The sequence below is a fragment of the Ceratotherium simum genome, chromosome 13 (genome assembly GCF_057802395.1).
Source record: "Ceratotherium simum simum isolate JZ-2026a chromosome 13, ASM5780239v1, whole genome shotgun sequence".
NCBI lineage: Eukaryota > Metazoa > Chordata > Mammalia > Perissodactyla > Rhinocerotidae > Ceratotherium > Ceratotherium simum.
Genome location: NC_141912.1, coordinates 18,489,261 through 18,633,439, shown reverse-complemented (window position 1 = coordinate 18,633,439; position 144,179 = coordinate 18,489,261). Strand labels below are relative to the sequence as shown.

The following is a 144,179-nucleotide window of genomic DNA, read 5'->3' as shown; positions in this document are numbered from 1 at the left end:
AGCCAGATGACTTTTGGCCATAAGTCAGTCAATTAATCTGGTTTATTTATTGTCCATCATGTGTCTTTTACTATGTAGAAATTCAAATTGGTTGCTGAGAATCATATGGTTCTTGGCTCTTGCAAAAGACTCCACTTCTCAGCTCAAACCTCATACTCTTGTGATTAGCTTTTTCTAGCACCAGAGTCAAGGGCAAAAATATTTGTTAAGTAACTACTGGAATTTGAAAGAAGCATGGGATACATTCTATCCTATCAGGGCTCATTTATATTCTGAGCAGAGTCTGGTGGCCTATGTTTGCTAAATGCATAAATTTTCAGGTACTTGCAAAATGCCAGGGTCATAAATCTTTTTAAAAAACAAAGCTTACTTATTTTCCTTGAAAATAAAGTGGGGTTTTTTTTTTCACAGAAAATAAAGAAAAGCTCAAAGAAGAAAATAAAAAACCAACTTTCCACTCATGATCCCACCTGTCAGAGCCAAGCATCGTTTTGCTGTTGTGCAAGTTAGAAAACACATATAATTGGGATAATGTCATATATACAATCTCATTCTGATTTCTTCAGTTAACAGCATAACAAAAGTATTTCCTGCATTATTATTAACTCTTTGCAAGCATCATTTAAAATTGTCTATTTTATTATATTCCTTTATCAAAATTTACTGATCCATTTCCCTAATGTTAAGTTATTTTCATGGATGGAAGAAAGGTGTTAAATTGCTATAAATCTTCAAATAAGCAAAGACAGTACTATTTCAGAGTGAGATTATTCATAGACTCATAGGGTCCAAAACCCGCAAGCCTGCCTTAGAGTGAGTGAATTACAGTGCTTTTCTTTTGTAGAAGAGGAAGTTGAGGCAGAGTTTTCTCACTTGTATAAAATTACCCATAGTTAAAGGAAAGTGTGACCAAAACCAGTTCTAAAACCACTATGTTATGCTTTCCTATAATATGGTTGATTTGGGGATTTCTTGGAAATTATTTAATTAGGGGAAAAAACACGTGAAATTGTAACAATGTGTCTTATTGGATGGTTTCTTGACTCATGTACTGGCATGTGTAAAAGTCCTTCTTGTGAATGAATACCAATTCTAGAAGAATAAAAGAGAACGAGAGAGAGTGTGCACATGGGAAATATTGGAAGTGTCTTTCTTAGCAAAACATGTAGAGCATGAATGATAATGAAGCTGGTAACTAATGTTGCTTTGTTAATAATAATGCTAATACTCATAATTATTGTATGTGGAACTTTTCATTTGAAAATCTCCAGGTGCTTTATAAACATTAATTAGTGACATTTCACAACACTCTAGTGAGACAGGTAAGTATTATTGTACCCATTTTATACCTTTAGATAAAAGAGTTTCTAAAGGTCATACAGCAAGATAAGAGTAGATACTAAAGTAATACTTGGAAAACTCCCTTCCCCAATTCCAGTTCATTTACTGGTGCCTGTAGGTGTATGAGTCCCTTTCTTGCAGAATTGATTCATGGTTTGTGGGATGTGGTGCTGATAGAATGTTCAGGATATCACAGAGAAATACAGTATTCTGTAGTGGCCTCAGAAGAGTTGCTGGAACTAAATGATGGACCTATTGTGTTTTCGTTTTAGAAGAACTTATCAAAACAAATAACATTCTCTTTGTTATTCTTTTCCCATCTTTCTCTGTCCTTTTGTGGGTTTGACATGCTTTTCATTATTTTGGCCCTGTTCTATTTATTACCTCTCCAGCCTCACATCGAGCACTTGTGGTCTAGTCTCAGCTGTCAATGCCATTAAATAACTGTGTGACCCCAGGCAAATCCCTGAGCCTCCTGAACCTCAGTGTTTTCATCCATAGTGAGCACACTGGCTTCAGCATCTCTACGTTTCCTTTAAGAATAAAAGAAAGTGCTTCAATATAGAGAAATCTTTTGAGAAGATTTCTTCAGGGCAGTGTTCCCACTGGAGACATTATAAGGCAAAAAGTTATCGGAGGGATGCTTCATCAACATGGAAGAGAAGATGCTCAATGTTCTGTTATTAAAAATGGTCTGGAGAGGCTGGCCCCATGGCTTAGCAGTTAAGTGAGCGCGCTCCGCTGCTGGCAGCCCGGGTTCGGATCCCAGGCACGCACTGACGCACTGCTTCTCTGGCCATGCTGAGGCCGCATCCCACATACAGCAACTAGAAGGACATGCAGCTATGACATACAACTATCTACTGGGGCTTTGGGTAAGTAAGTAAATAAATAAATAAATAAATAAATAAATAAATAAATAAATTTATTAAAAAAAATGGTCTGGAATAGGTTTTGTGTCAGTTTTCATTTACTTCTGAGACCCTCTTAATGATGGTCGCAAGCTTTGATTTTCTTGTGGACAGGTTAGAGAAAACAAGGTTGGTCCCTAGTTCTTTTTGGGGCTTTGAGAAAAGAGTACCTTTTCTTGGAAAAGGCTCTCCCTCTTCTACTGCACCCACATCTGTTTCTGCTTCTTTAGGAACCTCTTTGTCTCTCACAGGGAGTGTCAATTCACATCTTAATCACTTTGTGTGTAATCTCATTAGAGATAATCCCATTTGCCGAAGTGTCAGTATCTTTCCTGGATACAGAGGAAGGGATTCCTATCATTTGTTTTGGAAACTCAATCCAGCTTGAGTTATAAATAGAGCAGTCATAGCTGAATTCTTCCTCTGACTTTTGATGTCGGCATTGAAATATATGAGGTGGATTCTTTAAACCTGTCACACTAAATCCCTATTAGTCTTGGCTTTAGATACAAAGTGCATAATTTTAAAGAAACGTTTTTTTTTTGGAGTTTAAATAAAGCAAATATTTTGTTAACTTACAAAAAATCTAAGATAACTTTAATAAATTAATCTGGTAATTAGGTCCTCTTATAATTACTCTGTTTTTCCTTATGGGGATAGAAGTACTTACAATAAACAAACAGAACAAACAAACACAAAACACACACACACAAACAAAAGAGTTCCTTCCCCTTTTTTTACTTTGAACACGTGCCTTATAGTGATTCTCATCAGGCAGTCCTGAGATGGTAAAATTCCAGATCACTCAAGCTCCCACACTTGGTGGTTGAGGGCTTCTTTCAAGGAGGCCCAGGACCAAGTGCTTGTGAAGCCAGACGATGTGAGCAGGGACCCGTTTTTGCAGGAAATGCCAATCCATATGGCTCCCAGTTTGTCATACCATACATTGCATTAAATGTGTGAAACAACTCTTATGGAAACCCCATCTCTCTCTGCAGCTTCCCTTCCCCAATATGCAACAAATTCAAATCCTCATATTCTTAAAGTGGAGGGGGAGAAACAGCAGTCATTCTCATTTGATGGTTTGAAAAAAGAAAAGATGTTGGTACCACTCACTGACTGGCTAATGAATAATCAGATTTCACAGCATGAGTGCTGGGGTGGTAATTTGGTTGCACGCCATGCTCCAAACCCATGGAATAGTACTTCATTAATGTGAAGACCTGTATAATCAAACAATTAGCAGTCTCTCTGCAACGAAAGCAGCTTTTCATCAGCATATATACTTCGTCAAAAGATGAGTCCCAAATCAGTGGATCTGACAGCAACTAGCCTGACACTAACTCAGCAACAGTAACATGGAGGGTGACATGGGCGTTTTTCACCCTTACCTTTAGCTAAGGATCCAACAGCAACTTGTGCTTCAACATCACTGAATGGCAGCAAACATTTGTAGGAAATATGGGATTAGGAGAATATCTTTCAATTTTATTTATATAATCTCCAATTTTATAGCTTCTGTGTTTTTCCTCACTTTACATTTCTTAGGGTTAAGAAGCTTGGAATGATACTTTGAATTATCATGGAGAAAGAGGAAGCTTTTTTTTATTCTTGCTTCTTTTATTTTGCTTATTTACATCAATGATTTGTGTCATCTTCATTCTAACAAAGGTGATTAGCTTCTTTGGAGACTTTCTCTCAGTAACCATGGAGAAAGGGTGCTGTTTTATGGCTGGATCTCTCATTTGCTTTGTTGACTAATTCACATCAAATGAGTGCCCAACAGGGTTGTTCATAGGACCAGGAGGCAGAGACCTTGGGTTCCTGATGCCTATGGTTTTGAGTCTCTTTCTACCCACTAAACAAGCCCTGAATATATTGAGTCACTTTTAACATATTGCTCAGTGGCAAGGAGGTAAGAAGTAGTGGCTCAATCCTTTTTTTAAAAGGTAAAATGTAAATTATCAACAAATTTCAGTGGATTTGTGACAGTTTCATGATTAGTTTGGCTATTCTAAATCAGGGACAGCAAACTTTTTCTGTAAAAGGCCAAATAGTAAATATTTAGGCTTTGCAGGCCAAGAGGAAAATCAGGGTTATTATGTAGGTACTTATATAACAACTGTTTGAAAACCATTCTTAGCTCATGGGCCTTACAAAAACAGACTGTGGGCCAAATTTGGCCAGCAAGATAGTTTGCTGATGCCTGATCTAAATCACAGGCTTTAAAAAAATCTTTCTCTGTTATTGAGCAAATCGATAGCCTCTATATATCTTAATTTCCTTTCACACATAATTGCTGTTTTATTGGGGATAATAAAAATTTTGCAAATATTGTGCAATAAAAATTTTTAGCAATAATCAACAAAAATGGGTGGAATGGCTAGAATTCATTGTGGTGAGAGGTAAAATTGAATAAATCTGAAATACTTTCTTAGTGTCTTTTCATTGACTGAGATTGATAGCGGAGTAAGACATATGGGTTACTCAGGTCTTTCATTTGTATGAATGAATTCTAGTTCAACTGATGGAGAATGGAACTGATCAGGTCAAGGTTTTGGGGTCTGATCTTCAGATGGGTGTGATGGTTTCACACAAAGGAAAAACACTGTTGCATGGCCACAATCTGTATCTTTACTCAAGTCAACTCTCAAAAAAGCTGGATGGACTCTCGATGAAGTATGGTTGAACCAAGGACAACTAGCACCAATCCTGGAAGGAGTGTTCCCTTTGTGATTGAAATCTCAGATCAGATTCGAGATTTGAACATTAAAACAATTATTTGCAAACACAATTACCAGTAGGATGGAGCAAGGATTCTTCAAGGGCAAGCCATGTGCTAGCTCCAAGATGGATTATCTATTAGAATGTCAGGCTCCAAAGGGTGCTGGCTGATGGTTTGATATGGCTATAGACAGAGATTTCTAGTGGCGTGCCCACTGGATGCTGTTCTCCTCTCTGTTCTGTTCCACATTTTTTTAAATTAAAAACTTGCATGAGGACAAAGAAGGACTTCCTATCAAGTCTGAAGATGATGAAAAGCCTAGAGAGCTCGCAAATTCAATGGATAACATAGTGAGGGAATCAACAAAACCTCTACAAGGACTAACACTGTGAGTAAAATCCAACAAAATACATTTAGCTGGGGTAAATGTACAATTTGTTATTTGAATTAAAAACAACGGCAGCTAATTATACAAGTCCTGGATGGGAAAGTCCTTAAAGGCAGAAATTGAAACTTGATTTCAGTTTTCAGTAGTTTCAATGTACCCACAGGGTAATTAACATTACCTGTGACTACATTCACAAAATTCAGTATTCTAAACAAGTTCACTTAGAGTGCCAAATTTTACTCTATTCCATTCAAAGCATATTTAGATAGTGTGCAAAAAAGGAAGTAGATAAAATAAAAGTATGTTCGATAAACAATTACTGCAAAGTCAAGTATGCAAGATTAAGTCATATTACTATGTTGAATGAAGGACTGTTGAAACGTGATTCTCCTCTCAGATTCCTGGGCTCCTCCATGGACCTACTGAATCAGAATTAGCGGGAATGGTACTAGGGAATCTGCAGTTCTAAAAATCTTTCCAGATAATTCTGATGAGAAACCAGATTTGCGAAGCCAAATCATCAGTGAAAGAAAAATCTATTAAACTGGGTGAAATAATTAGTTAATAATTTATATCTGATTCAGTGAGTTTCAGTAACTTTTTCACTTTTCTTCCATTTGTTTTGGAATCTTAACACTAGACTGTGGCTTGCTCATTCAGGGACAAAGAAGTTAGGGTTTGGAATTCTTTTTCTATGTGGGTCAATTAGCTCTGCTTGTTGATGGGCTCAGACTCCACCCCTAATTCTAGTTACTTTGAATAGATAAGTTGGAGGAATTATTGAGTCTAAGATTTGGATAAGTCAATGTAAACATATCACTTTCTTCTGGGAGAACAGTTCAAAGTTATTTTTCCCACAGTTAGCAAATCAGAAGTAATATAGGAAGGGGACTACATATAGAGAGACACAGTGCTGAAGGACTTTACCGTTCTATATTGTTATGAATATGCACAACCATATTCCGTATATGATATCTAAACTCTCAAACTAACTTCTCCTATGGACCTTCCTTTTTTAATAGTAACCTAAGCTCAAAATCTGACTTCTTTCTTTTACTTGCTCCTCACATCTAGATATTTGCAATTCTGATGATTCTACTTCCAAAATGTATTTTAAATCCATCCTTTACCTCTCTGTTCTCATTTTTTTTTACTTTGGTAAAAATCTAGTGGACTGTTATACTAGCTTTCAACTCCTTAATACACCATCTTTCCTTTCCAAGACTGCCTAATTCATCTGCTTATAGTATGGCTCTGGTCCTGTTGCTGTATCAGAAACCTACAGGATGAAGTCCAAGCACATAAGCCTGCCATGAATGATGCCCAAGGTCAGGTTACAGACTTTTGTTCATTAATTCATTCAAAAATAATTGAGCACCCACCTTTTACCAGACTTTGGGGTAACACAGATGAAAAGGCAATATTACACCTCATTACGCTGATCGCATGTAATCTCTAATTCCTTTGCCAATGCTGGGTTCTCTCTTATCTCCCAGTCTTTGAATGTCATGTACCATTCAACCATAAAGTCTCCAGTCCTTTACAAAGTCTTCCCTGATCTTAACAGTGAGAAACAACCTATTCCTTTTTGAACCCCCATAGTGCAGTATTTATGGCAATTATCACTTTTTAGTAGTTTGGATACTTAAACATACCTTTTCTGCTAGAATAGAATCATCATTAAGTGTAGAAACTAGGTCTTATTTATTCCATTTCCCCTAGAATAATACCCAACAGCTAAGAGACACTCAATACATATTTGTTGAAAAAGCAAAGGCAACAAAAGAAAAAATAAACAAGCGGGACTACATTAAACTAAAAAGCTTCTGCACAGCAAACGAAATGATCAACAAAATTAAAAGTCAACTATGGAATGAGAAAAAATATTTACAAACCATATATCTGATAAGGGGTTAATATTCAATATATATGAGGATGTTATAGAACTCAATAGCAAAAATCTGAATAATCTAATTTAAAAAGGGGCAAAGGATCTATTTTTCCAAAGAAGATATACAAATGGCCAACAGGTACATGAGACGTACATGTTCAACATCACTAATCACCAGCGAAATACAAATCAAAATCACAATGAGATATCACCTCACATCTGTTATAATAGCTATTATCAAAAAGACAAGAGATTTTGTTATAATTAGTACTATCATTTTGCTGCTTCAAGTCAGGTGCTTACACCTAAGAAAAACCTATTTAGGAAGAAAGATTAGAAGGATATATACCTAAATACTAATGTATTATCTCGTAAGGTTACAGATGGCTTTTATTTTTGTTGAAATAACTTTAAGTTTATGGTATATGAATTATATGTCAATAAAGCTGCTATTAAAAATACAAAAAAAAAAAAAGACAAACGATAAGTGCTGGCAAGGATGTGGAGAAAAGGGAACACTTGTGCACTGTTGGTGAAAATGTAAATCAGTTCACTCACTACGGAAAAGAATACAGAGATTCCCCAAAAAATTAAAAATAAAATTACCATATGATCCAGCAATCCCACTTCTGGGTATATATCTGAAGGAAATGAAATCACTGTCTCAAAGAGATATCTGCACCTCAACGTTCAGCATTATTTACAATAGCCAAGACATGGAAACAACCTAAGTGTCTACTGATGAATGAACGGATAAATAAAATGTGATATATATATGTGTGTGCAATGGAGTATTATCTAGACATAAAAAAAAAGAAGGAATTTTTTTCATTTGCAATAACACAGATGAACCTTGAAGGCATTATGCTAAGTGAAATAAGTCAGACAGAATGACAAATACGGTATGATCTCACTTATATGTGGAATCTTAAAAAAATGAACTCACAGATATAGAGAAACAGAGAATAGATTGGTAGTTGTCAGGAGCAGGGGGTGGGGGGTGCAGTGTGGGGAAATGGGTGAAAGTGGTCATAAGGTACAAACTTCCAGTTATAAGATGAGTAAGTTCTGGGGATCTAATCTACAGCATGGTGACTATAGTTAACAATACTGTATTGCATACTTGAATGTTGCTAAGAGAGTAGATCTTGAAAATTCTCACCACACACACAAAAAAGGTAACTATGTGAGGTGATGGATGTGTTAACTAACCTTGTTGTGTGTTGTGGTAACCATTTCACAATATATACGAATATCAAATCATCACGTTACATACCTTAAACTTATACAATGTTATACGTCAATTATATCTCAATCAACCTGGAAAAAAATAAAATGAAAAATGACTCACTTGATACCAAAATGCGAAAAAAAAAAAGATATTTCTTGAAATAAAGAATATTTCAATCGGGTTAAAGACTGGAGCTTTTGATTTATGACATATGGTAACCATGAAAAGAAGAAATAAAATAAAACACATAAACCCTTAATTATTTAAATGAATTATGCCGGAGTTCTCACTAAGAACAATATGCTTGCCGAGACCACATCACAATCGAAGTGTGACTTTCCTCCTGTTCTTCTTCTCCTGAACACAGCTAGCTCTGTATGTGGCCAGTGGTCACTTTCTAGAAGGGCTAGACGTTGACCCCTCAGTAGGCTTCTGCTTCCTGCACGCTACAGTGAGCAGAGGGTGAATGTGGGCCAGTTTGTATTCCACTTAATCGCTGAGGTCCTTCATTTTCCATCCCAGCACAAGGGCTATTTGAATGTATCAGACTCTACTATGGTTCAAGGCTATAGAAAGGGTTACACTGGAGTAAGGCAAACAATGTAAAATGGACACTGGACATTCCTGTTCTTAAAGGTCCTTTAGACACCTTCCTCCTTAAGATCCATTCTCCTGCCATGTTATCAGTCCCTGTTTTCTGGTTTTTCCTTTCCCAAATTCCCCAGCAACCCTCACCCAAAACAGTTACCTGCCTTTTTGTTTCTGTCTCCTTACATGTTATGCTTTTTCCTTCCCCAAAGTAGGGAAAGAAAGACAGTTTCCTCACTCAGAGTATCTTTGCCAGTCAGTCAATAACACTTTCTTCTCTAATTACAAGGAAATTGAAGACAGGACTGGGACTCTGGAAAAATCCTAAAGCACTATAGGACTTGGGGCTGGTCTTTTTGACCCCATAATCTTCAAAGAAAGCATATGACCCAGTAAAGGGCTGTCCAATCAATTTAGTTCTTCATTTTAGTTCTTCAAATTGGAATAGAATAAAATAGAAAATAGCATATTCCATCTATAGAAAGGATAAAGTATTGTTTATTTGTGAAACTTGTTTCAGTTGTATGTTTCTGTGTGTGTCCTGGGTTGGAATATGAAAAGTATTTCTTATGCTTTTAAAGATACTTCTTTGACTTTGCTGAGGTTCAATTTCCTTATCTTTCAGTTAATGAGGAGAAAGGAAGGTAAACAAGAATATGGGGACAGTCAACATTCTTACCGTCTCCCCGAATCCCTTCTAGCTGGGTTTCTTACTGGGCTGAGATTAAGATCCAGATTTTTGACACAGTTATGTTGCTGGTCATTTATAGTGTCTAGTTTGAAGGTATAAACAATGTAGCTGAAAAAAGTCATTAAATAATTCTTAAGGTTTTTGGAGAACTTTAAAAAAAAACTTTTTTTCTATCCAAGGACAAAGGAAAAAGCAGAGCCCATTGCATATCTGAAAGGGGGTGGGTGTTGGCATAGACACACACAACCAGGACTCCTAAAATATAGGCTTATTTTCATTAAGAACTGCTTTTACTAGTGGCAGCAAAGCAAGAACATTTATTGATTGCTAACACGCCTATGAAATGTAAAAGCCAACTCTTCTGCCTTCTTTCTCTCCATCGGAGCCTCTCCTCTGCTCTCCACTCCCATCCCCAACTCTAGCCTGGGAGACAGGAAAGTGAAGCTAGCGAGTCCGTGTGGCTAACTGGGTTAAACTCAGGCACCTTTAAGCCAGTGACAGACAGTACTCCTAAAGCAGTATCTTTCTCCCTCCCAGACTCTTACCCATTAGAAGATCCCCACTCTCAGAGATCCTAGTCATTGGCCTGATGGACCTTATTCTTTAGGCTGCTCGCCTGAGAAGCACCCCAACCGCAGGGGCTGTGTTTCAAAGGTGCTCAGAGAGAAGCCACCAGGAGCAAGAGCACAGAGTTTTCTGGCTTTCCTTCACCCTTAGCAGGTCCCTCCCCTCCTGTCATTTACCCTGCACCCTGGGGAGAAGCAGGGACATTTTTCCTCTTCCTCCAGCGATCCCAGCCACGTCACAGCAAGGCTGCTTCTCTGCAGTAGTCAGGAAGGGAAGAGTGAGGGCAGCTGTCCACACCCCTGCCCATTGCAGGCCTGGCAGGTCCCCTCCCCTCTCCTCCTCACTGTGCCCCGCCCCTCCCCAAGCAACGAGCAAGAGAAAATGCAGCCGGAGTTAAAAAATACCGGTTTGTGTGCGGCACAAAGATGTGCCACAGGGCTGAAAAGTAAACAGAGATTGTAGTATTGAAACCCGTCTTCTCTCAGTAAGTCGTGTTTCAGTCGAAGGGACATTTTAGAGCTCAGAAGCCGTGATTGGCCCTTTAAAAACCGTGTTTCAACGGGAAGCAAAGATGGCACCAGAAGGCCCACTATTTTTTTTTTTTTTGGAATGCCATCACAGAAGATTCGATCCTTCAAATTAGCACAGGCTCTGTAATCTTATTAGAGTGTTACTGTAGGAGAGGAACCCCTGACGATAACGGCGCCTCAAGATTCCTTTGTGAGCATTTCCAACAGACGCACCGGCCATGCCTCACGTGGAGACGGACCCGCATCAACAGGGAGCAGCGAGAACGGACGTGTAAACACGTCCATCACCAGAGAAAAGGAGAAGGTGCCACGAGCTCCTCCTTTGAGATTCACACGTGAAAATCACGCTTGACTTATGTCTAGAAGGAACTGTTAGGGCAAGACTATTTAAACTTATTTTTTGAAGTTCTTTTTAAATATAGTTCTAAAAATCGTTGAGAGAAAATTTAAAGATAGGGAAATCTAAGAATTTATTTACTGTCTATCTGCCACGCTTGAAATATACCAAATTTCTCTAAACTGCATCATTTTATGTTGACATACTCATGAATATAATGCTGCAATGTATAAATATAAGAAAACAATGGATTTAAGTAACAACATATCACTGGAGGGAAATGCATTATTATTCATTTATAGTTGATAAATATTAAAACCTAGAGTAAAGTTAATGCTAGTGTTTTATCATAAAACCCATCATTTTTCTTTCTCACCCCCAAAAGTAGTAGATATTCATTTTTTTGTGTGTTTTATAACTAAAAGAAAATTTCTTTTTTTTTTGTTGCAAAAAACTTAGGTTTAACAAATCATTGCCATGAGCTAACCTACATTTGTATCTAGAAAATGCATTTGGTATTATCCTTCTCTGTTCACATATATTTGAAGTAAATTACAGCAAATTGTATTTGAAATACCAAACTGGCATTAATGGAAGCTTTTTTTGCTCCAGGCACCATTTTAAAATAGATGAGCATAAAAATGCAGTCTGCATCATTAAGTTTATATGAAACTAGTGAGAATAAAAATCACCATGTAAGTTCTAATAAGATGTGTTTTTCATTCCAGTTTAATAACCCAAGACTATATTCATCTTCCAGTGTAATAAATACACCGAGAGGAATGTATTCTTTTGTGGGCTTAACATGTTGAGGTTCCTTTTTTTTCCCCAAGAAGATAGAGTTTTCTGGGAAGCTGGGTGAAGAAAATTCTTTAATATGGCAGTGCAGAGTATTATTATCATAAATAATTAATGTGCACAGCAGAAGAAAGCCGAGCTTCATTAATAATTCTTATTTTTAGTTGGCATAAGCTAGAGGTGCTGTATCTCCTTTCATCCTATCTATGTCAATTTCCTTGATTTTAATTTAATAGATGTTAAAAATTTTAAAGATATAGTACATTACGCAGTGGGTTTTTGTTTTTGACTAAATAACATCCTACCGCTAATTCTTACCTGCCAAGATATTTTTAGAAACAGGCAAAAGGAAGGAGGGGAAAAAAAAAGTTGAGATGAGGCAAGGTAGAGTGGGCATCAGTGTCAGTGCCTTTCATCTTCCATTTCCCTCTGGGACCAGTTAAGATGCTCCTTTGATTAGAACCTCAGGAAATATGAAGCTCTGCCATGAATTTCAGCTCATCGAAATTGCCTGTTTATTTTTCAAATTCAGGACTGAACCACCCTCTATATCCCGAAAACATGGGTTCTCCCTGACACAACCTTGCATGTGTGATCAGCTAAATCACTTGTCAAAACCTCCAAATCTTTGATAACAGGCATTTGTAATTTATTAATTCAGCATCTGAGCAGGAAAGCAGCTAAGCGTTTCTGATTAGCACAATGGAAGAAATCAAGAGCCTGCTACAGAGGGCAGCAGGGTTGCACTTTACAAGGAAGAACAAGGAGCATGCATGGCGTTCCAGCTTAGGAGGATTGATATGCAACCTGAACAACTGTGAGAGAACAGTTCAATGTTGTTTCACAGGGGAATAAAGCCAGGAAGAAAGGGTAATTGCAACAAAACTCAGGGAAAAATAATTCTGACATGAAGCAACTGGAATCCTGGGTCTATGTGTTTTTGTAGCCCTCCCTGCTGAACACCAGGGCTGAGATTCTTATTTGTGGCCACTGGAAGCTCTTTACCTAGATGGCCTTCACCTCACAGGTATCAAGTAGCTTTCCATACAGTTCAGCTAGGGTGAGGATAGAAATCCAAGCAGCACCTGTGATAGGATATGAGATACTCTTGCACCCAGTCTCTCGTGTCAGGATAATTCAAGCACTCGGGTTAATTCCATTTGCCTGGGTATGGATTGTTGGTCCTAGAAGTCACTGCCATTGCCAGAAGAGCATAGCCATCCGCCTGCTTCCTTCAGATCCCCACAGTCACACCTGGCACTCCGCCTCCTCTTTAGAGCTGTACCATGTGATGCAAAAAGAGCCCAGAGCTAAGCAAGGTCCTCTACCTGCTTCTAGGGTGGATTTCACGTTTCCTAATTACCTGCAAAGTTTGGCACCAGGGTTCTTGAGTGGCTAACCCTGTCCAAGTTCATTGTTGCTAGCTGAGAGGACTGAGTAATTAGAAAAATGCCCTGCATTTATTGAGCACTTCCTATGTACCAAGCATCATGCTATTAGCTTAGCACACAGTGTCTGTCTAATCCTCTCAGCAAATCTTTGATGGGCAAGTTAACATTATTAAAAAACAAATTGCGTTATTTGTAAAATGGGCAAAATGTAGTTTCTTGAGAAGTTAAATAACTTTCTCTAGTCGGGCACATGCCAGGAAGAGTTGTCAAGCTCAGAGTACAAGCCAAATCTATTTTGAGATACATATCCATATCCATGTTTGTATTTCTCTCTGCATATTATATATACATATAGGTGTATCTCTATCTATCTATCATATATGAAAATGAATTTGTGTTTAGCATCACTGACCTTTAATTTTATACTAATTCATTATTAACTGAATGTTAGCTGTTTTAATCTATTTGTCCATTTCTCTCATCATGCAGCATTCATCTGGACTTCCTCTGCCATGACCTGGTGTGCTTTCAGAGAATACACGCTTATCTTAACATCTGTAGAAGAAGAGCATTTAAAGAAAAGTTAACCTGATTCCAAAAACACATATTATACCGTGAATTTCAAATGCACTATCAGCACCGCCTGCCAACCCCAACCCCCCTGCCCCTCATCAGTGGGGCAGTTTCCCTACAAGTGTAGGACCATCTTTAATCTAGGCTCGGGGTCTGTGGAGCCTTAACTGCCCTGCTGCAGGAAGTCGAGTTTGGGTGGAGAGTACACGGCCTGTTTTAGGATCAGCCCCTGATGTTAGGTGACATGCTAGCTCTTCTAAACTTAAGTGATTCTCTTTCATCTTGAAGACTCTGAACCTTGCCAGTGGTCTTGTTGTCTTGGCAGATGTTCTTGCAACCAGAGTCCTGGACTGGACATCCTATCACCTCTTTCCACTCCACACTGTTCACTTTGCCCATCTCACTGTTACTCTCTTCCCGCTTCTCCCAGGTGTGCCTGCTATTTGGAGTTTGATTTCTGCTGACCTAGATTCCTGAGCAAGGCTACACATTCACTGAGAGTAGGAGATAGCTCCTGTATTGTTCTGTGCCTGGACATAGTTGGCCTTCAACAAAAATATGTTTATATGAGTGAATAAGTGATTGAATAAAGATTGAACTGTGGAAGGTGTCCCATCCCTTCAGGCTAGCAGGTCTCCCGCTTCCGTCCTTGCTTCACCAACCTAGGTTATTACTGCCTGGATCCTTGAGTGATGCCAATTAGAAACAAATTGGGTTCTCCACTGTTTGGGCTTGGCTTGGCTGCTTCCGTCTTCATCATCGGAAAGGTCATCCCCTTAGCCAGTGCTTGTTGTCGGAGCACCTGTTTTACACACTACGCTGTGCAGGTGCCCCTTGAAAGCTGTGCAGAATGCATTGTTAAGGGCACGCTCTGAGATTAGGGTCTCTCTTTAGAGCTCCCCATCTCTCTCATTCACTGACACAGTGAGGTTACATTACTTTGCCTGGGTAATATCTTTGGAGTTCCTATGGCAAAGATTCCAGTGAGACAAACACACCTGTGTTTTAATTGTGTGTTTGCTTCAAGAACAGCAAGGAAGAAAAGTTTTTGTTTAACACTCTCAGGGTCAATAATTGGCAAAGGAGAAAAATGATATAAGAGGTGAAAGTTGCCGGTCATGTAGTCTCAGTATCCACACTGAAAAACAAACAAGAATTGTAGCCCTGTTCCCCCCTCCCCTGCTTTCTCTGGCTCAGCCATGATCTTTACATTGCAGGATATTTAATTACTCATAGTAAACTTGCGGTTGGAAGTCAAGCGGTTGATCTGGGAAAGAGTGTTTGTGCCACATGTGAAAATCCTGACCCCAGACACAATGGAGTCATGAAAAAAGATATATTCCTGAATTCCAAAGTCAAAGGAGGGTAAAGAAATGCTAGAGGATGCTATTATGAACGAGGAAGTCTTGTTTAATTTAGTAAAACTTTTGTCTGGCTTGGTTAGAGAATGGCAAATGCTACATAATAAAACATTTATTTAATGAAGAACTTTTGTCTAGGGATTACGAGGATGGACTAAAGACCTGATTGCCAGAGTTCAAATCTTGACTATGCCTTTTGCTAGCTATGTGATCCTGGGCAATTTATTTAACCTCTCTTTGCCTCCATTGTCTCATTTATAAAATGGAATGTGGTGAGGATTTAAATAAATAATATACAGGGGCCGGCCCAGTGGTGCAGCAGTTAAGTGCATGTGCTCCATTGGTGGCCCGGGGTTTGCAGGCCCGGATCCTGGGCACACACCAATCCACTGCTTGTCAAGCCATGCTGTGGCGGCGTCCCATGTAAAGTAGAGGAAGATGGGAACGGATGTTAGCCGAGGGCCAGTCTTCCTCAGCAAAAAGAGGAGGACTGGCGTTGGATGTTAGCTCAGGGCTGATCTTCCTCACCAAAAAAATAAATAAATAATATACATAAAAAAACTTAAAAGAGTGCATGGCACTTAGCAAGTGCTCAATAACTATTGGGTATTATTATTATTTTAATCATACTTTTTAAGGAATTAAAATATAACACCATTTCCATTTAACATTGTTTAATCTTTTTGGGTAATGAACTCAGAGGCTTGCAATACTTTGGTGCCATCATTGTAATTCTGTTAGTTAGGGAGTCAACATCGATTTAAGCTGGACCTCACTGCATAGTGGGAATCAAGACCATAAGTCTCTACCTCACCCAGTTGTCATCCAACTTGCGGGAGGTGAACCTGTACCTGAATGTCAATTTACTAGTTTATAATGATTCATCATTTACCAGCAAATTAAATGATATATTTGCTTGGCTTAATCAATTTATCCCCTTCTTTTATCAGGAAACCAAATTAAGATCCTATGGCTGGTTTGTGCACATAAGGAGTTGAGTGATCTCTAGGCCATTTCTTGGAGCAGTGGTGACTCACTGAATTATCTGCATGTACTAGGCACATACCACAACACTTTTGGCTTTCTAGTGAGCTTAATCTTTGCACTGGAAGAGAAACAATAAGAATTGCTTACTTTTCAGCTCTTTCTTTTTTAGATTCCATTTAGATCCACGCCTTTCAGTCCATTTGCCATGGCAAAATGTGTAGAACAATCTACAAGGCTGTTCTCTCAAATAGGTTACCATTTCAAGTGTTCAATGACTAAATGTTCACTTCCTAACAACATCTAAAGGGGCCCCTTAATTCTGGTATGAATCATACTCTCAAGTCCTACAATAAGGAGAGTTGTCTTCTCTTCAAACAGTGTCACTTTCTGATGTTTCGTGACTGAAGGCAGACATCTCGGTTGCTGAGTTTTTGGCTTATAGCCCACTGGCCTCCATCTATCATCATTGTAAGTATCAACTATCATTTTGCTGGTAAACTCAGAACTGCCATTTACTAGATAATTTTGGTCAATAAAATGTCAGATAGACTAGATTTACTATATCTTTTAAACTAGTCAATAAAATAAAATCCTCTAAGCAAGACTAGAAAATGGCTTACCAAAGAAACAGATCTATGAAAGTAGAAAAGGGGCAACATGTCATTCTTAAGGTAACTTGGGGCCTGTTTATTAGTCCATTTGCTTCTATTTCAGTAAACAAAGAAACAGCTTAAGTACTATGCCCCCCCTTTTAAAAAAAGAATCTTTCTTTAGAAAATTTGTTCTGAAAAGGATATAGCTAAAACAATATTTGGGCCATAAAGTGTTTCATTTTTGATTAAAACATATCACACTCGAGAAATGATTGAACAACTGGTTGGAAGTCACAAAAATATTAACTAAAATGAGCTCATTTAAATAGAAACAGACGTGCCACCCTGCTGGTTGTCAAAAGTTTTCAAAGACGGTTTCTCTCGAGTAAGCAGTGTCCTGCAGACTGTGTCCATCTGTCTTCACGAAAGAGCATTTTACGTCCTATGGAAGGAAATGCTCCTGTGAAAACACCATTTGGAATTATTGATCTCTTGATCACTTGTAGATCTCAGTGGGAAATTAGAACAGCAATGGGCTCAGACGGGAATCACCAGTGCCAAGAACATTTTTTAAAAATTTGGATTAATAGGTGGCTGGAACAAAAATAAAATCATATTTATTAAAGAGGAAACATATTTCACTCCTCTCTTTGAATCACATAATGGGATTTTTCTAGTTTTCTCAAAGCCCTCCTTGGTCTTCCCTTATAGTAGTGCAAGAAACAGAAAAGTAAATTGTACTCCTTGTATCTGTCCCTCCATCCTCACTTCCTATATTTTTGGTCTCAGTTTCTGAGGATGCACACTCTGAAGCCAAACACTTAGTGGGGCTCTAAAGCAAAAGGAAAAGGGAAAATGTAAAGAAAAGCAATGGTCATTACTGTTAGGCCAAGAAAGAACTTAATCCTGGAGCCAAATTCATTTTAACATAAATTTTAATAATATTTCAGAAGCCTTAAATCAGACATCACCTCACATTCTCTTTGGGGCTTCAGTAACATTCGTAAATATATTTGTACACAGCTATAATTGTTGGACACAAACTATTTTGTCTTTTCCTTATGAAATTAACGTCATTTCACACATTCTCATGCATCACCTTCTGTGTGTCACCATTATCTGTGAACTCGTTATTTGTAATATTGATACAGAACCCATTCTTTCATTTGTTTAATTATTCAACAAATCTTTATGAGTGCCTCTAGAGACCGGAGACCTATATATAATCACAAAGAAAGAATCACAAAGACATAAATTCCATGTTCTTGCTTAATTGTTTGTCACTGGTGAATTAGAGAAAGCATAACGACTCTTAAGGACAATGGTAAGATGTGTGATAAAACGATGCTTGTTACATTGATACTATTACCTTAAATCTAGAACACAGAATTCCAGTGAAGGAAAGGAGCTTAGATATCAAATTTACCCCTTCCTCATTTTATGTAGAAGAAATTAAGGCCCAAAGAAGTGAAATGAGATCTTGTACTTTACCCTCGTTTTTTCTTTAGGAAAAATCTCTCAATTTAGTGATGGAGAAGTCTGACTTTGCAAAACAAATAAAATATAAAGAGGTTGTTTTTAAGACTGTTGAACAGCAACCCTAAAGTGTTATCTTTCAGAATCTTCTTTGTGATTATGTACAGGTCTCCAGTATCTAGGCACTCATAAATATTTGTTGAATGATTAAAAAAAAGAAAGAATGGGTTCCATATTAATATTACAAATAACAAGTTCACAGATAATGGTGACACACAGAAGATGATGCTTGAGAATGTGTGAAATGATGTTAAATTTTATAAGGAAAAGACAAAATAGCTTGTATCCAACAATTATAGCTGTGTACAAATGTATTTATGAATGTTACTGAAGTCCCAAAGAGAATGTGAAGTGATGTGTGGTTTAAGATTTTTTGAAATGTTATTAAAATTTATTTAAAATGAATTTGGCTCCAGGGTTAAGTTCTTTCTTGGCTTAACTGTAATGGCCGTTGCTTTTCTTTACATTTTCCCTTTTCATTTTGCTTTAGAGGTACTTATTGAGGGAAAACGAACTAACTGGGACAAATTTTGCTCCATGTTGCTTTTGAGGAGTAGAGGAGAAATTCCTGTGCAGAACACAGGTTCGCATGTTCATCTCATATCCATCTCCACCGCCAAAGAAATGCACAGGTCTGGCTTCTTAGCTGATTCTTTGCCCTTTGAGACTCCCAGGAATGGTTCTTACTACAAGGCACATCACACATAATTTCCCCTGGCTCAGCTCAGAGCTTGAAGGAAGTAGCATGGGAATAAGAGTGCCATCTGTGGTAAACATAACTGATACCTCTATCAGCTCAGATCACTTCCTGGGTGCAGCCCGCCGAGGGCCACGTGCATGCTTTCTTCTTGTCCCAGGTTCTGTTTACCTCACCTGTGCAAAGACACTTTCCTTGTCAGTTCTCCTCCCAATTCGGGTGTTAATCTAGCATGAAAAATAAAGTGAGCCTTACCTAAAATGAGCCACAGCAAAGGAGACTTGTTAAACAAAGCAAAGGCACTTTGAAAAAACTAATAAGTAGTAGAGAGGAAATAAATGTTCAGTGTGTGTTTTTTTCTGCTTGGCACAGGGCTGTCTATGTGATAAGGATGAAATGGATTTTAGAGGGATGAGGACCCAACAATGCTTGAGAGGCTGGCTGGGGGAACAGCCTCCAAGGCAGAGCGATTCAACTGCCTTCAGTCATTTCCTATTTTTAATATTAAAGGAATATAGAGAGAAACAGGACAGAACATCGCGTTCTGGGAAACCAGTAATCAAATGGCCTAAAGCTAATGTTTACTTTTTGGAATGTTTTACGAAGGCATTACTTGGAGATGTAAAAAAGAGAGAGAGCACCTAATAATAGCCTTTCAGTGGCAGAAATAGAAAAGCGGCACAGACATGATAATTGAATTTGGTTTGGATGGTCAAAATCTGTGTGATCCTACAGCTGTATTTTCTAAACCATCCGCTTGACTTTTAATACATATTCTACGTTTTGTTTCCTTTGCCCATTGCTGCATTCGAAAATTGCTAATTACCTTACAAGCCTGTTCAGTTTTCCTTTGCTACTATTTCTTTCTTTCCCTCTTACAAATGAAGATGTTTGCATTACATCTCAGTCCTCAGTTCTCCCACCCAGCCCTCAAAGCAAGTCAACAGGGGATTTGGGTCAAAGCAGACCCTGAAATTATTTTTATGGGAAAAAATATGAGAGAAAAATCATTAAGTCCAGCTCCATCCCCACAGGTTGATGCCTACTTGCATTTTGTCCTATGTAATTCAACTTGGTGCACACAACAGGCAAACCAAAGAAATGGGAGAGTTTTTTGTTCCACTTACTTCAAGATTAAGTACCACCTGAATTACGAAGCCTGGGTTCCAAAGTAGTGGTATAATTTTGCTTATATATTCTGAGTCCTTATTGTGTTTTGTATAAATATTTATGTCCCAAAATCCTTTTTGGAGTCATCCAAGAGAAGAATCTCCATGTGTCCCAATGGATGTTTATTTGACCTTGCGTTGCTATAAAGAGCAGTGCTATGTCCTTGCTATAATTTAATATCACTCTCTAATGTTTATATTATGAGTTCTGGACATCTGGGAGCTCCTAGGACGGCTCTGGAATTTGAAAATTAGTCCCATATATGTGGACTTGCATAGACTTGCAATATTAAGAAAATAAAAGATCTGTTATAGCTGGACTCAGAAAAATTATTTGGCTATGTTTTTCTTTGCTCTTTGTTTCTTGGTAGCCCAGAATATTAGTAACCTTTAATATTTGAATGAAATGTTCATAAAGTATTTCCAATTATAGTCTCCCATTTGATCTATACAATGCCATGTGAATTAGAGTACTGTCTCCTCAGAACAGGAGGCTCAGGTAGGTGAACTGAGTTACTCAAGGTAAAATTGCCAATAAGGGATAGAGCTGGGACAAAGGGCCACTCATTCATTCGTTCATTAACCAATACTTATGGAACACCTATTACACGCCAGGCATGATGTTAGGTGCTGAAAATACAACCCAAGCCCTGTCGTCAAGGAGTTTATCATCCAGTGGAGATGACATATATAGACTAAAAACTAAGCATTATTTAATTGCAGTTGTGATGCATACTATGAAGGAAAAGTATAGTGAACAATACCTATACCCATAGGACAGGAGGCCTCTATTAATCAGTTAATTGCAAGAAACTGGATCTGTTCTAGCTAGCTTAAGAAGAAAGAGATTTATTAGAGGGTAATAAGTAGATAACAGAAACTTCAGGAAGGACAAGTAAACAAACCAGGATGGGACCGCCAGGAACTACAGCAGCCAGAAGAACCATCCAATCTCCTCCCGAGTGGCTCTAGTGGAAATCTCGCTGCTGCCTCCTCTTGTTATGCATCACGAGGTTCCTATGATATTAGAGATACTAGAACCTTGACCAGGACCTCAATCACAAAACGACCATATGTCTCTGCAATTGTGCTGGCAAGAAGAGCTAACAAACCTGGTGCCCTTCACCCGTCTCCTCCATCCCCAGCACTGCTTTTCATGACTCATTTCCTCTGCCAAGCCTGTTGCTGATGCATCTACTTGGCAGAACACAGGCTGTATCCAGACCTCACTGCAAGAGAATTTAGGAAATATATTTTTGTTTGTTTGTTTAGCTTTCTAACATTTGTATATAAGAAAGACCACTAGATGAGGTTTGGGGTAGGCATTAGGAAGCCAATCCAAAGCACTGCCTCAAGATCCTAACCTAGTCTGGGTTAGGATCCCTAAGACAGTTCAGCTGACATTGGCGGGATGTGGAGGAGTTTGAGAGAGCTAGATGAAGGGCTGCAGGTCTGGAGGGAAAAACATTCCATGTGCTGAGGACTGCCTGTTGGAAGGTGCCAGTGCACGAAAAAGCTTTAGGCATTAGAGTTACCGAAAGGAGGCCAATGTAGCCAGAGTGTATCAAGGGAGGTAAACTGGGATCATAAAGGACTTGGGGAACAAATTAAGTAGTTTAGATTGCTTCCTGAAGTCAGTGGGAAACCATTAGCGTGTTTTAATCATGAGAATGACCCAGGTCCTCAGAGTCTTATTCTACTGGTCTTTCCACTCTTCCTCATAGAGCCGGTGAACTTGTGGTATCAATAATCTCTAAATTCATTGCTGGACTCTTTTTAGAGAAAGTGAGCTAGTCTAAAAGTTAGTTTGATCAACTTACTTAGAGAGTTGCAGGCTGAGGGAAAGCCATGGACTGACTCCCACATCTGGCAGTTCAACCTGTCTTGGGGGGGATACTCATGGTAAGTGAGGATCATGATTCAGAGCAAGGTACCTGACACTTGATTTCATTTCATGCAAAGCTTGCTGCAGACCATGGTCTGTGGTAGGTACAGCATAGTGGTATCTCTGAGGATCTCAGATTCTGTGACTACTCATCATTCTTAGTATCACATCTTCCCAGGTCCTTATGCTTAACCATCTCCTTGTCAGGATTGTGGTTAACATTGGCATCTGTGTGTGCAGTAGCGTGGGGATAGGCCCCTTCTCTAGGCTGGAGGGGAGGGCAGTTAATATCCACCTGGAAACCCAACAGAGCCTTGGGCCCACGTTAAATGCTCCCTGTGCTCATTAATAACCTACTAGAGTTCTCACTGTTCCCTTTTAATGAATTTGGAACATCTTAACAAGGGAATCTGATATATTATTTAAAATTTCTAAAAATCTGGTTTTTCACTCTTTCCTTCTGAGTTCTTAGCTATCTTTAAGGAAATTCTCTTCAAGGGAATGCAAAGGCCATCCTGGATGCATATATTTGACAATTTCAAATGAATAGCATTTTTCTTTACTACTGTAAATTCATGTTTCTTTAATTGTATAAAACCAAACATTTCTTACATTTTTAACTTTAAGGAGAATCTGTATCAACAAAGTGTAGTTCTGAAGGAAGTTAAAGTCTGCAGCCAATTTTGCTTTGAAATTCTAACAATTTCTTGTGGTCATTATTTGGAAAATTTGCTAGAAGTAGACGATTCGATGACATTCTCATACATCAGTGAAGTTAATGTTAAGCAGCTTTTGGCCTCATTAAATTGTCTAAAAATATGTCAATTCTGTATCTCTAAGGTGTATGAAAACAGGGACAGTTCTGTATCCAGTTCATTGCTCTGTCCCCTCTTCCCTAGGAACTTATTCAATATTTGTTGAATGAACAATGAAAATTGTTCAGTACTGAATATCAAGCCAGTAAAATAAGTCCATCTTTTTCTTTAAATAGGATATCTTTGTGAAGTTCTAAGCATCTTACACCTTCTAAATGGAATTACTCTTGGGGTCCTGGAAGTGTCAGAAGAAACTGTCACAGATGGTTAGAGAAGTAAGCTTGACCTCCACAAAACACATCAAACAAAACAAAACATCAGCAGAAACAAAAGGTATCTATGTAGCTCTTTGTCTTCAGATATGCTTTGAGACCCAAAACACCTCTTCTCTGGGGAAACAGCATCAAAGGCTAAGTTATCTTTTTTAAATTTTTTTATTTTTTATTTTTCCCCTAAAGCCCCAGGCGATAGTTGTAAGTCATAGTTGCACATTCTTCTAGTTGCTGTATGTGGGACGCGGCCTCAGCATGGCCGGAGAAGCAGTGCGTCTGTGCGCGCCCGGGATCCGAACCCGGGCAGCCTGCATCAGAGCGCACGCACTTAACCGCTAAGCCACGGGGCCGGCCCTAAGTTATCTTTTTAAAACCATGAGGGAAATGCAAAATTGTCAGTAGGAGTAGAGTCAAACTCCCTTGACCATAGTGAGTTTAGAGGCAGCAGCAGAATGGGGGCTCTGAATTGACAGGTTGTCTTGAATTGAGTCATCTGAGGGTGGCCTGTCTCACCTTGCAGCATGAAACACACCCTGATGGATTTCTACAAGGATCAGTGGAGACTGGATGGTATTCAGAATGGAATAAGTAGCAAGTAGATAAATGAATGTAATTCATTATTCTGAGCCTCATAAGAAATATTCTGTTTTTTATTTTTCTCATAACAAATACTTCATCTCTGCCCATCACCTCCTTCTTCTAAGGGAAATGTTTTATCTGCTCTGCAAATAAGACCTTGGTACATGACCAAATAACCAGTAACCCTCCAATACCTCTGTGAGGTTCCTATTGACTGCAGTTTCCCTGTTTGGCAGGGATTGCTTCTGGGTTAAGTCTCTTGAGTTGCATGGGAATTTATTTGGGATATTTTTATGTTTAATAATGATATGGACAAACCCAGCTTCTTCTCATGGCCTTTTACTCTCAAGCAAAAGAAAAATATAATTATGTCCCAGTTTATCAGATATTTTCTTTTACTCAGACATAATATTCACTTGAGACATAATTTCCCTTCATTTGTTAACTACGAGCAAATGCTATTTTTGATTTATCATTTTTGACAAGAAAGCTATATAATCTCCTTCGTTGGGTGAATGGACAAGCTATGATCCATCCACACAATGGAATACAACTCAGCAATAAAAAGGAACAAACTATTCACACAACAAGGTAGATGAATGTCAAATGCATTTTCTAAGTGAAAGAAGCCAGACCCAAATGTTGCATAATGCATGATTCCATTTATATGAAATTCTGGAAAGACAAACTATCTTTTTAAAGATAGTTTGATGGAACTATCTTTAGTTCCATCAAAGATGGAAAACAGGTCAGTGGTTGCCAGAAGTTGAGACTGAGGGAGAGATTGACTTCAAAGTGGTAACATGAGGGAATTTTGGGGATAATGGAACTGTTCTATATCATGACTGTGGTGATGGATACAAAACTCTATGCACTTTGTACACCAAAAAGAGTGAATTCTATTTTATACAAATTAACTAAAAAAGCTATATAAAATAAATCTAGAATCAAATTAAACATTATCAAGAAAGCAGATAGCTTTATGTGTTGATCATTCTTTGTTTAGAGCAGACTACAAAACAATCAAGGTATATAAAGACATAGCCTACAGTAGTATTTTCCAAAATGTGCTCTGTGGAACATAAATATCCCTAAATATGTCACTAGGTGTTATTCAAAAAACGGGTTCCAAATCACTCCTCAATGGAAAGATTCAGTGTCAAATGAATTTTGGAAACCTTGCATTCATAATCTTATTCCCCTACCTTGTGTGTGTGTGCGCGCGCACGCGTGTGTGTGTGTGTGTGTGTGTGTGTATGAGAGGAAGATTTGCCCTAAGCTAACATCTGTTGCCAATCTTCTTCTTTTTTTTTACTCCCCAAAGCCCCAGTGCATGGTTGCATATCCTAGTTGTAAGTCCTTTTAGTTCTTCTATGTGAGCCACTGCCACAGCATGGCAGCTGACAGATGGGTGGTATAGTTCCACGGCTGGGAAGTGAACCTCAGCTGCCGAAGCAGTTAGCACTGAACTTTAACCACTAGACAATCAGGGCTTGGCTCCACAATATCCTTCTTTAAAGTAAACCTAAACTCTTCTTCCTCTGATGTGTATTTTTTTTTATCTTGGTCTCTCTTTCTCTCTCTCTACCCTACCCCCACCCATAGCATGTGGAGACAACTTATCATCATGTGCTGCTGTAACAAAGAGCTCACCTTAGAGAGCAGTAGAGATCTCTGGGGATGGCTCACAAGGATACCCTTCTATCTGGTAACTTCTCAAAAATATAGGATTTGATGCCCAGCTGCCATGCCTGTATTGTGTCCCTGTTCCTGCTCTTGGCCTCACAGTTAATGCAAGGCAGCTTATAGACCTAACAGAGTCTCTCTCCCAGGGGCAAGGGAGACAAGCCTGAGAAGAGTAGACCTGAGTCACCTTAACGGCAGGACCTTAGAAGGTTTATGGGTTTTGCCCTTCCTGAAAGTTGTTTGGTTTTGTTTGTTTGTTTGGTTCAGCTTTCTCTTGCAGGCAGTGAGTTACCCCAGTATGTTCAAGTAAATTCCCTTTTAGCTATCATCGGCTTTTGTTACGTGCATCCCAAAGAACTTTAACTAGTACACTGGGAGAGACCAATATCTTATCTGCCTTCTCGCAGTGTATGGTAGCAAATGGAGCAAATATTGGCCAAATTCCCCAAATTTCTGGAGAAAAGTACTAGGGATATGAAGATTCATTCCAATTTACCAGGAGATTAAGTGCAAATTGGATTCATGCTCTGGTCCTTCCCACCAGCTCCCTTCAAGTTCTTATTCCCTGCACCTGGAGTCTGTCTCGCTTACTCTGGCTTCTAGGGGCCTGTGGAGGTTTTAGTTTAAATCCACTCTAGAAGAGATTTCGTTTTCACTTAGCTGCCTTCTATAAGTAGAATGGTCTCCTCTAGTCATTTTTTCTTATAATTCTTCTTTTCTAACTTTTTAGACATTTCCAACTTCTTTGAAATTCCCTCCCAGGCCCTTCACACTGCATTAAATACTTTAGGAAGTGACTTAGTCCTGTAGAGATGTGTATGGAGTTCTCTAGTATGGAGTCCAAGGAAGGCCTTAATTTTATCTCGACATCTGGATAGGCACATTTAACTAAACTATGCATTTTGGAATGGTTCCAAAGCACCTGAGGGCAATTGCAGTACCTTCGAGGTTTGCAGTAATGCAAAGATTTATATGCAGCATTTACCCCATGCTGGTTCAGAGTGTTATTCTTTTTCATCGTTTGATTTATATACTTGCTCAAAGTTTTTCCAATTGTTGATGAGATCTCCATGTCAGCCTCTGCACATAAGCCTCTCAGAAGACACATCTCGTCTTCCACAGCCCTGCAGTACCCAGCACAAAGCCAGGCATAGGAGTAGGCATAAGGGAATATCTCCAAAATATTCATTGTATTTGCAAAGGTTAAAACATAGCAGCTGAGTACTACCCCAGGGGCTTGATGCATCGTATTATCAAGCATCCTGGTGCTTCACAATTCTCAAAAGAAGAAAACACACACTCACACACACAACTAAACTTCTATAGATATAACCAAAACTTTATAAGGAGAAATTTTTTAAAATCTAAGTATTTTGAGGCAGATTTTCTTGACTCTTGTTGGAAAGCTCAGATGTGCCCTGCTGTCCTGGAATGTGCCTTCTTCCTTCAGGCACCCCCACAGCCAGGTGAACTGGATTCGTGTTTTTGGCAATGTTGGCAGGTCCTGGCACTGCATTCCCCTCTGTGCCTCTCCATCTGATTCAAACCCCTGATCCTCCACCAGAATGAACAGAGGAAGTCTCATAATCCTGCCGAGGATCCCATTTTGAAAGTTTGTGGGAAATTACCAACAGCATTTATTTTATATCGAAACTTTGCTTAAGTTCTTAAGTGCTACTTAAGAAATTATACAAATAGATCCAGACAAATGGTCAAGGAAATTTGGGGGAACTGGTCACTGTAATGTGAACAGAGCTCAATCATAGAATGCCTTTGAAGTTTGCAGACAGACTCTGCCAGGTATCTTCAGTACCAATGTGCCATCCACGTGCCAACCTGGTTTGCCCAGGAACGTGGGGTGGGACACTTGCATCCCCAACCATAATTCCCCTCTTTGTGCAAGACGGGTAGGCTTCAGGCCCTTTCAGGATCATTTTTCCCTCCCGGGGTGGGGAAGGTAGTGCCAGAGAGGAGTGGTGATATCCTCTCCTCCATCTTTCCTGCACCTTCCCTAAGCCCCCATCTGTTTTAGATGCCCATTTGCTGTGTTCTCACAGTACTCTGTGCCCTGAATGGAATTTGTATACTTGTTGGTCTTCCTGACTTGACCCTGAGCCCTTCGTAGACAGGGCTGTGAATTCTTTGTGTCTAGCCTAGGTAGGCGTTTAATAATCATTTGTTGAATGTTGGCCTTTTCAGGCACATGCAGCTGGCTCCATCAGTTAGCTTCAGGTATTATTTGGAATTGGATTATTGCCTGTGCCACTCAATAAAGAGAAAACATCCTCACACGCTCTGAGTGCCCCAGAGTAGCTGCTCTCTTATTCTTAAGGGCCACTAGGGACTAAGCCACAAAAAGAGAGAGAGGATTGAACTATGAGTAACAAGCATCCCAGCTGGTGGCTCAAAGCTGAAAGCTGTTCTTTCATGGTCCATTAGACTCTGGCCTTGAACCGGTGGCATCTCTTTGATATTAAGGGTGCAGATGAAAAATATGGAAAAGGAAACTCACCAAGATTTCCTATGGAAGTGATGTAGTAGAGAGAACTGTGGACTCCCACCTTAACCATTTTTTAGGACAGCTATTATGTACTGAGTGTCCAATATGTGCCAAGCAAAGGGTTAATCCCATTATAACCATTGTCTCATTTAAGCCTAATAAACCTCTGACACTATTATCCTTCTTTTACAGATAAAGAAACTGAGGCTAAGGAAGAGTAAGAAACTTTTCCAAGGTGAGCCAGTATTATATCTCTATCCCAGAGCTAGGGTACAGATCTAAGGATGAACTCCAACACACATGCTTTAACTCCTGACCTATATACTTTTATGGCAAAGAATGGTTACTTATAAGCTACCTGATGCTGGCTGGGCAATTTAACCTCTCCAAGTCTCAGTTTACTGGAAAGAAATTTAGGAATGGCAATACCTATCTGATAGGATTACTATGAGGCTTAAATGAAATGACATATATGAAAGCAGAAGCATGAATCCTGGCACATGGAAGGCATTAAATAAAATTTTTTTTCTCCTTCTTAGAGCTGAACATGGCTTAGGCACTCAGAAAACTGACTGAGTGATAAATATGCTGGCAGAGAGAGAGAGACATAGAAGTGCATGCCTATCCCCGGTCTCTGTGCAGCTGGGATGATCCTGGAGATGTCCTCTCCTGATACTCGGGTTGGGAGGAATGTGTAGGTCAGAGGATCTATAGCCTGCTCAGAAGTGACTTGATGATGTGCCATAACTGTACAGCCATTGCTCCACACTTGTCTCTCTTACTTGTAAATCTGCTGTTAGGGTAGAATGGATATGTGTGTGTAAATAAATGCATGTGTGTATGTGTGTGTCTGTCTCTGTGTGTGTGTGTATGAAACACATTTTTCTGTCATTATCACCCAGATTCTTTCACTGGGGACATTTGATAGCTTTGATGCCACTGAACTCATTATTACCTTCTCCTAGACATGAATTCTGCATAATTTTTAAAAATTAATTCAAGTTCAAACAAAGGAAAATCCTGATTTCACTTTTACCTTCACCAAGGGTCTGCGAATGAGTCGACAGGACAAGTTAACCCACTGTTTTGCTCAGTGCTGTATTGCTATCACCTAGGACCGTGCCTAGCACATAGCAGCATCCAGTACGTATTTGTGTAGCCACAGCCTAGCCCATTTTCCACACTGTCATTGGAACTGCCTTTCTAGAACATACCTATCAGGGGCACTTTTCCAGTCTCATGTCACATTCAATCACTAGCAGTTTCCGCAAAAGCCCACATTTTATCTTGACTACGGACCTTTACATGTGCCATTCTTTCTTCCTCAGTTACCCTCACCACTGTCCACCAAACTCCTATTTATTCTTAAAGGTCCAGTACAAATGTGACCTTATTTGTGAAACTTTCTCAGTTCTTCCCTTGTAGAATAAGGGATTCTTAATTCCATCCACCCCTGAGGCACTTTGTATCTGCCTCTCTCCTAGCACTTGGTTCTGTTATTGATGATGTTGTGATGATCTTGTGTTGGTCTCTCCCACTTCAGCATCACCTCCTAGAGGGCAGGGAGCCTCTTTGTTTTTCAATTCCCTAGGGCAATACCTACAGATACTTACAGAAACTGTTTGTTGAATGACTAAATGAAAAAGAGATAGTTTCAAAGAGGGAACGAATTGGATTGAAAATATAAAGGATAGAGAATATTAAGAGAAGATATGAAACAAATTACATAAGTCAAGTGGCTACCTCTGTTGGTGTTCTTTGGGCACAGAATTTGATGAAAAGAACACATATCCTAAAGAAGAATTCCTCTTTGCTCTGTATATAACAATGCCATACAAATAAGTTATGGCTTAGAAAAGCTAATTACAGGCCAGTCACAAAAGCAGTTGTGGCTATATAATTCAGATGCACCCTAAGAAGAGGACAGCAGAGGAGAGGGAAATTAGGTCTTGAGACTCTTTCTAGTTCTGTTATCAGACAAGGAGAAGGCTGAGCTGTGGGGAAATAGAAAATATCTGAGAAGAGTGCCTGTAGAGTTAAATAAGGCAACCAACTTCTATTCAGAATTTTCTGAGCAATGATTAGACAAATAATTGTAATGTTTAAAGTCCTGTGAGCTGTACAGGACCTGGTCCTGTGTCTGTTTATTCCCTTCCTCTTCCTAGATTCTACAACTCAAAATGGTGTTAATTTCTGGAGAGACCAGTTGCCTGTGGTGAATGTGAGCCGACTGGACTCCTGGGAGCCTGGGAAGCTGTTGTGGTTCTTTCACACTGGCTCAGGAACCCAGGCTTAAGGGTGATTCCTCAGGCCCCAAGTAGGGCCCTCTAGGCCTGAAGGAGATAAGTGGTGGGCCAGATGTCCAGACATCAGCACACACAGACTGGGTGTGCGATTGACCAAGCCCTCACATGGACCCGTGTAAAAGGCAAATTCTGAAAGACAGCTCAAAGCTGAGTGGATCCTAATTTGTCCACGTATCTGTGAGATGTGACTGTCTTCCTCAGCTTTCTGGCAGTTTGCCCAGTTCTCTGAGGGAAACTCAGTTGGCCAGAGTTCACCTGGGTTTATCAATCCCCCAGGGGAATCCGTTTTCTCTGTGTGCTTCTTTTGTTATTCTGCGGGAACTGGGTCAGCTTTTCAAGAGTGGAAATGTCAGAGGAATAAAGAGGCTCCCTTGAAAAGATCTTTTCCACCACAGAAAGGAAACATCTCAGCATATCCCTTAAATAACAACATACAGCGTGACAGGCTTGCTTCCGACCCAGAGAAAAAAAAGAGGCCGAGAACACTGGGCAACATTTACACACACCCCTTTGCTGGGGAGACAGCTGGGCTGGGGCTGTGTCATCCCAAACACCGAATTAAAGGAACGGAAACATCAACTCTGTGGAATCTTTTGGATGGCAAACTAAGCTAGAAAGCAGACAAAGGAAGGCTTTCAGCAAATGCCTGATTTTTTATATTGCAGCACACTTGGAACGTAAGGCTGCTGCCCCAAGAAGCAGGAATCTGTGACTCCTGAGGAGAAGCCCTATCCAGACTGCTGTCTCCTGAAGATCCCAGCAACAAAAAGAAGGTCATTGTGGAGGGCAGCGAGTGTGGCTGCCCCAGTCCCTTCAGTTGTTCTAGAAAGACGCCACCATTGGTGAAATAGATTTCACCGTGTAAATCAAGCCACTAGGAAGGTAAATCTTGCAACGGTCTGGCTGGAAGAATCCTAGGAAAGTTGACCATGAGTCCACCTGCATTGTGGGAGTGGGCATTCAAAAGACTTAAGCCCAATTCACAAACTTATATATGCAGAATCCCTTCCCAATTATAAAATCATTCACAGTGCCCCCAAGTTTAGCAGCACCCTCAATCAAATATACCATCACCTAAATAGTTGACACCTGTAACAAGCAGAACTGATTACTATTAAGAAACGAGAGGAGGGCACGTCAGTGGTGTTGCCTTTCAGGGTCTCAGCCAGTGTTTGTTCTTCCTCTTATGAACTCTGAAATGCTGTGAAATGCAATCTTAGCCAGTTTGCTCCATGAAAAGCCCTTGTGTGTCAGGATTTTTCCAAAGCTTTGGCACCAGGGGCTCTGCTCAAAGATATCTGTGTCCACCCCCCACATCCAGTGTCAATACATCAAAGATAAAACAGACACCAAGATTGTATAGACAGAGCAAATCAGGGGAAAGTAAGGAATCTTAACTCAAGTTAAACTCTGGCATAAAGGGAATTGCAGGAGGTCATACCAAATCCTGGCCTTGCCTGGGAAGTAGAGCCGAGATGATTGTTACAGACCTTTGCCCCCTGGGCTCTTGTATCCCCATCCCAGCACCTCCTCTCAAGACACCCCCATCATTGCCCATTTTTAATCCAGGTTTTATTAATCACGGACGACCTGCCACTACTTCAGCTGACCATCTGAAATTCCAAGGAGTATTTCTCAAATCTAAATTCATGTAAGAATGAACTGAGGAACTTTTAAAAAGTAAAGATTCTGGGCTGCAGCGTCAGGATGGGGTAGGACCAGCACATCTCAGATGGTCCAGATGTTTGAGAACTTTTGCTGAGCAGTAGGGGTGTGTTAGAATCATATCAAATCCTGAGACAATATGAGGGGTGGGAGGTGGAACAGGGCAGAGATGTAATGGTGACGATGGTGTGGGTCTTCAAAAAAGAATTCCATGTGATTCTGATATGCCCCCTTCTCCTGCAATCCCCCCTCTTTGTTTGAGAATCAGACGCACTTTGGATTAAAAATGCCTTGGGCTAATCCCGGCTCTGTCATTCATGAACCCCTGAGGCCTTGAGTACATCATTTTATTGGCCTGGATGTCCCTATTTGTAAATAAGAGCATTAATCAGTTCAGTGGTTGTCAACTGTCACTCTGCATCAGAATCCCTTGAGGAGTCTTTGTAACACACCAGTGCCTGGGTCTCACCCACAGAAAGTCTGACCTGTCACCTGGCATGGGGTCCTGGCTTTGGGTGTTTAAAGCTTCCCAGGTGAGGCTGCTGTGGGCACAGCTCTGAAGTTGCAGCCCTCCATGAGACGTGTCTGCAAGCCAACTTAAAGGCCACGTAAAGGAGTTGAGCAGCCAGGCTTGACTTGCCATCTGAGAAGGTAACGTTAACAGGGACCAGCAGGTTGCTTTACTTGATGAGGAATGCAGCAACAAGGTGCCGCATGGGGTTTTCTGACCACTTTAATATTTTAAAGATTCACGAGCAGCGTGGCTTTTCCTGAAGCATTTCTCATAGGTCAACTAAGTCATATTCGGATTCTAAATCCACTTCTTCTCAGAGAGCAGGTATCACTCCTAAGTTTGTTATTGTGTGTGTGTGTGTGTGTGTGTGTGATTTTCTTGCTATAGCATAAAGTGGCTTGCAGGAACCAAAGGCTCTGTCAGGATCTTAGCGTTTTATGCAACAGTGATTCCCTGTTAGGGTACTAGTGAAGAGTCACTGAGTACTTATTATGCACTGTGCATGGCTCTAAGCACTTCAATTAATCACCTTGATTACCCTCACAACTACTCTATATGGTATATTCTACTAATATTCCATTTTACAGATGTGGAAACTGAGAAACAGCACATTTAAATAACGTCCCCGAAGTTACCTAGTAAATGACAGAGGCAGGATTTGAACTCAGACATTTTGGCTCCTAAAACTGTGTTCTTTATTACTAAAAACTATTGTCTCCCATGTAATCAGCAGTTCCATGTTTGTCATAAAAAACTGGTAACAAATCCATAATTTATCATTGCTTTCCGATATCTTGCTTGCTCTCAGCTATTTTCAGTAGATGAAAATCACAAAGCTTTTTAACAACCAGCATTGCCCTTGATTTTGTGAAGAGTGGAACGAGACGCACCAGCTGTGGGTGAGAACATTTCGTGCCTGTGTACTTGCAAATTTATCATCACTCTCCTGTTTCTATGTGAAACCTGAACCAGACTGCGGAACAGCTGATCTGCTCTCTGCAGCCCACTTCACAATTCACACCTGTTTTGGAGGCTGCTGGGTCCCACTGCGGGCGCCATCCATCCCAAGGTGGCTGCTGTGGTGACTCAGCCTTACTGAATCCGGTTCTTCTGGTTGCTGGAAAGCCAAGACAAGCAGGTTCACACGCCTCTGTTCACTGATGGAAGCTGTGCTGTTACATTACTTTTTAATTCAGAAAACTCTGGAGTTCTAAGGAGCAAAGTGACAATATGTGCACATTCCTTGTTTTATGAGATTTTGCTCCATTCTTTGCACTGTGGACCCAAACACAGCCAGCAGCAGCGCTAAGCGCATGATAATGTATTTCCTTCTCCTTTTTTTTTTGTTAATGACACCATTCCCTGTATGTCCCATTAACTTAAAAGCTCCATATTACTGCATATTATCATTTTATAAATTGCGTATTTTTCTTGTTTCTTTATTATACAAGTCATAAAATGTAAAGGTGGGTTTTCACTCATACTGAAAATAATTTTATGATATGTTTGGTTGAGCCAGGCAAAGCTGGTTAATGGATGATGTGGAGCATGGGGTCATCCTGTGAAAGGGGGCAGCTAAAAGAACTTTGCACCATAAAAGTTAATGAGAAAAAGTCAAGAGTTAGGCATGTGCTTAAGTGTAAATCTTGATGAACTGTGTATTAATTTCTCTCTTGGGTTTAAGCATCATTCACTCCAGAGAGCAGCTGTGGAATAAATTCACTTACTATTACCCCCAAATTTTCCACTTTTCCTCCTAAATATGAGAGGTTTGAATCTGCTTCTTAGTCGATATCCTCAAATAGAGATTGAGAATTTACTAGGTTGGGTAAATTTATTAGATGCCCTTGGGATGATCCACTTTGGAAGAAAAAATTTATAAGCACTTAATCAAAGCAGATATTCCTCATAGGATTATATAAAGCTTATTGTATATTCTTTATATAGTACATTATATGTAATATGTATAGTTATGGCATAGAAGCAATAAGGAAAAAGATTATGTTTCTCAGTTTATCTTTATCTTAGGGCCTTTGCATTGGTAATTTCTCATCATTGGAGTACTCTTCTCTCCATGGAAGCAAGGTATCTGGATTCCTCCTTCTGTCATTTAGATCATAAATTAAATGTTTTCTCCTCAAAGAGACCTTCCATACCCCCCATTTAAAGTACTCACAAGCACTCCATATTACATTTATTATCCACACATCCACTATCATACATCTGATAATTTTCTTGTTTATTTAATGTTTTATTGTCTGTTTCCACCTTCTAGAATGTAAACTCTACAAGAACTGGGACCTTGTATGTTTTATTTATTCTGTAACTCAGTTCCTTAAAGAAAGAGTGCTTGGTATATAGTAAGAGCTCCTTAAATATTTGCTGGAAGGAAAAGAAGGAAGGAAAGAAGAAAGGCAGGCAGGAAGGAAGAAAGATGCTGAGAGCTCAGCTTAGGTATTAGATGCTGACTTGCACAATCAGGGAAAACTAAGAGATATGACTTGAGTTACATCTTAAAAGATGGCAGAGGTGTGATTTTATTGCTGGTAGGAGAAAGATAAGCAGGTTTTCTAGTCAAAACCTCTGAACAACCACTATAGACCACTATAGAGAGTATACTTACTGGGTGTTACCCCAAGTTCAGAAGAGAGGTTACCAGCAGTGGATCTGGGAAGTGGCAGGTTAGAGGGGCTTCAGGGAAAGGAACTCAGGGCTTGTGTGATACTGTAGGGACCAGTATGAGATGAGGAGGAGGATGGAATAGGAAGCAATCTGAAGCAGACTGCTTCCTTGTTGTGAAAATGATGGGATAGCTATTTCTGCCCTTGTTTTTTGGAGGGTAGGAAGTGCCAGAGAAGGTGTGGCTTGGATGGTGCTGAAAGCTAAAGATGGTAGGAAGCTTGAGAACTGGATATTGAGGCTACGTTTTACTAAAAGGATATTCTGAGGAAAATAAAATTTCCATGATATAATTACTTTCCTTTCTCCAGCTCCCTGGCATTTACTGTATGTTTCTAGAGAAAGGAAGCCTATCTCTTGATCATTTGAAAAGTGAGGAGGAGAATGAGAAAGGCCTTGAAAGTTTAGAAGCACAGCTCTTGTCACACACTGTTCAAGGATATTGGTCTACAGTGTACACGGAACTTGAAGTCACTTTGAAGATTTTGTCAGCTCCTTTAGGAGCCAGGGGCGGTGGTAGGGACTTGCCGTTGTAGTTAAAAGGTGCATGCCATAGCTGGGTGGGTTTAACAAATGGTCCTCCACTTACAATTTCCCATGGATTGCACTGATTCTCATCTTCTAATCCAGACTTAGCTATTAACCTCTTACCCAAGAAATAGACTTCCACCTCTTAATCTCCTTGATTCGCAATACTCTCCTGGCAACTGGTCTTCTCCATTGGATTCTGAATTGCTTTCTACATTGACTCCTCTGTCCCAGGCATTTTCCAGCTTATCTTGAACATGATTCTACTCTGGCCCATCATGCAGCTACCAGTAGCTCAGGGATGTCCCTTAGAATCTCCCCCATGTGTACTCTGACTTGGCACTTCATCTAAACTTGGCAGTGGAGATAGTCATTCAAGCCACATAGTCAACTGACTGTCCATTCCTTCACGAATTTCTTTCCCAACCTAGTTTCTTCAGGCTACCACCATTTATAGAGTCTGCTCTCATTTTCTCTGTCACACTCCCCTAGACACAGAGGGGCCTCTTTTCTTAACAGCAGCAAATATCAGCACTGTGTCCTGAACCAGTATAGTACTCTCGTCACCTGTGCCGTGCAAACCCAGGAAGGGAAAGAGAAAATAACCTCTCAAAGAATCCATTATTACAGTAGTAGTTTCTTTTGCTTTAGAAGTTTGCTGTTATCTCACTTGGATTAAAATAAAATTATTTACATTAGCTATACTGCATCCCCCAAATTAGGCAATAGTAAATGTCATTTGTGACACAAAAAATTAATTATGTGTTCTTCTGAAGATAGTTGGCCTGCTAACCATTGTGCAGGGTGCCATTGGCATTGGTTCTGGGTGGGGGGAGGGGAAACCATGCCGCATCCCACATTTGGGCCTTGGCAGGTTGCATGGTGGTGTGCACAAGGAAACTGAACCGCATCTGCATGGCTCACTGCTTATCAGGAGCGCACACTGGCTGCCATGCTGTAGGGCAGTAAAGGAAAACAAAACAACAATGAAGGGAGGCCTTTGTCATGGATTAAAAGGGTTTAGAAACATCTGAGCCATGCAGTTTTTGAACACCGACACTGCCAATGACTTCATGACAGAATGCTAGAAAATGTGCTAACTGGGTTAGATAGAGTTGGTGGGGCAGCCAACGCTCCATGCTTTGTTAATGGCTTCTTATCTGTGTGAGTGGGTGGATGCACAATTCACAAATAAAGTGACCTTTTGCAGAGTGAGAGGAATAAGGTTAATGACATTACAGTATTGCTGCTTGTGATTGCAGCTCAGGATGTCCCTAAAGATTGCCATTACTGGGCAAATTCTTCTTTTTTCAAGTGGGTTAGTCTCATGTGTACTCTCAACTTGTTTCATCAGAAAATTCATCATTGGCACTAATAGAAGGGTCCTGTCTTTATGCAGAAATAGAATAGTTGATCACCTAACTGAGAATGCTTCAGGGCTCAGCAATGATCTCTTCCCATGCCTTCAATTCTATGCCTAGTGATTCATTCCTTTATGTTAGTTGATGCCCCATGCCCCAAATTCTTTCCTTAAAAATATAATTATGTGGTCCTCTTCTTTGATTTGGCTACTCAATTTTCCTCTAAGTGTCTTTGGATGGGTTTATTTTAAAATAGGCAGAGGTATATATAACTGTCTGTCAATAATTGATAAAATAGAAAATCAGTAAGGGTATTAAAGATTTGAACAACACTATCAGCCAACTTGGTCTAATTGACATTTATAGAAAACTCCCCTCAACAACAGCAGAATAAACATTTTTTTCAAGTGCATATGGAACATTTACCATAATGGACTGTATTCTGCGCTATAAGACACATTTCAATACATTTAAAAGAATTCAAGTCATACTAAGTACATTTTCTAATTGCAATGGAATTAAATTAGAAATCTTTAACAGAAAGATCTCTATAAAGCCCCCAAATATTTGAATGTTATAACTAACATATCTCTACATAATCTAATAGGTCAAAGGAGAAATCAAAAGGGAAAGTAGAAAGTATTTTGAACTGAATGAAACAAATATACAACATATCAAAATGTGTGGATGCCACTGCAGCAGCATTTAAGGGGAAATTTATGGCACTAAATGCCTATATTAGAAAAAGAAGAAAGGTCTAAAATGAATGACTGCAGCTTCTATCTTTAAAAACTATAAAAAGAAGTATACATGAAACCCAAAGTAAGTAGAAGAAAAGACATAATAAAGATCCAAGCAGAATTAAAGAACTAGAAAACAGAAAAAAATGGAAAAAATTAATTAACCCAAAAGCTAGTTCTTTGAATGGATTAAAAAACATTTAGATAGTTCTAGCCAGATTTATTGGGGGAAAAAAAGTGATGACACAAATTATCAATAACAAGAATGAGAGGGTTGATATCAATACAGGATCTACAGATATTAAAAGGATAATAAGGGAATATTATGAACTGCTTTAAGCCAATAAATTTGACCACTTAAATAAAATGGATAGATTCCTTGAAAGACACAAACTACCAAAGCTCATTCAAGAAAAAAATAGGTAACTTGACTATATATATTATAGATCTATTAAATAAATTGATTCTGTAGTTAAAAACCATCTCTCAAAAAACATTCCAGGTCCCTGTGACTTCATTGGTAAATTTACTAAATGTTTAAGAAAGAAATAACAACAATTCAACAATTCTACACAAAGTATTCCAGAAAATTGGCAAGAAAGGATTACTTTCCAATTCATTCTATGATGTCAGCATTACCTGAAACCAAAATCAGACAGATATACAAGAAAACACACACACACACAGACCAATATCATTCATAAACATAGATGCAAAAATTCTAAACAAAGTTTTAGCAAATTGAATCCAACAATATATAGAAAACATCGTGATCAAATGGGATTTATCCTAGAAATGCAAGGGTGGATTAACATTCAAAACTTAATGTAATTCACCAAATTAACAAACTGAACAAGATAAACCATAGTGTCTCCTCAGTAGACACAGAAAAAGCATCTGACCAAATCCAGCGTCCATTCCTGATAAAGACTCTCAGCAAACTAGGAACAGAGGATAACTTCCTCAACCAGATAAAGGACATCTACAAAAAAACTTAACAGATAACAGTCTATTTAATGGTGAAAGACTGAGCGATTTCCTCCTAACATTAGGACCAGGGCAAGGATGCCTGCTTTACCACCTCTATTCAACACTGTAGAATAGAATATTTTTCTATTTTATCCAAAACAATAGGCAAGAAAGGAAATAAAATTATCCATATTGGGAAGGAAAAAATAAAACTATCTTATTCATGGAAGATGTGATTGTCTAAGTAGAGACAATGATGGAAACTACAAAAATGTTACTAAAACTAATAAGAATTTAACCAGGTTGCAGGAAATAAAATCAATATACAAAACTCAGTTGTGTATCTATATACTAGCAATGAACAATCCGAAATTGAATTTAAAAACAACACCATTAAAAATGGTATCCAAAAGAAAGTTAAATACTTAGGGATAGGGCCGGCCCCGTGGCTTGGCGGTTAAGTGCGTGCGCTCCGATGCAGGAGGCCCGGGTTCAGATCCCGGGCGCGCACACGCACAGACACACTGCTTCTCCGGCCATGCTGGGGCCGCGTCCCACATACAGCAACTAGAAAATGTGCAACTATGACATACAACTATCTACTGGGGCTTTGGGGGAAAATAAATAAATAAATAAAATTATAAATACTTAGGGATAAATATGAAAAAAGGTGGAAAATACTTGTCCACTGAGAACTACAAAACAGTGTTTAGAGAAATTAAGGAAGACCTAAGTAAATGGAGAGATATATTGTGATCGTGGGTCTAAAGACTCGATATTGTTAACATGTCAATTCTCAAATTGGTCTATAGATTCACTGCAATCCTAAGCAAAATGCTAGGATAATTGTTGGTAAAATTGGCAACTGATGGTAAAATTCATATATAAATGGAAAGGACCAAGAATAGCCAAAACAACTTTAAAAATTAAGAACAAATTTAGAGGACTAACACTACCTGATTACAAGATTAGTATAAAACTATATTAATCAAGATAGTATAATATTGGCATACTAGTCGGCATGTAGATCAATGGAACCAAAACAGACTGATATATAGATATAGATATCTATATAGCCAATTGATTTTCCACAAATTGCAAATTCAATTCAGTGGAAAAATGAGAGTCTTTCACACATGGTGTTGGAAAAATTGAAGCTGGAACATAAGCAAACAAACAAAAAAACCCTTTAATCCATACTTGCACCATATACAGAAATTAACTCAAAATGGATCATAGACCTGAATATAAAACATAAAACCATAAAATTTCTAGAATATAACATAGGAGAAAACCTCTATAACCCTGGGTTAGGCAAGATTTCTTAGATATAACACCAAATGACAATCAATAAGAGAAAAAACTGATAAATTGAACTTCATCAGAATTAATAACTTCTGGTCTTTGAAAGAGACTGGTAAGAAAATAAAAAGACAATCTACAGAGTGGGAGGAAATATTTGCAAAGCATATATCTGATAAAGGACTTGTATCCAAAATAAACCCAATAATAAGAAAACAAACAAAAAAATGGGCAATAGATATGAACAGACACGTCATCAAAGAAAATATATCGATGACAAATAAGCACATGAAAAGATGTTAATCAGCATTAGACATTTAGGAAAGTGCAAATTAAAGACACAATGAGATACCACTTAAAACTCAACTTAAAAAAAAAGTTAAGCAAAGGAATTGGAGAATTCTCCCTGAAAGTATTTTGTGTTATTTAAGGACTTAAGAATAAGAATTCAACAGAATGGAAACTCAAGGCAGATGAAATAGTCAGTAGCAACAACAAAATAAGTTAGAAGGGAACCTGAAGACATAAAGAAAAAATTGAGAACTCAAATGTCACCATTATAAAGGTAATAAAATAATTAGTAGCAAGTAACAGAATATAGGCATCTAGAAATCAAATTAATGTCATAAAGGAAATACTTAAGATTAGTCTGAATACTGAGGAAAAAGAAAAAGGTATAAAAAGCAATAAAAAGAGGATGATTGATATGAAGAATGAACAAAGCCAACATGAGGATAATCAGTTACCCTGAAATAGAAAAATATAACAAATGAAAAACAAGCATAGTATTCTCCAATTGTTATAAAATTTTTTTTGTTTATCAGGTAGCCATTTGTGTGTTACATGCAAGAGAGATGTCTGGATTGAAGGCATGAAATGTTAGTCAGCTGTTTCTAGGTGGCTGGATTTGAGATCTTCTATTGATTTCTTTATTATACTTTTCAGTGTTGGTTGCTTTTTTAAAAAATAAGCATGCATAATCTTTTAAAACAATGGTAATTTTTAAGAAAATTTAAAAACTTCTAAGAGAAATTAGAGTTAGTGGGAAAAATTTTAAATAATTATAAACAATGACTTGATATATTTAATTTATATATGATATATTTGAATTCAAACTAAGCAAAATAGTTTATCTTTTTTATTTCTAGGAGGTTTATAATGAGATTTTATGGGGGTCATTTTCATTGTCTATGGTTAAAACAATTTCACCTAAACAATTTCACTCTAATCGTATCTGTTGATTGAGAGTCCAGTTGATTTTGAATATGTCCCTGTATCTGTAAAGAAATTTAGTCAATTCAGTCATTCAAATAAAGAAGGGCAAAATTGGCCTAAATCATCAAATAAGACAGTAATATAGCCCAACTGCAAGATGGACCTTTGGGAAGGGGAGTTGGGCTATAGGTCTGACAATTTATTGCTGAGGTTTGTGCATAATCCAGACTGAGAGCACATCGCTACACCAAAAATTGTGAAGTTACAAAACAGAAGCTAGATGAGAAGATCAAAGATCAATGATTTTGTCCCTAGGATAGGACCCACGCCCAAAATATTTATGTGAATAGTGAAGATTAACTAACCACATGGCCGAAGACACACAGCTATATACAGTTATCACGCGGCATTTGCGTATTGATGTAGTTTTTCCCCTTAGTTGAGCTCTTCTCTTTGGTACTTTTTAAACACTTAGGATCTTAGTTAATTATTTCAGGCCCACAGAAATGAAACAAATGGGCTAGGAATACCTGGCTTAGAAGCTTGTAAGCGTAGACTGGTGTAGGTATTTAGTGTGACTATTTCAAGTTTAGTGGGAAGAAACAAATGAGCAGAATAGCAAATCACTCAGTCACTTGGATTTCCCTCAAGAGCTTACATTAGACAAAGGCAGAATGGAAAGCCTGGGCGGTGGTTACCCATATCACACCTCTAGCATTACTAACATATCACTGTGGTGCTAAAACCAGCTAACTCACTCATTCCCGTGTATTTCTAGCCATCCATATATAATATACACATACGTGTACATCTATATCTATATATCACTGTATCTATATATAAACATTAATGTCAATTGAGTAGGAAAGAAGATTTGTCTCAGTGGTTGCTTGGTACCAAGTAGACAAAACAACTGGTTAACTGAGTATTTCACTGTGCAGCCAGCAGTTGAAGATATATGGGAGAGTTAGAGAAACAGAAAGACAGACAAGCAGACAGACAGTCAGAATTGTCTACTTACCTCTCAAGCATCCCAGGATGTCTTGATAAGTCTAGCAGCTCCACTCAACCTTGGATAAAAACAGTCAGAGCAAGGAAAGTGTGGTGCTGAACCAATCCCACAGAGATTGTCCAGAGCAGCCATGGAAAGCAAAGCCAGATCACAAAACTCATGGCCACGAGGCCCCCAGGAGGAAGTATCACGGGCACAGAATGGGTGCAGAAGTGCTCTGATTCTGGGGCCGGCCCTGTGGCCTAATGGTTAAGTTCGGCGTGCTCCACTTCAGTGGCCTGGGTTTGGTTCCTGGGCGCCCGCCTACACCGCTCCTCGGCGGCCATGCTGTGGTGGAAACCCATATACAAAATAGAGGAAGATTGGCACAGATGTTAGCTCAGGGCGAATCTGCCTCAGCAAAAACAAACAAACAAACAACAACAACAAAAAAAACAGTATAAAAAGAAGTCTCCGTTTCTCTCTCAACCTGGCTCCTTCCAGTTATGGTCAGGTCCTTCCTTGCCCACGCATAGTGAAAGTACTGTGATCCCATCTAATCACCTAAAGTCGAAAATCTTATGCAAGGCCAGTGAGGCTCTTTCTGATCAGGGCCCATGCCTGAGTCTTTACCTTTATTTACCAGGTCTTCTCTTCTGATTAATACCTCATTCTCCAGTAATTTTGCACTACGAGAACTTTCCTGAATGCACCATGCTGCTCCAGCCTTCTGGCTTTCTCATTTGCTGGTCCCTCTGCTTAGAATTCCTTCATTTCTCTTTGCCTCTCCTGTAAACTCCTGCCTCAGTAGTTGCCTTGTGCTCTCTTCTCTGTGATCCTTTTTCTGATTCCTTCAGGGAGATTTAGGAACTTCATTCTCTACTTCTGTCCTTTGTGTATCACCTTCACGATTTTTCTCCATGTCATATACCGCATATGTTATTACGCCTATTATTTTTTCTAAGATGATTCACTTTTAATTAAAATAAATTCCATGAAAACAAAATAAAATTGTTATACTTAATAATTGGAATGAATAAAAATGAAATATAAGCTACAACAAAATTGATCTTTAAAAATATGTACCAAAAATAAGTTCATCATTAAGAAGAGTAAACTTGTTTCTATTAGTCAGCAATAAAGGATATTTGACTCCATGCGACTTCATTGAAGGTGAAGATGAGATTCTTAGTAAGATAACTTTAGGCTTTAGCTTTATGTTAAGCATATCCCAACTCCCATGTGTATATAACTAGAAAGGAGAAAAATATTTAATTACTACAAATTGTGTAGGTGGGGGTTCTAAGGTGCAAACAACAGAATTCACTGTGGCTACTTTAAGCAAGTAAAGAATTTATTAAAGGGTTTTGAGTAACTCATAGAAGATTCATTTGGGCCAGAAAGCCAGATTTTGAGGCTACACAGCTGTGAATAATGCCCAACCACACTGAGACATCTCTTAAGAAACGTGACGACTGCTGCTGACCAAACATGACTCTTAGCACTGGGCACTGTTGGTCGAGAAGAGACAACATCCCTTGCCCCTGAATTGATACTCCTGCCTAGCCACTTCTTCATGATGGTTACTTCTGAACCCAAATCTCTCATGGATGTTCTAATTGGCTGAAGACAGGTTAATCATTTATATTGTAGCTATAAGGCATTCTGGGATTATGAATTCTACATAGCTTCCACTTATGTAGAAAATTAGCAAAATGTGAGAAGCGTGCTCAAAAATGTTGGCAGCCAAAAACGACAAATGTTTACACCACTAATCAAAATTTTCCAGGTGACTTTTGTTTCAAAAAGCTATTCAAAGTGATCTCCAACATCTATTCTTCTATGGAAGGTATCAAATTATTTGGTAATGTCTATGACGTGGTGGGACAAGTGTTGCTTATCTAATTTTCTCTGCCATTGGATTGGAAAATACTTATGAAAATCTTTCATCAGTTCTTTCAAGGGTTCCTTAACAAGGCTAAACACATTTTTAGCAAATATGACAGATGAGTATATAGCTAGGTGGTTCAGACCATGGAAAGAGTCCAACTCACCTCCCCAGGGTGTATACCCTACAGCTCTAGGTTGGAATTACCTTGTTTACTTTGACTTACACCTGGAATACTGAAGTGAGCTTGCTTTGTAAGGATATGCAAAAGATGCTAATTTTCAAAGCCATGTTCAGTTCTGCATATAATCCTCAGATTGAAGGTTTTATCCAGAAACACTTGAAATTTTCATTGTGACTCAGTAAGGTGAATGAGAAATATTCTTTGCCTATGAGGATCGATATAAGACAATATGTTTTTACAGACACTGCTCATCTCTTCACTTAGCTGAGAAAAAATTCAAGAGGTCAATAGGTTGCCCTTAACTGATTAACAATTTTAACAGCCTTGTTAAGTGTTCCTTTAAATTTTCGTGCATGTCTCAGGTGACAGGGCTTCACTGTGCATTCAAAAGAGGACAGAGTTTGCTTCTGGGACACATCTTTAACACCTGGAACAAGTCCTCATTTTGAACCAACCTGGCATGAGTTATGTTTCTCATCTACATTATTTTTTCCTATATTATTATTTTGTCCATATGATTTTTCACTAAGTTATCAATATTATCCAGTTTCAATTTCTGCTAATGTTATCATCTTACATAACCACAGTATATTCGTCAACTAAATAGTTATGTTGCTATTAACCAAACTCCCAACTTTATTTGGATTTCATGCGTTTTTCCACTAAAACGCTTTTTCTGTTCCAAGATCCCATCTAGGACACCACATTGCATTTACACATCATGTCTCCTCTGGTCTGTGACAATTTCTTAATCTGTCCTTCTTTTCATGATCTTGACTGGTCACATGTTTTGTAGAATGTGCATCATTTTGGCTTTGTTTGATGTTTTCTCATGATTAGACTGGGATTGTGAGTTTCGGAAAGAATACTACAGGATGAGGTGCCTTTGTTATTACATTATATCAGTGAGTATATGATCAACATGACTCATCACTGGGGAGGTTAAAATTGGTCAATTAATTAAGACAGTGTTTGTCAGGTTTCTCCATTGTAAAGTTTCTATTTTCCCCTTTCCAAACTCCATTCTTTGGAAGCAAACACTAAGTCCAGCCTACTGCCTCTTAAAAAGGAGGTATGTACAAAAATTATTTGGCAATTATTATTTGGAAATTTCTGTAGGGAAGATTTGTCACTTCTCCACCATTTATTTATCTATTAGATCATCTATTTATATCAATATGAAGTCATGTATATTTATTTTATACTCTGGATTGTAATCCAATACAACGCTACTTATTTCTTTGCTCAAATTGTTCTAGCTTTGGCCATCGGAAGTTCTTTCAGGTTGGGTCCTATCTCTCTCTAACATGCTTCCACCATTTTGGTTTTTCTGAGCACTTCCTTATTTTCTGGCACTGGACCACGCTCCTTGACCCAGCCCTAGAATCAGCCATTTTACCAAGGAACCCTGGTTCCTTTTATTGGAGACTGGTATTTAGAAACCAAGCATGGGTACTGGGTGTATCAATATGTTTTTAAAACACACAGAACAAGAACAAAACTTATGCAGAACTAAATGTTTTCTTAGACTTTTTAAATTATCGGACAAATGCCAAGAGATTAGCCAAGATCCAGATAGTTTTGAATTCATCAGTTTGCATTGAATAGCATCCTCTTGGTTGTACTTGGGATAATAACCACTACTTATATTTTCTGTGATGAATTATTTTATTTCACAGAGACCAGAGGTTAATGGGAGGGAAGGGGAAGAGTATGAAAACTCTGGGCCTCAGGGGGAGGAGAAGTAGAGTGACCAAGGTCCATGGAAAAAAGGTACACTCCATGAGGAGAGGGGGGTTGCCACCTGCAGCCTTCATGCATATTTCATTTCGTAGATAGGGCTAACCCTCATCATTGCTGTGGGGATATTTGCAGGCAATTCTAGGCTTGTCCAGGGAAACTAATCAATTCAGATTTTTGGGTTTTAGTCTATATTAAATTACCAGTTATTTTTCGTTAGAATCAGGTGGTTAAGACAAAAGATCATTTTAATATTAAAGAGCAAATTATTCTTATTTTAGCTTTACCAAGAGTGTCCTCTTTGTCTTGAGCAAGTCTCTTAATCATCCAGTATTGCTGGGTTGTAGTAACGTAGTGTTATTTGTTGATCTGTGACTTGAGAGACCACATTGGATAGTGTCTAAGAGAACAAAGCAGGCTTCGCAACTTGCAAGATATGTGACTTCAGGCAAGTTTATTTCCTTTTTATTTATTTATTTATTTATTTTGAGGAAGATTAGCCCTAAGTTAACATCTCTTGCCAATCCTCCTCTTTTTTGTGGAGAAAGATTGGCCCTGAGCTAACATCCTTGCCCATCTTCCTCTATTTTATATGGGATGCTGCCACAGCATGGCTTGATAAGCAGTGCATAGATCCGCAGCTGGGAACTGAACCTGTGAACCCCAGGCTGCCGAAGAGGAGCACGCGAGCTTAACTGTTACGCCACCGGGCCGGCCCTATTTCCTTTTTAATCCCCAGATTCCCTACCTGTAAAAAAGATAACAATAATACTAATGCCTATCTCATAGAATTGTTGTTCAATAGAATTGTCAGAATAAGTGCTTAATACGATATCTGACACATAGAAAATACTCAGTAAAAACTGACTATCATAGCTGTTATCATTAAGGTTAAATTTTTTTCCATTTAGGAGTCTACGTTACATAATAGAGTATGTCAAAAGTTCAACCCTCCACGTTCCTGCCCTTTGCACTTCCTAAGCAGATGTTGGGGGACAGTGCTCACTCCCTCCTGGGCTGGTGAGGTAGAGGCTCTGGGCCTCTTGGTGGACTCCCTGATGTCCTCTGCCTCTCTCTGCTTAGAGCAGCCAAAAGGCAAGTGTTGGCTTCTCCAGTAAGTGGAACACCAAACCTGAATTTTGTACAGAAACTGTCAGCCGAACCTTCACAGTGAGTTACTTTACATCCTTCAAAGTATCACATGGCTGTGCTTAAAATTTCAGCCCATTCCTCCATAGCAGTAATTGTCCAAGGACCAGTGATGGGTGAGAGTTTTCCAGACAATCATTTTGAGCTGCTGCAGTTCTAATGTTTGTGATAATTGAGGCTCTATGGATTTTTCTCTGTTATGGAATAATAATTCACTATGGTAATAAATAAAAAGAAGTATCTGTTGCTTTTTTCCCATTACACCTGGAAAGTTTACAGGTTATTTTTGTCTCTATATATGTGTGTTCTGTGTGTGTGTAACTGTGAGCATGTGTATGTGTGTGTGTATTTCAACATTTTGCAGTCCACTCAAAGCATTTCCACTTTTTTGCCATAACAACGTTGGCTAATGTTGCAGCTTTCAAGTGGAAGGGGTCTGAGGGGTCTGAGAGATCTGCAAGGTCCTCAGGTAGGTTTGCTCAGGCCAGCTCTTACACACATTAAAAGCACCTTAAATTCTGAGAGCAAACTAATTCACAGAGTAGCTATCCAGCCCACATTCTATCTGAAAATGTTAAAACATTAGATTCAAAGAAACAGCTGCTCTGTGGCCTAGACAATGTCAAATAAATTATATGCTTGAACTTGCCACTTATCAACAGCTCATTTTGGTATTGTACAAGATTAGCCATCCAGTCTCGAGAGGAAACAAGCACTTTGAATCTGTTCTTCACTTCTAGGAGGGCACTAGTGGGTGTCCTTTTTGAAAACCAAGAAGAAATACTATTCCACTCACTATCCTCCAGGTTTTCTCTTTAATCTAGACTTATGCCAGATTCTAAGAGGATTGCTAGTTGCCTTCCAGGTTACTGATTGAAAGAAATGTTTCCAAAGTTTACTTCCAAACTAGCTTAAACAGGCAAAACTAATATATGGTGTTACAGGTCGGGATAGTGGTTAGCCTTTCAGGGGCATTGACTGGAACAGGACACCGGGGTCTTCTGTGCTGAAATGGTTTGTTTCTGGATGTGGGCGCTGGCTACACAGGCGTGTTCATTTTATGAAAATTCATCAAGCTGTGCACTAATTATTTGTGTGCTTTACTGTGGGTATGTTATGCTTTATTAAAAAGTTTACTTTTGTGGTACACTCAGACAATGGAATATTATTCAGCACTAAAAAGGAATGAGCTATCAAGCCATTAAAAGACATGGAGGAAACTTAAATGCGTATTACTAAGTGAAAGAAGCTGATCGGAAAAGGCTTTGTACTGTATAATTCTAAGTATAAGACATTCTGGAAAAGGCAAAAAAACCTGTGGGGACCATAAAAAGATCAGTCATTGCCAGGAGTTAGGGGGCGGGAGGGATGAACAAGTGGAACACAGAGGATTTTTAAGGTAGTGAAACTATTCTGTATGATACAACTGTGGATACATGTCATTACACATTTGTCAAAACCTATATAGTGTGTAACACCAAGAGTGAACCCTAATGGAAACTGTGGACTTTGGGTGATAATGACGTGTCAATGTAGGTTAATCTATCATAATATAAGTACCACTCTGGTGGCAGATGTTGATAATGGGAGAGGTTGTGTGTGTGTGTGCGAGCAGGGGATATATGAAAAAATCTCTGTATTTCCTTTTCAAGTTTGCTGTGAATCTAAAATTGTTCCAAATACAAAATCTATTTTTAAAAAAAAAACCCACACATACACACAAATTTTACTTTTCAACAGAGACTTTCTTTTTTTATCTTAAATAGAATTGCCTACTCCCCATCTCCAGACACCTAGGCCATGCTGTACAGATAGGTGTGTGTGAAGGGTAATGGGGAAAGGGAGAAAATAAGGGAATATTATAGTCAATCCTTTCCTCTTTTTGGAGGGCTGATCTATTAGAAGTGAAGAGGTATCTTTTAAAATAGGAAAAATTTTGCTATTAAATTAGTTACTAATACTAATTATTCAGAGAAGAAAGCAAAAGATTGGGATGAGCTGACACTCTCTGTATGAATTATTGGTTACAGAATACCCAGCCTTTTGCTTGTTTTGTAATTATTTAACAGGGTTTTAAATTACCTGAAAGAGAAAGTGGATGGGAAAATCACCAGGTATGCATATGATACCGAAGTCTTATGAGTAGTGAAATGTCAAGAAACTTTAAGACCAGTTTTTAAAAGCTGAAGGGGAAAATGTAGCAGATGAATTTCACTATGGGCAAATTTTGATGGAGTGTGAACCGTTAACTCTTCATTCACTCATTAAATATGTAAAAATACATAGTATGTTCCAATTATTGTACAAAGCTGGGATTCCTGCCCCCAAGAACTCAGAATTTTGAGGGGAGGTCAATAAGCAGATTGAAAATAGCAATAGAGTATGACATGTGTTATGACAGGACAGGGTGCCGTGAGAGCTCATGGGGGCCCTGAACTAAGCTGGAAAAGAGGACTTGAAAGGTCTATTGGGGATGATGGCAGCTGACATGGGGCTTGGTGCAAGAGAAGGACCTGGGAGCAATTGTAGACTATTCTCTCAAAACACCAGAACAGAGGCTGTGGTGACTTTGTATGTACACAGTGGATCAGAAAGCAGAAAAGTCCTCAAAACCAGCAATATGTTCCCTGTGTGCAATTCTAGTCAGTTCAAGAAAGACACAGTCACTTGTGGCTTAACGAGGGGGACACGTTCTGAGAAATGCATCATTAGGTGATTTCATCGTTGTGCGAACATCATAGAGTGTACTTATACAAACCTAGATGGTATAGCCTACTACACACCTTGGCTACGTGGTACTAATCTTATGGGATCACTATCATATATGTGGTCCATTGTTGACCAAAACATCATTATGTGGCCCGTGACTATATAGAAAAGTTGTACATGTTTCAGAGAAGAGTAATTCAAATAATAAAAGAAATTAACTTCCATTTGGGGACATTGCATATGTCAATGTATGAGTCCATCTCATGGACACATCTGTTGATATTTGACCCCTCCTCACCACTTTCTTCCATCCTCCACCTCAATCACCAGCTGTTGCTGCTGCTGTTCCTGCTTCAATTACTGATGGACAAAGATCGGCTAGCTGCAACTTTGTTTATGCAACTCTCTGGAAGAAGACATCCACGGATTAGGGTCTTAGTGGTCAGACTAATGTTGATCTATGTGGTGAATAGAGGCTAAAATCTGAATTTTCAGGTTGAGAATTCATGTCTATATAAATATACCTTATGTCTTATGATGTTGTGATAGAGTAAAAAGAAATTTGGACTGTTCTTAATCTGAAGCATTTAAAATGAAGGTTTGAAGGAGAGGATTTGGTTAAATTTTATAAAAATCATGAAAAACAGAGTTGGCCTGTCTTTCCATGTTGCACAACTCCAGGGGTGCCATGCATCATTTACGTTGTGATCAGTACCCCCTGGGGCTCTGCAGTGTGGTGGCCCTGGAGATGGCATACATTTGTATAGCAAATCTCAGAATCATAGAACTATGGGGCAACCATTGAAGCTGGGAAAACATAAATTTAAGACAAATAAAATAATTTCTGTCTAACATAGCTGATGAGAAAATCCTAGATCTCAATTTCTCAAAAAATTGTGCAGGCTGAAAATATAAATAGCATAAAATAAATAATGATGGTATTGGATTGTAGCCCAAAGAATAAAATGAATATCCATGAGTCCACAATGATAACAATAAATGATGAACTAGATAAATAAATGGGGAGGAAGAGACACATCTTCCTTACAGAGGAATTCCAAATACTGTAAGTTGATACTTTCTCCTCCGGAAAGGGGGGCTTAATTCCCTTCCTCTGAAGTGTGGCGTGGATTTAGTGACTAAATTCCAAAGAATAGAACATGGAGAATGAAAAATAGCACCTTTTCAGTGGAGGAACCTGGTGGGCACAATCGTAACTAGGTGATCAAGGTCAACATCACCAGTGATAAGTCATGTTGACATCATGGACCCCTATTATGATGTGATGAGAAGGGCACCTTACCCTTTGGTATTCTTTCCAAAAAATCACAGCCCTAGTCTAATCATGAGAAAAACATCAGATAAATCCAAATTGAGGGTTTCTCCAAAGTACGTGACTAGTACTCTTCAAACTGTCAAAGTCATGAGAAACAAGGCAAGTCCGTGAGAAGCTCACGGACCAGAGGAGACTAAGATGACAAGAGAAATAAATGCAATGTGGTATCTCAAATGGTATCCTCGAACAGAAAAAGGGCATGAGTAGAAAAATTGGTGAAATTCAAATAAAGTCTGGAGTTTAGATAATAGTTTTGTAGCAATGTTAATTTCTTAGTTTTAACATATGTACTTCAGTTATATAAGATGTTAAAATTAAGAGAAGCTGAGTGACAGTTATACAGAAACACCCTGTACTCTCTTTACAACTTTTTCCGTAAATCTAAAATTATTCCAAGAATAAAAAGTGTATTTAAAAATACATAAATAGATTCTAGAAGTATTTAGTTAGGTTAATAAATGGTAGACCCATGATGTGACTTTACAGGAAGCCCGAGATACTTGATGTAAATCTTTTATCTTTGGGATGTTCATCAAGGATTGAGATCAACCCAGGCCATCACTTAACTACTGTATGATCTTGCATAATTTATGTTCTCTTTCTCTAACTTCACTACTTTGCAGGATTATTAAATGAATTAAATGAGATAATAAAATGCTAAGCACAGTGTCTGGCACATAGTAGGCACTTAAAAAACAATGTTTTCCTCTTTTCTCGTAATATCTATCTTATACTATCACTATGAAACAGGGTATTAAGTTTTTGGTATCATGAAACTAACCCCAAAATGATGATTTTTATAGAAGAATATTTTAACTGTAAGGAGAGAGAACACAAAGAGCGTTAGTCCTTGAAGGAACTGTTTTAGTAAGACAAACTGAATATACGCAAAAATCACATTCAAAAAATAAATGGCAATCCCTATCAAAATTCCAATGGCATTTTTCACAGAAATAGAATAAACAATCCTAAAATGTGTATGGAATCACAAAAGATCCTGTAGAGCCAAAGCAGTCTTGAAAAGGAAGAAAAAGGCTGGAGGCATCACACTTCCTGATTTCAAACTGTATTACAAAGCTATAGTAACCAAAACAATATGGTATGGGCATAAAAACAGATGCATAGATCAATGGAAAAGAATAGAGAGCCAAGAAATAAACCCACATATATACAGTCAATTAATTAACAACAAAGAAGACAAGAATACAATAGGGAAGGACAGTCTCTTCAATAAATGGAGTTGGGAAAACTGGACAGCCACAGGCAAAATAATGAAATTAGACTACTGTATTACACCATATACAAAAATTAACTCAAAATGGATTAGAAACTTGAATGTAAGGGCTAAACCTATAAAAATCCCAGAAGGAAACATAGGCAGTAAGCTCCTTACCATAGATCTTAGAGATAACTTTTTGGATCTGACACCAAAGGCAAGGGCAACAAAAGCAAAAATAAACAAGTGAGACTACATCAAACTCAAAGGCTTCTGCACAGCAAAGGAAATCATCAACAAAATGAAAAGACAACCTACTAAACGGGACAAGACATTTGCAAATTATATATCTGATAAGGGGTTAGTATCCAAAATATATAAAGAACTCATGCAACAAAATAACAACAAAAAGAACAATTCAATTAAAAAATGGGCAGAGGATCTGAATAGACATTCTTCCAAAGGAGACATAGAGATAGCCAATAGGTGCATGAAAAGATGCTCAACATCACTAATCATCAGGGAAATGCAAATCAAAACCACAATCAGATGTCACCTCATACCTGTCAAAATGACTATTATCAAATAACAGATAACAAGTGTTGGCAAGAATGTGAAGAAAAGAGAACCCTTGTACACTGTTGGTGGGAATTCAAATTGGTACAGCCACATGGAAAACAGTATGGAGGTTCCTCAAAAAACTACAAATAGAGCAACCATATGATTCAGCAGTTCCACTTCTGAGTATTTATCTAAAGAAAATGAAAACACTAATTCAAAAAGATATATACATCCCTATGTTCATTGCAGTGTTATTCACAACAGCTAAGATGTGGAACAAACCTGTGTCTATTGTTGGATGAATGGATAAAGAAGATGTGGTATATGGTATATATATGTTATCTATATGTATATATATATATGTATGTGTATATATATCTACATATATACGCGTGTGCACACAAACACACACAATGGAATACTACTCAGCCATAAAAAAGAACGAAATCTTGCCATTTGCAACAAAATGGATGGACCTTGAGAGTATTATGCTAAGTGAAATAAGTCAGACAGAGAAAGACAAATACCATATGACTTCATTTATATGTGGAATCTAAAAAACAACACAAACGAACAAACAAAACAAAACTCATGGATACAGAGAACAGATTGGTGGTTGCCAGAGGGGAGAAGTGTTTGGAGGAGGGTGAAATGAGTGAAGGGGGTCAAGAGGTACAAACTTCCAGTCATAAAATAAATAAGCCATTGGGAATATATATAACGGGATGTATGTAATATATGAATAAATATGTAATATACAGCATGGTGACTATAGTCAATAATATCGTACTACATATTTTGTAAATTTGTATGCTGATGGGGGAAACTAGACTTATTGTGGTGATCATTTTGCAGTGGATACAAATATCAAATCATTATGTCGTACACCTGAAATTAATAACATGTTGTATGTCACTTATATCTCAATAAAAAATAATAATAAAATTTAAAAAAGTGAAAATGAATAGAAAACCAACTGAGCAATTAAGTGTTGAGGACATGCAGTGAAAAGTAGAATAATTCAAAGAAAACTTCCTGGAAGAGGTGACAGTAGGATAGAAAAAAAGAGGGATGTGTTGGTGCAGGTGTGGAGAAGGATTACTCTGGAGGATGGTGAGTTGCTTCTGAAGCAAGAGAGCTTAGGAGCTTGGGCCAACAACCTATGAGCAAAATTGTGAAAAGTTCAGGGTAACCTCACTTTTCTTCTCTTCTTTTAGACGGGCTCTCCTTACTCCCTCTTAGTTTGGCCTTTCTCTCTCCCTTGAGCTTGAAGACCCTCATACCACCTCCCAGCTGTTGAGGACCGTGCCCTGTGGGATGTTATCTAGGCCTTCTCTCAAAGGCCACACAACTCACAGCCTTCCCAGATCTCTGGCCATTTATCACAGTAATCAGTCAGGTGTCCCATTCCCAAGGGCTTTTCTAGACCTTAGAAGCTAACCTTCATTGTAACTACCTGAAAGTGGTTTACTCTGCCTTCCTTCCCAGAAAGCACTTATTTTTTTGTTTGTTTGTTTGTTTACCTCAAAGAGTGACTGAAATAGAAATTTTAGTCACTGTGGTATGGCCAAAAAAAGAAATAATTTTCTGCAGGGACCAAATTTGTATGTATGTAGCTTGGCTGAAGCCTGGGTTGGAGAATGGAAAAGCAATATGGCTAATGACAGGAGAAGGCAGCGAGTGAAGCAACACTAAAAGTTAATGGATGTAGTTCATCTAGAGGAGGCTTTCTCAACCTCAGCACTATCAACATTTTGAGTTGGATAATTCTTTATGGTGGGGGCTGCCCTTTGCATTGAAGGGTGTTTGCCAGCATCCTTGGCCTCTACCTACTAGATGCCAGTAGCACCTCTCACTTGTGGCAGCTGGAAATGTCTCCAGACTTTGCCAAATGTCCCCTGGAGGCAAAACTACCCTTGATTGAGAAGCACTAGGTTCGAGGGTCAGGCTGTGGTCACTGTGGATCTTTGTCTATTTGTTTTGTGGGTAACGTGGAGTTAATTTCTGACAGAATATCCTTCTCAGGCAGGTGTGTCTCTTGCCCTAGCAGTTTAATTCATACTCTTAGTTGATTGACTGCGCTCTTGTTTTTCTAGGTAGGATCGGTTGATAGAGAGCAGTGTGGTCTTTCATTTGGGGTTGCAACTTTTCCACGCTAATGGGAAGCAGTCACACAGCACCTCTCATTATTCTTTTCACCAGAAGTGGCAGCTTCTGGGTGCTTTCTGGGTATAGTAGAGCTCCATGTGGAAAGGATTGGAGACAACTCCTGACAAAGCAGATTTTCACTTGTGGGGTGAGGGGTTTCCTGAAAAGCATTCTCTGTGTCTTCAAGGAGCACTGTAAAGGCACAAAATGGAATATTTTAAGTCCAGGAGGAAAACACTCATATTTGCAATTAATAACCAGATTTGGATTGGGTGACCGATACATTTTAGGGAAATATTCATCATTAATATTGGTAGCGTGATCATGATGCTTTCGTAAATGATGAATTCTCTTCTATGTGGGGACAGAATGGGATGTCAAAAGGGGAGGCATGGCCACAGTGTCCCTCCGTGGGTTTTCTCTTGCAAAGTATTGTTCTTATCTTCCTTCACTCCCGTCAATATCCAGGAGCCTGTCGTTGAAGTGGAATATGAAAAAATAGCATGCCATTTTGAGATTTGGGGAAGAATTTCCAATTTATTCTTATTCTTACCAGGTAATAACTGTGTGACACCCCTCCCCATCTCCTGCTGACTTCTGTCCACCTTCTATTCCTTTCTTCTTCCTCCTTCCCTGTTCCTTTTCTTTATGTATTGTCACATTATTTATTCAACAGGTAATTATTGAGTGTCTATTATGTGCAGAGCCTGTCAGACCAAGGACGGCCAGGACCTAAAGACTCTGTGCTGCTCTCAGGCCACCAGGTGGGACAGGCCACCTGGACAAGTGGCAGCAGCAGGAGTAAGAGGGGCCCAGGAGAGGGAGGTGGGATGTGCAGAGGAGGCTGGCAACTGGAGATGGGCAGAAGTCCCAGCTCAGGTCTCTAGCCTGAATTGGGGTCAGGAATCTAGTCCCCTGCCAGGAAAAGGACCTAAAAGAGACCCCTTCTGAAAGATCTGGGCTTCTAGCAACTTACCCATAAAGAGACTGAGAAGAATAAACCAGAGCCCGGTGACCAGGACTGGGTGGGGCTAGTCCCCAGCTGGCCAAGACCCCAGCTCCTCACCGAGGGCAGGGACACGCTGATCAGAGGTAAAAGCCTCTGCTGTTTCTGCTACTGCTCACTAGGCATCAAGTTAAGGCTGATACTGAGCTATCTCAGCTCCCGGCCTCTGCTCCCGACCTTTAGTGGCCCAGGAGCAGGACTGGCTTCAAGCCTTCAAGAGTCCAGCATCCAAGTATATCCTTGTCCTAAAGGTGGGCAAGGGAAGTGGCATTGAACAAAATGGGAAAGAGAAAGGAGAATGCCGACGGCATGTGATTCTTGGAGCTCTGCTTTCCACACAACTGTGTCCTTACATAAGGCTGCTTGGATCATCCCGTGTGAGTGTGTGTATGTGAGCATATGTATGTGTGTGTGTGAAGGAAGGACCGGTGTGATTTCCTTTCTGATACAACATAAAGTCTCACAATATATCCATTCTCCAGAATGAGTGTTCTCGGCCTGCGGTCCATGGCTGGGCTTCAGGAAGTCTGTGACTCTCTGAAATTGTAAGCACTGGTAAATGTGTTTCTTAGCAAGGGGGTCTTCAGCTTTCTTCAGATCCCTAACCCAGTCTGTGACCCATGTAGCTTGAAAATAGCCATGCTGAGAGAAATAGTGTCCTGGGGGCCTGATGTGTGACAGAGGGCGACCTCTCCATTCATATCACTCCTTGCTTTTCTTCAGTCTCCTCCCTTTTTAAAAGCCCCCCTCCCTCATTTTCTCCCTTCTAGTGGGTATTCTCTTGCAAAATCATTTTAGGACACAGAAGAGTATATATCAATAACATAGGATTGATATGTTAAGTGCTGTATTGAATTCAACATATCAATCAAACATATCAATCAATTCAAACAACTTTGAGCCACCAGCATACCACATCAATGATTTTCATATACATTATCTTCATATCTTCATTCTCACAACTACACTAAGAGCTAGGACTTTTTCCTCTCTTTTTAGTGAGAGAGAAACTGAGGCTCAGAGAGGGAAAGCCACTTGGCCAAAGACACACAGCAAGCAAATATTGCACTGAGACACAAAACCTTTTCCTCTGATGGTGGGAGCAGCAAGCAGTCTTTCCACTACCCTAAAATCCTGCCAGGCTGGAGCATAAAGACAAAGATCACAGTGATCAGAGATTTACCAGGGTCTTTTCTATCCCATGGATAATTCTGCATAACCACAAAAGTCCCCACATCTTTCCATGTATTTTTGTTTTGAAACAATACAGAAACTGAGGCCAAGAAGAGCCATTGTCAGCAATGCCAAAAAGTGCAGGGGATTGGATTTCTCCATCTTCGTTTCTCCTGAGGCCTTTAAGCAAATAACAGTGATGGACAATAGTTATTAAAAATAAAAGTTCAGGGCCGGGCCAGTGGCTTAGTGGTTAAGTGTGCGCGCTGCGCTACTGGCCGCCTGGGGTTCAGATCCTGGGCGCGCACCGATGCACCGCTTCTCCAGCCATGCTGAGGCCGCGTCCCACATACAGCAACTAGAAGGATGTGCAACTATGATGTACAACTATCTACTGGGGCTTTGGGGTAAAAAAAAAAAAAAAAAAAAAGGAGGAGGATTGGCAATAGATGTTAGCCCTGAGCCGGTCTTCCTCAGCAAAAAGAGGAGGATTAGCATGGATGTTAGCTCAGGGCTGATCTTCCTCACAAGAAAAAAAAAAAAGAGTAAAAGTTCAATGTCCAAAAATCTGTGCGGACAATCTTGGAGTTTGACTATTTTGTGTCTCTTTGGGCTTGCAGGGATCCAAACGAGCAGGTCTACCCAGCCAAGAAGTGAGGCCATTAATCAGGTTACCCAGGGTGAAAAAACACTATTGCTTCTATTACCTGGAGACCAGGCATTTTGTTTTTCTTAAGAGAAGGTTCCTTTGGTCTGGCTTATCTGGATAATCCCCTCGTTCTTAGCTTTGTTTTGCTTGATGTCACTCTGATCATAAAGGAGCTGATATTTTTGCAGCAAAACCATTTAGGAATTTTATGGAAATAGCACAATAAAAAACAATTTTCAGCAGGGCAAGGGCTTCTGTTCAATAGGCTTCTCAAACACACACACACACACACACACACACACACACACACACACAAAATTAGGGATTCTTTGCTGTGCGCAAAGAGCACCTTGATTTTATCTCTAGTCTTCGAAGGCTGCCTTCACCTCATGTAGGAATGCTGCATAATGGAAACATAGATCATGTTTATGATCAGCTAATTTTGTCCCTGTTCAGTGATCTGCCTGTGTCTTTCTCTCCCTCCCACCCTTCAGTGCTTCTAAAAGCCCCAACAAATATCTGAAGAGCTCTAATACCTACAGAAAGTCCTCTTTCCGTTATGAGCTCGCAAGACACACAATGCCAGCACCGGTCAGTAATCTCCTTGTCAAGCCTGCCTCTCTACCTTCCCATCCGCATTCCAGGAGCCTATTACATTAATGAGATAGAAGTCCGTGCTACAGCGGTCGACATGTTATTGGTGTATAGAGCCGGTGCTGTTACAGTGTGCCTGTTTTCTCTCCCGGGACATTTAATTTCCGCTTCTCAAATGAGTTGCGAAGCTGTGAGGCCTGGCAGTGTTCGTTCTCGGCACTCTGATGCAGATAATGAGGGTACTGATAGGTGCCTAGGAGACTGTGATGGCTCCAAGCGCAGCCATGGTCTGATAATGCTTTATGCCAGCAGTGTCACAGCGGAACCACTATCATCCCTCAAGGAATGGTTCATCTTTATGTGTAATACAGCAGCTGTCACCTAAATGGCTAATGGGGAAGCAAAGTAGAACCTTAGTGCTAGTAATCTTTGTCACTTAATAATTTTAAAGGTATCAGACTTCAGTGGCTCCTGAAAGTCCTAATAAAAGCGCACTTGCCGTTTTTATGCTGTTTGTGGTGGATTAAATGTAAATTGAGAAATCCATGGTAGCTGTTCTGTGCAAATCTAATTTAGTATAATTTGAATAGCCAAGTAATTAAAATGTATTATAGGTATAAGATGCTGGGATGGTGGAGTGCCTGCATTTAAGAGGAAGATTTATTGGGCTCGCAGCATCCACTGTGAACCTTCTACAACCACATTAGCTAACATCTGTTGGAAAATGTCGAAATGCAGGGCAGAAGACATGCACGCAGAATGTATGCTTTCAGGAATTGAACAACAAACCAGAAACATGGGGTAGCACTTGCAAGTTAAATTAATTAGTAATAGGACCTGTGTCTGTGTGGACACACGCTCATGCATGAGGGGTATGTGGGTGGGTGAAGGGGCATGTGTGTGTACACATAGGTACATACAAACACACATCCTTTCTAATTAACATCCAACCCCGGCAGTGTGGGAAGTGAAGTTTGATTGGATTTAAGGAGCAGGATAATAATAATGGAACAGTTAATATAAACGATGTCTGTATTGACACTGCCCCATTAGTATTTCCTGGCAGATTATTTTGTTTGCTTTGCCTAAGTGCACAAGATTATAGGAGGTGATTTACTAGGCTAGGGCACTGGATTCTGAAGGGAAGCCAAGCTAATTTCAATCACACCTACAACCAGACTGTTAATCTTTGGGGAGTTACTGCACCTGTGCTGACAAAGGTTACGAGGCGAGAGATTCTAGACGGCACAGGTACAGCAATTGTCCAGGGGAAGGGGTAGAGATAGAAGGGGCCCATAATTCTCTTAGGGGATAAATCAAAGGACATTTCGAAATCTGAAAAATATGCTCATAGATAAGTGCGAGATATTCCGCCCAAACAAACACGAAACGTGTTCCAAGGAAATATTGGTCAGGAGACAGTCAAGAGCGCTTGCTGACAGGTGAGAGACAGTCAAATGCACGTGAAGTATATCTAAGCAACACCACATACTACATTTTTCTCCCTTCATCATTGAGTGGTTTGGGCATATTGTCAAAGGTGAATTCCCCTAGGAGAAAAATAACTAGGTGGGATGGGGGAACTGAGGTTCTGGATGATTGACATTTTCACCTCATCTCTGCCTTCCAAACCACTCTGCTGTTCTCTTCCTCAATCTTTGGTCATATATGAGCAAAGCTAATAAGACATTTCAATGGTGTAATCAACTTTGCTCCAAAGACTGATCTTCCCCTGTTGAACTCACTTATGGAGGACCTTAGGCTACCATGCACAGGTATAAATGTTCACTTCAGAACCCTTAAGCCTTCACCTTATTCCCAGCACATCTCGGAGGATGCAGCGATAGCTACTGTTTTGAATAAATAACTAGCTTTTAAATACGATTTTAAAAAGCACTCTCTGGTTTGTGATGTCTGAGCCAAAAACAGGTATTGACACAAGTGTTGGAAACGTTTACTAACACCTGCAGTCAGCCTCCTCAGTCATGTGTCTCTCGGCAAGTAAGAGGAGAAACGCAAACACAACAGAGTCATCAAAAAAAAGATTAGACTGGTAATGCAAAAATGAAAAACGTTTGCTTTTGCCTAATATAATAATAACATGTTCGCCATATATTAAAATTGGTAAAAATTTCTTTGATATTCATTAGAAAATTACTAATCACCAAGAGCTCTTTGGGAATCTTCATGGAGGTAATTAACACAGTCTATGCAAAATCCATTCAAATTTAGCACTCATTAAAGTCCACTTAATGTAAAATGCCATCTTTTAGGTCAGATCTTTATTTCATTGCCATTTCAGTGGGAAGCACTGTATTTGTGCTTTGAAAATCACAGACAAGACGGCTTTTCTGAGGTGGGGAGTTTGAAAGTCAGTACTGTCAGCATTAAAAAAAAAAAGGAAGCTAGCATATCAAATGTCTGACTCCTCCTTCTCTCGTTTATTCAAGCCAAAGGTTTTGCTCCACATCGAGCACAGAGGTAATGATTGTACATCTGTGGCCGTAACACAGTGAACTGGGAAGAAATAACTACGTGCAATTCAATAAAGTATATTTAGCATATTTTCACTGCACCAAATATCAGCTGATCCACCTCTTATTAGTATAAATGGCATAGATTAGTGTCAGGCATTTTCAACAGTGAAGAAATTACAGGAGTCTGCAAGGCTCATTAGGCTCTGGCTGCATGTTAAAGAGGGGCCAGGCCTTATTAATAAGAAGAGGAAAAGATAAAACTAAGCTGCGAGGAGAAAAAGGAACAAAACACTCCTTTAAAAATTCTGCAGCATTTAAAAGTGAGAAGACTGCGCTGGCTGATTTTTTTCCTTCCTGATTTTCTAGCCATTTGTGAAGATAGGTACTTTCCTTTTTTTACTTATTTTTTTGCACTATGTAAAAAAAAATTATTCTGTCTCTGTTAATGGCAAATACATACAATGTTATTTCAAGTGGGCGATATGGTTGTCAACTTTTGCTTTTCAATAGCTGTTCTGGAGTTGAGTTGAGGTTTTATATTTACATCTTCTCTTCTTTCTCCCATGACAATCAGTTAGTGAAGGTAGGAAATAACCTGCCCCAGCCTACAGAAATAAAAGGATCTGTGTCTCCTCCCAGCTTCCACACCTCACTCTGTTCGAAAATCTGGGTGGCAATATTCAAAAAGCAATCCCTCCTTAGAAAGGGAGGTAAAAAAGAGGCTTTCCATAGGGTTATATCCAAGCTAGGCTAATGAGGACTTCCTCTGTTAACCCAAAGGTCCGTGTGATGAATTCTGACTGGAAAAAAATAACAACTCCATGATTAGCATTTTGCTTAACTTTTGAGAAATTAATCAATAAAGGCTGACACCAAAGTACAGGGAAAATAAGAGCTACACCGAGAAGAGTAAAAATAAGGGTCTGGGCTAGAGGCTGGGCTGATTCAGAAGTGTCAAAAGGCAAAGAATTGAAAGCAAAGGAAAACCCTCCAGGCTCAGTACATGCTATGAGATGCTTTTTAAAAAAAGAGAAAGAAAAAAAATATTTGTCAAGGATTCTTTGAAAACTTTACGTATTTATATATATACATATATACACACACACACATACGTACATATACACACATACTCACAATGGAGCAATTTCATTGTAGCTTTTTAAAAAGCAACACCACAATAAATGTAAATGATCACCAGTTTTTAATGCAAAAATTAAAACCGCTCACATTTTGCACTTCTGCAGAGCCTTTCAGCCAAGAATATTTCAATGTTTCTTTTAGGCTACGTTGTTATAAAAAGATAAATTTTACATTAAAGGAAAGATAACTGTGCTAAAGTAATAACTTGTTGAACAGTCAACCATAATCAATTTAGAGTTTCAGGATGTTTTGAATCATCCTCTATTGTGTTTATAATATTATCCCAAAAACTTAAAAATTACGTTTCTTTTCTACCCATTCCCTTCCACTCTGATTCACCTATTGATTTCTCCCACTGTGCTCAAAATGAAAATGAAATGACCATGACTCTTGAGGTTTGTTTCAAACCAACATTATCACTAGCATCCTTACAGTTTCAAAACATTGCTATTTTTGGTAGATGACAACTATAAGGCAAGATGGACCGTTCTCAGCACCAGGCCCATTTTGTGTCTGCAACATCTCTGCATCATGCATGCCAACACGGCAATGCCTAGATTCTGGGATGGAGGGTCGTGGGTATTTAGAGCCCTCTAAATTCCAGTCTCAAATTGTTTGGATGATTGAGGCAGTGGTAATTGTCATCTTAGTCTGCATTAATTAAAAAAAAAGAATCTTCTTTGCTTTTCTCTATGTCATCTAGCCTGTTTTCACAGACCAATAATCAGTTGCAAATTATTGCAGATATACAATAATACATTTAGAAATATTTACCTCTAGTAAAATTTTGTGTATATACAAAATTACACCTTTACATATTTCAATATATGCTCATATAAACACTGAGGTTGGTTTTTAGGCACCGGCCAAGACATTTTCTAGATAGTTAAATCAAATTTCTGGGAAGGCAAATTTTTTTTAATAAGAATTGCATGAATGTGTCTGTTTTAACTATATCAGTCTCATCAAGGCAACTTCTGTGAAATAATGCCACAAAAGTTTCTCACAGGGTCAATGTGAAGGAAGCAATTGTTTTTCTTTTCTTTTTAATCTTTAATATGGAGACATAGAGTTATTTTCTGACCATCATCTTTCCAAGCAGGTTTTACCAATGGACTTGGAAACTGACTGGTGGAAACTTTGAAAAGCTCACACCTCCAAAATCCCCATCATGAAAGATCGTGTGTATTACTTGATTTCCTGAAATGACAAGCCATACGTTAAAAAATATTCCTCTTATTGTTACATTTCAGGCACGTTTACTGTTAGCTGCTTGGCTTCATTATGTATCATAGTCTGAATCTACAAATCAAGTATAATTAGACTTAGCGAACTGATTGGATTTCTAATTAAGCTACATTGGAAACAATGCACAATCAGTAAATACTCTGACTAGGTACATTTTAAAGAGCAACTCTTGGGCTTTTTGCTGATGACTAGACACCAGTGTCATTAAATTTGTTGGTGGCAAGCAAATTTTAAAGCTAAAATAGAGGCAATTAGTAAAGATCTTGAAATATTTAATCACGTTTGTCCAATTAGTGTGCAATTAGGCAGTGGTGTGGCGTGGGACAGGCATTCTGCTTCAGTGCTTGGTGCAGAAGGATCCCTTTGAAATTTTGCTGTTTAGTTTATTGATATATAAAAAGGAAGTTATGGTTGTAATTTCCAATTTAAAAAAAATACTGTGCAGATGGTCTGACTATATATTTAACAATGTTAAACAAATCCAAACAAGGGAAGCATGTTACCTGAAATTACACAGCTGTGATCTGTGAATAAGCTCTGGATCATGGTAGATTACAGCTGTGCTCATCTCCATCACTGAAACCGCCAGGCATTTTATACTGGAGAAATTGGGAACCCGATAAACTTGCCCAACAGGTCTTAAAATGATTGGCAGCTCCTTACTTGACTAAATGCACCCTTCCTGGTGGTTAACTCAGCTCCTCTGTGTTCCAGTGGTTTAAATTTTATGCGGAAGGAGAGATGGGAAGAGATCCTGCAAGAAGTTGATTTGGGAAGTATCCATAAGCTGAACAGCAATGTTACCTGGCATTCTCATTGCAAAACCACCGCTCCTGTTTACTTAGCTATATCCTTGGGATGGGATAATGTCTGTGGGAGGTTTGGCAAGCCTGGTACAAAAGGAAGTAAGAATGACTCTTATTTTAAACAATTAATTTGTGTTGTCCACAGAGTAGAGTACCACTTTCTTAGTTTTACTGGAAAGCAAAGAGCATTTTCCTGATCTTCTTGCTTGGATGATCTTTGGAAAGAAAATACCATTTCCACTTTAAGAGAAAAGCTATGGAGGGGACACAGGGTCCCGAGTGCCTGAGGCAGCAGTCAGACCCTGGGTAGGATGACCTCAAAGACACCTGGGTAGTGCCATTCCATGGAGTTACTGGATAAAACAAAGAGGTGATGGTAAGAGAAAACTGAGGAACATAAACAGTGGGAGTATGAGGAGGTGGAGGAGTGGGAGGATGGATGAAGAACTTAGTACCAGGTATTCTGTGGAACTTGCTTGGGTCAATGGAATGTCTCCCATTTTCTTCTGGGATATTGACTTCACGCTCAGTCAGATTTAACAAACTAAATATCATCTTAACTGGGAAATAAAAAGATGTTCATAAATAAATAAACTTGTTTTTCTAGACCCTGGTAACCTAACAGGCTGAAATATGTTGAATCTCAGGAATCTAAAGAGGGATTTCTGGATGTAGATCCAGTTCTCCCAAGTGTAGCAACATTTCATGTTACCAGACGTAAGCACATTCTGTTTGGATGACTTAGAAACCGGTGAGAGGAAAATCCCCTGAGTATCTACAGATGTAAAGGAAAGAGTTCAAAAGAAAAGTGAAATAAAAAACATCCTTGAAAAAATGACAGGTGAATTTATGTGGAAGATGGGATTAGGGTACACAGGAATACAAGACTTTGTAATAGATTTACTGGGAATTTAGTTTAGGAAGGCTTTATCATATTTATTGACATATCTACCTTCTTTCCCTAATTTTGAAGGCATTTTTTTGCCTCACTTTCTGAAAGAAGGCTACAATTATCATAAATCAAAGCCAGACATTTTGAAACCTTTGAGTGTAATTAAATTCTATATTGAGATTTAATTAAATTCTTAATTAAATTCTATATTTAGAATTTTCATAAATTTGTAATTCCAAATATAGCAAATTCTAATTTAAAAATTTAGAGCGTTAGTGAATGTTAGCCATGGATTACTTCTACCTTGCTCTTGCCTGAGCAGAAATGGGATTCTAAACTGAAAATGTATGCTGCTGTGGTTGGTTGCAGTCAAGTTTTGAGGGATAATGCGTGTTCAGGCACTTCTACCATCTCAGCTGGTAAGGGAGGGGAGATTCTGTTGATTTTTACAATGATGTGGCAGAATTTACATGGATGAGTTTGTTAAGTCAAATAATTTTGTGTTTGGCGTAGTCCGTCTTGTTTTGTGGTCTTTCTACAGTCTTCCTCTTATCTTCCCCTCAGCGTCTTGATGTCTCTCTCTCTCTCTGCTTTTTCCATGCCCCACTCCTTCCCATGAGCTGCTCTCAGAAAGCCTTCTGGATAGGATTGACCAAATTTAGCAAATAAAAATATAGGATGCCCAGTTAAATTTGAATTTCAGATAAGCAGTGTATAATTTTTTAGTGTAATACATATGTCCAAATAATACATGGGATATACCTATACTTAAAATTACTTGTTGTTTATCTGAAATTCAAATTGAACTGGTGTCCTGTATTCAATGTGGCAACCCTACTTCTGGAAAACATTCACAATAAGGTATAAGGAATTGAGAAAAGTAGCATCTTTCTCCCAAGGACATGTGTATTTTTGTGTCAGTCACAAAGTTAGGTGAGAAGGGATAGCCTAATGTTGAAATTTCAGGCATCCATTACAGTACTGGTTCTCAATCTTGGCTGTATATTATAATCGCTTGGGGAGCTTTTAAAATCTCAATGGCCAGGCCAAAACCCAGACTAATTAACTCAAAATCTCCGAAGGTGGGACCCAGGCATCAGTATTGTTTAAAGCTCCCTAGAGATTCCAAAGTGCAGCCAAGTTTATAAACCACTGAACTAAGGAAGGGTTCTCAAGTATGGCTGCACATTAGAACCACCTAGAGAATTAAAAATATTCTCATGTCTGGACCCCAAATCCACAGGTTCTGACTTAATTGGTCTGGGTAGAGGTGTGACATCCATAATTTTTAAACCTCCCTGGGTGGTAGAGAACCACTGAGTTGGAAGATATGAAAAAGGGTCTTTTGGGGAGCAATGGGTCATCCCAGCACTCATAAATCACACCAGGTTCCTAATGTGCCCACATATAAAGCTATCCATGAGACTTTCTTTCTGTGAGAAAAGATCCCATTTTCCCCCATGGAATTGAATTGAATTGATCTGCTGCCCCATGTAAATCAGGGTCTTCTATTTCAGGGACACTTAGGATGCCCCTGACAGTTGGCTTGGGGAAAAAAAATCAGATGTGACTGGGCAGTATTGAAGGCAATTTTTTTTTTGAAAGAGTAAAATAAACTGTATCCTGCTGGGCCAGATGGGTAGATCAGGGAGTTGCCATGGAATAAATGATTATCAAGAGATCTAGAAGACCAAAGGGATAAAGAGATTGGACATGAGAAAAATGGTCAAAGGAAAAAAAAATTCCACAAAAAGACAGAGTGAGATGGGAATGAAAATATTAAGAAGAATGAACCCAAATTAAGCTTAGCTTGGTAGGAGGTATTTTCATTTTGTTTTATTTTTTCTTTTTTTTGCCACAAACCAAAACAAACCCTAAGGATTTGATGTGTGTGACAAGCAAAACTAGGAGGGACTAGTAACTCTGAGCAAAGTTGGCTGAAATCATACTGACAAAGGCTGTTGAGTAAACAGACACTAGACAGTTGATAAACATCAGCTTCATATCATTTGTGACCTAATGTGCCCTTACAGCAAAACATATTTGTCCATCTGTCATAGATTGTGTGGTTCAGAAAATGGGAATTCCTTCAAGGTACTAGCCCTGACAAGAAAGTAACTAAGCTAAAAACAGTTTGGGCTGAGGTTAGACGTGAAGGGAGGACATAGAGGAGGTACCAAAGCCCGAGAGGAAGAAGAATGGAGCAGATTTGGGGCTCACAGGGTGAGGTCAGGGACTGATTGAGAATAGGAGATGCTAAGCCCCAATGTGTGCCCGTGTGTGTGCATATTCGTGTGTCTGTGTGTGTGTTTGTTAAGGATGATCCCAGGTGAGGGTCAGCAGGAGTTGAGGAGTAGGTAAAATAAGAAAAACCTGGAAATATATGCTAAAATTCCAGAGGAAGTTGCTGGAAAACTTTCTCCTCAATCAGAGCCTCCTTCCAGGCCCCTGTGACCCTCCATTGAGAGCACTGTCCTGCTGCCAGATCCAGACTTGGATCTGGAGGTGCACCAGATAGGTTTGCAGTGCCTGCCTCAGACAGAGTCTCTTTGGAAGGAGGCTGCCCTCCTTAGAGCTACTGCAAAAGGAGCAGCCCCCAGGCCTACGTTTTGTACCAGGTGACCCCACACTGCTTCTCACAACTGATGGGGATAGGAGTGGATATCCTACTAGAGGGCAGAAAACCCTCAGGCTGGACAGCACCCATAGCTCAGCTCAGAAAAAGATAAACTGAGGAGACACAGTTCAAGACAGCAGCGTAGGAAGATCTTGAACTCGCCTCCTGCCACGGACACAACAAATCTACAGCTACGTATGCAAAAATTCCCTCTTTAAAAAACCCCCGAAGGCCAGCCCGGGGGTGTAGCAGTGAAGTTCGCGTGCTCCGCTTCGGCAGCCTGGCGTCCACAGGTTTGGATCCCAGGTCTGGACTGACGCACTGCTTATCAAGCCACACTATGGCAGCATCCCATGTAAAGTGGAGGAAGATGGGCACGGATTTTAGCCCAGGGCCAGTCTTCCTCAGCAAAAAGAGGAGGATTGGCAACAGACGTTAGCTTGGGGCTAATCCTCCTCACACACACAAAAGTAAAAACCCTGAAAACTAGATCAACAGCTCCTTCACAACAAAGGATAAAAGTGCCAGATCAAGATGGGGAAAAGAGGGAGAGATGTAGTCTTGCCAAAAACCCCATCCTCAATATGGCAACCCACACTCGGGAGGAATCTCACAGATATGGAGCTTCTCCATGTGGAGCCAGGGGTTTGTGCCCCACACCAGGCATCCTAACCTTGAGACCTGCTTCAGATAGAAGAGCCCCCAAAACACCTGGCTTTGAAAACCAATGCGGTTTATGTCCAGGAGAACCACAGGGCTGTGGGGAACAGAGATTCCACTTTTAAATGGCTTACACACAGACTCACTTGCTCTGGGACCCAGCACAAAAGCAGCAGTTTGAAACATGCCTAGACCATAACTAAAAGAGATTCATTTGCTAATCTCAAAGCATCTGCTGGAGGGGCAGGAGCCCGTCGGGACTCTCTCCAGAAATGGAGGCACTGGTGGGTGCTATTTTTGCAATCTCCCTCTACCTTGCTAGTGACAGCACTGGAAGACACCATTTTTGCACTCTCACTGTAACCTGTTAGCACCAGTGGGCAAGTGCCCTGTCCCCTGCACTGCTCCTGCAGCCCTGCCAAAGCTGACGGGCAAGCACAGCCCATCCAGGGGACATTCCTTGAGCAGCTGGCTCCAGTGTCCAAGCAGGATTTTCTTCCTGGGCCCCAGGGGTCTGGAACAATTGGAGAGACAGTCCAAGAGACAACCAAGAGCTAGGGCAAGGTTAAACAATAAGGTTCATGTCCTACACAAGGCCACTCCTTCAAGACTGGGAGAGACAGCTGTTTTGCCTAATACATAGAAACAAACACAGTGTCAGGCAAAATGAGGAAACACAGAAATATGTTCCAAATGAAAGAACAAGATAAAATCCCAGAAAAAAACCCTTAATGAAACAGAGGTAAACAATTTACCTGATAAAGAGTTCAAGGTAATGATAATAAAATTGCTCACTGAAGTCAGGAAAAGAATGGATGAACACAGTCAGAACTTCAACAAAGAAACAGAAAATGCAAGAAAGTACCAGAGAAGTCATAGAGCTGAAGAGTACAATAACTGAACTGAGAAATACATTAGAGGGGTTCAACATCAGACTAGATGTAGCAGAAGAAAGGATCAGTGAACTTGAAGACAGAGCAGAAGAATTCACCCAATCAGAGCAGCAAAAAGAAAAATAATTTTAAAGAGGGAAACTAGCTTAAGGAACCTATGGGACAACATCAGGTGGAAAACTATTCATATTATAGGGGTCCCAGAAGGAGAAGAGAGAGAGAAAGGGACAGAAAACTTATTTGAAGAAATAATGGCTGAAAACTTCCCCAACTTGGCAAAAGAAATAGACATCCAAGTTGAGGAAGCACAGAAAGTCCCAAATAAGATGAACCCAAAGAGACCCATACCAAGACACATTATAATTAAAATATCAAAAGTTAAAGATAAAGAGAGAATCTTAAAAGCAGCAAGACAAAAACAATTTGTTATATATGAGGGAACTCCCACAAGACTATCAGCAGATTTCTCAGCAGAAACTTTGCAGGCCGGAAGGGAATGGCATGATATATTCAAAGTGCTGAAGAAAAAATTTTCAACCAAGAATACTCTACTTGGCAAGGTTATCATTCAGAATTGAAGAAGAGATAAAGTGTTATTCTAGATAAGGAAAGCCAAAGAAGTTCATCACTACTAAACTGGTCTTACAAGAAAAGTTAAAGGGACTTCTCTAAGCTGAAAAGAAAGGGCATTAATTAGTAACAAGGAAACATATGAGAGTAAAAATCTCACTTACAAAGGTAAATACATAGTAAAGGTAGTGGTTTAATCAATTATAAAGCAAGTATAAAGGTTAAAAAATAAAAGTAGTAAAAATAACTATAAATACAATAAAAAAAGATATGCACAAAATAAAAAGATGTAAAATGTGACATCAAAAACAAAATGTAGAGGGGGAATAAAAATGCAGAGTTTTAGAATACATTCAAATTTAACTTGCTATCAACTTAACATAGACTGTTATATATATAGGCTCTTATATGTGAACCTCATGGTAACTACAAAACAAAAACCTATGGTAGATACACAAAGATAATGAGAAAGGAATCTAACACTACAGAGAGGTATCAAACCACAAAGGAAGAAAGGCACAGAGAGGAACTACAACACAGTCAGAAAGCGATAAACAAAATGGCAATAATTACACACCTATCAATAACTACTTTCAATGTAAATGGACTAAACACTCCAATCAAAAGACACAGAGTGGCTGAATATATAAAAAAACAAGACCCATCTATATGCTGTCTACAAGAGATTCACTTCAGATATCAGGACACACACAGACTGAAAGTGAAGAGATGGAAAAAGATGTTTCATGCACATGAAAATCAAATAAAGTTGGGGTAGCTATAATTATATCAGACGAAATAGACTTTAAAATAAAGACTGTAATAAAAGACAAAGATGGGTATTACATAATGATAAAGGAGTCAATTCAACAAGAAGATATAACATTTGTAAATATTTATGCAATCAGCATAAAAGCACCTAAATATATAAAGCAAATATAAACAGGTCTAAAGGGAGAAATTGATGGCAATATATTAAAAGGGGACTTTAATACCCCACTTACATCAATGGATAGATCATCCAGACAGAAAATCAATATGGAAACATTGGTCTTAAATGACACACACTAGATGGGCTGAATAGGTATATACAGAGCATTCCATCCAAAAGCAGCAGAATACAAGTTTTTCTCAAGTGCACGTGGAACATTCTCCAGGATCATATGTTAGGCCACAAAACAAGTCTCAATAAATTTAAGAAGATTGAAATCAGATCAAGCACCTTTTCTGACCACAACGGTATGAAACTAGAAATCCATTACAAGAAGAAAACTGGAAAAATCACAAATATGTGGTGATTAAACAGCATGCTACTGAACAAAGGGTCAATGAAATCAAAGGAGTAATCAAAAAATACCCTTAGACAAATGAAAATGGAACTATAACAAACCAAAATCTATGGGATGCAGCAAAAGCAGTCTCTAAAAGGGAAGTGTATTGCAATATGGGCCTACCAAAGAAAACAAGAAAAATCTCAAACAATCTAACTTTATACCTAAAGGAACTAGAAAAAGCAGGACAATTGAAGCCCAAAGTTAGTAGGATAAAGGAAATAATAAAGATCAGAGCAGAAATAAAACTAAGACTAAAAAGACAATAGAAAAAAATCATTGAATGTAAGAGCAGTTTCTTTGAAAATATAAACAAAATGAACAAACCTTTAGCTAGACTCACTCAGAAAAAAAGAGAAAGGGCTCAAATAAATAAAATCAGAAATGAAAGAGGAGAAGCTGCAAACAAAGAAAATTACAGGCCAATATCCCTGTTGAACATAGAAGTACATGTCCCGAACAAAATATTAGCAAACTGAATTCAACAATACATTAAAAGGATCATACACCATGATCAAGTAGAATTTATTCCAGGGATGTAAGGATGGTTCAACATCTTCAAATCAATCAACATGATACAGCACATTAACAAAACGAAGGACAAAAATCATACAATCATCTCAATAAATGCAGAAAAAGCATTTGACAAAATTCAACAACCATTTATGATAAAAACTCTCAACAAAGTAGATATAGACACAACATACCTCAACATAATAAAGGCTATATATGACAAGCCAACTAATATCACACTCAATGGTGAAAAGCTGAAACCTTTTCCTTTAAAATCAGGAACAAGGGGCCGGCCCAGTGGCGTAGTGGTTAAGTTCACACGCCACACTTCGGCAGCCCAGGGTTCACAGGTTTGGATCCTGGGCACAGACCTATGCACTTCTTATCAAGCCATGCTGTAGCAGGCATCCCACATAAAAAGTAGAGGAAAATGGGCATGGATGTTAGCCCAGGGCCAATCTTCCTCAGCAAAAAGAGGAGGATTGGCAACAGATGTTAGCTCAGATCTAATCTTCCTCACCAAAAAAAGAAAAAGAAAAAGAAAAATCAGGAACAAGACAAGGATGCCCACTCTTGCTACTTTTAATCAACATAGTATGAGAATCCTAGCCAAAGCAATTAGGCAAGGAAAAGAAATAAAAGACATTCAAATTGGAAAGAAAGAAGGAAAACTGTCACTGTTTGCAGATGACATGATTTTATATACAGAAAACATTAAAGAATCCACCAAAAAAACTGTTAGAACTAATAAAGGAATTCAGTAATGTTGCAGGGTATGAAATCAATATATAAAAATCTGTTGCTTTTGTGTGTGTGTGTGAGGAAGATTGGCCCTGAGCTAACATCTGTGCCCATGTTCTTCTATTTTTTGTATGTAGGTTGCTGCCACAGCATGGCTTTGATGAGTGGTGTAGGTACACACTAGGGATGCAAACCCGTGAATCCCAGGCTGCGGAAGCAGAGGGCGCCAAACTTAACCACTACACCACCAGGCCAGCCCCATGTTGCATTTTTATATACTAATAATGAACTATCAGAAAGAGAAATTAAGAAAACAATCCCGTTTACAATTGAGTCAAAAAGAATAAAATACATAGGAATAAATTTAATCAAGGAGGTGAAAGACCTGTACACTGAAAACTATAAGACATTGATCAAAAAAATTGAAGAAGGTACAAATCAATGGAAAGATACTCATGCTCATGGATTAGAAGAATCAATACTGTTAAAATGTCCATATTACTGAACGCAATCTACAGATTCAATGCAATCCCTATCAAAATTCCAATGGCACTTTTCACAGAAATAGAACAAACATTCCTAAAATTTGTATGGAATCACAAAAGATCCCAAATAGGCAAAGCAATCTTGAAAAAGAAGAACAAAGCTAGAGGCACCATGCTTCCTGAATTCAAACTATGTTCCAAAGCTATAGTAATAAAAACAGTATGGTCTTGGCATAAAAACAGACACATAGATCAATGGAACAGAACAGAGATCCCAGAAATAAGCCCATGCATACAGGGTCAATTAATTTATGACAAAGGAGGCAAGAATATACAATAAGGAAAGGACAATCTCTTCAATATATGGGGTTGGGAAAACTGGACAGAGACATGCAAAATAATGAAATTAGACTATCTTACAGCATACACAAAACTAACTCAAAATGGATTAAAGACATGAAACTAAGACCAAAACCCATAGATCTCCTAGAAGGAAACATAAGTGGTAAGTTCCTAGACATCACTCTTGGCAATAATATTTTTGGATCTGACACCAACAGCAACAGCAACAAAAGCGAAAATAAGCAAGTGGGTCTACATCAAACTAAAAAGCTTCTGCACAGTGAAGGAAACTATCAATAAAATTAAAAGGCAACCTACTGAATGGGAGATGGTGTTTTCGAATCATAGATCTGATAAGTGGTTGATATCCAAAATATATACAGAACTCATACAACTCAACAACATAAAACACACAATCCAATTAAAAAATGGGCAGAGAAAAGTCTGAATAGACATTTTTCCAAAGAAGACATACAGATGGCCAACCCACACATGAAAAAATGCTCAACAACACTAATCATCAGGGAAATGCAAATCAAAACCACAATGAGATATCACCTCACACCTGTCAGAATGGCTATTATCAAAATGGCAAGAAATGGTTGATGAGGATGTGGAAAACAGGGAGCCCTGGTGCACTGTTGGTGGGAATGCAAATTGGTGCAGCCATTGTGGAAACCAGTATGGAGGGTCCTCAAAAAGCTAAAAATAGAACTACAATATGATCCAGCAATTCCACTTCTGGAAATTTATCTGAATAAAACAAAAACACTAATTTGAAAAGATATTTGCACGCCTGTGTTCACTGCAAGATTATTTATAATAGCCAAGATATGCAAACAAACAAAAGGTTCATTGACAGAGGAATGAATAAAGAAGATGTGGTATTATATATATATATATACATGCAGATATATATAAGGGAATATTATTAAGCCATAAAAAAGAATGAGATCTTGCCATTTACGACAACATGGATGGAGTTTGAGGGCATTATGGTAAGTGATATAAACCAGATCAAGAAAGATAAATTACCACATTATTTTACTTATGTGTGGAATCTAAGAAACAAAACAAAACTCATAGATACAGAGAACAGATTGATGGTTGCCAGAGGGGAGGGGAGTTGGGAGGTGAGAAAAACTGGTGAAGGGGATTAAGAGGTACAAACTTCCAGTATAAATGAATAAGTCATGGGAATGTAATGTTTGGCATGATAACTATAGTCAATAATATTGTATTGCATATTTGAAAATTGCTGAGAGTGATCTTGAAAGTTCTATCACAAGAAAATAAAAATTTTGTAACTTTGATGATGGATGGTAACTAGACATTGTGGTGATCACTTTGCAATGTATACAAATATAGAATCATTATGTCATACACCTGAAACTAACATAATGTTGTATGTCAATTATACTTCAATAAAAAAAAGATAAACTAGAGCCAGCCCAGTGGCGTAGCGGTTAAATTCGCATGCTCTGCTCTGGCGGCCTGGGGTTCGCAGGTTCGGATCCCAGACATGGACCTACACACCGCTTATCAAGCCATGCTGTGGCAGGCATCCCACATATAAAGTAAAGGAAGATGGGCACAGATGTTAGCCTGGGGCCAATCTTCCTCAGCCAAAAGAGGAGGATTGGCAACAGATGTTAGCTCAGGGCTAATCTTCTTCACCAAAAAAAAAAAAAAAAAGATAAACTGTGTCCATCAGATTTTCTTTCTTGGAAATATGAAGTAATATATTGTAACAAATATGTTCAAATGGTGGGAAGGGGCACTGCTTGGGGTAGAGCTGAGGCAGGAGAGTTTATGGTGGGTCATGTTTAGGAGTTTGGAACCCTTGATGAAGCCAAGGCAGCTAATGGTAGAAAGAAAAGAAAATGGCAGATATTGGCTAAGAAATGAGGAGACATGGAAAGAAAGATAATGCCACCTTTGAGAGGAAGAGTAGCTGATTTCTGGAGCCGTGTTGATTTCTAAAGAGATTTGCAGTTTGTGTTCCAGTTCTAGTCTGTGAATATCCTTACAACAGCACTCTGTCCCCTTTTCTTGTGTTCTGAATGGGTCTCTGTTGCCCTAACCACAAGCATCCAGTTAAAACAGAAGGGCATAAAGCAGTTTGTGGTTCCCAGTGGGAAGAGCTACTAGTGAGGAAAATCTACCCCTCTTCTCAACACCCTTAATGAGTCACCATAGTGACAGCTCCAGAGTGCCATAGTGGGCCTCAAGGCATCTTCTGGGGGTTGTTTTTCTCTAGTTCTTCAGAGTACCCCTCCCACCATCCTCCTGGCTTGTGAATGTTCTGCCAGCTCTCCCCAGGCTTCCAACTATAGGTTGCTATAACTTATAATCCCAGAATAATATTTTAAGCCATTGTTAATTTCAGCCCCAGTCTCAAGTACAATATCTATCCAGATGGTCTTAGACAATGACTCAAGTACCTGCAGAGCTGACTTGGGTTTACAGGAAAAAAGAAGTTTATGTTATCTTGGACTTACCCTCTCTGTGCCTCATGTTCCTTATCTGTAAAATGGGAATCATAACTATAATTATAAGAAATTAAATGAATTAACCTATGCAAAGCATTTAGAAGAGTATCCAGGGAATATGAAACCCTTAATATATGTAAGCAATTGTGTTCCATGTCCTCCTCTATTCTCAGGGACTTCCTTTCTTTTTATAAATGCATCTACCCTGTCTCAACTTGGATGCTGGTTAAAGGTAAGGTGTGTCTTTATAGTTGGCCTAATGTCTTTGACCTCACTCACCCATTGTGCTGAGTACTTTCTCCTTCCATGGCTGATCTTTCCTTGTCTTACATCTCATGTCTGGAAGGCACTTAATGTGCTAACAGAGAGGAGTCCATTTTATCTTTGACTTTCTGAAAACAGTATTCTACCTTTGATAACCAACTCATTTGGAATTCCAATGAAGAGAAGTTCAGGCTACTCAGAGTGGGATTATTTTAGGCAATCCTTGAAATGATCATGGACCATAACCACCTCCCTTTTAATCTAATGGGAGATTAGAAGGCATGGCCATTGTGTCGACATCCTAGCTCAGAAGGAAGCAATGTTGATCCATGTATCCTCTGGTTATTATCTGGGATGCTCAACATAACAAAATGACTAATCAGGACTGAATAACATCAACAAAATAATAATGACCACTTACTATGTACACCCACCAAAAACAAGGTATTATGCTGACCACTTTATACAAATTATCTCCTTCAGGCCTTTAACAAGTCTGTAAGGTAAATGGTTTCAACTTTACTTTTATTGATGACAAAACTAAGGCCTCAAGAGGTTAAATGACTTTTCCAAGCTAAATAGCTAGCAAATGACAAAGCCAAGATCTGAACCCAGTCTGTCTGCCTGAGAAGCCCAAGCTTTTCACCTCCATACTGCATGAGACATGATAACCCAAGTAGTTACAACAGGGTGGTTGTGTAGAATCTCCAGCTTACATGTGTGCTAGTCCCATTCTGGGGGCCTTAGAAACCAAAAGAAAGAGAAAACAGTCTTTAGGAATAAACAGAAGTATGTCGAGCCCATTCGCACCTTTTTTATGTTCTGTTTTTAAGGACAGCAATAAATAGTTGAGCAGATTCTCCTTTTTAGACAAACTGATTCTAAGCTAATACATTAGGTATATATTTGGGAAATCCAAAAGGTTTAGAACAGAGATTTAAAAACAACACAGGTCAGGCCGGCCCCGTGGCTTAGCAGTTAAGTGCACGCGCTCCGCTACTGGCGGCCCGGGTTCGGGTCCCGGACGCACACCAATGCACCGCTTCTCCGGCCATGCTGAGGCCGCGTCCCACATACAGCAACTGGAAGGATGTGCAGCTATGACATACAACTATCTGGGGCTTTGGGGAAGAAAAAAAAAAAAAAAGGAGGAGGATTGGCAATAGATGTTAGCTCAGAGCCAGTCTTCCTCAGCAAAAAGAGGAGAATTAGCATGGATGTTAGCTCAGGGCTGATCTTTCTCACAAAAAAAAAACAAACACAGGTCATTGATCAGAAATATACTTAGACACATTTCATGTGAATTTTATCCAGCTTTGAGAATTCTCTGAATTTCCAGAGGTCCCTTCAAGTAAACAACGGCCCTCTCGAGGGTTATGAAGCACGTGGGGAGTCTTTGTCTCACCTCCCCCACTCCTACCCCAGTTAGTACTCCTGCTCTTATTATGCACTTTTGGGAGGGAGAGAGTGGTCACATGCAGGTTAAATTTTATTTTCAGAAGCATGTAGTTAAGAAGGAGAGGGAAATAGCTTCCTTTCTAAAAGAGTGGTTCTTGACATTGCTTTGTGGTTTAGTCACCATGCTTCCTTAGTGATATCTTCCCAGGAGACTGCATATGGTACCCATAAGGATTGCAGTTTTTGCTGGTCCAAAACTTTTTGGTGGGAAGATATGTGTATGTCAAACTCAGTCTTTCCTACAGCAGTAACAGCTGCCTCCCAGTCTGCCCAGCTGGTGCAGGACTCGGCCACTTCGATATGAAAGAGGAGAAAAGATGGCTTTCCATCTTCCCCCATCTTTCCTTTGCCCTCCCCTCCCAGTCTCCTCCCCCGGGACTACTACCCGCCTCCCCCCATATTGTACAAAACCATGTGGATTTGCTGAACAGGTCTGTAAAATTAATTATACTGTGAGTGCTTGGTAACCAATGAATTGTAAATTGTACATTATTAAAACAGCATCAGAGCTCTGACTGATCTATTATTCTTTGGGGAATGAACAAAGATAAGAGCTTTATGCACTTAGAGGTCTTGCTTACCACCATACAGCAGGCATGGAGAGGAAATACCAAGTAGTTTTTTTGTTTTGTTTTTCTGTAATTTGAATTAAATAGAAAGAGTATCTTTTTTTATGTTATTAAATTATTATATGTGCCCTCACAGTTCTGTTTGTAGCATCTAATATGGTATTGGGCACTTAATAAACGCTATTCCATGGTGATTGTGATAATATGTATCCATATATGCTCACACACAAACGCAGTGCCACATCAACCTAATGTGAGCAGGAGATATATTATATGACATGGCATCGTAATAAAATAAATTGTGTCGATGTAGTGCTTCTCTGCAACAGCTCAGGAAGAATTCAGAGTAAACAGTAGAGGATATAAAAAACATCAGCTGAGTATGCGCCAGGGGCCTTGTGGCTTCAGCTGAAAAGGAAGAATCTGGAAGAAAAGGTTTTCCTTGTCTCTTATTTCTAGACACAACAGGATTACCCCTGGGACTTGCTTGTGAACCTCTCTTTTTACTGAACTATCTCCCCTGTGCAGAATTTCTCAGTGTCTTTCTACCTGCCATGATGATTCCTTTCAGGCGCATCGCACAGTTCTCCATGGAAACTTTCTCTTTCCAGAATTGACCAAGCCTGCAATCCCTGGGAATGTAGCTGCCTGTCAGCCGCACAACATTACCCTTATAAGCTGGCATTCTAGCTAAGAGAACAAAAACAGGTACAAGGCAAACCACCCCCCAAATAAACATTTGTAAACACACCATTTCAGGAAGAAATAGGATGCCTGTGAACTGGGCTGCCCCTGAATGCTGTGCAGGACCAGACATGTAATTTGTGGGGCCCAGCACAAAAAGAAAACGTAGGCCCCTCGTTCAAAAATGATGAAGAATTTCAAGACAGTGATAGCAGAGCATTAAACTAAGCGCAGGCCCTTCTAAGCGTAGGGTCCTGTACTGCTGCATGCATTGCATGCCCAGGAAGCCGGCCCTGGTGCAGAGGGACATTTGCCCAATGGTTTGTGAGGGTTTCTGTATTTTTGGTGCATTTTAATCTTCTAGTTGCCTTCTAGTGGGGTCATCAGACAATTTCAGTGCTTCTTCTGCCTGGAGGAAGACAGTGCCATCCATTCTTTCTCCCACTAGAAGCTACAGTGGGATCACTTCTCCCATCTCCATGGTCAGAGAGCAGCCATTCTTAGTATAAGATTGCTATGGCAAAGAGATGGGCTGAAGGGGAGTGATGCTTTACGATTAAGTCTGAAAAGGCTATGCGGGTGAAGTGGAGCTCAAAGAAGCATGAGAGAAGCAGACAGACAGACAGAGAGAGATTCCTGTAGAGGAACAAAAGAAATCGACTTTCTGGTAGAACTCATATTCTTAGATGTGGTCTCGCACGATTTTTCTGAGCACAACATTGCTCCTGTCTTCTTATTCTCCAAAGAACTCCTATGGTTTTGAGGGAAAGATGACAATAGTTTCTTTCGTTTTATTTTTAATGAGCATATTCTCACCTGTTCCTTCATGTATTAGTTTTGTAGAAGGAAACGGGAGAGATGAGCAGGGGACATGAGGATAGAGTGGTGAGATGCTGTCAGGGGAGAGTTAGGGAAGGATCCGCCATACAAATGGTCCTGGGGGGGTGATGTAATCTCAGCAGAGAGCAGCTAGTGGAGAGGTAGGCAGGAGGACAGGAAGAAGACAGTATTAATGAGCTGTATCCAGCCCGGCAGGTCTAACTTCCTGCAAGGCTTTCTGATTTCCTCCTGACCCTGTCACCTCTGTGAGGATCACAGGCTATTGTCCTAGAAGGACAGATGTGTTCAGCTGGACAGGCATATGGACTGTATTCAGGCATACATCTTCCTTTCAGTATCCTTATCAGCAGAATTGTATGTGTGCCCTTTAAGGGAATGAATAGATCAGCCCAGAGAGGGTAGTGGTCTGGGTGATAAATTTGGTTAAGATAAGAAGGAAAAAAACACAATAGCATGTCTTATAATTCATTTGCTGCTCTGCTGTTGTAGAAAATGGGCTTTGCTTTCTCCACTGAAGAACATGAGAAGAGAAAGTAGTATGCAAAGGGAGAGTAAAAGCATGGAATAGCCCTTGCTGGTCATCAGAAAACTAAGCCAGAAGGTTGAACCTGCCCCGAGACAGGCAGAAGAGGCTCTTTCAGGCAATAGACCCTATTTATGAGTGCAGTGTGCCCTAAAATTCAAAAGAGGGCAGCAGATAACTGACACTGCCTGTAGGACCAGGAAAGCATGTAACCTGAGGAACGTCAGCAGGAGAATTTGCTGGTTTATCAAGACTCACATCATGCGAGGGTCAGCTGTGCCAGAAATTTGTGTTTCTAGAACTGTGCATTTAATGTAAAAGCAAATATTTGATTAATGGGATCTAATGAGCTTCGGTGATGTTGAGGGCAAGTGCAGCCCTATTGCCCAACAGGGCAGCCCCATGCCACGTTATTCAGTGATATAAAACCTGCGATGGCAATGTCAGCCAAATCAGGGCCTGAGTACTAGAGAAATGGCCACGCAGTGTGGGATGGAGAGACTGCATGTGTGTTTTTGCTGTCTTGTAAGTGCTTTTGCAGATTCTCTGAAGTGAGCAGGATCCTCCCATGAAGTGCGTGCAGTCTCTTCCTACCTGGTAATTTCTATAGGGTATGAGACTCACGGGATGGGGGAGAAGAGGATTCTCTCTGTGATTTTCCACTGCTTCCAGAAGAAAGTTTGTGTAGGAAGGACACCCCCAGCTCCCTGGAGATTGGGATTTCAGGGAGGTTTGGGGCAGGGGGGAAGGGGACGGAAAAGAAGAAAAAAATTGTTGAAGGGGAAGAGGCCTGAAGCTCTTAGGTTGAGTTGAAACCACAGTCCTCAACACAATCCTTCAGAGATACGTGTTAGGATTTCATCCTTAGGATCACCCAGTGGACCTCTTTATAATCCTGTTTCCTAAAAAGAGTGGTAATTGGATGTCAACCCCAAACACAGCTTCACAGAGAAGTTCTGTGTCTTTTGGCAGGGAGGAACAGTGAACACAAAGGAAATCTTTAAAAATAAACCCTGAAAGGAGATTGCAAGGCTTATGAGATCTTTATAGTCTTTTTTATTTGACCTGGTTTTATAGTAATTATATTCACTCTTGATTTTTTTATTAAAAGCATTTTAAAATGGTGTCAGTCTACCAAGAAAGCATCAAACTGCATAAGGAATCTAGATGTTGCCTCTTAAAAGTTGAACCTTCTATTTGTTTTGAGCACGTTTTTGATCTCCAGAAAGAATTGAAGATGTTATTTACTTCATCAAGTTAGACTATTTAAACTGTAAAGAGTTTCCATTAAGACTTGGGAAAATGCACGTTATCTTTTTTTTTTGTAACCTAAAAATTAACAGCTGCTATCCTGTCTAGATGCACACCTGATGCTAGACAAAGGGTTTCTGAGAAACATGCCCTAAAATCTTGGACTGATTTAATATTAAACAATTACTGTGGAGCTGAGGAAATCAGCCCCTTTATAGATGTTGGCAAACAGAAGATTCTCTTTATATGTATAATAATAAAAACCAGACTTGGCAAGAGGTAACAGGTCTACAGTGATTGTGTATTTCTTTGTATTCTCTAAAAGAATGAGGCAGGAAATTATTTTTTTACTGGTGTTTCACATGTCGTGAAATGAGAGCTGCAAATTGATAAACAAATTGATAGGGTCTCTAGTGCCCTGTAGGATCATTAAGGACTTACGGGGCTTTTGTATGTATCCTTAGAGTCTGCTAGTACAATAATATAATCCAAAGTGATCAGGAGATCTTTCACCTCAAAATAACTCTAGACAAAAACAGGTATTTCTCTTTTCCAGAGCAGTCATCTCTAGAGTTTCAAAAAAATAGTTTTATTCTCTTAGGAACGTAGCCCTCTCAGGAATGACCCTAGTCAGTCCTCAAATTACAAATGCAAAAAAAAAAAAAAAAAAAATGGCTGTGTTTACAGAATTTTTATAAGAGGAAAATGATCAGCAAGAAAAAAAAATACACACATCAGAATGAAGAGGAACCTGATATAGTATAACTATATATCTTTTGAACTTGATAAAGTCTCCTTGACTGCAAGTCGGAAGGCCTGAGTCTTGCTGGCAGCTTTGCCTCTGCCTTAAGTCATCTTACAAAAGGCCCATTTTTACATTTCAGAGCCTCAGTTTCCTTATCAGTAAAATCAGGGTATTTGATTTTACTTCAAAAATTTTATTTTATGATTCAACAGAGTATTACAGTTGACGCTATGAACTCCCTAACATTGGTCTCTTTACCCTGTTGAATTAGTCTTGGTTTTAGTTTATGGCAAAGCATAGCTACCCGAAGTTATATTAAACATACATTATAAAAGGTAGATTTTTCTAAGCTATGAAGAAATATACAAATTTTATACTGTTTTCAACCTTAATCTGTCTCTGAAATACCACTTGGTATACTGTACACCACTCCAGTATGATGTCTTTGATTTTCAAAATTATTTCTCTGCCAGGAGAATATTACCAGGATGCCAGATTAGTTAGCCATGATTGTGGGAGTTTATGTGTAGAGTTCCTCCCTCTGTCCCTGTTCTCAGTATCTATCTCAGTCCTGTAGCACTTATAAAATAGATAAGATCCATAAAACACATAGATAGTAAAATAGATGTCTAAAATAGATAAAAAAGCAAACAAAAGCATTCTGCCCGACCATGCTAACAGCAAAATCAACAGAGATGTAAGACCATCGTTTTAATTTCCTGTAAGCCATCATCTATTTTTCCTCTACCTTCTCACCTCTGCAGTTCTTTTTTGCTCCTTAAAGTCCCATCATTCCTCAAATCCTTCTTTTTCCGTCAACTTTTATGTCATTTATGTCTTCTGTCTGCAGAGTACCTCTGGGTTATTCTGGGGAGAAAGAAATGACACAGAAAATGGTTTCTGCTCTTACAAAGTTTAAAATCTTGGTCTCCCTGGAATGTTTGTGCATTTTTGAAATCTTTTTCCTCCGTACTGAGGGCCCAGTTGCACACACATCCCTTGCTCTTCCCTTGTTAACCACATTTTCGTACTGGAAGAAGGCAAGCACGTTTTTAGGTCTTAAAGATGAATAGGGGCAGGAATGATTAGAGAAAAGGAACTAACGTATAATGAATAGCTCACGTGCCTAGAACTGTCTTAGAAGCTTTGCACACATGATCCTCATAAAGACTCATTGTTAAGTATTGTATCTTTATTATAAGAGAAAGTTTACATAAGGCTCAGAGAGGTTGAGTACCTTGCCTGGGGCCACACAGTAAGTGGCAGAGCTCAGAATCTAATTCCACAGACTTACTAATATTTCCTTTTATAAAGTTCTTATTTAATTTTGGAAGAATTTAAGCTATTCTTTTCTCCACTGCTTTTAAATTTATAAAAATTATACACAATTTTACCAAGAAGAAATTCATTATATGAAATTAAAGTGCAGTTGTACCATATCCCAACGTTACACTCATACAGTATTTTAGTACTTGATAGCCATGAATTAGGACAGTTCTAAGGCAAACTATAATATACTAGGGGAAATGAAATATTTTTCTAAAGTTGTTTTTCTAGAGGAATCATTTTACCATTAAAGCAATACTGCTCATTGCTGCCTGTGTAGGCATACCTTCTCCAACATTTTTTAGGTCATCATATAAATGTAATGAGAGGATGTAATGATTCGAAATGACATACAAGAGGGTAGAAAATGTCCTCCTTCTTTTACATCTTTCCTTAGAAAATTTAAGCTTTAATGAGATAGGTAAAGAAAAAAAGGTCATTATGAATGTTTTGACTCATAGCAAGATTGGAATGAGAACCAAGGGTATCGAGGACTCAGCATCTTGACCACAGACTTGTCCCAGGGACCCCACTCCATAGTCTCAATTTCAAGTAGCTCCCTCCTAGGCATCCCCTGCTAGTACCAGCTTCCCTTCTCCCTCTAGATATTGTTGCCATGACCTTCTGTTGATAAGATATTAACCTCTCCTCTTCACCTGATTGGTGCTCCTGGAAAATTGGAAAGTGGAGAAATCAAAAAGTAGGAGAAATACATCAGATGTGGCGTAACAATAATAGCTTAAAGCTATATAACATTTTATAGCTTACAATACTGTTTCTTAAAATGGGGTTCCTGGGGGACTTACCTCAGATTCACCAGGGAAAAGCTAAAATGCAAATTCCTGAGTCCTACCTTAGACCTGATGAATCAGAATCTCAGCGTTGGGAGGGAGGAGATGGGTAGAACTCAGGAATCTAAACTTTTAAAATCCCTCCAGATGATTTTTATATATTCCAAAATGATAACCATAGTCTTATAAAATATTTTCATATATATTACTTGCTTTGTATCTTTCAAGAACCTTCTATGCTAGGAAATTATTATTATATACCCATTTTACAGATGAGGCAATTGAACTTGGAAAAATTACTTGCCTGAGAGGACACAACTAATTAGTTGCAGAGCTCTGAGTAGCCCCCAAGTCTTTTGGCTTGGCTGGACAGTCTGTTCCCCTTCCCCACATCACACTTCCTCCACAGACTGGAGGATGGGTGTGCACACACAGACGTGGTAGATACAATTGTGGAGGATAACAGAGGGTTGAAATTCTTTCACGCTTTTGGTGTTATATCTAAAAAATACATCATCAAACCCATAGATTTTTCTCCCGTGTTTTCTTCTAGAATTTTTATAGTTTTGCACTTCATATTTAGGTCAATCTTCGTCAAAAGTGTAAGGTCTGTGTCTAAGTTCATTTTTTTGCATGCGAACATCCAATTGTTCCAACATCACTTGTTGAAAAGACTATCCTTTCTCCATTGAATAGCCTTTGCTCCTTTGTCAAAGAGCTTTGAAATACTTGATCCTTATTGTAAAAGACTTTGCCTCTGTTCTCTTTTCTAGAAGGCAGCCAGATCAGTCCTGCATTTAATGATTATTTGCTTAAGATTTAAACCCCACCTTCTTAGGAAAGAACGTGAGTCAAGTTGTAGATTAGAATGTAGACCGAGATAAACCACTTAAGAGTAAACTGGGGCCCACTCCCGTGGCCGAGTGGTTAAAGTTCCACGTGCTCCGCTTCGGTGTCCCAGGTTCTCGGGTTCTGATCCCAGGTGTGGACCTACTCCACTCACCAGCCATGCTGTGGCGGTGTCCCACATATAAGGTAGAGGAAGATTGGCACAGATGTTAGCTTAGGGCTAATCTTCCTCAAGCCAAAAAAAAAAGGAGGAAGATTGGCAATGGATGTTAGCTCAGGGTGAATCTTCCTCAGGAAATAAAAAAAGAGTAAACTAGAAGAGAATTCATCCATGCTGAGTTTTGCGGTTCTGGATTAGAGATAGAGAAACCAGTTTCTGGACCTGACTCCGCCGCTTCACCCCTTGGGCTTCTGTCCCCCTCACTGGAAAATAAAAGGAATATTTCAAGACATATTCCAGGTTTCTAATCATACAATTCTACTTCTAGGACCTCAGATCATAGCAGGGGCACTGAAACTTCCATCTGTAAAAGGTCTTCCCATTCATGCAGCAAGCTTGTCCTTTCAGAACCAACTCATGAGGATTCACTGCATTGATTGTGGCTGATCTATCCCATGTCACTTCACCCATCGATGAGAACAGAGGCCTAAGACACAAATGCAGAGACTGATTGTACAAGCTTCATGAGTCCCTCCTGCCTGCTGCTTCCACCCCAGACCCATCACCTCCTACGCCAGTGTAGTCATCCCTCCTCGCCCCGCATTTTTATCTCTGGCACTGAGGCGTCTTTGTTTGCTTATCCCAACTTGGGTCAGTATGTTTCTTCATTTCTTTGGGATACAGGATCTGCTCTACCTTTTCTCGCCTCAGTCTCTCCGTCCAACTCTGTTTGCCCAAGGCTAACCACACTCTCTCCTTCTCAAGAACACATGGCTTATCTATTCTCTGTGTTTAACGCAGCCAAAGGTTTTTAAAGATAATGATAATCTCTTGATTGCAATTTTGAGTTGCAAAGAATTTGCTAGGTTTGTAGCACAGACGGTGGCACGAATGTTCTTCTAGTACTTTGTGGTCTGGAATCCCGGAGGATCGGGGATCTACAGGGAACACAAGCCTGTGAAAATAATTATAATATAGCATGGGGAGGTGGCTATTTTGCGGGGCGAGGAGGAGAGGCATCATATAATTTTTGCAGAAGAGGTGACAGTTGAGTCTTGCAGGATGGTGAAGTGTTTAACAACAGCCTAGACTCGAGGTGGTGGTGTCAGGGGATTCAGGCAGGGGTAACACCATGTGCAAAGGAAAGGAAGCATGAAAGAGCATGCCATTTTGAATGCGAATAGGCTAGCCCTTACCCACAGATGGGCAAGTTGACTCAGGTGATTTGACTGGCGGGGCAGGCGCTCCCCTTCCCCCACTCCCACGTTCTTTGTTCCACGTATGTCCTTCCTGAGCCTGCTTTCTTCTTAACTCTCAGGAAATTAATCGTATGCTGTCAAGACTAGAGATAAGCATCCTTTGCTGTCTAGCACGTACAGAACAAGACCTTAGGTATGGCTGAAGCATGGAATCTGTGCTTGAAGGCAGCCAGAAGTGGAGGAGAGGAAGGACTAGTGGTGAAATGACACTGGAAAGATCCTTACGTCCAGGTTACAGGGCAGGAAGAGGAGCTTGCTTAGCCTTGGGTTCTTTTTGCACCTTATGGTGCAGGTCTAAGGAGGAGGCGGAGTGCCAGGGTGACTGTGGGGATCTGAAGGAAGCATGCGGATGGCTCTGCTCATCCAGCAATGGCAGTGACTTCTAGGGACCAAATCAGCTGTCACCTTGATCTTGGACTTCCAGCCTCCAGAACTGTGAGAAATAAATGTTTGTTGTTTAAGCCACTCAGTCTATGGCACTTTGTTATGGCAGCCTAAACTGACTAAGAAAATAAGGAATCCAGAAAGAGTGGCAGGTATGGGGGAGACCATAAAACCCGGTTTCAAATCCACTGCACTTCCTAGGCAGAGAGGACCAGGAAGCAGTTAGATATATTGGTCTGATTCGGCTGTGATTCAATGTAGATGAAAGGGCAAAGAAAGAATAATTGAGAGCACTGGGAAGAGACTCTATTACGGGGACGTTCTTAATTCAGTTCAACAGATACTTTACAAAGTCCTGGTTAGGCACCATAGGACATGCAAAGAAGAATCATGCACAGCCTTCTCCCTTAAGGAGCCTACTTTGCTTGAACTATGGCCATGGACTCAGGTTCAATATGTACGAAAAGTGTTATTGCTGAAGTAAGGTGTATTTATGTCTACAAGTTCAGGTCTGTTTTCCTGGCTTTCTCTGAGGTTTGACATATAAGTGTGTCACTCTTTTTTTCTTTACCTTTTTCTTTACTTATGACGGTTAAACCAAATTCTAGGATATGATAAACATGACAATTGATTTACCTATTCTTTATTTCTTATCCTGCTTTATGCTTAAACATAATATGGTTGACTTATAGCAGTCGAAAAAACAGACGGGTGGATCTTTACAGAAATCTCCAATCTTAGGAACTAAAGTGAAGAGAAAATGGAGGAAGGTTAATACCGTTTACTTCTTTTTTAAGATGAAAATTCCTTTTTGAAAGATATTTTCCTATATGTTAGCCAACTATTTTTAGGTAAATATATGCACACAGACACACACACACACACGCACACGCACACACAGCTACCGTCTCTTAATTGACTGCTAAAGCTTATGAAAGAAGTAGTAAATATTTAAGAAAATGCTTAAAATATTTAAGAAAATACTTTAAAAATTTAAGAAAATATTTAAGTAAATATTTAAGAAACTTTGTGAAATACATGAATTTTCATGAAGTACTAAAGGACCACAATACTTTCCTTTGGAAATTAAACTTGGAATAAAAGATAAAATTTTAAAATTTGAATTTAATATGCATGCTAAAAGTGCTGATATGCATTTTATATCATAAAGAATTGAGAAACAGTAATTTAAAACACATAATGGTGTCTTGTTCCACCAGGAATTTGCGCATTTTGCCAATACTTATGTAATCTAGGAAATTCCTTTCTAAGATATGAGATTTCTTGTTGGAAAAAATTTCAAATATAAATGGATTCACACGGAAAATTTGTCTTGGGTCTTTTTATTTAACTTTCTAAGTTCAATTCTTCTTTAGCCACATTTTAGCCAGTGGAATACAGGTAACACATTTTGTTCTTTTTTCCCCCAGAAACTGATGTTTATTCTTTTATGGACTGAAAGGGATTTTTCAAATTAACTTCAATTTTTACCACCCTCTTTTCATATCCCGTGTATGAATTTACTGTGGAGACTTATGAATGATGGAACTAACTTCAGGAACCTTCCTACCGAATTGCTTTGCTTGGGTGAGTATAGAAAACCTGAGCAAAGTGGCTCAGACCTGAGTTTTAGCACTTAGGCAAAACTTTTTAGAACAAGCCAGGATATGAATCAGCATGAAGAAGGCACTTGAATGCCAAACATACGTTTAAAATTCGTTGAAAATTTGAAAGCATTTTCAATTAATTATATATGACTGCAGTTCATCTCTCTTGAAAAAAATTAGTTCCCTTTTGTAAGAGTTTTATCTTTTAAGTATCGATTGTATCAATGCTCAAGGTAGAACCGTAAGTAAAATTACAATCCTAAAACCTTTTGGGCAATGGTTCCAATTAATATAATTAATATTTTAGCAAAATGTCATGGGTTGTAATTGAAAGAAATCATCTGGGTCTGAAGAATACCTACTGAGGGCAGCCCTATTACGATTAATTCTGAGGTAGGTAAATTAATTTCCTGGACTTGCAATTCAGTGAAGGGAAGCTTTTCCTTCCTCATAAGCCTGGAGGGTTTGGTATTTGGCCCTGTTGAGACCCAAGGGCTATCTGGGCTGATTAACATATATATAATTAAAGTGTGCCAGCTAGAAAGGCAGAGCCAGTTTTAGTTGGCTGTGTACAATTGTGAAATAATTTCTTTCTGTCTACATTATTTACCTTTGTGTGTGTGTGTGTGTGTTGGGGGGGTGGGTTTAGTTTCCCTGGACATCATCCTGCTACTGCTTTAGGATTATTGCTTCCTACCCTAGCAGACACCAAAGAACAGACAAGCTTTCTTTAGCATTTAAACCAGATTTTCTTTCCGTTTATATCACCATTTTTAAGCCACATTTTTCATCACATGCTAAGAAACGTTGTAAATAATTGAGGTGATCCATCAAGAGACCCATTCGTGATAATGAAAAATTGCATAACTCAGTCGAAGTCAATTAAAAACCACAAACTTCAGAACCCTTTGCTCAGTGAAGATTTATTGTTATAGAAGGCATTTAATACAACAGATTTGGGGGGTCAAAATTTTTAAAAGTTCTAAAAATTCAGTTAAAGCTTGACAATAAAGTAGAGTAAGATTTATATAATATCAAAGTATATTAGCTCTTTGAAATGAAAGCGGTTTTTTTTTTCTTCCTTTAACATGAGATGTCTGAGATGTTCAGGATTTTATAACCATGTTAGAAACAACATCCCACTATAGGATACTCTTTTTTCCTTTGAAGGTTCTAAATGCTTCTTACTCTTTGGTTGTGCCTATACAATGAAAAGTAGACAAATTAAATGAGAGAAGTCAGGTTATTTTCCTCTGTTAAACCAAATATCTGAATAATTAGAACTATAAATGACTCAAATGTTTTTATCATTTTTATCAATCAATTTATGTTTTTATCAATCAAATGGTTGCTTGGTTAGGATACAGCCAACATTTAACAGAATGTAATATTTTTATACAACTGCATATAATTTTTAAAAAATAAATGACTTTTTTTCTTTAGAGACATCCAATGCTATGCAAGTGGCCAGGGAAAAAATGCCAGCTCTCTAAAATGCAATATCTATAACACTTTTCTTCCCTTTTAGTGGTTTTTCATGCCCAAAATATAAAATGAAGGAGCAACACCTATCGTCAAAAACCAAAAATATTCATCCATTTATTTTGAGGTTTGTAATGTCTCTGCATAAGTTTAAACTGAGCCTAAAAGCTTAGGTGGGGTCCAGCAGTCAGCCCTGACAGATGTCTAACTCCAACCAATAGCGCACATGTGACTTGCTTCCTACTGAAATTAAACTGCTAAATAAAAAGGAGGAATTGTCCCCTTTTTTAATAACAAAAAATGCAATCGTTAGAATTCTTCAGATTTGGAATTCCAGCAGTGTTCTTGTGTTTTCTTCTTGATGTGTGACAAGAATGAATAATATCAAAAATAAAAATAAACCTCATCGAAACAAGGAGTCCTTTGACTTTATAAGGCTCAACATCAAATGCATCAAATTCTAAAAATACCTAAGACCAGTGAAATGTCAAAGCTGAGGGGATGACATGCTGGGGATAGGACAGATTTTTAAAACTTTTCAATTTATTTGAGCCTACTAGCATTAACTTTGTTCATTTCTGTTGAGATATTGCAACTTCAATTGACTACTAGGGACCATGATATTTCATATTCATATAAATATTTGATTTTGACCTCATAAAAAGTCCCTTGGGTCTATAATACTTTTATTCTTGTATAATCTGAAACAAATCCTTTCCTTTTAAAAATCAAACAGACCACGTTACACACACAGTTGACTAACTATTTACAAAGCACCCAATTAAATCCTACTTAATTCTCTCTCACTCTAAAAATTCCATCTAACTGGTGTGTAAAGTACTGATCACATTAAATGCCTAATATTCACAAGCCCTGATAGTCCTATCTAACCTAGAAAATATTACCTTCCTTAAAGAGAAAAGAAAGTCTTAAAAAAATAAGTACAAGGTTTTGAAGAAATGAGACCAGAAATCACAGTGCAAGACAGATAAATCTACTTTAATATTCACATGTAAAAGTTACACATCACAAGAGACTGGACAGTAGTTTAGCAGTTAACTAACATAGCTATAGTGAAAATCATTTTTATAAAAAAATAATCTAGATGCGGTCATCAGAATTTTTGGTCTACTTAAGTTAATGTTTGAAGATCAACTTTTATCCCTGCTTGAAGGATTTGCCATTATGCCTTTTTAATTTTTTTCTCCCACTGTTGCCTATTAATATTCTTTGGAGGAAGGAAAGCAGAAAGTGTTCATTTCCAAGAGTCAGTCCTTTGGTAGCAAGCAGAGAACATTTTTCATTTCTATGATTTAAATAATCTGTACAGACATGAAACTCAGTGACATTAAGCATTAGTGTAAAATGAAGAATGATAAGCATCTTTTTTTTCACTTTGATAAAACAGATTTCATAAACTCTTTAAGGATCCAAGCATTTCCCCAACCCATATGCAAAATCGTTCAGAATCCATTTTGACCTCAGTTAAGAAACGAGAAACACTTACTCTTTATATATTACATTATCAAACCCTGTACTTGAAAACTGATAAAGTATATTTTCAACACATATGCTTCAAATACAAAGATTTCAATCTAGGTTAAAGAAAACACATTTGGATGGACTCAGAACAAGTTTATTTTGTGATTAAACATCTCATGCAGTCATGCAGGACCACTAGCTATAACTGTTACTTCCGAGTCTACAGACACTGAGCAAAACAAAAACAAATTAGAAGCCAGGTCAAACAGAACAGACATTCAAGATATCAAGAGCTCTGCCATTGAGCTGAAAAATAATTTTCCAAAAGAAATATTCCCATAGATTAAAAAAACACACACATAATATTTACAAAAAATATTTAATTAAAAATATCTTATAATTACAGTAGTCTATTAAAGCGTATACTTTCTCACACTTATAGGACATCTCTATATATACATGGTATGAAATGTCACTCAGTTATCTATACAATATGTAACATTCTTGCAGGGAAAAGAAAGTTCCCTGCCCCATTATAATCATCTATTTTAAACAATAGATGTCAAAAAAAATATCTACAATGCTCTGGTATATTAGTAAAGCTTCAAAACAAAAATTGAGCTCCTTGGTCACAAAGTAGGCTTCTAAAGTCGGATTTACTCTTGATCTTCTATTTATCAGTCCTGTCACACTTAAGCTTAAAAGTTTAACTGCACCTCCGAAAAACACAGAAATGTACAATTCACAGCGGTAATAAATGAAGAGACAAAAGAGAATACGTATGTAGAATGTTTATGAACGTGCCAAAAAAAAAAAAGGATAAAAGTTTTATTTTTCTTTCCTCTCTCTCTCTTGGAATGACGAATGAAACGTTTCTAGGATAGGATTTGCTGATGTTTTTTCCTTTCCTCCGGTGGCTCTCTCTCTAACTTCTGCTCATCCCCCTCCCTCTCTAGTGCTCCTGGCTCGGGCTCAGGCGGCCGCACACCTGTGGAAGAGGAATGAATAGAGGGGGTGTGTGAACCTTCCCGCTGCAGACTAACTGGCGCCACCGACCAATCTCAAGACATGCTTGATCAACAACCCAAAACAAACCACCACGTCGGACAACACCCGCAGCCCGCGGCCCGGCCAGGCGCCGAGCAGGCAGCTGCGGGCCCCGGGGAAGCCTGGAGAGGGGACCCACTCCCAGGCCCTGTCTGTGTCCCCCTCCGTGGGTGTCAGACTGCGCGGGGGACATCGGGCAGTTTCCACGCCCACGACGGTGCCCTCCCTCGGCGGGGAGGAGAGCAGGAAGAGCCTGCGGTCACTGGGGGAGGAATGGGGGCGGCGGGGACGTAAGCTGATCCATTTCCATTTAGAGTGAACCCGAAGTTACTAAAGCGAAGTACGGGTTCGCTTGCTAACTGGGTGGCACGAAGAGAGACAGGCCTCCTTGGGAGTTTGCTCTCAGAAATTCTGGGGGCAAAGAACACCACAGTGTCTGGCACCGGAAGGCCCCGGGCACAGGCGTCCCTGGTGACCGGCCACTCGAGAAGGGAGACGCGCGCTCACCTGGACAGCGCGGCTCAGCGGCACAGAATGCTGTCGCCCTGCTTGTTCACAGCGCCGGCCTGGAACAGCAACGGAACACCAAGGGAAAGGTTAGCAGGCGCAAACGTCGCACTCTTCACGGTCCAGGATTCGCTCTCGGAAACCAGGCTGGAGCCCGACGCCCCCTCCCCAGCCTGCAGCTCTGGGGGACCCCTACCCCAACCCCGGGCACAGCTTGGACTTGACAGCCCAGGATGCGCACAGTCCCAGTCCCGCCCCGCGCATTCACCGGGACCAGCGCTCGCTGCGCGGAGCCAGCCGCTGACGGCCCCGGGCGCCCAGAGGAGAAAGAGGGAGGCACTGTCATTCTCGGTAGCCTTTGCCCTGAAGAAGGGGAGCGCCCGCGTCCCACCACCCCGCCACCGCCCTCCTGCACCCCGGCGGCGACCGCCCTGGGCCGGCGCTCGGTCTCTCACCGGGTCAGTGTTGAGCGCCGTGAGCGGGGTTCGCGGTGGCGCGGACGGACAGGTCCCGGCCGGGTGGTGCGGTGGCGCCGGTGGTGGCGGCTGCCTCAGCAGAGCGGGGTGCGTCTCCAGCGCCAGCTGCAGGTCCAGGATGTAGTCGATAACGTGCTGCAGGATCTCCACTTTGCTGACTTTCTTGTTGGGCGGGATGGTGGGCACCAGCCTCCGCAGGCGGCTGTAACAGTCGTTCATATCGCACTGCAGGCACAGCGCCGGCTCATCGGCCGCCGCCTCGGCCGCCTTGCAGCGCGCTGCCGCCGCCGCGGCCGCCGCGGCCGCCGAGCCGCCCAGGCTGTGGCCGTGCTCGGCCAGGCAGCGCAGCGCCAGCTCCCCGCCGCCGCAGCCCGACGGCGCCTTGCGGCCCGAGGGGCGCACCGGGCTCACCGCCTTCATCGCGCGCGCCCTGCGCCCTGCGCGAGCGGACCTGCTGGGGCGAGCGAAGGAAGCAGGCAAGCTCCCGGGCCCCCGCCCGCAGCCGGCTCCGCTCTCCTTGCCTTCGCGGCCGGCGCGCTCGGTCCGCGCTCGGGGCACCGCGAAGCTCCCGGCGATCCCGCACCCAACAATTGACGGGAGGCTCGCTCCGGGTTTTGCTGGGGGATCTCTGCTCAGTGGGCGACACTCGGCCGGGACCAAAAGGCCAGAAAAATCAAAAGCACCGGAAGGAAAGCAGCCCACTGGGTTCCCTAGTCACTCCCTGCGGAGCTCCGACTACAGCCCGGCCGCCGCCTCCGCCGCCGCGCTCCCCCCGGACCCGAGGTTTCCCCGCTCCGAGTACTGACTCACAACCGCGCCTCCTCTCTGCTGGCGCCCAGCCCGCCGCGCAGCTGCATTTATAAGCCGCGCGCCCCGAGGGCGGGGCCAGCGCGTTGGCCAGGTCGCCGCGCTAGCGGAGCCGAGCCGGGCTGGGCGCGCGGGAGGGTGCGCGGAGGGAGGTTGCGAGGGCGGGGGCTCCGGGCGGTGCTGGGGGGCGGGGAGCCGGGCAACCCGAGTGGAGGGGTGGGCGGGGGGTCGGAAGTGGCCAGCCAATCAGACGGACGGTGCCACCTCAGGGAATGACGCTCGGGCCAATGGGAAGGGCACTCCATTCCGTCAACACAGTGGGTCGGGGCTCTGAGCAAAGGGAGCTGGGTGGGAGTCGGGCCAGGCTGGTGTGTGCCCTGGGGAGGAGAAAAGAGAGGGAGAAGTTCCTGCGAAGAACTGCGGGAATGTGCGGCTGGAATTCTCTCTCCCCCGGCCCAGGCTGCTGAGGGAGCTCTGGGCCCTGCTCGAGGATCTCCTGCCACTCCTAATAGCGCGGCGCCCAGGGACCCTCCGCCACCCATCACTCCATCCCTGGGATTCCAGTGCCTTAAGAAGGACGCTGTTCAAGAAGGCACGTTCGTTCTGTTCTGTATTTTTCCCCCTCCGTTTCATTATTCGCCTTTTCACAATTGCCGAAAGCATATGATGGAATGGAATGTGTAGCCTTTCCGTTTTCTTTTGCAAAAACGTTAAAGCTTAGCAAAAAAAGAGGAAAAGAATGCCAAATGCAGATTTTTGGTGAAGAGACGTATAAATAAAACAGTCGTAGGGTTTTTCTTTTACCTATCTACATGTAAAAGTGGGCTCAAGACATGCAATTGCCTTGAGCATTAAATTAGAGCACGTAAATATTAAAAATGCATGGGCACAGAGTATTTAAAATTCCACCATGACATATAATATTAATCCGTTTTATGTAAAATTCATACCTGTAACAATGTAGGCCAGTAATGCACCGCTTCACGTATTAGCGTACTCCGCTTTAAATAAGATGCTGAGAAGGTCTAGAGTCTCCTTTTGCAACAAAGCATTAAAATTCACACCTCCAGTCCCCAGAGTTCTGCTTGGGCCCCACCCTGCACCCCAGAAAAGTCTGTTAATTAAGGACGTTTCTGTGTTAGATTTCTAATGGAAAAGCTGTCTTTCAAGGGTTCAAAACAAAATTGCACAATGAACTTTGATAGGGCCTTGTGTGTACTCTTCAAGAAAAAATTGAGCCCCTCAGATGAGAAATGAGCATTAAAAACTCTCAGTGGGGACTTAAATTTTGGGTGCCTTCACCCTGCAAACTTCCCACCTTTAGACAAGCTAGAAGATGAATTAACTCAAGATGTTTCTTCATTTGTGTACATGATATGAATTGGTGCCTTCATTTTTGTAGACAATTGAAAGACAATCATCTCTTCCTGTGTACCCTCTGTAAAGAAACCCTCCTTCCCTTCCCAGAACTGAAATTCCTGCATCAGGCAGGAATTTTGTTTAGCCACGTGGGTACTTTATGACTATTGTGCTACTAATTCCCCAGAGCACATTCCTTTTTCCTGATGAAATGAGTGACTATTTAATGCTGCTTTCACAGGTAGATGCAACAATCCTCGTCTCCCGTAATCCTCATACATCACTGCCTCTAATAATTGTTTGGAAACAAGTGACATTATTTTCTTATGTGCATACGCAGATGGTCTGCATACACACTTATCAAGAAAAGCAGAATTATAAAACCCCAAAAAAGGCTCTCTTCTAAATTCAGGCATAGTTTTATATATTCTTAAATTAATATAAATGCACACAGAAAGAATATTGTCATTTTAGACAGAAAGTTGGGCAAGAAAGCATTACTGGGTGCAAGCTATTATCTTAGATCCAGTCCTAGCAGCACAAATGATAATAGTAAATGAACGTATGTACAGACGTTTTGTTTCATTGATTTTTTTCTTTTCTAGAGTTTACAAGCTGCTCCAAAATTTACAACCTAAGATTTTTCTATGTTTGGCAAAATTTAACTATGCTAATATGCCCAGGGCACACTCACGTTTCAAAACTTGATTAAAATTAAAATTTAAGTTTTAAATATATGACACAAAGGGATAATCATATTCATATTTTTGGATTTTGCTAAATCTCAGAGAGCCATGTCCTGGGCGTGGCAAGTGCCAAATGCCAAAGTTTCAAGTTTTGCTGGACTTGAGCCATGTGACTGGCTTAAAGTCAGAAAGGCTGAGTTACTGTGGGGGGTAAGCTCAAAGGAATGTACCCTGGCCGCATGATCAAGAACACCCAGGAAAAATGCAATCCCCCAATCCTGCCAGCGGAGTAGGCAGAAACAGTTATTGTATTTCTGTTTTTGAAGGCTGGAAGGCAAGAAGACATTAAAAAATCAAAGTGCTACGTAAAAGGTTATACAATGGAAATAAGGAATACAGTTCTGTGCTTTTTGGCCCATGAAACCAGAGAGTAATAGAGGCTACGCAATGTATGTTTTTGATTCTTAGACACAGTCGCTGACGTGATGTCAAAGCTGAAATCCCGAAAGACTCCCGGCGCTGATAGTTCAAAACAGAGTTTACTCAGCAATTACCAGCTTTTGGAAAAACCTTACAAGCTATATTATTTCTACTGTGTAGAAAAGGAAATTTCGTTTCCCACAACTCTTCCTTGTACGTCAGACTGCTTGACTCGCACTTGTAAAAATAAGGTGGGCCAGCCAAAAGCCCTTTGCCATGAAAGTTCTAGAGACTCCCAAAATATACCTCCATGGGAACCTGGATAAAACATTCATAGGAGAATTGCTAGGAAGCCCCGGTGACCAGGGTCATGTGTACACCTCTCCTCTAGACAAAGAGGTCTGCAGCCCTTTCTTGGGATGTTTTCTAGATGCTAATCAGACCCTTGCTGAACTACAACACCCGGGCTCTTGGAATTCACAATCACCCTGTGTTTACATGAAGCAAGGGTATCCAAGCATATTGCGCTATTCAGCCCAAATGCCTTTTTAGGACTTGATACTTCTTGCTCCAAGGCCTGCAGTGAAACAGTGGGTGGGCTCAGACACACAGATAAACACGAGCGTTCCCATGCCTTGGTCCCTCTCTAGATGTAAGTGGTCACTGAAGGAGGCACATGCTTTCTTTCCGGGCATAAGAAACCACTATGTACTCTCCAGCAGGAATGTCCCTCGCTCCAAAAGAGTCAACTGGGCAATGTGGCAATCCAAGCTCAAGGCTGCTTTATCTGGCACTAAGCGTTACAAACTTACTTGTGTTACCCTTGGATTGTACATATCGGTTCCGGAAACACTGATAACCTCTTGGTTTGCCCGGTCTTGGAAAAGACTTATAGGAAGGGGACTTTATATTGAGCATAGCTGGGCAGACGTGGCCATCAAAAATGCTTACCTCAAGAGTTTTGAAAAGTAGGCTATTGAAATAAGAAGAGGGGTTATTTTTTAAAAGCCCTCCTCAGATAAATTAAAGACAGAAAAAGAAAAGAAAGAGGTGTCATTCGTTTTTACTTTAGGAAATGTAAAGAGCATGGGCTCAGAAGTCAGACAGCCGGGGCTCCGATTTTGGCTTCTTGGTTTACTAGTTTTGTATCGTTAAGCTGGATTCTTAAATTCGTGTGCCTTTCATATATGAAATGAGGATAAAAATTGTATCTACTTTATAAGATGTTTATAATAGATATATGTGAAATTACATAAAGTTCTTAAACAGTGTCTGGCACATAATGTGTGCAATGTTAAGATTTATTATCATTTTTGGCAATTATTATCTCCCAGTTAGTGGCTTGTCTTTTCATTCACTTGACAATCTTTTGAGAACAGAAGTTTTTAATTTTGATGATGTTCTACTTATCAGTTTGTTCCTTTATGGATCGATCCAATTGTTCCAGCACTCTTTGTTGAAAAGACTGTCCTTTTCCCATTGGATTGCCTTTATACCTTTGTCAAAAATTGGTTGTGTATATGTATAGGTCTTTTTCTGGCCTCTGAATTCTGTCCCATTGGTCTATTTGTCTGTTTTCACGCCATGACCATACTGTCTTGATTATTGTGGCTTTATAGTAAGTCTTGAAATTAGGTAGTGTTGCTTGATCTGCCAGCTTTGTTCTGTCTCAAAGTTGTTTGGCTATTCTGGGTATGTTGCCTTTCCATATGAATGTTAGAATCTATTTGTGAATTTCTTCCAAAAAGGACCTGTATCCAAAATACATAAAGAACATATACCCAGAATATATAAAGAACTCTCAAAACTCAAAAATAAGAAAATAAACAACCCATTAAAAAGTGGGCAAAATACTTGACCAGACAATCCACTAAGGAAGATATACAAATGACAGATAAGCACATGAAAAGATGCTCAACATCACTAGTCACTTGGGACATGCTTCAAAACTATAATGAGATGTCACTACACACCTGTCAGAACTGCTAAAATTAAAAAGACCGACCATACTAAATATTGGTGAGGATGTGGAACAACTGGAACTCTCTACACTGCTGGTGGGAATGTACAATGAGAAAAACCACTTTGGAAAACAGTTTGGCAATTTCTTAAAAAATTAAACACACACATACCATATGACCCATTCATTCTCCTGCTAGGCGTCTATGCAAGAGCAACAAAATTGTACATCCAAGGGCCATGAAGGGGCATGAAGAAATGAAGGGGCATGAGAATGATGGAGATGTTTATTGTCTTGATGGTGGTAATGGTTTCACAGGGATAGAATACATCAAAACTCAACAAGTTGTGAAATATATGTGTATATGATATGTGGTTTATTGTATGCCAATTATATCTCCATAAAGCTGTTAAAAAGTATTAATTTTTAAAATTAACATTTAGATCTCAGAAGCGTTCTTTTTATGAATCTACCAGCGTTTGTTCTTTACTTTCTGTAAATAGGCATTTTATAGTCTCTCTCTCTCTTTTTTAAACTCTGTATCATATTGCTCTAAGTCAGGTATCATAACATTAACTGAATGCTGGTGGGATACCCTCCAAAGCAGGCATGAGACACATATACTGATTTAATATTTCGCTGTCATGGTTATCCATTAACACATTCAATGACTTGCTGAAAATGGACTATGCTAAAACCACCTCCACTCCTCCTTGTTCTGTATTGATCTCATGTGACAAGGATTTGAGGCTGTGGGGCAGACTCAACCCGACTTTTTGAAATACTTTTCTCTTGTGCAAACACTGAAGCTATGTTCTGGGGTCTCATCTCTGTGTTTCACCCCAGTTGTAGCCTCTGCTGCCTCAGTTACCACAAATTAGCAGCTGCCTTGGGACAAACACACACTGGGTGGAGAAGATAAGAAGCCTCATCATTCTATATTCAGGATGGCCTACAATTTTTTTCCTCTCTACCCTTTCCTTCTCAAGAAAATAAGCAGTCTAATAGGATTAAATGCATTCACTTCCAAAGCAGGGAGTAAAAATTTCCGATAGGCACCATATTTTTGCCTCTAAAATCCAATGGCTTAATCTGTAGTCTCAGCTTCTCCATCTGACAAGAGGAGGGCTTTACAGGAATGGAGTGAGGATTAGCTGCTTTGAAAGCCCCAGGAGAAAGGCAGTAAGTGAACAATAGGGGGCAGTACACTTGTACATAATAGATACTCAATGTCCACTGATGTGTGTGCCATTATTGAAAGGGGCTTGTAATATGTAAAATGGTTATGAAGATGCCAAAGAGACCAAGTTCTTGCTTTAGCTCATCATTATCCTTTAGTAGAGAAACTCAAAACAAGAATTATTTATTTATTATTTAAAAATTCATCCCAATAAATATTGGTATGTATCCGTCTGCTGCTTTCGTTGTTTGAGCGGGTAAATCCACAAGTGAAGTTATTGCTAAAAACTGTTCTACTCATAGCACAAACTATTGCTAGGCTTACACTGATAAAGGAGTTTTCGTTATATTTCCCTTTCTCTTAAAGTGAATACAAAATAATCCCAAAATATAGAAGAAGCACAATTAAATATATTTTAACCAATTAGAAAGGAAAAATGCTAAATAAACAGTAATTTGCTTCACATCTTGGAACTGAATATGAATCCATCGCAGTAAATCTGCCTTGGCTAAGAGAAAAAACTCTCATTTTGTTGATATCTAGGTCATGGTTCCTAAGAACAGATACAATGTTAAGAAACACTTGCACTTTTTTTTCCCTGAAGAGAAATTTTTGAGACTTTTTTTAGATCTCACACAGTTGTTATTGGTTGTTGGATGGCTCACTATGTCAGCAAACTGTGTACCTGCAGTGGAAAATGACTGTGGAAAGTAGATGAACAGCAGGAAAACTCACTTGTATGTGAAATAATTAAACTAGTACATTTTTCTACTAGCAAAACATGTGCAACAAAGCACTAAAGGAATTAAAGATGCAGAATTAAAGGAAAAGGAACTGAGTTAACTTTGAACTTTACCAACGTTGGTAATTGTATATGAAAATAGTCCAGTTTAAACAAAATCATTCCTTTGGGAGAGATTACAGGTAGAACTGTTTTCCCTTGAATTAAATTAAATGATATTTGCAATCTTTAAAGACTAAAAACCTTAATGAAATATTTTTTCTTAAAATACAACTTTTTGATAGAATAATCAAAATTTGATAAAGCATATATAATATTTGGTCTGATGGAACTATACTTACCATTTTTAAAACTTTTTGTTCATTAGGTCAATATTAATGTATTATTCACTTTGCATTATGTTCTAAAAATGAGTAAAACACATTATCAGGAAAAATAAGACAATTACTGTGACATTGTAAAAATGCTACATATATTGTCATGGGCATAAGATTGGAGTTATAAGATATCAAAGTAATGTGTTGAATATGCTTTAACATTGGTCATCAACCCATTGTTCTGTCTTGATCAGAAATCTACAACCTGTAGTACATAAAATGATTTTGCCCTTTGGCACATTATTAAATGGGCAATGTTTGGCCCCTTCCAATATTTTCTATCAACAGTCTTCCCAGAACTGCCAACTCTGATCTCTGGTGAACATGGGTTGGAAGAATGGTAATGCTTTCTTTTTATTCAACTTCTAGGGAAAGCATCCTAATATACTAAAGAGATACATGCTTAAAATCTCTGTATTATGGTATATAAACTTAACTCTTCAACTTTACTTTTAAAGCTCTCTGTTAACTGATCCTTCTCCAAAATTGTTTCAATTCAAGTTGATTCAAGTCAATCGTACACAAACATGGATTGTATGTCTATTATATGACAAGACTGTATTCAGGAAAAACAAGTCTCTTACCCTCATGGAGCTTACTGTTTAGAAAATGGTTTAAACAAATTAAAAATTGATTAATGCAATACAGTGCATTCTTTGCAATAGTACAGGCATGTGTGGGGCACAGTGGGGGCAAAAATCAAAGCCCAAGTCACAGGAAACTTCAAAGAGGAAGAGTTACTAGAGCTAGATCTTGAAAGATGACTTCATCAGTGGAAGAAGGCTTTCCAGGGAGTGGGAATAGCACATGTAGAAGCTTGGAGGAGTCAAACTGCAAGGTTCTCTCTTGTTGTTCTCTCTGATTCAGTTCAAACACTCAACTTTCATTTCTTTACATTCAGCTAGTACTTTTCTTCCTTGTCTCATGATAGTTTTCCCATCTAAACCATTTTTCACTCTCCTTCCTTCCAATCCACAGCTGTCAACTCTTTGAAAAAACATTACAGGACTTAGTGCAACATGGCTTGTCATCCAGGAAGCCATCTGTCATTAATTCCTTCACTATCATTATTTAAAAGTAACTTTGATTTTCTATTTTATAATAACAGTATATAAAATTTGCAAATAAATTCAAAAATACAGAAAAACCTGAAGATGAAAATAAAGGTCATGCACAAACCCACTTCTAGAAATAACCAGTGTTAATATTTTATTGTACATATTTTCCCATGAATATAGATATTATTTCTTGAACAAAGATTTTAACGTGCAATACATACTTCTGGAGAATCTAATTTTTCACTTCATGTGGCATGGATATATTTCCATATCAATAGTTACTTGTCTTTGTGGCAATTTTTATGGTTGCATAGTGTTCTATCAGATGGACATGCCATAACTTATTTAACAAACTCTTTGTTGTAAATATTTTTATTGTTTCCAATTTTTTGTTGTATACTCTCATCTTATCTGATGCACTTATTTCATCTTGATATTACATGGCAGTTTGCATTTGTTGGCATGCTACTGTTCAGTTCTCTTCAAGCTATGTCAGAATTGTGTTTTAGATCTTCAACTAAGTCAAAAGCATCTTAGACAGAAGGCTAGTATTTTCTTCTTTTGCTACTTTCTGTAGGTCAGTAAAGAGAATTATTCATATAGTAAGTGCTCAAACAGCTGCTTAGGTGGGTTGGCACAATCTGCAAGGATGACATCCTAATAAAGAACTGTTCAGAGGTGACTTGCAGATTTTGCACATATTCAGAGAGCAGCTGGCCTGTTGAAATGGCAAGAGGAAGGGCTGGAGCAGAGGAGTGGTGGATCCTCTGGGTCAGCTGACATCCCAGGAAGGTTCTAGTCTACTTAGCAAAAAGCTTTAAGAAAGCTGCTAAAACTTTAAATTATGAATTTGCCAGAGATTTCTCAATTTGAGAAATCAAATTGAGAGATTTCTCAATTCCCTCAATTTCTCTCAGCGAGGGAAGTGGTGGAAAGGAGCCGTCATAGGCGTGAAGCAGAGCATGTGGCCTGCATGAGCAAGAACAGGAACTGTTATGGACACGACGAGGAGAATCAAGTCAGTGCCCCTGTTGGCTCTCTCTCTACTCAGCGTTCATCTCTAGGCTGAATTCCCCATTCCCTTCTTTCAACTCTTTATTTTCTTGCTCAGTCATCTCCTACAACCAGAATATAAATGCAGTTACAAAAAATTTTGACAATGAGGTTTATGTCCCCTCTGCACACTAACTAATCATTATATTCACCCACATTGACCCAAATCTTTTTACTGCCATAGGTCAAACCAGTTGTCTTTTGAAATCTGTAGAGACCACCATACTGTAACCCAACAGCAAAAGTTAAACCACTTGTCATATTGGTAAAAAGTAGACAAGGAATAGTTAAATAGAAAGGCAATTTTTATCAAATTTCTTTTTGGAGATTCAGGTGCTAATTCATTTTATTGAACAACCGAACACAGAACTCTGTAAGTTGAGTAGGTATAAGTGTCCTATTCAATGATTTGAGTTTAGAAATGGTTATTATAATAATGTCACTTTATTTTAGCAACATTTGTCTTGGAATAGAAATGTCCTTAGTGTAAAAATGATTATTTTCTCTATTGGAATATGATTAATGTTTTAACTTATTGTTGATGAGAAAGCAGTTTTATAATCTAAGTGATCAAAAATCCATTATTTAATTTCTGAAAAGACATGAAAAAGCAATAGAGGAGCACTCTTCCTTCATCCTATCGTTGCATGTTTGCTGAGCCATCAGGCTCCTGAGGCATCTTTGTCCTGCTGAACTGATAAAGAGCGGTTATCATTTTATTAAAATGGTGGTTCTAAGATCTTTATGGAAGGTGTTATAAGGTGTCCTCTTCCTTCTTTGTGATATGGTAGCCATAAAAATAAAAGTGTTGTCTGTCGTATGTCTTGATCAAACTTAGAATTGTTTCAAAACATGGGAAGAACTAGCGGCTACAGTTCTCTCTCTGCTGTTGTTGTCACTGAATTTGCAGACAACCCCACATTTTAGGGGTGAGTGAACAGGTGGAGGTAGTGCTGTAGCCAGCTCCAAAGACCATTTCTCAATAGTCCATCAACTTGCTAGTGGGATGGTGCATGGCAGAGGAGGGAAGTTGGCTGAAGGTCTCCCCATTAGTTCTCATTCCCTTGTCATGAATAAAAATCACACATCTAGAACAATATGGCTTCTCTTGGCCATTTAATTTTTATAATTCTACCAATGATTGTAATATTTGCTGAATAAAGGCTAAAATATAGCTAGCAGAAGAATTTGGATTAGTGATAGGGAAATATCTGGGCATTAACAGAACAAATAAGTATCTATGAACAAACTTTTCAGAAGAAAATACAAGATGTGGGGGCAGGAATCCAGGTCTGACATTTAGGAAAGTAAATATAAGGAGGCAAAAAATATTAGAGATGGTATTATGAACCAATGAGCTATTCTAACAACAGTTGCTAGAACATGATATAAATATTTACTAGATAAACACACGGAATTTCCCCTGTATTCACATACTTAAAGCAGAACATAATGATATGGGTGGGAAGTTGAACTGGAAATTATCTAGGTCTGTTCCAAATGTAAATTTCTATGATTCCATGACATTCTTACAGCACTGTGCATGCTATTCCCTCTTAATTTGCAATTTTCAATTAGCTTTGCAGTTATAGTTTTAGTAAAATGCTTCACTGGTCTTCACTTCTAAGTGTCTAATACCACTTTAGTACAGGCAGCAAGAGATAAACAGGCACCTTGGTGATGGAGGTACTTGGTCTATGTTAATAATACGAATATTTCATCTTGCAAGAGATTCAGCACTTATTTTAAAGCATCTCATTTGCTTTGTGCATGCCTTGTAGATTGCCATTTAGCACAAGAGTCTCATCTATAACTTGGAAGATATTTATATTCATGTAGTGGCTGTGTTTTTGAAACACAAAGTATGGCTCCATATTATCAATTCTGATTTTCATAAGTCATCCAAGAAAACTAGTCTCATTAGTCCATAGTCCTTTTGCACAGATGAATTCTGGTTATCTTGCACATCTTTATTTATTTATTTTTTCTAGGAAGTAGAGGTTATATAGTTCTAAAAAGGATTTGCAACAACTCACCTCATGTACAACAGTGTATTGTCGAACTCAATCTGCTAGTTAAAGCAAGGAAATAAACTGTCAGTTCTGCTGTAACTACGTTACTTGCAGTTCACGATTTAGGGAAGTGCATGCATTCACTCTTTCATGTCTTTAAATACTTAAGGTGCTTAAACCCTGAAGAGGCTTGTATCCATTGCATTGTCAGTCATTCATTAGCTACCAATTTGTACTAGGTCCTTCTGTTTCCTCTGGAGATTTAAACCTTTATAATAATAACACATATTTTATTCTGATCAATAGGTTCTAGAGAATTATACTCTGCAAATATGAGTTGCTGTAAGGATGTGGTAAGATAAATCTCTTTCACCATCTTAAAAATCAATGGCAAAATTGATGGCATTGAGGAAATGGTAGAGATTGAAAGTAGAGTAACACTTGTTCACAAATGTTGGTGTGCAAAGCAACCTCCTGTGTACTTCCTTAAAATACAGATATCTGGGAGCCACCTCTAGTTATTCTGCTTCAGGTGATTCAAATGCAGTGATTCAAGGACCACATTTTGAAATACTCGTCTAATCAACAGCAAGTATAATAATATATTTAAAAAACAAACACTATACATTTGGAATTTCATCAAGCCTATAGGTAAAGGTAGATAATTTAAGACAGAATTTTTTGAGAGTTATTTGTGCAGAAATCTCAGGATTTGACACTCTATGCATGGGAATGAATTGGGGAGAAAACAAAGTAGAGATGGATGTTGATGATGATGATGTGACAGCATAGAGTAGCTACCATTTATTGAACTGTGATGATGCACTAGGCACTATGAAATGGCTTCACATATAGCTATATCATTTAATTCTCACAATCCTCAGAGGTATCATCTCAAAATGAAGGACCGAGTGAAATTAGTTTAGCAGCTGCAATCAACAAAGTAAATGTAGATGAAGAACTTTAAAAGAGCAAAAGAAGTCAATCAGAGGCAAAGAGATTAATAATCTATATCTATATCAATATCTATGTCTATAAGTATACATATATACCCATTTTCAGAAGTCTAATCACTCATCATTTAAATACCAGCATTCATGTGCATGCTATATTTTCAAGCTTAGGATAAAGCCACGGATGGTTAAGGAGAGAAATTGTCAAAAAAATAAATACAAAAATAACCTAAGATGAGCAGGGTAAACTGGTTCTCCAAATATAGACTCTTAGAAGTGAAAGGAGGAGCAGACTTTACCCAGCCAAGTTTCGCTTTGGAGGAGAACTCCCAATACAGTGTAACCACCGGCTTGGGCATGACTGTTCGTCATAGCCAGCAAAAGGGAGGGTGGACCTCTTTTTCTAACAATGAAAACTCTTCAAGAGTTTGGTGAAAACAACATGAGCTCACTCCCTAAAAGATCTCAAAATTCAACAGAATTATAAGTCATGAAAAACATATTATTAACTTTAGTACTTTATTTTAAAACTGAAGTTACATATGACTGGCCTATGAAGCTGCACTGTGTAACTTCTGTAATTAATAAGTTATCTGAAGATAAAATCAAAGAGTACAAAGTTTTAGTTTTGCAAGATGAATAAATTCTAGATATCTACAGATTAGAGTACAGCATAGTACCTATAGTTAACAATACTGTATTGTATACTTAAAAATTTGCCAACAGGGTAAATCTTATGCTAAGTGTTCGTATCACACACATGAATAATAATAATAAAAAATAAAGAGGGCAGGAGGAAACTTTTGGGGTGATGAATATGTTTATGGCATAGATTGTGGTGATGGTTTCATGGATGTATACTTATCACCAAACTCATCAAGTTGTATACATTAAATATATACAGCAAAGAAAAAAATCAGCTGATCTGGGGGAAAATGTGATTTATAATCTGCAAAATATTCTGAAAAACTCATGGATCCCAGCTCTGGAGAAGCGATGAGACCTGTGACCTAATCTGGCCACAGTCCTAGCTCTGCCACTGACTGGGTGAGCCCTGAGTCATCTTTTCTGCTTCAGCTTTCACATCAGTCAATGCGAGGAGACACTAGAACTGCTTGATCTATAAGGTCTGCTCAACTCCAGTATTCTATGCTTCTAATTAATTAATTAATTAATTAATTTGTTCATTTGGAGTCTTGTTTTCAAAAGGATTTTAGGTTGTAAGCCATTATGATTTACCTTCCCCAAGAACAATAGCAATGCCCACAAGCTAGTTTTTAAGCAATGGTCAACAGGATATTGAGAGACAGAGGGAGAGCCTCTGGCTGCTGTGTTGAGTCCAGTCTATAGAACACAAGGAACAGAAGTAGGCTGGAGGCTACTATAATCATCTAGGCTTGGACCAGCCTGATTCAGCAGAGGTGGGGAGAAGTAATTGGATATATTTTGAAACTATGGCCTGTGGGATTTGCCTATGGAACGAATGTGGGTTGTAGGGGAAAGAGGAGTCAAAAACCTCTTTTAGTTTTTGGTCTTAACAACTCGAAGGACAGAGTTGACACGTATTGATGGAGAATCCTGTGTGAGGAGCATGGTTGAGGGAAGAATAGCTTAGTTCTTCCCGTATTAAATTGAGATGCCTACTAAACATCAAATCACAACATTGAGTAGGTAATTGGACATCTAAATCTAGAGTTCAGGGGAGATGTTTGGGCTGGAGATATAAATTTGGGAGTGATCATCTCTCCAATAATGGTATGTAAAACCACACGCTGGGTAATATCTTCTAGGGAGAGAGTGTCGATAGAGAAGGGGTCCAAGGATCAAGTATCACTTTAGTGCTCAGAGGTTGGGGAGATGAGGAAGAGCAGCCAAAGAGTGTGAGAAGCGTGACCAGTGAGAAAGGGAAGTCAAGGGAAGAAATTGTTTCAAGGAGCAGGGAGTGCCTTAGTCAGGTCAAATGCTGTTAATATGGTACAGGCTGGAAGAAACCTCACATACAAGGGAAAACCCATTAGAAATGGGAGGTATCTTATCTACTTCATCTTCCAGTTTATCCTGTGTCCTCTGGAACAGCAAGCATAGGAAAGAAGGAAAACTTTTTAATTTGATGTATTCAGAATATATATAGAATATGAACATAACGATTTGGGTAAAAAATATTATCACCTGCTTCTAAATTCAGTCTGCTAGGGCACCATATAGTAATTTCTTCCAAGAAAGAATTTTGTTTTTCTGTGTTTTCAGTGACCTGATGGAGTTGATGCAGCTATCCAAATGACCTACTTTCCAACTGGAAGAATGCATTATAGAAGGATTTTTTCAACAATATCTAAATGAAAAAAAAATTTCTCTTTTTCTTACTCACCCTTTGAATGTATTCCTGGATTTCCTTGTGAAAAGGATCCATGAAATGAATGAATGAGCTCTAACAGAAGGTCTATCAACTAAGGATCACACTCTAGGCTCAGTTTTGCACAGTGCTTTGTGGCATGCCCACGGCTCTCCGAGCACTCTCTTCAGCCAGCACACTTTGAGACTGAGATCTGTCATTTGGAATGCCTCTTATCTGCTACCCTCCTTTCAGTTCTGACTACCCCAGAAGAGGTGTTTGCCAGGTGGTCTGTGAGGTCACCTGTATTTTTATACTTCCTCAACTGTGGGCAGGAAGAAGCTCTGACAGCTCCCCAGAAACTCTGGTTATGAGTCTGGTCTCCTCACTTGCCCATTTGCTTTGTAGGGGTCAAAGAATATTCTTCCTACTTAAGTCATACACACTACTCCTTCCTCTATTTGATCTTTTGCCTGTGGATTTTAGAATCACATTTATGCATGTGCTATTTTTTCATATTCTCAGAGAGAATGCTTTTCTTGGTGGCTTTGGGGAGAAGTGGCCCTTTACTGGCCTGTGGTCTTGAAGAAGAGTAAATCACTTAACAGCTTTATTATTAATTTCTTGATAGTGTAGATTATGCAGTCAGGTTTCCTAATTATCTGATATTTTAAGTCAAGGGATGTTTAAAAATTTTGGTTCTCAATTATGCAGATTGTATTTGTATAGGTGCAAACCATGGGAGTGACCCGGTGAAATACACTTCCTGCTATGTTAAGCTGTGTACTGTTTACCTGACATTACCTAGAAACATCTGCTTATCATAATATAATTTAGCATTTGATTCTGTTTCCACAGTCACCTTAAATGCCATGTAATGACAGTATATTGAATGTTTCCTTTCCCACTATTTATCATAATCAAGTATTAATTTATAACAATAAAAACAAAATAATTTTTTGTTTTTATTTCCTAAATTTCTCACAACAAACGTGAATTACTGATACAAAGAATTTAAAAAAAGGAATACATTACCAAGAATTTCTACTGTCAATGTTTTTATTTTTTGCTGTTCTTTGTTTAGTGTTATTATTAAAGAAGTATGGATTACTTCTCAGTGACTTTTCTGGCTTAATGAGGGCTCTTGGGAATATCAGTTCTGGGTGAAGACAATAAGCATAAAAAACAAAATACAAGTGAATTTTCCCTAGAATACACATACAAATATAAAATCCAGTCAGTCTGGAAGGCAAAGAGCAGCACCGAAGGATGTTTATAAAGGAAGCGCTCAATACACTGCATTTTGGAGTGCCTAAGACATAGCAGGTTGTAGTACAACATCATGGGTCAATCTCTGGGTGAATTTGATTTCTCTGTAGGTGATATATATGCTCTGAGCATAATTCTTAAACACATTCCAACTTTAAAAAAAAGAAAAAACTTTTTATTTGGAATAATTTTGGTGTACAGAAAAGATAGAACAGAGAGTTTGGGTATACCTTTTACTCCATTTCCCCAGATGTTAACATCTTACATAACTGTGGCACATTTGTGATGATTAAGAACTTAACCTTGTTATGTTACTATTAACTAAACCACAAACTTCATTTGGATTTCACAAATTTTTCCATTAATGTTCTCTTTCTCTTCCAGGATCCAATCCAGGATACCAAATTGTACCTGGAACTCGAACTTTTGAGGAAAATTGACCAGAGTTAGAGCTATAAAGACCTCAGACCTAACGGATAGCAATTGAAATTGGGAATCAGGAAGAGTAAACAGAAATAGCACAAATGGAAGCCTTGAAAAAACCTTGACTTCAAAGATGTAGCCATTCATTATGTTTTACTTCAAGTAATTTATATCTAAATTTACGATGCTACTGTCAGGTCATCTGGTGTTTTCTTTTATTATCAGGATCTAACAAAGGTTCTTTTAAGTCAAAATATTGAAAACCTGTTAACTCTGATGTACTCCTGGACTTAAGTGAAGGACAATATCTCTGAGAGACTTAGCAGCATCGTCTAAATGAAAGTGTGTATAGAATATTCTGAGATATAGTTAGTTATCTTCATACATAGATAGTACCTTATGAATCTCATCTCCTTCCAGTTTATTCTTTAACCCTTGGACTGTAGCCACAGTAGTCATCACAATGTTTCTTTAATTCATTCATTCACCCAAAACAGGTATTGAGAATTGCTATGTGCTAAGCACTGGGCTGAGCTATATGGACCCAACAATCGTGAATGAACGCAGACAATATAAGCAGGCTTTACTGCACAATGAATAGCTGCTAACAGAGGCATTCCTAGAGTGCTGTGGAAAGAAGCACAGAAGGCATGCATGAGGCAGAGGAAACTCATGCAACAGATATGGAAGCATGAGGTAGCATGGCCCTTTGAGGGTTCCCGTGTAGCTGTGGCATATGCCCTGCCTGGGAGACACGGCAGGAACTGGAACTGGATATGTGGGTGGAAGCTCAGAATGACAAAGGCCTTAGATGCCAGCCGAGGAGTCTGAAGTCATCATGAAGAGGATGGGAAACCAACGATCAGATTTTGCTTTGGAAAGATCTGTGTAGAGAATGGATTGCTGGAGGAAAGAATTTGAGGCAGCAAAACCAGAGGGAGCTTTTGGGGTAGTATGGTTTAGGCAAGAAACCACAAAGACCTCCTTCCTCTTCTTTACTTGACCAACATCTCAATCATCCTTTTAAGAGTAGATTGAAATGCCACTTCCTCTAAGAAGCCTTTTTTTTCCCTACTCCTCAGACATACCTAGTCACTTACTCCCATAGCTCTTTGTTCATAACTCAATTATAATATTAATCACAGAGTGTTGTAAGGACTGTTTTTCATGTCTATCTCCCTACTACAGTGAGCTTCTCTAGGTCAGGGCCTGTGTCTTATTCATCTTGGCATCTTCAGCATTTAGGATAGTGTCTGGCACAGGGTATCTGCTCATATATATATTTGATGAGTGAGAGACAGAATGAATATTGGCCAATTGTGGATAGAATGCATGAGAAAGTGAACATTCACTATTACCCAAATTAATTTTTGCAAAATTCCATGCACAATCATTTAATTAATTCAATTGAGGAAACAAGGAAATGAGACTCAATTAAAGAAGAAATTGTTAAGTCTTTAAGCAATTGGTATAGATTAGAATTCCTTGGTCATGATTAGATAATCAAAATTTGCAAGTTAGCAAATAAAAAAGAGAAATGTTTATGAATGCAAACTTGTTGCAGAATATATTATAAAAATGACATTGTGTAATTTACCCCAACTATATTATGGGAACAGAAATTTCTTTAGTCCTGAGGGTTAGCAGCGGGGGTAAATAAAATCTCTGTTTCTGCTGGGTGCTAACTAATTTTCTGGGAAAAGAACTCGATTTAGCCTGTTTGGATCCCTGTTGCCTAATTTATAAATAGTCACTTGAACCAGGGGTCACAAAAGCAAATGCCTATACGGTCCAGGCAAGTAGCAGAAATGAACGAAGGAGACTGGTGGAACAAACTAAGATGTTGGAAAGACTTGTAAACTAGAATGGTGCTTGACCATCTCAAAGTGACAGCCCTAGTTGATTCATCAGATTGTTGGCATGCAGGAACTTGGGGTCAGTTTGCTATAATTTCCAATTTTTTATGAGAAGCCAAATATCTCAATTTTTTATGGAAACTGTATTTTTATATTGACAATAAATTAAAATAATTGCTACTGTATGTGTGAATCCTCTTCCAGCAATGACAGCCTAGGTTGTTTTGGACCAACTCTCCCACTGAGAGCAGCTAGAGAAGCTGGACTAAATATTAACAAAATAAAAAATGTAAACTCATTGCAAAGTCAGCAAGGCAGTGAAGAATTGTGTGGTCAAGATCTGGAAGAGGATGAAAGTCCATAGAGGTGAACTTGGCACTTGAATCCACTTTTCTCCTAAAGGTGATTGCTCTTCTGAAAGCTGTGGCTGAGGGGATGAAGACTGAGAGAGCTTTGGACAGACTCATGGAGGCAGGGGACTGAAAACCGGAGGTCAGTGTTTGTTAAAGAGTAGGCATCTTGGTAAATACCTCAGGCAGTCAGTCTGGACCCAGAAGGGCTATACCCAGGAATAGCAGTGAACTGGAAATAGACCAATTCTCACAGGAATTGAAACCCAACTTCAGATGATCTCCATTGGCTGATTGGATTAAGGTGTTTAGGGGTTACTAGTGCCCCTAAATGAGCTGCCTGCCCAAAAGCACTTGTGTAGTCTCCTTGGAGGACTATAGCATCATACGGAGTCTCTCGCCAATTTTCACATACAATGTCTGCTGATCAACAATACCCAGGCAAACAAGGAGATAGGATGTGACCAAAATCCAAAAGAAAAACAAGAGAAACAGATCCACAGGTGATCTAGACAATGGAATTTTCAGACACAGACTTGAAGACAACCACCGCTCATATTTTAAGAAATTAAAATACAAGATGAAAAACGTCTAAAGAGAACTAGAAAAAATAATAATGAACCAAAATAAATTTACAGAATTAAAACACTATCTGAGCCATAAAAAACAAATACAGGATATCAGATTTTGAGTACTGCTCTAAACATTCTGAGTGCAGATGCAGCATAATGGTACCAGAGCAATAATTAAAGATTGCCTTGGTTTATAGTACCGCATAAAGCATTTGGTAGAAGTAAAGAAATCTTTCTTTATGGACCACAAAGGATAGCAAAGATTATAGATATCAAAAAAAATTGAGAGAATTGATGAGGTTCAATTAGCTTCAACAATGACTTGGACTCTCAATAGCTCTTACGAATATGAATTAACTTATCAAAATCTGCAGTCCAAACCATATCTGAAAAATTTTGACAGGGATATGCTGAGGGATAACACAGGACGTTCCAGAGTCTATGGAATCAAATAAATCTAGAGTTGGCACCCGGGTCTACTTTTTACTGGGTGGGTGACCTTGGACCAGTTACTCAACTTTCTGAACGTCCGAGTCCTCATTTCTAAAATATGAAGAGTAATTGATTTGTTTAAGTTGTTAAGAAAATTAGAAAATGTATATGAAATTCCCAAGCACAGTGGACCCATAGAATAGGCATGATAGTTCATGCATAGAGTCTTCAGCACAGAGAAGGTCTCCACCCAGTCTTCTTTCCTCTCTATTCCACCTAGAACCCTTTCCACCCTGTTGTCTCCAATCATATGCATTTCTTCATTCTCTCCTTTTCTTCATTCCTCTTATTTTATTTTGAGAGAGAAACAGAATCTATTTCATGTAATTAATTACCATCATCTGGAATTAATATATTTTAATATGTTATCTGGAATATGTTTTCATAAAAATATATGAAAGTGAATATATTTTAAAACATAATTGATTTAAATTTATTCTGAAAGTACCAAAAAATGACCTTTTTACTTTTCTCACAATATGCCCAGAATAAAATATCAGTATGAGTTGTCTGTTCAAACTAAAAATCTATTAGGTGTTTTTACTTCCTTGCCAAGGAGAGAGGGTTACAGCTTTATATTTGTGTGATGGATAGCCTCCCTTATGATAAGCAAGACAGCAGAGTCCTGAGTCATCAGCAAGACCCCCAACTGATTCAGTTAATGCATAGAATCTGGCAGAGGAAAAGCTTCTGAATTCATTATCTGAAACCTTTATCTTTTGGCCATTTTTCCTTTCTTCCACCCCTTCTTCTTTTAAGTATAAATTTCCACTGTATCTTACCATACTGAAAGACAAATATTATGAGATATGCAAAATTTTAAAATACAATGTCTATATGCCAAATTATTTTGAAATACCCTTCACAGATGAAATGCTATTTGATAAGTGTCATTTGCCAAGAGATTTTCACTGAACTAAAAAACATATTAGAGAACAATTTTTATAACAAAAATACATTATACATACTTAAAATATTAGTACTTAGGAGAATTTTAATATATTTGCTTCCTTTTATATGAAAAAGAAATTGAACTTTTGTTCCTTACTTACAACTATTTAGACATTTTGTACCTGATCTCTCTTTATGGATTTTCTGCCTCAATTTTAACATCTCATTATTATAAGGATGGTTTTCCTCCAGGTTAACATCAGAAAAATGGCAATATTCTTAAAGAGTGGAGTTTATATTATTTTCTGCACTAAGATAATAGTTTGTCTTACAGCATTCTTTCTAAATGTCAGGGCAAACCTTGTTGAGCCGTATAGCTCTAGAAAATTTATCAACTTAAGCAAACAAAATATATTTTGCAGTTTTATTTATCATTAAAAGAAAAACATTCTCTTTACTACCTCATTGGAAAGAAATTTTAATTCAATAACTATGCATCGACCACTCATTAAAACCAGGCACTGAGGATATCAATTAGCATCGACAGCGATCAGTACCCGTACTCAAGGTGCTCATGGGTTCAGGTGCCCCGGGCACTTCCGGCGTCCGGAGGGTTTTGGAGAAGACATTCCCACAGGTTAGCTTGTTTGTGTTTTTCTTCTTCTCCTTCTCTTTTTCCTCTTCCTCCTCCTCCTTCCTCTTTTTAATAAACTTTAGTTTTTAGAACAGATTCATTGGAAAGATAGTACAGAGAGATTCCATATACTCCATACACAGCTTCTCCTATTAACGTCTTACCTTGCTACACTATATATAATTATAATTAATGAACCAATCCAGATATATTGTTATTAACTAAAGTCAACACTTGATTCAGATTTCTTTAGTTTTCATCTAATGTCCTTTTTCTGTTCCAGGATTCCATCCAGAATACCACATTATATTGCCATGTCTCCTTAAGATTCTTCTTGGCTGTGACAGTTTCTCAGACTCATTTTGTTTTTAATGATCTTTGATAGTGTTGAGGAGTAGTTTGTTTCTGCTTGAAAAAAAAAAGACAAAAAGAGTTGATCATAGGCTGAGATCACAGCCCATGATTATTTGTCTAGTTGAGGCAGGACTCCCGCTCAACTAGACAGTCCTTTGCTGAGGCCTGTGCAGAGTTTATTCAATATGGCTCCTGACCACTTCATCAGTGCCCCTCATAGGGCTCTTCTCGAAGCCCGCTCATGGGGCACCTCCAGGTAGCAGCTGTATTTCAGACCACTTTCTTGACTCTGGGCAGTGATGGTTGGTCTCTCCAAACCTTTTCCAATCTACCTCAGTCTCTCCAGATTCCAAATATTTCTTTACACCTAAAGTCCTAATCACTTCTTTTAACTAGCAATGACATCCAAGTTTTCATCAGCAAAAATCTTGTGCCTCTTTACTGAAGGGCAGAGAGAGCTCAATTTTCAAAAACCACGATCACCTGGTCTCTGCTTCCTGGCAAGGAGGGGAGTTGTTTGTATTGCATCCTTTTTCTAGAACTCCCAACAACTTTTAATGCAGAAAAGACAAAACAGTTGAGTGTACGTTGCAAAATAGATTGAATGTTCATAATTCTTCTAGACATAATCACAACAGCAGAGTTAGCATTGTTAACAGAGGTGTGGACAAGATACTGGAGGAGCATAGAAGAGGGAGAAACTAAATCTATTGCTTAGGATAAGGAAGAAGGGGAAGAAAGGGATCGGCAGAGACTATAAGGCTTCTCACAGGTAATAGCTGAACTGAATCTTCACTACTGTGTAGTGGGCAGTGCTAGCACCTCAGATAGAAGTAATAGCCTGAGTGAAAATGTGGGGGCATGAAATGATGTAGTATGTTTAAGGAACTCCCAGTAATTCTGAACTGGTGCGATGTTGCAGGAATATGAGGGAGTGGTAGGAGATTAGATTGGAAAAGTAAGCAGAAATCAGTCAGATTGGAAAGTACCTTTTATGTCACTCTAAAGTCTAAGAATGCTGTTGAATGCTGGGTGGTTAGGTCACGTTGCTGGCAGAGCAGTGGGGTTTAAGATCTAGACCAGAAAGGATTAGGATAAGAAGGTGAGGAGTTAGCGCACTCAGGGAAGAGATCTATCATCCCAAATGGGGCCATTTGGCAAAATGGTAAAAGAACACATTTAAATCTTGACTTAAAAAGCTCTGAGCTTGCTGAGCCTGTGGGTTGACTAGGAGGAGCTGGCAATGCAAGATTCAAGATTAGGTTATATGAGACCTTAAAACTTTCGCTGCCTGGACAGAGATCCTCTTTGGTCAAAGAGATGTCCAGGAGGCTATTTGCCCTCTAGTGGCAACCACAAAGCATTTTCTACTTTCTAGAAATAGGACTAGAATGTACAGTACAGAACAGATCATCTCGGGAAGCTAGCACTCACTATACCTCATAAAACTATTTGAATTGGTACCTAGACTTGAATATCTAGCTTAACACACAAGCCTAATATGAATTAGTTGAAACAGAAAAAAAGATGATGTTTAATAATAAAAATCTATCATACATACCACTGGGTTATATCACTGCCATTGAACGAACTTACTACAACTTTTCAATATTATGTTTAATAGGAACGTAGCATTATATCATAAATATCTTTATCTAAAATTTTTAAGTGTAGTGATTTATTTATTTTTAATGTATAATATAGGAAGATATTTGGAGGTAGAGATAAGATTCCCTGCAAATCCAAGAATCTATTTTAGGCCTCTTTGATCTAGTCACCTAGATTTTACACTTGCCGTCTAGAGAACTTTGGACACCCAATTTGGCATTATAGAGTTTGCAGTTCATTTCTTTCTTTTTCTTTTTTTCATATAAATGGTTTATATCCTATTGAGGAAACTTTGGTATCAGTTTCTAATCTTTAAAATGTTCAGTCTTTTGAGAAGTAATGTTTTCTCCCACCTTTGCTAAAGGCATTTCACAGAAACATCTCATTATTTATTTATAAGGGTAAGTTTCCAGAATAAAGTAACATTACCACTGGCCTCCTATTGCCTCTGCACACGTAATTACACCCATAATTGATGGAATGGTCTATTCTGGTGTTGCAGCTAGAACAAACCTAAGGTCAGATCTCTAGGAGAGTAAATCATGTCATTATTTTTGTTAAGAAATAAACAAGTGGAAAAATGTAAAATTATCTGAAAGGAGACATGCATGTAGACCGGGTGGGGGAAGAGAATGAGTGTGGGAGAGAGAGAAAGAAAACTGAAGAAAATGAGTCCAGAAGAATATGTTGAACTAGCCTTGCTAAGAGAGTGATTTTTGTCTTCTTTCTGAGATGTCTCTCCTGTCTGGGCAGGTTAATGATTGACCACTATGTTAGCCTTTTTTTCGATGGTTGTTAGTCTTTGAGAAACAATAGGATTAAATTGCCTTAGGAAATTCTGACCAGATGAACATCAAACACGCAGGTGAGGTTTTTCCTGGAATGCTTCTGCCCAGGCTTCCTTCTCTTGGAGCTGAAATCATCTCATTAGAGAGTTCTTGTTCATTCAATGGATGACCAATGACAGGATGTAGAGTTACCGACATAGAAAGAGATTCATTCTATGTGACTAAGGCGGTGGGTGGGGGAGAAGCAGGTTACAAAACATATGCATAGTGTAATGCCATTTTTGTAAAAAAAAAATATGGATATGTATATATTTACGTATAGAAAACCATCTGGATTTGCTCTAAATGTTAATAGGGATCAGCTTAGGTGGGTGGGATTGTGGATAATCTTAGTCCCCCTCTACCTTTTTTCATTATCTATATTTTTAAAAATAAACGTTTTAAAAAGAATACAAATGTTTTCTTAAAACAGAAAAGAAAATTACATTGTAGGTAGATAACCATTTGTAAATACTCATATTTATGTATGTATATATGATTGATTTGGATTTAAAAAATTATTTAAAATTATACGGGAACTAGAAAAAAGTAAAGATGAACACTAATCTGATTTTAGAGTGGGACAGACTTTTTTATGTGTTAAACAAACAAAATTATAAAATATTGATATAAAGTAGTGATTTTATCACATAATTTTTAAAGCCTCTATAGGTTTTTAAGTGGCAATGCTATTTAAGAAAGGATTAAAGACACATACCAAACTCGGATAAAATATTTACAATATACAGGACCAATTAAAAATGCTTAGCACAGCACCTAGAACAAGGTAAAGGTTCAATAAATATAAGCCATTATTATTATTATTTATATTAATAACTATAATCCATTTATTGCAAATCAGAAGAAAAATCAAAATTCTTCAAAATTAGACAAATGAACAAACAAATCCCTGATCACACAAAGGCTAATAAACATATGGAATCAAGTTCAAACTATCTAACAGCTATATATATATACATAATATAAAATGTATATATATACACACATAACATATATATATATATATATACACACACACCATTCTTTACCTATCAAATAAACAAAGATTTATAAAAAAAGAAACATGATAGTTTCTAGTGCTGGCAATGTTTCAGAGAAATGGGTACTTATATAATATGCAAGTGAGAAAATGAATCAGTTCAAACTTTTAGATGGCAAATATCAAAACCTTAAAAATATTCATATCTTTCAACGCAACAATCCCATGCCCAGGAATTTATCTTAAAGAAATAGTTAGAAATGTTAACATACACTCTTTAAAGATCCAGTAACTTCACTTGGAGGCATTTATCTTACAAATAAACTCACACGTGTAAAATGACACAGATACAGTGTTATTTATGCAGCTTTGTAATAAAAGACTAGAAACAACCTAGGTCACTATCAATAGGAGTAAGACAAATTACAATAATTTCAGACAACAGAATGTTATGGAGGAATAACAAAATGAAAAAGAATGTGGTTGATAAAGAACTCCCCAATATTTTTAAATTAAAAAAAATATATAGAAGAGTGTAAAAATGGGGAAAATAATATATTTCTATTTGCTTGTATATTTATAAAAAACACCCTAGGGCTGGCCCTGTGGTCTAGTGGTTAAGTTTGGCACACTCTGCTTTGGTGGCCCAGGTTTGCGAGTTTGGATCCTGGGCATGGACCTACACCACTTGTCAGCCACACTGTGGCAGCAACCCACATACAAAATGGAGCAAGATTGGCACAGATGTTAGCTCAGGGTGACTCTTCCTCAAGCAAAAAGGGGAAGACTGGCAATAGATGTTAGCTCAGGGTGAATCTTCCTCAACAAAAACAACAACAATACTCTGGAAGGGTACCCAAGAAATTAATAATAATGATTTCCGTGGGGTGTGAGTGGGAAATTAGGCAGATGTAGGACAAGAAGGAGAGGGAAAATATTCTCTTTTATTTGGTTTTTGAACACATAAATGCATTAGTTTTGTTTTTTAAACTAAAGGAATGAATTGAATTTTAAAAAATACTCACAGAACGCAGCTGTAAGATAGTGTGGAAAAGCCAAGTACCTTTTAAAGGTCCAAAGTAAATAAATACAATACCTGAAATTAACTGTGCTTATCTCTTCCTCTTTGAGGACAGAAAAATTGCTTTTCTTGGCATCTCTCTACCTAACAAAGTACCAAACACATAGTAGGTACTCAATTAATTTTAGAGGAATGAATGAATCAATGAAAGTTTAAAAGTTAAGTTAGTCACCAAGGACAAAGCCACAAGGACTTCACCCTTTCAGGATTTTTTTTTTCTACAAAAACAAATTATTTTTGAGAGAAAACTGAAAATAAAAGTTCCAAGGGTCTAAGTAGCTATTTAAGTACTTACCTCTTTCATCAGCTCTAATCTTAAAGACTCTGTTAGTGTAGTAATATTAAAGCTAAAATAAAATCAAGTAAAAAAATTGCAAGACAACACACTGCCACATTACGGTACCATATATGTTCATAAACCAGGTTTATCCTTTCCATCCAATAATGTGCCAAATCACTTTTCCTTTTCTTGCCAATGAGAGATATCAGGATATGTTCACAACTAAGCCATGACAGTTAATGAGGGATAGAAGACATTGAACTTAGAGAATGTGCTATAAACCATCAAAATTCACCACAAAATACACCAAGTATTAAAAATGATCTAGTGCTAGTATAATAGTTAACACTAGGGGAAATGTTCAGGGGCAGAAATGAAATCTATGAAATGAGCTGGTGACTATATATTAGATTAGTGATTCTCAACACTGGCTGCACATTATAATCACCTGGGGAGCTTTTAAAAATACTGATGCCAGGGCTCCACTCCCAGAGAATCTGATTAAATTCATGTGAGGTGGAGCCCAAGCATTCCTATTTTTTCAATGGCTCCTGGGGTGACGCTAACGTGGAGTCAGGGTTGAAAAACTTTGCATTGGAATACAAGAAGGATGGAGGGAATTCTCTTACAAAAAAAAGAAGACAATCAGCTGGTTCCAGCCATTATAAAATTTATGCAAAACCAACATTTTTACGATTAAACCCTTCCCTTTATTTCCTCATCTCCCCAGCCCAGACCTTATCCAAAACTCCTTGCTTGAAGTATTAAATTATTTCCTATGGTTGTCTCTCTTGCTTTCATTCTTCCTCCATATTTCCACCTTGTACAACAATAACAAATGGTTTTCTTTATATTAAGAACTCTGCTGGATACAGAATGTATGCAATCTAAATTTCTCAGCTTAGCTTCTACTCTGAGCTCTGCCATCACCAAATGAAATCATTTTGCTGCTCAGTTTCCTCATAGACTCCAAATTAGTTGGGGCTGATAACTTTTAAGGTTCTTTTCAGCTCTAAAATCCTAAGTTCTCTGGTTCTGGTTCATTTCATACTACCCACCCCACCAGTAAATATCCAATCTCATCTTTTGTAGTTCCCCAAGATAGTTCTTAATTCAAGTCAAACAAAATCCTCTCCATTGCCTGATTTATTTCTTGCTCCTTTCCCTCCAACGCTGTTGTTATTTATGCTGTGTCTTCTCCTGGAGGTATTTTCATTCCTCTCAGCCTCTCACATAATCAGTCACCTGGCTCAAGCTCACCTCCTCCAGAGGCTTTCAGGAAATGACACCATTTTACATCAATCATAGTCTTACTTTTTTTTTTTGCTGCAGAAGATTCGCCCTGAGCTAACATCTGTTGCCAATCTTCCCCTTTTTGTATGTGAGCCCCACAACAGCATGGCCACTCACAGAGGAGTGGTATAAATCCGTGCCCAGGAACCAAACCCAGGCCGCCAAAGTGGAGCACGTGGAACTTGACTGCTAGGCCACCTGGGCTGCATCATATTCTTACTTTAAGATTTCCTTGTTACTTTGTAGTGTAGAGCCTCTTTATATATGGTCCCTGGACCAGCATCACTTGGGTGTTTGTTAGACATGCAGAATCCCAGCCCTCATCCAAGTCTGCATTTCCACCAAATGCCAGGTGACTTGAACGCACATCAAACTTTCAGACTCACTAGTCTATAATAGCTTATTAGCATCTTCTTTTGTTTCCTAGTTGTCTTTCTTTTTTATTTTCCTTCCCAAAGCCCCAGTGCATGGCTGTATATCATAGTTGTAAGTCCTTCTAGTTCTGTGTGAGCTGCCACCACAGCATGGCAACTCACAGACAAGAGATGTGGTTCCTCTACTGGAACCCAACCCAAGCCACTGAAGTGGTGAGAGCACCAAACTTTAAACACTAGGCCATCAGGGCTGGCTCTAGTTGTATTTATTTGCATATCTTTAAAAGTTTTCGGGTCAGGGATCCTATCTTCTATCTTAAAAAAAAAATTCAACTAAAACCTCTAGTCCTTACTCTTCACATAGCAGTTACCCTGAAACGTTTGTTGAATAAATGAATAATTGCCATGTGTACCAAATACAATTATAGGAATAGTAAACTCAAAATTTAGCTGTAAAGGTTGATAAATACATTCATAGGCTTGTATAACTTGAGAGGTCTTAAGAGAACATCTCAGGAGGTCTCCTTTACAGTTGAAGAAAACGGGGGACCAGAGAAGGAAATGACTGCAGCAGGGAAGGCAGATTTAACATTGAGGCCACACTCTCCAGTTTTCCAGTTTCAGTAACAATGCATCACCAACCTCAAACACCGCCAAAAGCCAAGTAAGCACCCAAAATAGGTGTTTAGGTATTCAAGGGTATTCATTTTACTCGAGCCTTTACTCAAAGATCACTTGCCCTTGCATTGTAGATCAGCCATCACAATTTACAGTGCTTACCATGCGTCTGAGAGCGCTAAAAGCTGGGGATACTGAAACGACCATGACCCAGCGCTTGGCCCTATGGAGGTCACCGTCTAATGGACAGCAAGACAGAGCAGAGGAAAAACAACATAGAAGGACTGAAAAACTGGAGCCATTTACCTTCTACACCCTCGAAGGCACAGAATAGTACAGCACAATAGAATCATAGAAGAAAATGCAGTTGGCTCCAAGCCCGAATCATGAGTTCGTTACATTTCGTTCTTCCCTGTACAATTCTGAGCTCTTCCTCTGATTCCTTTTCTGTGACACCCAGCACAAAGCAGAGCACACAGGAAGGCCGCAGTGAATTAACCGATCAACGCTTTCCAAGTCCACTTCATCTAGAAGGACAAATTTTACTTTGTTTCCCTGTTTTAACGAGTAAGTGGCACAGACGCCACATGCGGGAAACAAATCCTCTCTCACTGAGCCAGGCCCAGCTCGCGGGCCTCCCCGCAGAGCGCGCGCCCGTGGGCGAACTGGCAGACGGCGCGGCCCGCGGTGCTGAGCCGCAGCCCCGGCGCCAGGAGTGGGGAGGCCCGGGACGGCAGAGCCTGGAACGCTCCGGCCGCCCAGGGAGGGGCGGGGCGGAGGCGCCTCCCGCCCGCCCGGGCCGCGCGGCTCCCGACGCATTCCTGCACCCTCCTCCCGCGCGCCCCGCTCCCTCCCCCGACAGCTGATTCATTGGCTCGGCTGCCCAGACTGCCTGGCGCCGGCCGCGTGACGTCACCCATTCACCGAGCCCGCCTCCCCCCTCCGCTGGCGCCGGCCGGGCGGTCGCCTTGACGACGCAGACGCCAGCCGGCACAATGACTTCCAGCTGGAGCAGCCCAGCCAGCCCGCGCGCTCGCTTGCTCGCTTGCTCGCGCTGGGTTTAAGATCGCGGGGGTGGGTTTCTTTCTTTCTCTCTCTCTTTTTTTTTTTCAGTCTCCTGCGGGTTCCCCGTGCGGGGAAATGCACTCGCTCTAGTTTTCGAGGGCTCTGGTCCCAGTTCCTTCTGAAGCGCGCTTTGCAGGCTCCCTTCCTCGGTCGCGGTCTCCCTGGGCCCCGTGTTTTGCTGGGCAACATCCCATGCTAGGCTCGGCAGACCTACTGGCGGTTGGGTTCAGCCCTTGCAGCGCTAACACCTGCAGAGTCGAGGTTCCTGCCAAAAGGCGTAAAGCAAAGGAGGAAAAATTCATTGCCATAATAGCGAAAATGATAAACCTCAGCTGTCTTAGAGAAGAATGTCTGAGTAGGTGTTGATTACCTCCCACAATCACAAAACAACTTTCGTTAAAAGATTTTGCACTAACCGCTGTTCAAACGCAGTGGTTCTTATTTTGCTTTTCAATCGGACATCACGACAGTTGGGAACTTGAAGTTAGAAACTTAACGCTTCCAAATGGATAAATCTTTCCAGAACAGAAAATAAATCTGGGAAGTTGTCGTGCTGTAAATTAGAATGGAGAGTGCGTGAAGGAAGGAGGGAGAGAGAGAGAGAAGAGAAGAGAACAAGGAGGAGGAGGAGGAAAGAAGAAATGGAAGAGATTGGTGGTTTCGGGATAAGGCAAATAGTTTGGCATGCAACCCACTCCCACCCTCACCCCATCCCCGTGCAAAAATCTTTTAGCCCTGAAGATGGGGGAAAAAGAAGACATAGCTATTGACCAGAGTTGGGTGGGAGGTGATTCCTTTTGCTTCATTTTCACTTTTCTGCCAAACCTCTTGCTTCAAAACAGCTGCATTTTTGGAAGTCCACAACTGAGAACTAAGCGAAACCCTCCCATGGATAGCATAAATCAGCATTTTGCAGCCGCTCATCTGCAGGATCAATAAGCCCAGAAGATGCAAACTCCCTTCCCAGCTCTTGCAAAAAATACCTCCAGGAAAAACAAGCACTTTGGCTCTTTTACTTTCTATTAGTCCAGATTTTAGCATTTCCTTCTTTGCTTTTTTATTTATTGTTTATATATTTGGTCCCATCCTCAAACAGATTTTAAACTCTTTAAAGGCAGAGAAGAACTCTTTCTTAAACTTTTCATCTCCTGGCTCAGCTGAGTAGATGCCCAGTGAGTATCTTTTGATGATGGTGCTAAAGAATGATTAATAACCACACAAGCTATTTAGTTGGTCAAGTCGTCATTTATTGGCTCATAATAATCCTTGGCTTCTGTGTCTTCAACACACTTCCCAAAACAGTTCAATCCAAAGAGACTACTAGGTAGTAGTTGATGATCATTAATAAAAATAACAAATGTATTGGAATTCATGGTCAAGATAGGAATAATGTCTTTTCACATGTTTCCCAGGGTTACTGCTGGTAGTAGTCAGCAGTTTGTTAAAAAAAAATAAAATTAAAAAAACCCTCAAACTCATTTTGTTACCCATCAAAAATGAGGACTCAGTGAAACATTAATTTTCTGAAATTGCTGCATATTTAAATGTGATTGTAATTGCTCCTTAGCGTTTTAAAATTATAACATTGATACCAAATGCTTTAGAATCCAAAGAACAGTCTACCCGGGTTGGCGTTTTTGTATAAATGGTCTATAACATAATGGGTGGCTGATTATCCCATGCACATTATTTGGATTCACTTAAATGCCAGGTTTCAACATTAAGGGGAAAAAAAACCTCAAGAAACCTAAAATAGATTTTCATTTTTAGTTCTCTCCTTCCTTTCTATCTTCCATTAGACTTACTCACAGGTGTTCCACTCACCTGTAGTTTCAGTAATAGCACTGGCTACCAGTGGTACCGAACCATAGCCACACTCTAGAACCAACCTATGAATTTTTAAGAATGCAGTTGGCTAGGTTTCTTCCTCAGAGATTTTTTACTTACTTGGTCTGGGGTGTGGTCTTGGCATCTACTTTTTTTTTTCAAACTTTTTATTTTGAATTATAGATTCATGGGAAGTTGCAAAGATAGTAGAGAGGTCCCATATATCCCTTCACTTTGTTTCCACCATTGATTACATTTTACGTAACTGTAGTACAATAATAAAATCAGGAAATTACATTGGAATGAAGTGTTCCTGTAATTCTGTGTCATCTCATCACCTGTAGAATCTTGTATCCACAACCACAATTAAGACATAGAGTATTCCAGCACCACAAATACCTTCCACTGTAATCCCTTTATAGTCATCCCCCACTCCCCACCATCCCTAACCCTTGGCAACCACTAATCTATTCTCTATCTCTATTATTTTGTCATTTGGAGAGTGTTATATATATTGATTCTTACAAACCTGTGACCTTCTGAGATTGGCTTTTTTCACTCAGCATAATGCCCTGAAATCCATCCAAGCTGTTGCATATATCAATAGTTTATTTCTTTTTGTTACTGAGATGGAATTCCATTGTATGGATCTACCACAGTTTGTTTAATTATTCACCTATTGTAGAACATTGTGGTTGTTTCCTTTTTGAAAGATTGTTACAAATAAAGCTGCTACGAACATTTGTGTACAGGTTTTTGTGTGGACATAAGTTTTCATTTCTCTGGGATAAATGCCCAGGAATGTGATTGCTGGGTCATATAGCAAGTATATGTTTAGTTTTTAAGAAACTGCCTAACTATTTTCCAAAAATACTGTACTATTTTACCTTCCCAACAGCAATGCATAAGACAGCAAATTTCTGCCATCCTTGCCAGCATTTGGTATTGTCATTATTTTAAATTTCAAGTGTTCTGATAAGTGTGCATTGATATCTCACTGCGATATTATTACTTTGTATTTTACTAGTGACTAGTATGTTGAACATCTTTTCATGTCCTTGTTTGCCATCCACATATCCTCTTCAGTGAAATATCTCTTTATGTCTTTACTCATTTTCTTATTGGATTGTTTGTTTGGTTACTGTTGAGTTTTGAGAGTTCTTCATAGATTCTAGATATGAGTCCATTATCAGATATGTGGTTTGCAAATAGTTTGTCCCAGTCTTTTCACTCTCTTAAAAAGGATCTTTTGGAGAACAAAGTTTTTAATTTTAATGAAGTCCAATTTAAAAATTTTTTCTTTTATGGATCATGCTTTTGGTGTCATGTCTAAGAACTTTCCACCAAGTCCTAGGTCCTGAAGATTTTCTCCTATGTTTCCTCTAAAAGTTTTATAGTTTTACATTTTACATTTAAGTCTCTGATCCATTTTAAGTTAGTTTTTATATTAAGGTTCATTTTTTGAACCTATGAATATCCCATTTGTTGGAAAAGACTATCCTTCCTCCATTGAATTGCTTTCGCACCTTTGCAAAAATCAATTGTAGTATTTATGTGGGTCTGTTTCTGGCTTCTCTCTTTTTTCCTATTGATCCGTATGTCCATCTTTCCATAAACACCATGTGGTCTTGACTACTGTAGCTATGTAATAAGCCTTGAAATGGGGTAGAGTGATTCCTCTCATATTATTCTCTGGTACATTGTTTTTTAAAGCTATTCTAGTTCCATTCCCTTCCATACAAATTTTAGAATAATCTTATGTATATCTAATAAAACTTGCTGGAATTTTGATAGATATTGTGTTAAAACTATATGCCAACTTGGGAAGAATTGACATCTTTACTGTGTGGGGTCTCCTAGTCTCTGAACACAGTATGTTTCTCTGCTTATTTAGATCTTGTTTGATTTCTTCCATTAGCATTTTGTACTTTTCAGCATTCAAGTTCTGAACATGTTTAGTTAGATTTATACCGAAGTGTTTCATTTTGTTGAGCAATTGCAAATGTTATTGTATATTTAATTTCTGTTTCCACGTGCTCACTGCTAGTATACAGAAATATAGTTGATTTTTCTTTGTTGATCTTGTATTCTGTGACCTTGCTGAATTCACTTATTTGTTCTAGGAGGTTTTATGTTTGTTTTGTTTGAGTTTTGTCTTTTTTAAGATTCCTTGGGATTTTTTTTTTTTAAAGTAGAGAATCATGTCATCTGCAAATTGAGAGTTTTAGTTCTTCTTTTTATTTCTTTTTCTTGCCGTATTGTGCTGGCTAGAACTTCTAGTACCAAGTTGAATAGCAATGGTGAGAAGGGACATCCTTGCTTTGTTCTTGATCTTAGAGGGAAAACATCGAGTCTTTCGTCATTAAGTATGATGTTAGTTATAGGTTTATTTTATTTTTTTAAAGATTTTCTTAAATCAATTTGAGGAAGTTTCCCTTATTCCTAGTTTTCTGAATTGACCTAGTTCTGATGTTGTTGAATTCTTCTATATAATGAATGGATATTGAATTTTTCAAGTGCTTTTCCTGCCTCAGTTGATAGTATTGTGATTTTACTTCCTTAGCTTGTTAATATGGTAGATCATATCGATTGATTGTTGAATGTTGAAATGGCCTTATAATGCAGGAATAAACACTAGTAGGTCATGATGTATAATTCTGTGCTGACACAGTGCTAAAATCTCTTTGCAAGTATTTTGTTAAGGATTGTTGCATTTGTATTTATGAGAGATATTAGACTGTATCTTTCTTTTTGTTTTTGTTTTTGTACTATCTTTGGTTTAGGTATCAGGATAATATTGGCTTCATAAAATTAATTGGAAAGTGTTCCTGCCTCTTCCATTTTGGGGAAGAGAATGTGTAGTGTAGGTGTTAATTCTTTTTTAAATGTTTGGTAGAATTCTACAGTGAAGCAATCTGAGCCTGGAGATTTCTTTTTCTGGAGTTTCAAAATTACACATCCAATTTCCTTAATAGTTATAGGGCTATTCAAATTATCTATTTCATATTGTGTGAGTTGGGATAGTTTGTGCTTTTTGAGGAATTGGTTCATTTTACCTAATTTGTCAATTTATGTATGTAGAATTCTCTGACTATCCTCTTATTATCTTTTGATGTCTGCAGGATCTGTAGTGATAACAGATATTAGTATTTCATTCCTAATATTAATTTGTGTCTTCTTTGTTTTTCTTTGTCAGTCTTGCTAGAGATTTGTCAATTTTGTTGATTTTTTTCAAAGACCGTCTTTTGGTTTCACTAATTGTGTCTATTTTCTGTTTTCAATTTCATTGATTTCTACTCTTATCTTTATTATTTCCTTCCTCTGCTTGCTTTGGGTTTATTTTGCTCTTCCTTTTCTAGGTTTTTAAGATAGGATCTCAGATTTTTGTTTGAGACTTTTCCTGCTTTCTAATGTAAGCTTTTAGTGCTATAAATTTCCCTCTCAGCACTGTTTTCGCTGCATCCCCCAAATTTTGGTATGCTGTATTTTCATTTTCATTCAGTTGAATGTATTTTTTGATTTTCATTGAGAATTCCTTTTTGAACCATGGATTATTTAGAAGGGTGTTGTTTAGTTTCCAAGTGTTTGTTTATTTTCCTGTTATCTTTCTGCTATTGATTTCTAGTTTGATTGTATTATGGTCAGAGAATGCACTTTGTATGAATTAATTATTTAAAATTCCTTGAGATTTGATACATGGCCCAGGATATGATCTATCCTGTTGTACATCAATTAGCCTTTACTGGGTGATGGTGTTGTTGAATTCTTCTATGTCTTTGCTGATTTTCTGTCTAGTTGTTCAATCAATTGTTGAGAGAGGAATGCTAAGGTCCCCAACTATAGTTATGAATTTTCCTATTTCTCCTTTCAGTTGTATCAGTTTGTGCTTCACATATGCAGCTATGTTATTTGGTGCATACACATTTAGAATTGCTATGTCTTCTTGGTAAATCAACCCTTTTATTATTATGTAATGTCCCTTTCTGTCCTTTATTATTCTCCTTGCTTTGAAGTTTAGTATTTCTAATGGTAATATAGCCATTCCTACTGTCTTTTGATTAATGCTTGCATGGTATATCCTTTTCCATCCTTTTTCTTTCAACCTACGTATATCAATGTATTTGAAGTGAGCTTCTTGTAGACAGCATATAGCTGGGCTATCTTTTTTATTTTTTTATCCATTCTGCTAATCTTGTCTCCTAATTGGTATATTTAGACCATTTACATTAAATGTAATTATTGATATATTATGGCTTAAGTCTGCCATTTTATTTTTATTTTGTTTGTTCTCTCTCTTTTTCATTACTCTGTTTTCTTTTTCTTGTTCTCCTGTGAGCTTCTTGAACATTTTTTTATGAATTCCATTGGTTTATCTATAGTGTTTTTGAGTGCATCTCTTTGTACAATATTTTCAGTTGTTGCTCTAGGTATTGCATTATATATACATAACTCATTACAGTCTACTGGTATTAACAGTTCAAGTGAAGTATTGAAATTTTCCCTCCCTTTATATCCGTTTACCTTCCTCCGCTTACAATATAATTTCTTAAGTATTTCTTGTACATACATTTGGAACCTCATCAGGTAGTGTTATAATTTTTGCCTCAATAGTCAAACATTATTTAGAAAACTCAAGAGAAGAAGGGCAATCTATTGCACTTACCCATATTTTTATTATTTTTTTTGCTCTTTCTTCCTTCCTGATGTTCCAAGATTCCTTCTTTTATCATTTCTTTTCTATTTGGAGAACTCTTTAGCCATTCTTTTAGGGTAGGTCTGCTGGGGACAAATTATCTTAGTTTTCCTTCATCTGAGAATGCCTTGATTTTTCCTTCATTCTTGAAGGATATTTTTGCTGGATATAGCATTCTGTGTTGACAGTTCTTTTCTTTCAGGACTCGAAAAATGTCATACCACTTCCTTCTGGCCTCCATGGTTTCTGATGAGAAATCTGCTGTCATTCTAGTTGTTTTTTTCCCATATAAATAAGGTGTCACCCTTTTCTTACCACTTTAAAGATTTTATTTTTTCCTTTAGTTTTCAGAAGTTTGACTATAATGTGCCTTGTGGATTTCTTTGGGTTTATCCCACTTCTTGTTCACTTAGCTTTATGAATCTGTTGGTTGATGGCTTTTGCCAAATTTGGGAAGTTTTCAGCCATTATTTTTTAAAATACTTTTTCAGCCTTGCCCTCTTTCTCCTCTCCTTTCTAGTTGTCAAACACATGGATGTTAGATGCCTTGTTATTGTCCTAATGGTCCCTGAGGCTCAGCTCATTTTTTGCAAATCTGTTTTCTCTCTATCTTTCAGATTGGGTAATTTCTGTTATTATCTTCAAGTTCATTGATCCTTTCTTTTGTCCCCTCTATTCTGCTGTTGAGATTATCCATTGAGTTTTTTATTTTGGTTATTGTATTTTTCAGTTCTACAATTTCCTTTTGGTTCTTTTAAAAATCTTTGTTTTCTTTGCTCAGACTTTCTATTTTTTCATTTGTTTCAAGCAAGTTCATAATTGCTCATTTACACACTTTTATGATGGCTGCTTCAAAATCTGTGATCAGTAATTTTAATATCTTCATCATCTTAGTGTTGATGTCTATTGACTGTCTTTCCTCATTCACGTTGAGATTTTTCTGACTCTTGTTATGAAGAGTGATTTTGTGATTGAAACTTGCGCATTTTGGGTATTATGTTGAGACTCTGGATCTTATTGAGATTTTCTGTGTTAGCAGAAAATGCTCCCTGACACAGATCTAATGGGGGAATTAGGGTGAGGGAAAGAGGAGGAAGGTGCTGCCTTGTTGCTGCCTGGTGAGGGTGGAAATCCATACCACTGTTAACACCTGGTGGGAAGGGGCTCCTCATAATTGCTGGGAAAGGGATGGGAGTTCTGCTTCCCCACTAGACCTCTGCTGATATCACCCTGACTGGAAGGGGCATGAGAGCTTCATTACTGCTCCCCACATGGCCTCCACTGACATTGTGGAGTTGCAGTGGCCTCGTTACTGCTGGGTAGTGGTGAAAGTCCTAACTCTCCACTTAGCGTTCTCTGACACCACTCCAGTGAAGAAGGAAGAGCACTTCATTACTTCTGAGTAGGGTGGAAGTCCAGGCTTCTCACATAGTCTTTATGGACACCATGGTTGGGGGTGCTTCTTATTATCTTGTGGTGATGAAAGTCTTGGCTCCCTACTTTTCTCCTCTGACACTACTCAGGTAGGTGTATTGGGATACCTAGCAAGGATGGAAGTCTAGGTTCCCACTTGGTTTTTGCTGGTGGGGGTGGAGGTGGAGCCACAGTTTTTTCTGTGACATTTGGCTGGAGTAAAGCTGTTTTTGTCTAAGCATTTTCTGTCTGGCTAGTCTTGTCCTTTTCCTTTGTCTAGAGAGAGAAAGATTTTGTCAAGGCTTTTTTTGTCTGCTTGCTGGCATTTCCGGATTGCTGGCTTGTCTCACACCTCATCTGGGATATTTGAGGCAAAAAGAAAACCCAGAGAACTCACCACCATGTTGATCCTCAGGTGCCAAGTTCCCTGGCTCATTTGGCTACTTCTTTTCACCTTGTCTTCAGTCTTCTTATGTTTATTTTTCACATAATGTCCAGAGTTATTAGTTATACTTAAGAGGAGGAATAGAGAAAAGTACTTGTAGTCCATCTTTCAGGGAATAGAAGACCCAGTGTTTTCTATAAGCACCATAGGTGATTCTAAAAAAGTACAACCAGAGTTGAGAACTACTGAGCTATGCCTATCTGTTTAACATTGCAAATTATGAAGTGGTCTCAGTTTCCATTTCTGTTAGGTTTGAAACCATTTTCGGATAATTTTAGCATAAATGGATTTTCTCTTGCCCAACAGTGAAAATACTTTGAAGGAGGGAATAACACCTTCTACTCTTTAGAAGGCAGAGGAGGCTCATGGCATGGACAAGGCTTTTGGAAGCAGAATATCTGCATTACAATGAGATCTTGGGCAATGTTCTTAGCTTTTTTAAAGTAAGTAAAAGTTAATTCATGGTGTTGTCAAGAATACACATGCTATATGTACAAGATGCACCATAGTGCTTCACTAACACATAATATATGTTTAAATATTAGTTATTTCTTCCTGTTGTCATGCTCCATGCAGCACTTATATAGTGATTAGGGAAGCTAAATACTTGGGCTGGGTGTTTGAGTCAAAAGGCTTACCCTGCAAACCTCTTAACCTTAGGCTCAGTATAGCCAAGAAAATAGTTCTAGGGAAGATATCATTGTAAAAATAGAAATGTAGATTTTTTTTATTGATTCAAGGTAGAAGGTATGTTAGTCTAGCGGTGTAAGTCACTAAGGAAGACCATTGACAGTGCAAAAGAGAGGTAAAGTGATTGTGGTGTGATGGAATAGGGAGGGAAGTAAAACCATCAGCAGGAAGTGAAGGACTGGGAGAAAAGTTAGAGGTTAAGGGCCTGGAAATTTCATTAGGTAAAATTCTTCCCACTTCTCTCTACTTTCTCATTCTTTTCTGAGAGTTCCTTTTCTTTACCTGTTCCTTAAGTGTTGGTGTAATTTGAGATTCTGCCCTCTTCTTCCCATACGTACTGACCCTGGATTATCTTGTCCAACTCAAAGTAGTATGAAAAAGCTAAAAGATTCGAAATCTACATCTTCAGCTCAGATCTCTCCCTTAAGCTCCAGACTCATGTGTTGGACTTCCAATTATCACTGGATGTCTCCATTTGGATGTCACTGGCTTTTCAATCTCAGTGTGTCTAAATTCCCCTCTCATCTGTGTTCTCTATCTCATTAAACAGTACAACCATTAATTCAGATACTAAAGCCAGAAACTCAGGCATCCTCTTTTGATCTTTTCTTTCCTATTACACATTTAAGCAACAGCCAACTCCTGTTGATTTTTCCTTTCAGAATCCCTGAAAAAGGGAATTGAGCACTACGGGAGGTAATGTTGGAAGAATGCCAAAATGTCAGAGATAAGGTAAAATATCCTCCCCAGTTTCAAAACTAATATCCCCTAGGGCTATCTTTATACCTTATGAGGTACCTGATGGAATTCTATTAGTCTTATCCTTAGTGTCTAGACCAGTTAGTGCCTGTATTTGAATTTTCGGTTTCATATTCTTTCTAGAACTTCATATCCTCTCAAACAAACATCTCTGCTCTTTTTACTATGTTTTGTTTCTTCCTTTCAACTTTATGGTAATTGCTGTTACAAGATGAGTTCTTCTTTCTCTCCTATCACTCACTGTATTAGTTAGGATGTAGGTTATGTTGAAGTAAAATCTTAGTTGCTTGTAGAAACAAAGGTTTATTTCTTGTATCTGCTACATGTCTATTATGGGTTGGCTAAAGACATTACCCCTGTCTTCTCCTTCTGGGTTTCGGTAGGGCTGATGGAGCCCCTACCATTTGGAGAATTGTCTGTTGCTGTGGTAGAAGGAAGAGAGGAAACAAGGTATATCCTACATCAGCTCTGAAAGGCTTCTGCCTGGCAGTGATTTACATCAGTTGAGCTTATCTTCTAATAACCAAAGCACATCACATTACCATGCCAAACTGCAAGTAGATTGAGAAGTACAATTCTACCCTATGCCATGAAGGTGGAAAACTGGAGTAGCTGATAAACATCTCTTAATTACTACCAGACCCACTCATGGCTCTTCTGCTAACAAACTCTCTCTCTCTCCCTCTCTCTTTTCTTCTTTCCTTCCTTCCTTTTTACCTTTTAAAAATGGCTGGAAAAACATTCTTGGGAATGCCACAAAAATGGGAAACTAAGCATTCAGTACCACAGGCTGGTTACAAGTGTTGAAAAAGAAAAAATTGATTTGCTAATATATTGCATTGTAATGGCATAGCTAGTGGTTCTAAGTGCAGTCTGACTGACAGCAGTGATCCAAAGTAGAACAGAATATAGAATCAGGGGTCTAAAAGGATGCAGGCAAGTTAGAACTTTAGTAAATACCTAAAGTGCATCTCTTAGCACTTATCCCATAGCTCTAGGGCACTGATGCTCACCATTATCAGTTGCATGAATCACCATGGCAATTGAAGGTAAAAATTCAATATATATTTTTTCCCTGTTTTAAAATTTTTCATTCTGAAGAGTACATTTTCCTCTGTCCCTGTCTGTCTCTTTCTTTCTTTGTTTCTCCATTATTCTATTAAATCTAGGCAACAAGAAAGCATTTCTACTTTTCTGTTATTTAAAAGATTTTTAGCAGGTCTAGTTTATTTGAAAAAAATCTGAATATTGACTCCTGACAAAGCAGAACTCCATTGTGCACCCATTATATAGACATTCATGTCATACCAAATTCCTTTCATGTCTCCTTATTAGTATCTCACCCAGGCTGTCATGGTGAGAGTGACGAATCTTAACCACTAGACCACCAGAGCTGGCTGTGTATGTATATGTACATAAATATATATAATAAATATATATATATATATATATATATATATATATTCCCCACTTTGCCTCGTGTCCCCACATCCACACACCACCATGGAGTGCTCTCATTCATTCACTGCCAGCACTAGGTCACATTCATGTCCTTTAAACTCAGTGGGAGACTTCCAACCCACTGTGCTTGGACTAAGTAGAAAGTTATCCTACAACCATGTACTAAAAAAAAGAAATAACCTTACAATCATTTGAAACAAAGCCAATTATTACTTTTAAAAAGCTACCTGCTTTCAATTAAGCAGGAAATTATCTAAGAAGCTACTTAATTTGCTTTGGTCTGTAGTCCCACAACTGCTTTATGCTGAGTGGAGCATGAAATTAAATATGTAACAACTATCCTAATGGTTATGTTTCGAATGCCAGCATTTTAGAATCTTAGGTATTCTGAGTGGTAGCAAATACAAAAACATACAAATCGAAGAATATGGCTGCATTGAGTTTGAGAAATAATATGAAATGTTATTAATGTCCTTTATATTTTTATATATGTTATATATATTTTTAAACTAAGGTTTTTTTTTAATATATCTTCTATTAACTTATACATATAGGAAGGGTAGCAGTGCATGTATGGAAAAATCTCTGTGACTTAGAATAAAATGCCACTTTTTTTCCCATGGAAATTCTTACACTATTTTCTTGGGTCCAAATGTAAAGTAGATTATGCAAGGATATATTAAAAGAGAGGGTCATAATGAATTTTTACCATTTGTCGAAGAAATGCTAATATTAATCCCTTGTTCGAGGTATTCATCTTTGTTAAGAGCCAAGAAGACATACTGTTTGCAATGGAGAAACTGTTTATGTAGACATATAAGGGCACTAGTTTATGCAGGAAATTTTAGAAGCATTACTAAAATGACACTTCAATCAGTACTTAACAGTGTTGTAAATGCTAGATGGTTCTCAGAGCCTCTTATTTATTTAAAACATTTTTTACAACTTTAAAACTATTTTTATACTAGATAAATCTTTTCAAACACTAATCATATTACGAGTAAACATTTAAAAAATCTCTGTATAAATGTGGCTAAAAGCATCTTGTTCTTTTGTAGTTTGTATTTCAAACCAATCCTTTTCTTTCTTTTTTCTCTCTCTCTCTTCCTTTCATCCTTTCTTGCTTCCTTCCATCCTTCCTTCCTACCTTCCTTCCTTCCTTCTTTCTTTCTAACTAGGTTAGGTATTCTGCCAGTTTTACCAGGAAATTTTGACAAACAAGTAGAAGAATTTGACTGGATATCTTTTTCTCCCATGTGTGAAGCATGGCAAGTTTGAACTAAGACAGCTTACAAGGTTCCCAAGTTACTCTGACACTCATTTATTTGATGCTAAAGATGCTTAATATTCTAGTTTCTATCACTAAATCTATCTCTATGTGATGATATTGTTAAAGATATTTTCCAGTTTTATAAAACTGTTATCTATAGACATTCTCTGAGAAACTACAAAAAAGACATCGTGACAATTTATGGAGCTTTGGATAGTCTCTAGAACAAAAACTTCTCTTCCTTCTGCACTTGTTCTTCAGCTTTTTTGGATCAGAGAAAGAGCATAGACCTTAATCATGCAGAATCCTTGGGCCAGAATCTTGGGACCTGGAGAGAGCTGCTTAACCTCTCTGAGCCAGACTCCTGTAAACTGTAACATTGTTCTATGTACACAATGGGAATAATGATGACTGTCTATCAGAATTGTGAGGATTGCTTGGGATAAGATAAGCATCCCGTAGAGTAACTGACACATAGTAGGGCCTCATTATCATAATTGAAGTGGTTTCAATTAATGGGTGGATCATCTCAGCTTCCTTTTCTAGCTTCTGTCCTGCTATGGCAGGTCTCGTAGCAAGAATTTCATGTCTGTTATTTCATTTAATCCTCCCAACAGCCTGATGAGTTAGGTTTTATTATGATCCCATTTTGCAGCTGGGGAAATTGGACCACAGAGACTGACGATAGCCTACCATTTCAGGCAGAAAGAAACAGGTAAGGGTGAGTTCAAAAGGCCTTTTTGCCTGCAACTCAGCCGAAGATCTCCCTACTAATAGGACCAACATGCATTACTATCACCTGGCAGAACATTTATCCACTTTAAGCAGGTGTCTTTTGGCATGGAATGTTAGTGACCAAGTGAAGGATAAGAATAATTCTAAGACTACTCTGTTGATCTTGAAGTTGACAGACTTTAGGACATGGAATTTATTCCCAGCATAGCCAAATCTTTGCTACAATAAAAGATATTATTGAACAGTCCAATTGCATTTATTAGACAAGCACTAAAATACAAATTTCAAGGTAAAAATAGTGCCTTTCTATAGCTAGGGGTGTGATTTATTTATACACAAGGGAGTTTAATTTTCCAATTAATGAGTGGGGCTTTATGCACACAATGCCCATTAGTGTTAATGAATAATGTGTGTGTGGTGTAATAGATTGCTGTGCTAAACACATGGTGCTCCCTGCCAGGAAGCAGATTCGTATATTATAATTTGTATGTGTGATATCACACCTATGAAATCAAGAAAATGAATTAATTACATTCGCAAATGTTTGGTAGAGCAATAATTTCTAGAGTTAACCAATTCTTTAAGAAACACTTAGGGGATAATGTTTTACTAGGAAATAATTGGGCAATATTTTTAAAATCTCAACTTGGAGGAAAAGATATTTAATTGAAAGGAGTGAATCTAAAGACAGGACAACCTAAAAAAATATTCAGAATCCTGAAATTCACATTTGTCTTTTTGCAATTAATAGGATTGTTGTATAAGATAGATGAAACATTATAATGTTTAGAAGGCAACAGTATTTTTTTAACAAAGGCCTGCACTATGAAATATCACTAATCAACACTGTTAAAATGATTGTACAAACCATAAAAAGAATATCTGTTCAAAAGGCCCTATGAGTAAATGTTCTAGAACACTTAGCTAGTTCTCTAATCATGTTGGCTATTAGGGTCCTAGCATAGTCAGTGCTCAATAAATATATCTTCAATTAATGGAAGAACTAGAGAACAAATGAATGACTATTTCAATTTTTGCTTTGGGATTAAACAATTGAAGGCCATGGAAAAGGGGTGGCAAATACATATCCTGTGAACCACTTGTCCATCCTCCCTTACTAATTGATTATAGCATTCCATCCTGCTGAGACTGAAAGTCACCTCAGAATCTTTCTCAATACAGGCGCAATACAGAATCTTTCTCAACTAGGCTTGTTTTAAAACTAAACCAAAATTTCATTTACTTCTTCAACATGAAATTACCGAGCACTTGCTATGGCCGAAACACTGTTAGACTCTTTGATGGATATATTTACAATCTAATAGAAGAAATAAAATCTATACCTGGTAATATTACTACAGGGAAGAAAGTAGGATGTACTATAAAGGAGTTACAAATTGTTATAGATTGTTTGTTTTCCCCCAAAATTCATATGTTGAAAACCTAATGCCCAAGGTGATAGGATTAGGAGGTGGGGGCTTTGGGAGGCCACTAGGCCATGAGAATAGAGCCCTCTTGAATGGGATTAATGCCCTTGTAAAAGAGTCCCAGAAGGCTCCCTCACCCCTTCCACCATGTGAAGTCACAGCAAGAAATCAGCAGCCTGTGATTCAGAAGAGGGCCTTCACCCAAACCAGACCGTGCTGGGACCCTGACCTTGGACTTCTAGCTTTCAGAACCATGAGAAACAAATTTCTGTTGTTTATAAGCCAAGCGATCTGAGGTATTTTTGTTATAGCAACCCAAACAGACTATGATAGGGCTGGCCCAGTGGCGTAGTGCTTAAGTTCGTGCGCTCCGCCTCGGTGGCCCAGGGTTCACAGGTTCAGATCACGGGCATGGACCTATGCACCACTCATCAAGCCATGCTGTGGTGGCGTCCCATATAAAGTAGAGGAAGATGGGCATGGATGTTAGCCCAGGGCCAGTCTTCCTCAGCAGAAAGAGGAGGATTGGCAACAGATGTTAGCTCGGGGCTAATCTTCCTCACAAAAAACAAACAGACTATGCCACAAATAAATACTACTAAAGTTAAAGGTAGGGGAGATTACTTCTAACCTTGTGGAACTTGGGTGTGGATTAGAGACAGTTCATAACAATGGCATATGGGTTAGGGCTTGAAATTAAAAAAAATTCTCTCTCTCTCTCTCTCTGTCTAGCCCCACATACACATATATAGTATTTTTTAATAGAAGTATAGAATACATACAGAAAAGTGTAGTGTATGGCTTAAAAAATTTTCACACAGCATACACAACCCTGTAACCAGCTTTCAGATCAAGAACTAGAACATTTTCAGTACTTAGTTTTAGCTTTTACATTTAGGTCTAAGATACATCTTGGGTTTTTTTTTTTTTTAATAAGGTGTGAGGTAGGAGTCAAGGATGACTTTTTTTTTCCATATGGTGATTCAGTGATTTCAGTACCATTTATTGAAAGCATTTTCCTTTCCCCATTGAATTATCTTGGCATATTTACCAAAATCACTTGGCTATATCCATGTGAGTCTATTTCTGTACTCTATTCTATTCTTAATGGTGCCCTTTGATGAACAGAAATTCTTAAGTTTAATATATATAAGTTAAAAATACATATATGTACCTTTATAGTTAGTGCTTATTGTGTCCTATTTATGAAATTTTTGCCTACTCCAACATCATAAAGATTTTCTCATATATTTTCTTCTGAAAGCTTTATTGTTTTACGTTTCACATCTAGATATACAGCCCCTCTGGGGCAGATTTTTGTGTGTGTATGATATGAGGTAAGAATAAAGATTTACTTTTTTCCATGGCTATCCAGTTGACCCAGAACCATTTGTAGAAAATTCTATCATTTCCCCCACTGCATTGCAGTGAGTGGCCCCTTTGTCATAAATCAAATGACCTCATATGTATGTTTCAGTTTCTGGACTCTATTCTGTTCTCTTGATCTACTACTCTGTTTTTATGGTAACCTATACTTTCTTAATTAAGACAGCTGTATGAAAGTCTTGATGTCTGGAGTGTAAATTATCCAGCTTTCTTCTTGTTCAGGATTGTTTTGGTGATTTTTGGCATTTCCATATGAATGTTAGAATTCATTTATCAATTTCAACACATATATAAAAATATGCTAGGGATTTAACTAGGATTGTATTCATCTATTGTTAAATTTGGGGAGCATTGTTAGCTTTACAATACTGAGACTTTCAATTTTTGGACATGGTCTAACCCTCCATTTATTTACATCTTTTAGCATATCTCTCATAGTAATTTGTCGTTTACAATGCAGAGGTCTTGCAATTTTTTTTTTAGGTTTATACCTAGGCATGGGATTTTTGAAATACTTGTGATAATGTTTTCATGTGTCAACTTGATTAGACTACAGTCCCTCCTACACTACACTAGTGATTCCAACACTAATCTACATCTTGTTGTGAAGGTATTTTGCATATGTAATTAGTCACCCTAATCACTTGACTTTAAGTAAGGGAGATTACGTAGATAATCTGGGTGGTCCTGACTGAATCTGTTGGAAGGCCTTAAAATCAAGGCTGAGGTTTTCTTTTCAGAGAGAAGAAATTCCGACTGTGGATGACAGCTTTGGTCTGTGCCCATGGAGTTTCCTTCTGCTTATGATCCTTCCTTCCTGACTGCCTGGCCTATGGATTTCTGACTTGCTTATGTAGCCGTCACAATTGTAAGCCGATTTTTCTGTAATAAATCTCTGCCTGTCTATCACCTCTATCTATTTATCACCTATCTCCTACTGGTTCTTCTTCTCACGTTGAACACTGACTGATACAGATTTTGGTACTAGAAGTGGTTCCAGAACCGCGTCTTAAGGATGAGTTCTCTGAATTGGTGCTGGGCAGTTCCTGGAATGATACAGCAAAAGAATTACAGTCATGTGTCAATTAACGACAGGGATACCTTCTGAAAAATGTGTTGTTATGTGATAGCGTTGTTGTGCGAATATTACAGAGTGTGCTTACGCAGACCAAGACGGTACAGCCTACTACACACCTAGGTTATATGGCACTAATCTCATGGGACTACCATCATATATGCGGTCCATTGTTGACCATGACTGTACTCAAATTATTGCCATTGTATGCCTCTAATCAAATACCACTACCTCAGAAATATGAAAAGACTTTAACCAAGGTCACTAGATACTGAGGAGCAGATACAGGATTCAAATCCAGATCTGTCAGACTAAAACCTTAATAGGTATGCTATGCTGCCTCCCCATAAGGCACTGGGGATTTGATTAGATATAAATAAAAGTTTTAATATTCATACCCTGTATGATGCTGTATGTCTAAGCATCTTTTAAATGACTCTTTTTCATTTTGGTATTATTGTTGGGAAGAATATATGGTTTTGGGGATGTTGGATATGGGGAAAAATAAAGTGGGATGGACGAGCATTTTCTGATAAGGTTTGGAATATTTGGTTCTATTCAAATCTTTATCTACTCATTTCTCAGTGGCTTGTTTTCACTCTTCTGATGTCAAAGACCATATTAATTCACTCACAGTCAAAAGCCAAGGAGATTTAAAAGCCAAAGAGAATACATTTAAAAACACTTTGCTTGCTGTTTACAGCAGCCTAATATTTATGAGTCCTCTATTCTTGGAAGGAAGAATAAGCACTAGTAGCTCTAATGGACTTGATTTCTTTGGTCAGCGCGGGCAGAACGTTTTCGCATAGAGATTTGCAGGAACAATACCTGCTGCATTTTAATTTTTACAGAGATTGAAAGAATATGTGAGCTGAATGCACCCCGTGTGAACCTTGTCACCATAATCTCCAAGGGAACCGGGAACTTAATGATGCCTCAGCCCCCTCTGAGCAAACACATCCAGAGCAGACCTGTGAGTGAGCAGGACTGAGGCAAGCTGGGCACAAAGCTTGGTCCCCTGGAGGACTGTTTTGTCTTTCTAATTCCTAAGGTATGATGTAGGATGGGCTGTAGAGAATCTGTTAGAAAAAGTACAGCCTAAAGACAAAAGAAGGAGCAAGGAATGGCAAAACTTTGGGTTCAACGCTCCAACTAAATTAAAGGAAAACTATGTGGGAGTACAGAAAGAACGAAAGACGCAGCCAGGAGGGGCCAGGGAGAGAGACAGCAGAGCTGATTCTGTTCTTCTGTATTGCAATAGAAAGATTTCTGACTCTTTCAATATGCCTCAGACACAAACTTGGGGTATTTTCTTGGGAGAAGCGTTTAAATAATTAATGTCCATTTTTTGCTGACTTTGGAATTTGCAGAAGTCTGTGAGAGTACTTGTATTTTCATATGTCATATTAACCTGGTGAGATGGGGTTGTTATTCCCATTTTCCAGACAAGCTGAGTCCAATGACTTGTCCAAGATCCCTAAGGAGCCTGAGAGATACATCTCTTGAATATTTCTCAAGTAGTGTCTTGAGGAAATAATGAGTGCTTATATTTACGAAATATATTTTTGTGAGTTCTATCATTTATCTGATTATCAAATAACATTTTGAGGCAGGCAAGGCAAGTGTTATGATGGTAAATGTGCCTAGCTGAGGAAACTGAGGCTCAGAGAGTTGAGCGAAACCACTCTTAAGCCATGGAAGCCGGAAACCATGGGCCACATGCATCCTATTCCTTATACCCTGCAGCCGTCATCTCCTTGCCCCTCTTGCTGGAATATATACCCCTAAGTCCAACTCCTGAGCAATATGGCTTCTCCAGGAGCCTGGAGGGGATCCCCTACCCTACAACAATCAGGCTTTTGGGAGAAAGCTTAAGGTCATCGCAGCTGAAGCTGAACCTGGGTTGGTACCTCTGGGGCACGTGTGTATCCGAAGTTGCTAGAAGAGGAAACTGCAGGGTGCTCACCAGCTCGGAAAAAGGGACTCTCTTCCTGCTGGGCAGGGAAAAGCTGTTTTGCAAGTAGTAAATATTTGGTAGATTTACCCTACCTAAAGATTCACCAGGTGGAAGTAACCCAGCCATCATTGCCTTTGGTTCAGTCATTTCTCAGCTCAGGAGAGGCCCTTGGTTTCTTTTGTTAACAGAACCATCTGCTGAAAAGTCTGTGTTCAACGAAACATCCACTTTGCTCTGCTCTACCAATGGGCTACTGAAAGGTAACAATAATAGCTGTCATTGATTGAGTGCTCATGAGAAGAGGACGTGCTTTATTTATATTGCTTCATTAAAACCTCAGAGGTTATTTGGAAATTACAGAAGGGGAAAATGGGGCTGGGCAAGGGAGATGGAGGTGTACTACTCATTTACTTAGTAATGAGCTACAGCAGGGCCTGAGCATGCCATGTAGAAGTGTGCATGTTTGACACTTCTTAATTCCATTTACTTTTAGCCAGAGCAGGAAGGAAGGTCATTTAATACTGTACTTGGAAACCGGTTTTGCCCTGCTAAAGATGCCACTATTGAACTTTCTCAGGGAACGAGCTGAGTCCTGCTTCCCTTCTGTTAATTACCTGTGCAGGCAGCCTTGCACTTTAATATTGTCTCACACCTGAGAGTCTCCCAAGGTTGTTAGACTGCCTCATAAGGTGAGGAAAATTCTTTTTAAGCATTAGCGCTTAGTGGACTTCAGCTCAAAGCAACTGAGCCACCTATAGGGTACCTAGCTATTCTGGTCTCCAGGAAAATAAAGATAAATTAAAACTGGCTCTTATTTTCCAGGACCTTTTAGCTTTGAAGGAAACGTTACATTCCAATGAAATATTTTCTAGACAGACACTAGTATATGACAATAAATAGAATAAATAATGCAAATAATAGAGAATTATAAATAATTTGACAAAACGTGCTGTATAATGTAGAGTGATGATCAGTCAGGAAAATGTCAGGTAGGATTTGAATAGTACCAAGGAATATTCGGTAAGAGCGTTTCTCCTGGTAACTTTCTCTGAAAGAGTTAATTTGCTCCATGAGAGACACATTTAAAAAAGTGTCCACATTGTCCACTTAATTTAAATATTTTTGATATGGATTTAGGGAAAGGTAGTCAAGAGGAGCCAATCATACAATTCAATAATTTCTGATAAAGTCAGATGAAAATGTTATTTCCAAGTATAAGAATTCCATGAATTAATACAAAACATTAATTCTTAGAACAGTTATTGGTGTAGATTAAGAATTCACCAAATATTAGATATTATTATCTCCTTGATGAAGCAATTACTCGTGTTTCAGGCAGTGGTTCAATGAGTATGTTATATAATGCATAATGTTCTGTGGTTGAGTTAGAGCCTGTACAGTATCTTCTTCATTGCAAAAAAAAAATTTACTTTTTCTATTTTGTGTATTTTTGTCAGTAAAAATAAAGTAGAGTGTCTTTGGAGAAATGCATAGCTTTGTAGCCCTCCTCAATAACTATAGCTTCTCTGGTATTTACTG

General features: G+C 38.9%; 1 protein-coding gene across 1 annotated transcript; it reads right to left on the bottom strand.

Annotated features, from left to right (window-relative positions):
* Positions 1-91,036: 91,036 nt before the first annotated feature.
* Positions 91,037-94,399, bottom strand: ID4 (inhibitor of DNA binding 4). The gene is made up of 3 exons (XM_014788721.2): positions 93,556-94,399; positions 93,101-93,159; positions 91,037-92,534 (listed from the first exon to the last, which is right to left on the bottom strand). The coding sequence occupies exons 1-2, from the start codon at positions 93,994-93,996 to the stop codon at positions 93,115-93,117; spliced, it is 486 nt and encodes a 161-aa protein (XP_014644207.2). The 5' UTR covers positions 93,997-94,399; the 3' UTR covers positions 91,037-92,534; positions 93,101-93,114.
* Between the last annotated feature and the right edge of the window lie 49,780 nt (positions 94,400-144,179).

Bases quoted from the DNA above. Each gene is read 5' to 3' on its own strand.
- ID4 (XM_014788721.2), bottom strand. From the start codon at position 93,996: ATGAAGGCGGTGAGCCCGGTGCGCCCCTCGGGCCGCAAGGCGCCGTCG. The intron at 93,160-93,555 runs GTGAGAGACCGA...TTGCTGTTCCAG, and splicing joins CGGCGCTCAACACTGACCCG to GCCGGCGCTGTGAACAAGCA.